The 129,958-nt window shown below is 43.7% G+C and overlaps 1 protein-coding gene across 1 annotated transcript; it reads right to left on the bottom strand.

The window, feature by feature from the left end:
- Positions 1-10,901: 10,901 nt before the first annotated feature.
- Positions 10,902-128,389, bottom strand: DENND5B (DENN domain containing 5B). The gene is made up of 21 exons (XM_075142986.1): positions 128,278-128,389; positions 73,388-73,497; positions 67,545-68,211; positions 54,356-54,543; positions 50,411-50,944; positions 48,785-49,016; positions 46,536-46,686; positions 36,196-36,289; positions 32,750-32,881; positions 32,312-32,464; positions 31,719-31,797; positions 30,401-30,482; positions 25,304-25,432; positions 23,843-23,964; positions 21,942-22,087; positions 20,098-20,216; positions 18,732-18,919; positions 17,003-17,085; positions 16,711-16,837; positions 15,743-15,917; positions 10,902-14,873 (listed from the first exon to the last, which is right to left on the bottom strand). Exons 1-21 carry the CDS (start codon positions 128,387-128,389, stop codon positions 14,690-14,692), a joined length of 3,807 nt encoding a protein of 1,268 aa, XP_074999087.1. The 3' UTR covers positions 10,902-14,689.
- Between the last annotated feature and the right edge of the window lie 1,569 nt (positions 128,390-129,958).

The raw sequence follows: 129,958 nt of genomic DNA, 5'->3' as shown, positions 1-129,958 counted from the left end.
CGCCACGTACCTTTCAGCTTTCAAAGAAACGTCTTTGGTTAGAGCCGCAGTTAGACTTTTCTCTTTCCACCTGGACTGGGGTGACTGGGCTTATCTGGGAGGGGTAAAGGCTGATTCGGTGCTGTGGGAGGGGAGATGCTCCAGCTGGGACTGAGCTCATCTGAGCAGGTTGGGGGCTCAGCCAAGCAGCAGTGCCCTGAAGCATGTGGGATGTGCGGGGAGCTCAGCCTCCCCGCAGGAAGGCAGGTGAGCATGTGTAGGGTGGCTCCCTGAGTAATGGCATCCCCAAGTGAGTTCCTGCTCCTCTTGCGAGCCCCAGGGACTCCTGGGGAAGCTGAACACAAGCAGCCTGCAGGGATGGCCAGGTCATGAGGAGGTGCTCTGGGATGGCATTGTCCTTCAGGCATGGGCACTTTTTGAAAAACAGCTAAACAAAGTGATTGCAGAGTGATTTACAGAGTAACGAGCTGGCTGGTCAGAGACACTTCAAAAACTGGCCTTTCTAAAACCAGCTAGCAGTGTGGTTTCTGAGATGCTATTTTCAGCATACTGTCAAAACAAATCTCTATCCATAGCTGAACTGACTGACTCTTCTTGTCAGGACCAACTACCCCTAGCAGTGGCTGAACCAGTCCTAACGCAAGGTTTCAAAAACAAGAGCAATACTTACTGGTTGATCTGCGTTATCTGTAGGAGGGAAGTGGGAGAACTGGATAGCTACGAAAGGGACCTCTTGAGCTGATCCTTCTTTGCCCTGCGAATGCCGGGGCTGAGTACTTGCACTCAGAGTTGATTGGGGAATCATGAACATCTAATTCAGACCATGTAATTAGAAAAAGAAAAGTTTGAGCAAGGGCTAAATCCCTCCCGCTAAGGCCAATTGTTAACGGCTTAATGGCGAGCAAAACAGTTCAAGGTTTCAGGCACTTTTCTCTGTGACATCTAGTACCAGCCATGGTTCCGAGACTGCAGGTCTGACCAGCCTGGTGTTTCCTCTACTTCTAGATCCTCAAGCTGTTTCAGAACAGAGAGTCCCACCACATTTAGACACACAAAGAAGGCAGGAGGAGTGGCTCAACTGCAACCCTCAGGTGCAAGGATGTTGGTGCCCATCAAGCAGAGATGTGTGTGTGCTGTGAAGGCCCAGGTCTTTCCCTGTTGTGTGCGCGTGTGTGTAAGCCTTCAAATGCTTCTCACTTAAATAGTTGCTTCTCACTTAAATAGTTGTACCCTCTTAAAAAACATATCCCGCTGTAAATTAGAATAAGTAGCCATTCATAGGAGGCCTGCAAAACAGGAGGAGTTTTGTATGAGCCATTCTTTAAGGCAGCAGCAGTCCTTTAAAATATCTTTTATAAGCTGTGGCAAATGGGCTCCCAGCATGCTCCTTACACTGAGTCAGCATGTAGATACTGACTGGGGCACTGGAAACAACATTTTGCAGGTGTGTGGGAGGCTTGGGGGACAGATACCAATTGCTAAACTCAAGAGTCCACTTCAGATCGGTGGCACCTTTCTATCTATCCCTAGACAGACCAGGATGTCAGGTGTGAACCTTGTGCAAGCACAGCATGCCAGAGACGCAGCTTCTTGGGGACTGGCTCTGAAGTAGCTCAGTGCTATAGTCCGCTTTCCTTCAAGTCTTCTGCATAGGTCCCCCTGTCCTTAAGAGCAGACTATTTAGCTCTGGTAAATACCATGTTGCTTTCTAATCTCTGTGTCCATGACAGTCCCCTCCCATGCTCATGGTCCCAGGCTCTCACCGCCCCTTGCCTTAAGGTTGTGTTGCTCCTGTGCTGGCTTTTACCCCCATCCCACCTTCTGGGGGACAGCAGGGCTCAGCAATGCCTCCACAACTTTTTGCCTTCCAAAGATTTTGGTGTGTCTTCATGCTGGTCAGCTTCTGCTCTGCAACAGTACACCTCCCTGCTAGGTTTATATAATCCACCATTATCGCTGCTTCCTGCTCCATGTGTTTTTAATGCTTTAAATGCACAGAGAAAGACACAGACTCCCCTCCAGTTGGTACATGCAGTCATGTTTCAGACAAGCCATACTCTAAATGATCCAGATCCCTTTATAGGGCAACTGTTATGATAGCAGTTAGTCATTTTCCATTCTCATAGTCTGTCATAGTAAGTAGAAAGGAGCAGAAAATGTCATCTGCCTGTGTGAAATTCATATACAGTCCTTGAGAAAACACTGAGAGTAGGTGGTTACGGCATCTTAACTACATTTCTCATAGAAAGTTAGGCTGAGTTGCTGGAGTACAATGTTACCATCAATGTGGAAGCTCTACTAAGTGGTTAGTCTGACATGGTGGGCTAACAGCTGCTTTAGGCTTGAAAACATCCATAAACCTCTTGAGGAAGCATGATATGAAGTTGAATCAACCCTATGAGGACAGTAGCAGAAGCTTAACCCAAAAAGCCCACAACTGGAGGGCTGCCAGTCTTCTCTCACCTTCCAACTGGTAGCAGGTGTCAGAGCAGCACCTCCCTCACTGATAACATGACTATCATTTAAAAGAAAGAACCTACGTGAGCTGTCAATACTGAAGGGTTTTGACACTGGCCTTTCAGCAGAGAACAGATCTGGACTATGTTATTGAGCCAAAGTGCACGAGATTCCTGCTTAGTCACCTATCGTCTTGGCGGACTTTTATCGTTGCATTTCAAAGGTTTCACTTAGACGCTGTTCCACTGCTCAGCCGTTAGGAAAGAAATATAAAGGTATGTCCTCACTCCAGCCCTCTCCTCCTCCTCCTCCTCCTCCTCCTCGGGGCCGCCGCCACCTCTGTTGATGTGCTGTTGTGGTTTCTGCCGCACTGTTGCAGCTTTCGGCAGTGCTGCTGCACAACAAGCAGCGCCGGGGGTGCCATGACAGACCCTTCTTCCCAGCGGCCAGGCCTCTGGCCTCCCCTCCAGCCGCACCTGCCTTCACCGAGGTCTCTGACTCACGCTCCAGCACAGCAGCAGGGAGTGAGCACCAGCGTTTTGCCCACTCTCTGGGCACCGCTTCGTTGCCCCTTGCCTCTTTCACCTTAAAAACGTCGTGGGAGAGTGCTGGCTGTCCACCTCTGCAAGCCTCAGCCCTCTGCAAGCCCCAGCCTCGTCCACGCCAGGGCTGGCGACCATGTTGATCTCCAGGCTGCGCAGTGAGGTTCGCAGCACGGTTCGCCTATCCCACCATCACGTGAGATGGCACGACCTTTTATCGAATGGGAAAGGTTTTGTTTCAGCTTGACAGGGCAGTTTGCTGGCAGCCTTCATCGGTGGTTTCTTCAGGAGCCACCCCAGCTCCTTTCCTCAGGGGCTCATGGTTCATTACGGCCGTGGCCCCTTTGCTACCTTGAAGAAGTTACGGCTCTGCTTTCCCCCAGGCATTCACATAGGCCCCGTCATGGCCCTCTAGAATCCCCGCAGGTGTCCGCCGGCTTCCTGCGGGCGCTGGCTGAGGTGGGCCGGTGCAGCACGCAAGGCCTCACGGGGCGGCAGCCGAGGGGGAGGAGGCGGCGAATTCTTCCTGCTCCATTTGCGGTTTTGCTCACAGGCCCAGAGCTGCTGCCCCCTGAGCCTGCGCCGTCCTCCCTCGCCCTGGCTTCCTCAGCTCTCCTTCTCTTACTGCTTATTTTGGTCCTGTGCTGTCCTCCTGCTTTTTGTTTTTTTCCAATTTATGTTTTATTTTCTTTTCTTCTACACCTTCGGTAACTGCTTGGCCATTCTGCTTCTTTTGTGCCCCTTCCTCAGGGTGGCAGCTCGGGTCAGGTTCCTCCTCGGGGCAGCTGCCAGGGTCAGCCAGGGCGGCTCCACCTGCAAACGCAGGGTGCTAAAGCAGAATCTGCTCCAGCAGATTCTCTGGGCGGTACAGGACAGCAGAAAAGTTAATCTTTTCTAGTACAGCTGGATTGGTTGCAAATACTAAAATAGAAATTTGGGCATGTTCTAGGGCTCGGAGTTTGGCATTGCCCATGCTGAGTCAAAGTTAAAAACTGCAAATGTAAGAAACCAACACGAATAAGGCAACATATTAACATATAACTTTGTTGGTGAGCCATACTTATCTGTACAGATTTGCATAAAAGCAGAACCACCTCTCTATAAAGTCTCCATGATTTCCGTTTAAGAAATGGGGGTTTAGGATTGCCACACTCCAGCCCACACTGTTCAGCTCAGCAAGGCTAGAACATGCACTTGGCTTTACATGCTCATGTAATTCAGGAGTTCTTCATTTAGTTATCTTTAAAGTCACTTTTAAAGGTTTGATAGACTCAGATTAGAGTGCTCGAAAGCTGGCTCAAATCCTTTCAAGCCAGACTGGCATTGCCACAACTGGAGAAGAATTAAATCAGGCCTGTTCCGTAACGTCTTTATCAGCTGCAGGGAACAACGACAGAAGTTTCACTTGCTTGTTTTTGCACCAAGGGTTCGTTTTGTGCTTGTACAAAACATGCTTGGGTTTTGATATAAATGTGAATATGCAGGAGCTGTGTGTCCTTATATTGGACTCAACTTTGTTCTTGGCTTCACATGCACATTTGTCCCTTTATTTTACATTACGGCAAATCTGCTGTTGAACACGCATTGTGCATTTAGGCAGAGATTCAAGAACAAACACTCTCCTGTCTCATCAAAACTTCTTTCTCCTGCTTTAATGTGTTTTGTCTGTTTCCTTGCTACTTGTGCTAAGAACACAATGCTCTTGGAAAAATCTTGTTTTGCTGCATATACCACACCCTTTGTATCTGTGCTAACTCTAGAGACAGGCAAAGCACAATGCAAAGGTGTTCAGACAGCTTTGGCCCCTGCCAGCTGTTTGTCTTTGTGCATTTCATACATTTTTAATTGTACACACTTCTGTTTGTCCCCAGCTTCATGCTTTCATGAAGAAAGCCTGGTATTCACTTGATTTGCAGCCATCCACTTCTTTGCAAGCAAAATCCTGTTTCATAACAGCCTTTCTGTAACTTGGGTGCTGGTTATACCACAGAACAATGTTTTAATAAATGTTATTTACATTTTTCAGGGTAGCTAGAGGGGTTTTGGTTTTAATTAGCTGACTAAGAGAGCCATGAGTGATTATACAGACACAAACAGAGCTGCTACCATCATCTCCCAGATCCTTACCCATGGCTCCAGTGCCAACATAGCTAAAACAAGGAAAAAATAGTACAGGCCCTTGCAGGCAAATATTTTTGAAAGAGGGGGAGGGGGAAATCGATTAAGATGTTACAGTGTGTATTATGCCTGGAGTCCTCAATAGTTTTTCCTTACCTGATTAATTGCCTAAGCCGGAGGCAGAAAGTCTCTTTGAGATTTGGGAGGAGCAAAGGGAGTGTGAGCCCTCCTGCCATCTTCCCCCAAGCAATACTTTGGCAGGGGGGGAGTCAGGGAGGTTCTGGTATGGAAACACTGCCTGCTGAGAACCATTTCAATGAACTACACGCTCCTTTCTCCCCCATCTTGCTGCTGCTTCCTTCTCCTTCGCTTCCTAACCCTTATTCTCAGCACAAAAGTAGAAGTCACTCAGAATCCCCCTGCTGAAAGGAGCAAGATCCAAGGGACAGAGGGGCATCCAGGAAGCTCTTTGAGGAGGGACTTTGCTCAGTAGCTCAGCCTAGGACATCGCCAGGAGCGTGGCCAGCTTGGACGGTAATAGAACCAGAGAAGGCATTAGGCTTGCAGTGCTTGGGAGAATTTGCTAGTAGCCCTGCATCATTTTTTGGATGAAAACTTCCCAACATTTTGGACACTTGCAGGAACTGGTCCCATTGCAAACAGATTTAACTCCAGTGTCAAAGGAAAGCTTCGTTCGTTTACAGGCCAAGTGCGAGTAAAGGACCGATGCATGCAGGCTCTAGCTGGCAAAGTGGCAGAAAATGCCACTCTGGGGTGGCTGTGGAGGGGAAAAGAGGGGCATGCCTATTCTGTTGCCTTGTACTGCTAGGTCCAGCTCTACCGTGGAGAATGGGGTCTCAGATTTGCCCACAAACATAATCTGTGATACTGGGCTGGGTGGGATCCATCCAGGACGTCCTGCACTTAGTGATAAGACAAACCATGCTGTTCGCAACTCTACCCAGAGTCACACTGGCAGTCTTCACGGTCAGTCTCCTGCTTGTCAGACACTGTGTATTGCCACTACTCTCTTCCAGGCTATCTCAACCAGAGATGAACACAAGGCTTTGGAATATCTTCACTAGCACAAGCCTGGCCCTTCACAGAGATAAGCATTTGTACTTAAAATGCTGAGATCACCTAGAAGCAAACTCTGATGTGTAAGAGTAGGACTGGCTTAAAAAACATCGTGTGTTGAAAGCAGCAACAATAGTCACTTTATTATTTTCCCAAAAGAGAGTTCCTTCTCTTCTGTGCACAAACTAATAGGTTAGCAGACTGCAGTGCTCATGAATGCCTGTCTAAACTCATTGGTTTTAAGGAACTTCCACTGACTTCAGCAAGCCATGGTGGATCAACTTGTATTTGCACTTCCTAGGACACACATTTGAATTGAAGATCAGCTAGTTCATTCCTCACTTCTCAGCATTGTGCCAGTTAAACACAAATGACTAAGCCCAGAACAGCGATCCTATTTCTCACTGATCACAGCTACCCACACTACCCCTGTCTAGCACAAATTCCTGCTGACATCTGAAATTCTCTTCTAACAAAGTCCATGCAGAGGATGAATTAAACAGCTTCTCTGATCTGCAAGTTTTTCCTAGTTCTCCTGTGTTCCTGTTACCATGAATGGAAACCTTTTTCACGGCTTTAAGAATATGAAAGCTGGGTAGAGCCATGGGGTGGAGTTTTCACTTATGTTCCGTGAATGCAGTTTTTCTGAAAGTCATTTTATAGGGGGGGCAGAAAATGTCCTGTGCACCACACCCACTTTCAGCCAGCTTCATACTATTTATACAGTCAGGAACCACAGACCATCTGCAAGAGGTTTAGATCTCAGGCAAGCCAATAGCCACTAATTCCAAGCTGGTGGGTTCATATTTCATGGTCCGATTTAGAGCACATCCTATTTATCTCATGGGGTAATGACCGTTCAAAAGCTGCGTGTGTGCAAGCAGGTAAACTTAATTCAGCTGAGAGCATTGAGCAGAAGAAACAGGCTAAGAAGACTTAATGGAAGAGTTCATAGCTATCTCAAGTACAGGAGCACAGTCTTTGGGCTGACTTCCCAGTTCATTTGAAATTAATTCCATGCCTTTTTTAAAAAAACAACCAATCACCACAAACAAAGATGCCTCTTCGTTATTCTGACCATTTCTGACTACTATTGGAAATCTCTTGCTAGCACTTCATATGTCTTCCACCATGCATTTTCTGGTATGGGTGATGATCTGTTTTGGCTTGCAATGAGCAGGGACAGGTTGTGGGGCAGAGAGCGGACAAGATTAACTTGATGTTAATGGATGGCTGTACCTCCTAGAAGAGCTGTGGACTCTGGATGAAAAGCCAGGGAGACTTGCTCTTGCAAAGCATCTGTTTTCTCTTCCTCCCTTGTGGTAGGGAATTGGTTGCCATCCTCACACAACAGCCTGTTCTTCTGTCCTAACGATTACAAAACTAACCATACACAGCTAGACAGACTTGCACATGCCCACACCACCACAAATCAACAGGTTTTACCAATGCCTTTAAACTGGACTTAACCACAGATGAGACCTCAGGGTACTTCTGTCACAGTAGCACTGAAAAGCTGCTCTCGGTCACACACCGATGGACGCTGGATGAGCAGTTGCTAACCCAAGGCTGAACAGCCTAGGCTGGCGAGGTAGAGACTGGATGAAGCGAAGTCCCACCACTCTCTCCTTCAGGTCCATAGCTGCAAAATGGGATACGCCATAAGCAAATTCCTTAAAGGTCTCAGTGGAAGTCAGGGAGACCTAGAAATTGAAGCCACATTTTCTGGTCTCTATGCTGTGCCTCTGTAAGACAAATAAGGATTTTGTCTTCGTATCTAAATTATTAACGTATTGTAAAAATACAACTACCTCAGTCCCTCACCCTTAGATTTCACTCTTGTAAACTATTTTCTGATGTGGAAAGAACATGCTAATATATTACTTGGATGCCTTTGAAGAAATGAACTCAGTATGGGAGGACAGTGCTGGGGGGGGATATTCATAAAGATTAATGCTAGCTTAGCCTCCGCAAGCTGCCTCTGCTGGACTTCTCTAGGCATAATTAAAAGCAGCCAAGTGAGGTTTCTCCACGCAAGGCCTACTGAAGGAGCCCATCTCTTCCCTCTGGCTGCAGAGGCAGGGTAAGGAAAATGGCTTCCCTAGGCTAACACCAGCCTTTGTGAAAACCTCTCGTTGAAAGCAGGAGAATGCAAGGATTGCAGAGCACCAAACCCAACATCTGGCTGCTATTGAGGGAGGAGTTTAATTTTATTTTAATTTAGGCTTGTATCAGCTGGCCGTGGGAGCGGGAGAGAATGTGCTGTGCGAAGATTGGGACGTCTCTTGCATTCTCCATGCCTGTCTCTCGCTGGGAGAATAGATGCCCTGTGATAAGCGTTTGAGCTCCTCGGGAATTACATCTGCTGCACAGTCCTGCCAAATGCACTTTGCAAATAAAACCCCATTGTTCATTCGCCACGTTCACTTGTTTAGCACTTCACCCTACAGCAGGGCTTGAACACCCGAGGCTGGGTGAACAGACCACGCCACGATTCACCCGTTTTAACTTGCTGCTCTGGCCAGGTCTAAAAGTAAATGGATCATTCAGGGAAAGGGTCATCTAAAACTAAGGGGTCCGTATTGGGCAAAGGACACAAAGAGGAAGAACGGTAAGTGTTGGCCATCTTCTGCGTTTACCCCTTGTGCAAGACAAGTAGACTCGCACAAGTCTTGGATAACCACTACGGGCAGGAGGAACAATATCTAACAGATTACTTTATTACTCATATTAGAGTAACTGGTATGAATACTGGAGCCTCTCTGATATAAACCACAATTATTTTACACTTATGGATCCCACTAAATTAATTACTGAATGATAACAAGGTTGTCACTAGATCACACAGCAATGAGGTCCTTTACAGCAACATCTTTTAAAAATATGCTGTGGGTAAGGATCAGGGGGGTTTTGGCTGTGCTTCTCCTGCCCCCCTCCCTGCTTCGAGACAAAGGTGGGCTTGGTTAAAGGAGAAAATAATTTGTCTGGTCACATCCTCTTCTGACAGAAGAAGTTCTTTCAGAGGAGCTGAGATGCCCTGCGAGGTCTGCGGGGAATACAGATGGGCCCATTAACGTGTCAAGCCTTCCTGCAGAACTACAGCTTTCCACTGACAAATCAGTTCCGCAGTGGCTTTGGCAGATAGTTTACCTTAACCAGCCACCGGATAGCAGACCCGTACAGAAATTTTCCCATTCCCTTCACATCCTGTGCTGAGCTCAAACCAGCTTATAATGATATATGTCTGATGGAATAGCAGGAGAGAAAATAGGAATGTCAGCAATGAAATCCTCCCTGACTGCAATGACAGGAGCCTCAACCTCTGAGCTGATGGAGTGACACACGGGGAAGAAGCTTGGCTCTTAATTGAGCACAATTTGTTCCAACAAGCTTACCTGAAACGCTGGAAAGGAACAAACTAGATGGGTGAGCTATTTCAACTCCTACCTGTGCAAGTTTTCTCAGACAGTTTTCTTCTACTTACCCTTTGCAGAAAACGTTGTCATGTTCCCAGACGGCATCAATGACAGCGCAGTGGGAAGTTATTTGCACTTCCTCATCTAGACAAGTTTAGTCCTGCTTTACTTCAAGTACTTACTGCCTTCAAGATGTCAGATCCCACTATCTCTAATTTACATACTTAAACCTAACACATTTAGTAAGGAGGTGTATTAAGTACGGCCATTCCTCCTATTGAAATTTGACCACAAGCAGCTCTATGGATTTTATTCACATTTATGGGATCCTATAATTTTGCTGCTACACTGTTGATAAACATCAGTATCATCAAACGATGTATTTCAGGATTCCCACATAGATGGTCCCAGGCTCTGAGACTTTTCAGTTGTCTCCTGAGATTCTCTGCCTTTTCGAAACGAAGAGTTAAAATGAATGAACAGATACGCCCCACCTCACACACACCATGCACGCACACATGCAGGGAACTGCATTTCAACTATGCAGTTTTCAAAAATTCTGGTATTTTTGCCAATTCCAGCAGAACTAGAGCTGGGAGGGACAGGGTGGGGGAAATTTCTGAAAATCCAGAAAGAAGAGCCTTTAATTACTAAGCGAGGCATTTCACTATCATTCTTTTGCACCTTTTTTGTTGCAGGCACCCATCTCTCTCTTTATCAACCTCTCTTCTGATGGGACATGCTAACTGACAGACTGGAAGGCATGAATTTCATTCCAGCTTTTTAACCCTGAGTTCAAATATCAGAGCAACCCATATCAAGAGAGGAGAGAGACCCTCGGTTGCAGTTAATCTCACGCTTCCCATTTTGCTGCCAACAGGATCCCACCCCCTTCTCCCCACTCCTCCCCATGCGCTCCAGATACTAAGGGAGAGCAACCCAGGCTGCCTAGCAAACGCCACCCTGGTAAGAGGTAGACTTCACTGTGATCCCATGTCTTCCCTTCGATCAGCCACGCTTTCCACCCAAGCCTTGAAAAGGAAGAGCCGGTTAGGCTGGGCACAGTCAGACACTTGTGTCAGGGGAGGCAGAAGGGCAGGTTTTGAGAGCGGACCCTCACCCCCCCTCCTCCTCTTTGCTCCAGCAAGTTCCCAGTACCAGGAGTCACTATCAGCTGAATCATTTTGTTCGACTTGTTCCCTTTAGAAAACATACCCTCCAGGTTCAGATCAGCTCTTCGGCTTGAGACTTGAATCTTGGATTCTCTGCAAGGAGAAAGTGACACCAACCATTATTCTCACAGTTTTATTTGTAAAGGACGTAGCATGAAAAGCTGTATTTCAATGTACTTCAAAACCTGAAAAACCCATGTCAGTTTGTGGTATGTATGTTAAAGTGCTTGATATAACAATACTTTTACTAATGTCGTCTTGAAAATAATCCAGTTCCTATTCAGTTAGTAATAATGTAAAGACAAAATATACTTAATGGAGACATTTAAGGATCATTTTAAGCTATACAGGGCACATTTGTACATTTCAAGTGTAACATACGATATTTCCCCTTAAGATGCACACCTCCATTTGATTGAAAGAAGGAATTTTCTCAAATACGCCGTTGCGCAACTATTCTAAAGACATTTTTGAACAATGATATCTAATCACACAAACCAACTCGGAATAAACATGAATAGATTTTTCACTAAACAGTAGAATTTCATTCGTTTCAGAGAATTATAAATACACGTTTTGTACACAGTGAGGCATTTGATTCTCTGACTCCCTCAAGTTACCATGCTGGATGTTAGTATAACAGGACTATGCAAACTCAGACATCTGCAGACAGGTATTGGATAGGAATTTTTTTTTTTAAAAAGCAGATACCAGAGAGCTTTGGTCTTTTCCAAGATTCCCTTTCTCAACCAAAGAAGGTGCTTTAACACTGAAGTAAAAATTGTGTTAGCTTAGAAGAATCCTGATGGGTTTCTCACCATTCTAGTGGGTAGAATGATTTCTGTAAACCTTACAGAAAAAACCTCACAGTTTCCAATAAACAAAAGTAGTCTGCTAAAAAAAAAAATCATACATGGTAGAATAAAAATTCTCTACAAAGAACTGTACTCCCAAGGTTGTCAAATAACTAGTCTTCTAGGAATCCGAGGCACTCAGCTGTGCCCTTTCAACGTATCTTAGGGTGTTTTATTGCCTACAAGGAAATACGAGACACATAATTTTTATTGTATTATTATTAATATGATGTGAAACCTGACAAAACCAAACAAGTCAACACTTGCTGAAAAGGCTGACGTGAAGTTGTGCTGAAGTTAAGTGCTAAAGGTTCCTTAATGTAGTTTGAAATGGGCGAAGGACCTGTTTTGAATTTTAAAATTTCTCAGGTTTTGACTTATTTTAACTTAAGAAAGACTTTATGTAGTTGTTACCCTTTTCTCTGTGTGTGGTTTAGTCATCTATGCTTGACCTTTAGAGGTGCCCACATTTCTACTTTATCCTGCTTGCACTTAACCTGTGTCATGTCAGATGAATGTTACGACTGCTGAAGTCATAAATACTCTTTGGAGAAGCATGCAGCAGTATACTTTTGAGAAGTATCCAGCTAGAAAATGCAGATGATGCTGCAAAGAAATCCAAGGACTAAAGAGGTTATTATTTCAGTAAAATGAAAGTCACTTAGACTGGGCTGGGCGTGAAAAAATCATGTATAGCCGTCATTAGACATAAAAGGCCTGAGTTGTAATAGAAATCAAAACATCCTAAGCAGTCATTACCAAATAATGCTGCCACATGGTTTCTGGTGCTAAACATATAATTTATTGATAGACTTAAGTACTAGGGATGCATTTTCAATTGCTGCTGAAGGGTTGTCATGCAACTTCTGCTGACTTTAAGCAGACTTGCCTGGCCACACAGAAAACCCTAACACCCCAAATCTCACATTTCTGGAAACGTACGAGAGATGTCACATAGCCGCGGGCTCTGGCTGCTAACTCATGACACCATTCACAGCCTTTACGTTAGTTACTCACAGCCACAGTAGTGACATGGCAGTGCTGCCTACAGTATTTGGGATGAGTTTAGTCAGTTTAAGGAAGTACAAGCCCAGGAGGAAAGAACTGTTATTAAAAGCTGGAACCCTCATTAAAGTCAACGACTCCCTGACAGTGTTATTTTACTTCTTTCTTAGAAACAAAAAAACTTCTATAACATAAAACTCTCCCTTCTAATGAAACAAAGTCACACAAAGAGTTTTCTCCTGGCTGGGAATATGACGTGAAACTTGGACACTAAAGTGAGTGCTGTTACAAGAACTGGACAGCAGAAGGACCACAAGAAAGTAGAGAAGCTTGACAAAAGGCAGGTGAGAAAGCAAACCCTAATTTTCATCTTCTTTCCTTTTCCTTAGCTTTCATCCCTCTCTCCACCACGTGCACACTATACCGAGACCTGCTACTGCCCACCGTTCCCATGTGCCTCCTAATGCTCCCACTTGAGAGCACAGTGCGAGGCAATACACTTACAGTACCAGTTTAGGGGCCTTTCCCAAGCCACAGCTGACAGTGAGACATCCACAGAAATCCACTGACGAAATGGCCAAGATCATAGTGAATAAACAAGTGAAAACAAACACCTATATTTAAACTAACCTCCAAAAACTAAAACCAGATGAAGCTAACAATGCCCTCAGATCCTTCCAACTCCCATCCACAAGAATGGAAAATACACTCTGTATTTGCTGCATGGTATCCACAAGATGATTTTAATGTAATCTCTTGTTAAATTTCTAGCGTACAGGATTTCAGTTGCTCCCAGTTCCTCTTCAAGAGCTGTATCTATATATACACGCTGTATTACTAACACATTAACTGGAAAGAGTGTAGGAGAGGAGCCTCAAAATACCAAACTGAGATTCTTTGTTTTGTTCCCTTTCCTTCATTCTTTTTTTTTTTTTTGTAGCTTGATAATTTAAAAAAAAAAAAAAGAAAGTAATCAGTTTCTGTACTTCCTAGGAACACTCATTCTGTGGGATAAAGGAAGACTCATAACCTGTCAGCATTTCAAAACCGGCTGATACAGTTCAGTAGCACAGCAACATCGGTGTTTGTGGCTCTACAGCAATGATTCTTCTCAAGTACAGCAAGAATTTGGTATGAACCAAATTCCTCAACATGTGAAAAAAAAGTCATCCACAACACAAACTGGCTGAGGGCGAGGGGGAATTATCAGAACATCTAGACAGGCAAGAGACACACCGAGCGAGTCAAGCAAGCCGTCATTCCCCATCTCAGGCTGCAGCAGCACCACTTGAACAGGTCTCTCATAGTCTCAGGCTCCGAGGCTCACAGCAGTCCTCCTCTCCAGTGTTTATGCATTTCAACACTTGTCTCCCCTTTTGGAGATCAACACAAGTGACACAAAAGACCTTACAGAAAAAAAATGATGACTCACAACTTCCATGCATGGAAAGGGTTGAGCCTTCGAACAAACAAAAAACTAAGAGAGGCCCTGTACAGTAGGGTAAAACAGCATACGCTTACATTTCCAAGAGTGAGACAATCACAATGGCTACATAAGGATATTTGCTGTATTAATTTGCAATACCTGAAAAAAGCCCTGCTGAGTTTGCGCTGTATTTACACATTAATTGGCTTCCTCCTTGCAAGCAAGTAGCGGCATCCCTTCCCACCTCGGTCCTTCCCTCCCCCCCAGTCCTTCCCCTGGGTTTAAGCTACTCATAGTCAGAACAAGAACATTCAGTCTAAGAAAAATTTCTTAGAGTAATATAATTTCTTAAAGAAGATAGCATATTTACACACATCTAACACACGAAAATACTCTATTTTATACTAAATTTCCGTTTCAAATAAACTACAATACTGCATCTTAGCTTTCTGCAGCTTTAGAGGACAGTCCCCATCGGGCACAAACTGGGCTTCCCACTCCCGCTTCAACTGGCAGCTTTGCCTTACAGTGGTTCACTACCATCGTGTTCAAGTCCTGACAGGTCTCCAGTTGTGGTTTGCTTGCTTGGGAAAGGAATAATGAAGTTCTCAGCAAAGCCATGCTAAACATCCACTCCTTTAATGAGCGATCCTTCTAGGATGATGTTGAAATCTTGCAATGTCTGTAGGACTCGGATAAGGGAGTTGACAGTCATGCGGTCCCGTAGGAGAGCGTTCTCCTCATACATCCTTGTAATGGGCGGGCACTCTGCCAGCAACGGGATCCACTGGGAGAGCAAGTGGTCCCTGCAAAGGGGATGAAAGGAATTATTTTAGCAGCAAGTACAACAGATCTCGAACTGAAATTCTTCTCCAAGAACACAACGCAAAACGTGCAGTCTCTTTTTGTGGGTGATGCATGTTATTTGCACATAAAAAGTTTCCTGTGTAATCATAACCCTTGATTTTGTTAGTAAAATACAGGTAACTGAACATACTGTAGGAATGAAGATGGAAAGCTATCAGCAGAACTGGACAATTGACTTTGGAAGAATTTAGCAACATTTTCAGATCAGGAACAGGGAAAGTAAAACTCAGGAAAAACCAATAGACTGTTTTCCAACTGGTTTTCCATGTATCCGGACAGACAAGACAAAAATGGTACTTATTTCTACACATACCAACTTCCACCCTCCGAAATACAACCCTCCCCGCCCTCCCCCCTCCCCAAGTGCAAGACAGAAAGCATCCTATTAGAAAAGGAAGATTCATCTGGAATAGTTTTGTCAAAATTATAACAGACATCCCATTTTCATAGGCAAAGTGATTCAATGAGGATTTAGAAATGCACCAGCTCTTGCAAAGGAACTTTGCATTCCCATAGCCAGCACTTCATCAAAAATACAATTTCAAGACAGATTTCATACATGTGGCTGTCAAGCTAACAGTTATAAAAGAGCTCAAAATATTTTTAGCAGTTTAGACACTAGCCATGTATCATTACTGCTTCTTTGCTCCAATTTTTCATGTAGTATTAAAGCTGCCTAAAATAAGTACTGGATAATAGATAGGTATGAGATGTCTTAAAATGGAAAACTAAAAGTAATAACAACGATGTAAAAATATTCTTCTAGTCTAACGCAAGAGGACACATATAACGAAGAGCAGTTCGGTACCTCGTCCCCAGGCAAACCAGAATCTGGAATTTGCCGTCCTTTCCAATGTTCCTTGGAGCTGTATTGATGGCGTTCACATAATGACAGAAGGTTTTGCACGAAGATCTCTGAAGCAAAAGGGCCTCCTCATTGTCTCCAATCTGGTCACTGGTTTCAAAATAAGCAACAGCTTTCTCTGTGGTAGGGAGAAAATCAGAACCCAGTGAGCATTGGGACATAGAATTACACAAGGGAATCCTTAAAAAAACAACCTGCCGAGACCTATTGCACAGTTTATATATGGATTCCTCACTCTGAAGACCAAAGGTGATCTCCACCTTTGCTACATAGCAGTGGTCGGCAGACTGGTTTATGTCTAACACAGTTAGGTAACATCCAGGAGCCGCACCAGCGTACCTATCTAATGGTTTCATTGTAAGTGATACCATCAGCTTTGATTTTTCACCTTTTCTGAGTAAGCACTTACCCTCAGGCTAAGTATCTCAACTTGCGAGCATGTTTTAAGGGCATAAGTACGGCTTAAATTACCGCAACACAGGCCTACAGATAAGCATCACCAGAAGACCAGTGCAGTGATTAGGAGAGTTCTCATAAACAACTAGAAATCTAAACCTTTCACTCCCTGCCCTTTCCAAACTCTCCCCCTAAGATGGATTGCTACTTTACCCCAACCTCCAGCCTACCTTCTTTCTGGGTAGAAAAGCAGCTGTTTGAACAATCATCTTTGAATAAATGACTAGAATTTGAAGTGCTCTTAGATTTTGGCATAGATTCACACTCATCCCTTATATAGAGTTTAGTACTTCTCATCTTCCGTCTTGTTTCTCATTGACTTTAAGCAACCTGGGGCAGGTGCTAGGCAGGAACAAATGGCACCCTAGCTGACGAGAATCCGAGGTCTGTGCATGAGTAGTCATTTTGCCTTAATCTTTCTTCTCCTTCTGCCTCCAAATCACATACCAGCTTACCTATGAAATCCCAAATGAAGACATTCTTATGAAAAATGCGAGCCGATTTGAATCCATGGTGGAAGACCTGCTCTAGTGCTGCGACCAGACCATTTTCTCCACACAACAGAATGGTAAGGCTCCCTCTCTGTGGGAAAGGGAGAGTCTGTAAGTATGACTTGCCTTGTTTGTATGCCAGAAGCTTCAAATCTAAAGGTTAACAGTCTCTACTGGTACTTCAGTTCCATTTCTGTTTATAAAAATATTTACATGCATTGTAGATACCAAGCAAGTAATGAAAAGTAGGAAGTACCTCTTTCTCTGGCTTGTGAAAGTGTTTCACAATATTGTTCACAGCTTCCCCGATTCCCTCTTGGATCTGTCCCGCATTAGGCTCTGTGAAATGATGGAGAGCGTACTAGCTGAAGATACCAACTTTAAAACATTCATCAAATTCTCATGATGACATAGCTTGAACTGCAGGAATTATTCTGTATCTTTAACAGAATTCAGGCAATCATTTGTCTTGGGTAAACCTGAGCCTTAATTACAAGCACCTGATGAGCAATCCTGGAATAGTCAAATAGATCACCTTACTTAAAAATGCACACCCAAGGATCTGGCTTGATAAATATTTTGAGTTAATCACATCTTGCTCATCACATGGAGTACAGAACCCTCACACGAAGAGACATGGGCTGAAAGGTTGTAGCCCAGTCATTTGACTCACTTCTACGTGACAGAGACCAGAAAACCCAGCACTCATTAATTCCTGACTTGAACCCACAATGTTTTATTGAGCCAAAACACGTATCTATTGTAGGCACATGTCTAGTCATTGTACCAGTGCGAGGGGCCACAGGCAGAGAATATTCCTTATTAATGGTTCCAAGAGTAAGGTATCGTCTTCTGTGTTAGAACGTATGTCATGTTTTGCTCTGAATCTGTTTAGCTGGATGCCTCTGCTACTGAATCATGCTATGCCTCCACCTGCTACCATCTCATCTTCCTATGCAGGTACCTGCAGAAAATTATCTAGTCCCTTATTCACTTTCTGATTAAAACAGACTGAACTTTTAAAACTTCGTTTTAAGCAGATGTCTTCCAGACTTCAGTCATTTTCATGTTTTTTCTATGAGTCCTTTCTAGTTTTTCAGACATATGTAGGTTGCTATTAGCTTGTCCTACAATTGTTATTTTGGAAGCATTCAGTATCATTTTAGTACACGATGATCTCCAGAGTCTTTGGCAGGTCTAACACAGAGCCTCATGTAGCTCACAAGACAAATGAATTATTGGGCCCTAGTGTTCTCAGACCTAAGGAAATGCTCTGCAAGTAGCTCTGGTGCCCGCTCCTCCAGCTAATGTAGACTCACACATGTGAAGAGCTGCAGTGGTCCCGTGGTGGTTTTTAAATGCTGCATTACTCTTGGAGGCTAATCTTTCCTTGCTTGACATTTCAGCAGTCATGTCCTCTAATTTTACAGGAGCTGGACAGATTTATGAACAGGATCTACACTGTGCTCATCTGTATGCTTTAGCGGAGAATGCCTTACAGTCCCATGCCCCATTGTAGCCAGGTGCAGTTACTCATAAAAGCTAATTTTAGGGACGTGAAGTTGATGTCCCCTAGGGTCCCTCTGGAAATGTGCTCCTTCAGAAGGCAGTTCACAGCATCCTCGTCAGGCTCTGAACTGCCCTTCAGAGAGGACTGTCTTCCCACTGACTGCAAATTGAGCCGGGAAGCTTAGCAGCATCAGCTGCAAATTCTGCTGCCTCCTCCTCCCTCATCTCCTATCCCCACGCTCCGGGGAAAAAGATTATTATCTCTCACTGTCAAATGGGGACGTTGAAAGAGGCAATGTGTACAGTCACAGAGCAAGCTGCAGACACACAAACGGGGCAGGAAAAACTCATCAGTTCGCAGCTGTTCCTCTGCACCAAGCCTTGCTTCAGTAGCAGCTCTCCTGTTCACAGGAGCTTTATTTCTCAGCAGTTGCTGCCCCTTCTCTAGGGCCCTGGGGAGAAAGGAAAGGACTTACTGGTGTTCTTCCCTGTGAGGGAAGTGATGCTCAGTCGGCGAGCCGTGGTAGGAGATTTCTGCTGGGGTGGGGTACGGCACTGCTTTCCCAGCTCTTCGTCAGACGTGGAGGACACCAGCTCTCCAATGAGTATTCGCTCCAAACTGCCATCGTCAACACCCTTTCCCAGCCATCGCCCACAGGGAAACCTGCCGCGCAGCCAGCACAAGCACAGGTCAGCCACACAGGTAGTCTAGCTCGATCTCAAAGGTTGAGGGACAGCTAGAACCCCTAAACACTGCTAACGGGCAGGGAATACTCTGTAGCCAGAAACTTTTCACAAACCAGAACTCAGCAGGCAGCATCCCCTGCACCACAATTGATAGGACCAAACCAGAAAACTACATTCACCTCCATCCTTAGGAAAAGGGAAATACGCAAAGCTTCCATGAAAGCACAGGACAACAGAAAGTATTATACACATATTTCACATCTTGATTTCTGCCGGGTTATTTTTCACTTGCAACCACGACTGATATTCAGCCTTTAAAAATATTGTGATGATTAACAATTAAATCCTCACACAGAGTTCCCACCCAGCTGAAGCTGTGACATCTCCTCATGCTCAAACCTCACCTCACATTTTATTCCTGTACTTTTTGACCCCATCCACAGTCCTAATGAAATCTATGCACATGTCCATACCCCCAGTCCTCGTACCCCATTTCCTCCTACTTTCCCCCATACTCTGTGGCCAACCCTGAGCTCTGGAGCCCACCTCTCTGAATTATAGTTTTCCAAGTCCAGATTTAGAAAAAAAATTAAGTCTGCTTAGCCAGATGTTTTGTAAGACCAATGATGAGTTAGGAGATCATTTCGACACAAGAGGAATGTACTCAATAGAAGATTAAGAAATCATCAAAACCTTTTATTTTCTTGTAATCCAAGTTTCTGTACATTTGTTACAGTACTTATTTGAATATTTTTAAAAGAAAAAGAAACCAAAGATTTGCCCTAAACTATTATTCCAGCTCTTGGGGATTTAAAGAGTTCATTTGTGCACAATTTTACCACACTACTTCAAATCAAGAGATTTAATTATTAGACACAAACATATGAATCACTTCAAAAGTATCCATCCTGTCTCAGAGAGATGCAAAGCAAATCCTACATTCAAGTGTCATTTAATATTTATCAGATTATTTGACTTCAACTAGGGCTTCTGAAATCAGAAAACTGGGGGTGGGGGAGACCAACCCAACCCTACTGGGTACCCAAATCAGCCCACAGTGCTCCATCAACTGTGGAGAAGATGAATGCCTTCTTGCTTTCTCTAGATTTAACAAGTAGGAGTTTCAGACAAAGAAAATTAAAACTTGTTGCTTACTTGTACGTGTGTCCTGTTATTTCATTTCTGACCATGACACAATCAACCAGCCACTTGGCTAGTAGCCCTGAGTTGTCATGACCGATCTGAACAGTCGTCAGCTTCCCTAAATTCTGGCACTGAAATGAATAACAGTTTTTACTTAATTTAAAAAACAACAGACAACACCCCCCCCATGCACACATATGGTCTCAAATGTATGTTTTTATTCAGTTGTCTTTGATTTATACAGCAAGTATTTTCAACCAAACACGCAGAACATTTTGAAAAGCAGAATAACTATTTTAACACAGGAGAAAAGAAATACCTTGAAATAAAACCATTAAAAGCTTGTGAAGAGATGACGTTCTTTGCTGTGAGCACTCACTCTGAATACTTCTGAGAAGTGTTAATTACAAATTTCTGAGCTAAGGTGATAAAAGGGTGTGCTTTTGTAGAAGAAATAGATCTTCAGTACAAACAGCTTTTAAAAAAATGCATTTTGAGCATACTGACCTTCAGTTGACTCACTCTACACTATGAAGCAGTCCCTAGATCCCTTATTATTTTCAAAGATCGATTTCCTTATTGTTGGGCAAGACAAAAATCAGTAACATGAGACTCTTAACATCACAAAGAGACAGAACAAGGAAAACAAGGGACTGTGAATTCCAGTGCAATATGTAAGTGTAGGTGGGGCTGGCAGCAACATCTATTAACGTCACCTAAACACTTCCCTTGCAAGACCTTGGTTTTCACTGCTTCTAATACTGCCAAAGAAGTAGCTTGAGCTGACATTTTCCATAGTGGGTTGATATTTTAGGAAAGCTTCAGCCAAAGGAGTATTCTAGAACAGTGTTAGTATGGTTCTTAGAAATGTCTAAATATGTTATTTTGCCTGTCAGAAGCCTGCAGATCTTTTCTATGAAATACTAATATCTGAATGAGAGGCAGCCATTGTATCATGAAAATATCCTCTTTATCTCTGCCAAAATCTACCTATATTTGGCAAGAGGTTTCTTTTTTGCTATTGTTGCTGAAGATCAGTCTGCATATGCTCAATGGATGCAACTTTAGTTGTAGTATTTTCCTACGAAATCACTCTTTACTGGATATGGTACAGCCTGGAGCTACAGGAGCCTTACGGGGCTTTCCCTGCAATTCCCGCTACCAGCTGCTTTGGGGTGGCACCAAGCCAACCTGTAATTGATGGGTGAGAAAGCACAGGGGAACGCCGGGTAGTCAAACACAAAGAGAAAACCACAGCACGGAGAAAAGACCCCGATGGGGATGGTGGCTCTGTGGTTTGCTGGGGGTAGCACATGAAGCTGGGAAGTTGAAGAACACAGGAGTTAGACTGGCTGGTTGGAAGGAAAGCGATGTCGGACAAGGAGCTGGAGTGGGAGGAGAAGAAATTTGGGACTAGCCAGAAGGAAGTGAAGAAATTTGAGACCTGGGTGGTGGTAAGGGGGCAGACAAATTGAAAGAAGGGAAAAGAAACTAGGAAGGGAAATGAGGAGTCAGAATTGAGCCCTGAAAGAGAGAATTAGGATAGCTGGCAAGGAGATGTGGAAGGGAATGAGACGTGGAAATAAATTGGCTAAGTGAGAAAAGAGGAACCCTGGGCTGGGCCAGGGACAGCAGTGAAGCCTATGGTTAAAAGTGGTACGTGCTCACAGGAGGGGGCATGTAGCACAGGAGGGGCAGGCAGCACTCTCTTCCTGATTTGGAATGTACAGAGACCTTGAACACCCGGACAGAATCTGAAATGCTGTGATCTTAAGGCAATAAACCTTCACTAAATTAATGTTTATTTGGAAGCATGTTTCAAATTGAAAAGTAAAATGTAAAGAGCATATACTCACCTCAAATGTCATTTCTAGGTGGTTTTTAGGAATCTGCATTATGCCTGTATCTCCCAGTTCTCCCGACACACAAATCCATGGGTTTGATGTGGTTATTGCATTGCTTAGTTTTTTGATGGGAATTATCACTGACCTATAAGGGATCACTAAGAACAGGGGGGGAAAAAATCAGTTAGTCTTGACTTTTTTTTTCCCCTCAGAGTAAACACAGTTTCTGGAGTAAACCACGCCTCTCCCTTGAAGGGAAGCTCTTGTCCCATGTCTCAGCAGCCTAACACGGGGAACTCCTCCTCTGTCCTCCCTATCAAGGCTGAGACAAGCCGGCAGAGTGCCGCGCTGCCGCGGCAGAGCCTCTCCTCTCACGGAGGCTCGCAGCCGCGCTCCCAGCTCCGGCCAGCCGTAAACCAGAAGCAGCGGCTCTGCGGCCCAGCTTTTGGGGAGCTCCGACCCGCATTAATTACTGCCAGCAGCTTGCTGCGCCAGCTCCTTCAGCCGCCCTCGGTTCAGCGAGGGGCCCGGTGCTGCCCGCCCTGAGGCGGCGGCGGGCAGCGCGGGGCGGCGGCGGTGGCGCCGCACGGTGGTGCTGCAGCCCCGCGGCAGAACCGGCCGCCGCCTTTGCTGCAGAGCCGGGCCAGCGCAAGGACGGCCCCGGAGTCCGCCGAGGAAAGCGATAAACCCGGTCTGCGGCAAAGCACCGCCGCCCCCGGCAGGGTGCAAGGATGAAGGGGGCACAGGGAAGGTTACTGGGGAGAAGGGAACGTCAGAAGTGCTGGCGTGGCTGGTAACGGCATAGCCAAAGTCTCGAGTCTGATGTGCCTCTGCGGACATTCCCCCGTTAAAAATCATATTATGTTATTGTTATGCTTTTAAATCTGCACCACCCATACGTGCTTAAGACAAGGACTGCCGCCCACCCCCGTTTGGATTTGACTCAGATACTGCGTGCTAGCACTGCAAGCCTCCCTCTCCTTATGTTTCAGAAGCTGCCTTTTTGAGCGGGTAAGATAAGCCAGCCTTTTTTACTTTTTGTGTGCCATACAATGATATTGCACTTAAAAAAACACCCTCAAATTCCAAGCGCTTGTCCTACAGGGGAAAGCTGTCAAGCTGGATGCCCCGCAGAAATAAGGTAACCAAGGATGAATGAATTTCTTTGCGTTGTGCTAGTTCTGAGGGGATTTATTGCTTTAAGAGGAGAAAAAGTAGAATGAGTGCCTGTTTTGACAGCCACGTAAAACTTGCTTCACTTCACTCTGAACAGTCAGGAAAATGAAGACTAAGGGCTGCCAAGGTGAATCCAAATAATTAGGTCATCTCATGGGGTCCTGCCTTCTCAGCCTTGCCCACTGCTGGAGGGACGAGGATTCATTTTCAGGTTTCGATCCAATCTCTGCTCTCCTTACAAGAGAGGAAGGGGGAGGGAATCTTTTTGGCATTTAAAGAGAGACAAAAAGAGATTAAAAATATACAGCAGAGCACAAAGTGCCTTGTATTTCATCCTCCAAGACTTCCATCTCCTCCTCAGTCTGCAGAGAGCAGGCTGTTAGGATGCACGCTTAAGGCCAGAAAGAAGCATTAGGATGTAGAGGACTTGTCTGGGAGGGAAGAGGAAAGAGACTGTTACAACTTGGCAAGGAAAACGAAGTGCTACAGCAGCACTCTGCTGATTACTCTCCTTTGTGCACTGCTCTTCTCCCAAGCACTCCCACACAATGTTGGCTCTCCAGCTGGTTTCCCAGAGCAACACCCAGCACCCATGAGCCCGGCAGCAACAACCAAGGTTTCCAGATAAGGGCTCAGCTACTCAGACACCGGCAACAGCAGCAGCAACATCGTCTCCTACAAATCATGACAGCAACTAATTTTTATTCAGGGGGGAAAAAAATGATGCTCCGACTCACTGATTGTGGTGAAGACGCTTGTGAAGCAGAAGTAATCTACAGCGTTGAGTGAGAGCAGGTGATACAGAAACTGTTCCCGTTCTTCTTCACAGCGCAGGAAAGCGTAACGCTTGTAAAGTTTCCTGGTAGAAACAAATGCATTGCTTTCTTGTTGTAAAAGCATCAGGTATCTTAAAAGGTGTTTGAATCTCAAAACACCAAATGAAGTGTTGATCATCATGGGAGGTATGAAAAGTGAGATTCCCCAGCTAACACAAGCTGCTAGAAACCCATAGGGGGCATTTACCCTCTATGCTACAGGTGTTTTACAGACCACACTCAGCTCCACGCTACCATAGCAAGGCTACAGAGTTCATCTCATTAAGGGATCAGTTTTAGTTCTGCTGCAAAGCACAGATATAAACTAACACTGCTCACAACAGGAGACCTGAACAAACATACAGCAACCTCATTTCTTCCCCATTTCTTCCCACCATGGAATAGCCTTGTCTAATAACTTAATCTTCCTTAGAAAACTAACCAGAAGGCACCAAACCATGGAAGGCACCAAGGTCCTCCCGCCACTCTCTCATTTCAGCAAACCCAGTGTACATCACTAGTTGCCCAAAGCAGCGCAAAGACACACCAGGAGTTAACCTGGACCCGCTCTGAGAAAGCACAGAGCTTGTGACACTGCCTGCAGTCTGAAGGCAACAGACTCCCAAAAAGCTGCTACGGTAGATAGATGCAGATGAAACTTCAGGAAAAGACAGGTCTGCCACCGTGCCTTCAGCTGATCACCCAAGAGGTGACTGTCTCCAGCTACTCCTCTTTCTTCCCATTAGCAGATTTGAGTATTTGGTAGCTTCTGGCATAATCATGCGTGTAACATCACAGAGCCAGTTCTGCTAAGAACTGTATGCAATAGCTAGGATGTTTTCATAACATTTGTTTTTTTTTTTTCCTAAATGCATTGCTTTGAGAAAATGAAGTTGGGGAACATCTACACAGGCAGATTGTTAAGTGCCTGTGCTTGCAAAAGGAGGCAAGGCTGGGGGAGCTGCTAAGTGGCTGGGAGCGCTGGCCTCTAACCCAGCCCATCAGCAGGCAGGATGGGGGCCTGCGTTTGGCTTGAGTCAACATAACACAGGGCTGCTGTGAGAAAAGGGCCATTCCTGCCCCTGCTGCTTCATTTGCGCAAGATATAGTCATTGTAGGGCTGCAAAGTGGCTTGTATCAGTGCACTGATCTGACCAAAACCTAACGCCTCCTTCCTGAAAATTGTGATTTGTTTTTCCAGGCAGATGAGCAGACCTCTGCGCTGCTGGGTGGGCAGTACCTCCTCTCCCAGCTACCCTCTGCCCATCAATCTCTTCTAGCTGGAAACCACAGTACCCAAACAGGGCACCTGGCTGCCCAGCACCTTGACACACCAGTGAGGAAGACGTGAAAGCAAAGCTTTGAGAAAAAGAGCCAGCTTACTTGGCAAGTGCCTGGTTGGAAAGCAGCTGCTTCAGGTGCTGAGACAAAAGCTTCTTCTCCAGAGAAAGCCTTATCCAGGCTCGGGCTCGCCCCACATCGGTCTTTATCTCACTCATGTTCTGAACATGCCTGAAATGGGTTGGGAAAAAAAAAATAAATAGACGAATCATTAAAATCCTACATGCTTCAAATGGCAACATCCAGTGTGATGCAGCAGCTGAATTGGAAAACGTCTCCTGACATCATTTCTAGAGAAAGAGGCCCCCAGCAGGGCTCCGCAGAGCCCTGCACGGTGGCACTGGGACCCCCGGCAGCCCCAGGCTGGCCCGGGGACATGGGACAGCCCTTCCCGGGCATGGCAGGTTGCAACCCGGACGCGCTACAGCCCGTATCAGCTGCTCTGTGTCCTGGCATTTGCTCGGCCAGGCAGATTTGCTCACCCTGCGTTGCCTGAGGTAGATGTCCTCATGCACACTGCTAACACTTGAAAAAAGCAGCCACCTTGTGAGACCCAGTTATATCACGGTCGCTCCCTCAAGCTGCTGACACGAACAGGTATGTCTGGGAGGGCAGAGGACAATGCACATCTTAAGAGTTTCTTCAAACCACAATCTACTCCGAAGGCTCTAACAAACCCCTTGATGGCAGAAGCAATGGGAAATCTGAGAAAAAGGGGATTGTTGGGGCAAAAGCAGCAACAGGCAGTCACAAGCAGAATCACATTTTTAGGGATATAAAAGGCCCTCATGTAAGTGATAATCTAAACAGGCCTCCACATGCTTGGTCTGTAGGAAAGCAGAACTGTTCCACAGGGGCTTTCTTCTATGGTTTTGCTTTTCTTTTTTTAAACTTCCCATATTTCAGTTTGGAGAATGCCAGAAACCCTAGTTTTAGAGCACAGGGAGCTTCAGAAGAGGAAGAGAAGTGCCATGGCAGGGTGAAGCTGCGTCCAAAAACCCCCCACTTGGTTAAATAAACAGCAAGAAAAATGAGTAACAGTTTCCAGCAAGGGAAAGAAAAGGCTGCGATTTCTTAATTTTCACGCAGTTTGCATGTTAAGTGCACAGGCAATTCAGCCCTCCAAACCTCCATGGCAGGCTCCAAGTATCATCAGCTGAGTCTGAACTGATCTCTGTTGCGATTTACTTCCCAACTCCTGCATCTTCCTTGAAGGCCCTCCACGCATTGCTGAGCATTAGGGAATGTGGCAATATTTACTCCAAAGAAAATCCAACAAAGTCATGCTGTGACTGATGCTTTTTACGTCGACAGTATAGTCTCACTGTCTCGTGCTTTCCCCCATCTGTTATACCCAAGCGCGTGCTTTACGTTATATTTAGACCCTGCATTATTTAAGAAAAATACTCTCTTGTTTATATAGAGCTCCTAATGTAACAGGGCTAGGGCCTTAAGGGCAAATTTGCAAAGTACAACTTAGCGCTGTCCAGAAATTCGTCTTCGCTCTGCACAAGTGAAGTAGATACCAGACATAGCTCAGCAGCACTGTTCTCCGCCAGGCTGACCTACCCGAATTCTCAAAATGCAGGTCTACCTTTGCAATCCAAGCTGAGGGGTCTGTATCAGACGGCTCTGTGCTGTACGTACATATCTGAAGCACCATCAGGAAGAAACAATCAATAGGAGTGATGGTAGCTTGCCAGTGGCAAAACCTAGGTTACTTAAAACCCCTTTAAAAAAAAAAGAAAAGAAAAAAAAAAGAAAAAATTTTTTTTTTTTTAAAAAGAAACTGTCCTCCTGTTTCCTAATGTGATACGTGGGTAGTTCTCTGATGGACCAGGTGAGAAGCACTAACTCTCAGTGAGCTGAGAGGGCACATTACACTGACGTACAATCCTTGCCCTTCATAAGCAAGCTCGGCAGCCTCCCTCTGTCAGCAGCGATGCCTACCAGCTGAATCACTGCCGAGAGCCTTGCTCCTGGCATTGGAAAGCCCTGCCTGGCTCAGAGTGTGGCAGCCGGCATTAGACCTTCCAGCCCAGACAGCTGGGCATGTGATCCAGAGTCCTTGGGAAACAGGATGCGCACTACACTCAAGTACATCGTGTGGAGATACTCTCCTCAGACATTTCAAGTCTTTTGAGATGGGAAGATCAAAGCACAGACTATCATCTCCCTCCCTCCCCTTCCCCCCCAGTGATCAGCTTGAATTACATCTAATATGAAACACTGAGTAGAATATGTTATTTTACTGTAAGAAGATTCAAGTGCAGATGGACTCAACCTTATTCCATGCATGCGCTGTACCTCTTCATTACCTGTTTCTGGTTCAGACCAGATTGGCATTAACTGTGCATTTGGGAAAAATAAGGATCTGCAACCACGCAGCTTGCCAGAAACATTAAAAAGATTCAGTAATCAGTCTTGTTGTCAGCAAAAGCACAGTGCTCCTGAACAGAGCATTCAGGAACTCACATTTATTTCGCTCTCAGTTGTGAGAGTCAGAACAGTTCTATTTTTATCGGTGACCTAAGTGTAAGCACTGTATGCTCACTGCCAAACAGCAAACTCTTCTTGTCAGGGCACTGAACAGCAATTTCAATGCAACTCCCTAGGTTGGGACTTGCTTTTAATCCCATTAGTAATAAAGAAAAATCTATTTTCCCTGTCAAATGGAAGTCTGGGGTATGGCGAGACATACCCTCTGCAAATAGCTGTGCTGACAGAACAGGTTACAGCTGCTCAGTATCACCATGCCCCCGAGGATGGTGTGAATGCTCGTGATCTCAGCGCAGTCAGAAAGGAGCTGTACTAGCTCGTCCCGTCTTTGCTAACCCAGCTTCTTTTGACTGCAGCAGCTTAAGCATCACTGCTGTGGGCCCAGCACCCGGGGCTTGCATCCTCCGCTGCAAGATCCCTGCCGCAGGGGAGGCACAACACAGGCATGAAAGCAAGCACTGGTAGCAAGGAAGGGCTTGCCCGAAGGGGAAGGACCCGAAACTTCAGCCCAGCTGGACCAAAGGTTTCGGGGAGTTGCCTTGGCACTGACTGGTCCAGCTGGACGCACAGCGATGTGTCCGAGGAGTCTGCCGGGGAGCTGGAAGATGGGTGGGAGAGATGCTGCAGATCCTCGCCCGGAGAAAAGGCTGAAGGGCATACCCCCCAAACACACTTGTGCAGAGACTCTCCGTGCAGAGGACCAAAATAAACATCTTGAGCATCTTCCTTACCGCATCTAAGATACGTGGCTTTGCGAGGGAGACAGAGGACGTACAACGTTACCTGTAGCACAGGCTCATCGCACATGCAGAGCGTGACTGTGATTCAGCCCTGCTTTTTAAGTTGTTTACATAACCTTGCATGAGCCATCAAAAACAAGCCGTGCTTAAGGCAATGCTTAATCCTCTAGCCATTAGTTCAGTTAGGACCGCAGCCCCGGCAATTTAACAATTACCCATCCTTCTAACTTCACCATAAATTTGTGTGTGCAAACAAATATTAAGCAGCATTTCTTCCAAGCAGGAGAAAGTATGCCACGAGATTACGGATGACAAATTCAACTCACCATCTGCCCAGCATTTTCTATGACCAGACATGTTTGTGGACAATCATGAATACCCAAGATATTACAAAAGGTAGTGTTCTGCTTCTGTACTTTTTCCTCTGAAAACCAGCGGAAACAGTCTTGCGATTCAAGCAAGAGAGCTCAGAGCTGTGCTGGGCTTTCATTACTCAAGTGGAAGTATGCAGAAGACAAAACCCATGGACGCAGCAGCGAGCGCACACAGCCTCCTCTGCAGGCAACCCCCCCCCCCAGCACGTGAGTTTCCGCTCCAGATCCTCCTTCATCCTTTCCTCAGACCGACCCCCTACATGCCTGTCAGCCTCACAGGACTGAATTAAGTAAATAGCTGCCATGTCCCATGTGAGGGATGCTAAAATGACAGACACGTGTTCAAAATGACCTCTTGCCATTATACACCTAATTACACTGTATATAGTCTCCCTCCCTCTTTCGCATGTTGTTTTAGCCTTACGTGGCATCTCATATTCTTTGAAATCAGAGCACAAGACTCAAACTACATAGCATGAAACAAAAGGGTTGCACACTGCAGGTGGGAAGTACAGTCATTTTCTTTCAGAAAAATCTGACTAATCTGTGGGCTCTCACATCAGGAAAAAAAATATCTGTAATAACACACATGGTAAAAATCGCATCACTGTAATCATGTTTTTCTGAACTAACTACAATTAATCTTGTTTTTACCATAAGATTTTTTGCCATATTTTTACATGGAAGAAGGACGTGGTATTACAAGAAACAATACTTACGTTGCCTCACACATTAAATTGCTAGCAATTGCTAGCCAGCTCTCTACAGATGAGCATTATTGCATTACTCCTCCCCTTTTTTCATGGCACTTTTAACCCACTGCAATGTTTAAGCCATAGCAAGTGAAGTGTCAAAACAGCTGCTTGGTCAAGGAGATGCCCTGAAGAACAACTGCCTGGTGCTGTCACATCAGCCTCCACCTCTTCTTGCTCTCTAATCCTTCCAGTTCCCAACCAACACCTCCTAAAAAGCTCTCCAGAGCCAGGCTGTGGTCTCCTACAGAGCACCTGCCCTTACTTCACATTCCAACTTTAAACTCACCCAAATACTAGATTTAATTACATTTCTAAATTTGTACATTTATTACTATTTGTCACAAAATGCTAATTGAAAAGAAAGAATATTGCTAAGGCATTGCGTGCAGGTTTTTATGTCCCTTTGCTTTGTCTATCGACTGTACTTGCTTGGTCAGTAATTCAAAACAAAAAGAAACAAACTCAAAGTGCTAAGGAATTCAACATATCTGCTGTTATTTCTAGAAGTTGGCTTTATTGCTAGAAGAACCCCCCTGGGAAGACAAAAACCCCAGTAAAACCTCTGTGGTTTTTGTTGTCTTTTAGCTAAAATAAATCAAGTAAACATGCAAAAGAGTTTTGTAAAATAAAAAGGCAACACTTTGTAGATTTGAATGTGGGCTAAGGAGAAGGTTTAATTCTCCTTAGCCTTTGTAAACCCAAAGCCAATGAGGATCTTTACCTTATGCTACACAATTAAAACCACAATTAATGCTTTAGGAAACTGTGTACCTCATATCTTGTATCAGGGAAACCCTCAAAGTAGGCAGAGTAATTCCTGTATCAGACTTTCGTCTTTCTGTTCCAACAGCAACTACAATGGAGAAAATATATGAAGTTAATACAAAATCACAGTAATGGTCTGCAATGCATTTGTTTTACATACAGCTGAAAACAATCTTAAGTGGCTGGTAACTGCAATGTTTCTATGCATTATCATTAACTCTATCCTGGAAATGTAGAAGCAGGCAAAAAATGAAAAATGCTTAATACATTACCTATTCCTTCCTTAATCCAGCACTGAACTTGGAGATTTAACAGCTTCCTTTTTCGTATGTGAAATACATTAACATAAATCTGTACAGTGATGAGTTTTATTAGTAATAAGTTTTTATGGAAAGCTCACAACTGAGAAGGACGAGATAAAATTAAGCTACAGTAGCATATTCGAAGGTACGAATGCCACACATTTCTGTGCTCTGCTACTCTGATCAAACTGCTTTGTGGCGACACATTTTGCTCTCAGGAATTTGTGCCTGCCAGCCAGATTGCTTGGTGCATTACTCATTGGAGCTTATTAAAAAGTCTTTTCATGAGCGAGACTAGTTTGCCCATAGATGTGTCTTTGAGGACTGATCACACAAGTTCCCATCTGCAGGATTTGGAAGATTGGAGAGTCTTTGGAAGATGACCCACTAAAGGTCAGAGACTTTTACTACAATACACAGCAGCAGCCTGTGGGCAGAGAGATCTCAAGGTCACCCGAAAACCAACATCTCTCACAACACAGAAGTAATTTAGTGATTGAAAAGGGCCAAGCCAAAGCATAAACCGAGCCCTAGACTGATGGGTAGAGATTAATTACACAACTTCTGAACTGTACTGTCCACCAGTATAAAGATTTATTGAACATTGAGTTATTCACATTGGGATTTGAGAGAGAGATTGTGCTCACTGAAAGAAAAATGTCAGCTGTCTTAGCCAAAGCTCCACACCTTCAGCTCCTTCAGAAATCACCTCTTGCAGAAGCAGTGCTTCTCACACCTCACTCAATACTGGTTAAAAGGTAATGAAGGTAGTGAACAGACATCGAGTGATTTTCCAGGCAGGGATAAGTATGTTCATTTGCTTCCAACGATGTCGATCTATTTTGTCCAGGCACCAAGGCATCTTCATAATGATTACGAAAGGTCTCAAAATGTAAATGTGACATTAGCAAGCAAATACACCGAAAATCCTGCATGGGTTTTGTGTGGCTGCACTGTTCCTCCCAGGCCCAAGTTCATTCACTGTGATGGACCCTTCATGGAGTCAACTGCCAAGTACTCACCTGGGGACTCTGCAGTATGCTCTTGCTTTTCTTCTCTCTCCTGGTACTGAAGTAAATGGGACCACAAAGCAGACTTCCCCTGAAAATTGAATATGTAGTACATAGCTTTAAATAAATCAGGCAAAAGAAAAAGAGACCAGTGAACATGGCAAAATAATGGGATGGCATTTCAGTGGGCCAAACATTCAGTAGTGAGAATCAATCTCTTCTCTTGGGCCACGAGACCTCAGGAAGAGGAGAGGACCATCTCACTGACCTAGAAGTCACACCACCCGCCTTGTTTCTTTGCCCTCTCCCTGGGTTTCCCTTCTGAAGGTTGAAAGAGAAGAAACACCTATCTGACAACATCATTACAATTTCTAGAGGTACCTCTCAAATAAAAAAACCCAAAAACCAACAAACCAAACCCCCCAAAAAACAAACCCCCAGAACTCCCCAAGCCCTCACAAGATATGAACCATGGACTGAGCCCAAAGATACCTCCCACTTTAAGCTGGAATGACACCACTGAGTAGCAGCTTAAAAGGTAGAGATGGCATTCGTTATTTGCTAGAGTACTGTGCGCACAAAGTCCTGAGTTTCCAGTTACCAACCTGCTTGACCTGCAGACCATGGCTCCAGATTCTTTCCAGCAGATCACAGAGACTAGCAATCAACGTATTTTCCTCCAGACCTGTTATGTTGGCTTCTCCATGTCCCAGCTCGACTGCTTCATGGCCCATCTTCTCTACCAACATGCGTTTAGTCTGTTAAAAAAAAATCCCCAAAGGTTTCTGAGAATGTTATCCAACAAGGGACAGAATTTATAGATGAGTTTACTTAAACATGCTTAATCTAGAGACCATCGCCAATGGCCTGACCAGAGAAACTTCAAATCTCTTTACAGAGATTGTAAATTTAAAAGAATAATTAAAAAAACAGTTTGCACAATTCCTTCATACTGTCCTATTTCTATACCCTTTATCTGTTGTCCTATTCCTACTTCAGTGTAAGCAAGGGGAGAGCAGGCGGCGGGAAGGGGGAGGACCTACCTTCATGCGACATTCCTTCAGTAACCCTTCCACAAATTTCCAGTTGGTCTGCGCAATCACAGCTGGAGAGAGGTCTGAGAGTTTGGGCTGCCTTAAATTTTTTCCTAAACTCCTCGCCTCCTGCATGTATTTCTGAAAATAAACAGAATCATTTTAGATATTACAAGTCAGAGGGATTCTCCTCCTCCTAATCCTAGGCAAGCAAATGCTGGTGAGAAGGAATGACCTAGCGTTAATCTAGGAACATCATGATTTGTCTGATGCTTAGGTGCTGGGCTGGAGAAGTGGAATGCTCCCTTGTGACAACAGAAAAAAGAAGATATTTTCCTGCGTGGAACTGAAACAGTCAATGTTAGCTAGTGAACTGTGCTGTTAACCACTAGCACAAAGTTAGCCACAGCAAGTGCATAAAAGTGCGATACCTTCATTCACCAATAAAATCAAAATATCAAGTAAAGTTTCCTTCCATTGTTATTTGATTTTCACTTAAAAAGAAATTTAAAAAAAATTAAAGCCGTTTGTCTAATTTGTTGCAGACTGTACATGAATGAAAAAAATCTTTTGAAAAGAAATCACAAGAAAAAGAAATACACCTAGTGAAGGAGAAAGATTTCATCTGTTATTTTTCATTTGGGCAGTTTATGTGGGGAAAAAAAATCAGACTTGATTTTATTCTCAATTAACTTCTTAATTACAAGTGAAGCTCGTTTTAAATGAAACTGACATTTAGGATCATTCATGTTTTTACTGTGGGGTCATAATTGATAAGTATGGACAAAAATTGGTGTGCTCTTTAAAAAAAGGATCCAAGCTATAATAAAAGACTTCTAAACCTTCCTGCTCCATTGCCTTATTGTTCAGGGCTTTTTTTATTGTTTGTTTTTTTCGTTAAGCAAAAAACCCCAAACCAATCAACAAAGTGTCCTCTGCCCCGAACAACAGTGAGAGGGCTACATGCTGAGCAAAGCTAAGAAGTTGGCCACATTTAGGTGCGCAAATATGAAGCCTATCAAAAAGTTGCCCAAGCATTATTCAGAAAGTTTTTGTTAAAAAGAGTAAAATAACAGAATGTTGCCAAATAAAACAGTCTTGAAGCATAGCGCTCATAGCCTGGTGTGGGAATGCTCCATTTCCATAGTGTGTTTTTATCCAGTTAATGCTGCCTCTTTGGGGGACGGTGTGGGACAACGACCGCTCTTCCCCCGAGAGGAGCAGATCACACCCCTCCAGCGACTCAGTGCTGCTGCTGGCTGGGTTTTCTGGGGAACTGAGAGGACACTACGGCTGCTGCGTTCTCAGAGCCTTCTGTCTGGGGAGAAGATAATTTATTTAGCAAAAGCAAAATCCAAACACCCTGAAGTTAATTGAAATTGCTCGCTTTTTTTTTTTTTTTTTGGTAACAGGGGAGTACAGTTTTTCTGACACATTTGGATTTTTTCAATACAAAATTTGGACATAAGGCACTTAACATCAGTCCCACAGGTCAGACAAGAACGTTGGGTTCTGCCATCGAAAGCTGTGTTCAACAAAAGTGCTCAGCTAGGTAATTACAGTTTCACTGATACTGTAAGGACTTAAAAATAGTTGAAAAACTACATGTGGGAATAAAAAAAAAATCACAGATGATGAAAGCATGTTGTTCAGCAAGCAATCTCACAAGTGAATTCCATCTAACTCAGTGCAAAAATTAGCAACGAAAACAGTGCAAAAGTAATACAGGGAATATATGATTAGGAAATCTAATATTTCTTTTTAAATGTAAAGGGATAAATAAAATGCAGTTTTATTTATAGTGCGGTTATAGTCTGAAGAGTACAAAACATAGATAACCTTACTTTATTCATTGTATGTCTTGTTATTATACTAAAAAATAAAATAATTATTAACTCTTGTAAGTTCAAGAGAAGAATAAGGGTGGGATGAAAGACCCAATTGATTGCCCTTTGCCTGTTCATCAGCATCCACACACCACCACCCTCCTCCACACTGGGATGCGACGATCCAGCAGTCAGAAAGCAATGCTTTTTGGATTTGACACCCTAAGCTGAATTGCCAGGTGAGCAACATGGGAAAAAACGAAGCAAACCAAAATTCTCTTCTTTCAGCCTTGGAGCCATCGTGCTTGCCAGGGAGCTGGCGTGGAAGCCTAGAGCTGATTTCCAGCTACTTTTCCGATTATAACCACACTTGCAAGCGCTACAGGGACATGCTCATACTCTATGAGAAAGGGAGAGGTTTGAGACGCAGTGAAGACAGTGGTTCCTCACGCTAACAACATCTCAAAAGCAGCTTTCAAAAAGAAAAACTAAAACATACCAGGCAGCATTCAGAGAAGGATTTTTTAGGAGGCCGTGCAGGAGGGGGTGGTCCCTGATCCCACTCCCAGAAGGCCATTGAGTTCTGACGAAGCAAAAGCTCCTCCGATGGCTAAGAGGAGGCAGATGCCCCAATGGCAGAATAGCCAGAAAGAAAGAGGAGACAAAGCAAAAGAAGCATGCATATGATCCACAGCCAAAAAAAAGAAGAAAGTAAATACATGACAAGTATTGAAAAGGCTCTGCTGAGATATACACGAGGCAACATTTAAAATATACTTGCAAAGCCACGTTAGCAAAAATAGCAACAAACATGTACAAGTGCTGTTTTGCTGTGTTTCCATGAAACATCGTTCGAAGCTGCGGTTCAAGGGTCCACTCATCCATTCAGGTTCTTTTGCAGTGGAAATGCCAGCACCGGCCAACATTATTCAGCAAGATTTACCACAAAACAGCACGAATGTTTTATTTTTGCTAGTGACATACAAAAGAAGCACATGGACATCAATGGAAAAATATGTCAGAAAATATTTAATGAAGGACGAGAAACTGAAAAGATGGGAAAGAAATGCATGTATGTGACTGACATTTACAAGATGCATGGGAGTTTCCAAGCTTTAAGCATAAAAAGGCCCCAAAGTCTTAACCTTTCAAATAGGCTTACTCATGTCAGGAATCTACGTAAGAAAGAGAGAAAAAACATTCCTTTAAAAAAGAAAAAAGTCCCGCCTCATTTGCCTCTATAGCACTGACATTTATTCAAGGACTTGACTTTTGCAGAGACCTTCACCCTGGCCAGAGCTCGGCAGCCGCACCCAGGCAGGCACCAGGGCTCTGCTCTCTGTGTGCGGTTACATGACTGGGGTCTATATCAGCAAATAAGCCATTTTCCTGATGACAAAGGGGATATCTTATTCCAAAATAATAAAAGCATTTTATTTCTGTTGTGTGCTTTGAAGTTGTACGACATACACAAGCATCTGTGACAAGCAGCATCTAAATGAAATGGCTGCAGAGACCCACACAAACCTTATGGTAGCAATAAAACTGCCCGAAGTAACAACGCGTCGTCTGTCTAGGCCTCACCTCCTGGACCACACGCTCCTGCCGCCCGCAGCTGACACCACCTACCTCCCTCAAATCGTTGTCCAGCCCGATGTGCTCCGAGTGCTGCCGCAGGCGGTCCTTCCTCCGCTGCGCGGTCGTGCTGCGACTGGCCCAGCGGCTGGGAAGTCAGAGGGAGGGAAGATACACGTGAGTGGAAAATATTGGGAGGGAAAGCCTGGGTCGGGAGCCAGAGGACGTCCGACAGGTCTGCAGCAGGAGAAGCAAAAGTGCAAACTGGGACGTTGCAATAGGTGCGGGTGCAAGCTGGCATCTGACCTCCCCGTGGGAAAGCGCCTGGCGGCGACAGGCCAGCCTGCACCCACGGGGTGAAAGCCCTGATGGAAACGTGCCCGCTGCCGGCCAGGTCTCCAGCGAGAGCTTCTGTGTTACCCAAAATGCAGATCATTGATGCCACCACCAGGAAAACCGTTGTAGTTGGTTACCCAACACCACCGTTGTTTGCTGCATTTGCTGAAGTTTGGTAAAAACGGTGTCTGTAGGAACAAATAAAATACAATGATGTATTCTAAGTAACAGCTGCTAAAATTTTCCTCTTTTGTGAGAGGTGGTACTTCTCCTTTCTCCACTTTCGCTGATACTTCCAGGAATTATTTCAGAGAACCTCGTCATTGCGATAGTAACTACTGTGATATTGGGTGCACCTATGTTTAAAGGTTATAAGCAATATTGACTTCCTGGGATTAACCATGTTGCTATCTTTACTGTATCTTTTTTTGCATCGGGTTTCTAAATACCACAGAAAGCCTGTATTTTTTGCTACATGTTCATATATGCCCAGTTGAATTTTTTCCTCATCTGAAGCTATTGCCTGAAAGTAGCCACTTGGTAACCAGTTTCGAAACTGAGCAACCTTAAAGCTCCCAAGCGTCCAAACTCCTTTATGCCAGATACTATAACAAAACACAAAACAAGATAACTCTGTCCCAAGGAATTTCTAGTCTGATTGTAGGGTTTCTAATAATACCATAGCCTTCTGTCAAATCCTTGAAAACAAAAATGCTCAACTGGTGCAGAGAATAAATAAGTTAATACATTATTTATAAAAGAAAGCTGAAATAACACTGTATAAAGCAACCTATCAAGCATTAAAAATAAGTATCTTAATGCACATGAAGGCTACATCTTCAGAATGATATTACTTAATTACTGTGGTTCTGTTTGTTAAAATTAAAAATATCTTTTAACTACAGCAAAAAAAAAAGCCTTTAAGTGTACAGCCTTTCAGTCACTTCATGAAGTCATCTGTTCTGCCCCTTTCCTGCACTCAGAAGTTGAAGAGCAAACCCAAAGCGAAGCAGAACACAAAGCCTGCCCAGGGCAGCGCTCCAGCTCCCGTGCCTGGTGGGATGTATGAATAAGGCTCCACCTATGGGAGGAAACTGCCTGGCAGAATTTGAAGGGATAACCTAAATCTGGAAGAAAAAAAAAGAAAGAAAAAGACAAAAAAGATCCACCAAGAAAACCACACCCCACACTTCCCAACCCCAGTACTTAAGTCAAAGGGACCCTCCAAAACCTGTCTCCATCCTGGCCCCTCTACTCCAGACTGAAGTGTCCATGCTGGGCACCACGCCAGAACAACTGCTGTGAGATGGCTTTTTCTACAGGAGCTGTAATCAACAGGCAGAGCTCCTGGGGATTTGGGTTCTCTGTCTTTAGTAGATCTATACAGAGGGAAACCCAGAGGTGCCCACATCAAAGACAGAAGTGTGTGCTTGGTGAGTCCCTCCACACAGGTGGTATTGGCGAGGACAGCCGTCTCCAGATCCCAAACCCATCTATTTCTACGTGCACCCCAAACAGGAGCACATACAAATAGGATCTGGGATCTGAACTATTTGAGCAAGCAGTTTCAGCTGGCGACACGCAGGCAGATGCATGCCTGGAGGAGGAAACCCTTGCACAGAGCTGGACTTGGGTCCTGACATGTCCAGCAAACCATCAGGGACGCGCAGGGAGGGGAACCTGACCCAAGAGAAGTGCAGGGACGTGACCCCTGGTAACCAAACCCTCCTGTTTCCAGAGAGAAAGACTTTGCATGCATATACCTAACTATCTCCACCAATTCCTCCAGTGAGGTGACTAAAGACCAAATTTTGGCTAAATGCACAGGTAAAAAGAACCAAAAAAAGGAGTCACAGGAACTACAGTTTCTATGGTCAGAATCGAAGTCCCTTCCTACCTTCCAAATAACATCAAGAAAACAAGTGCAAAGGAAGAAATAAACATCTGGGTCTGCATATAATTACGATTCAGCACCTTGCCATCCCATATGACAAGAAATTTATTTTTAAAGCAACACAGCCTCAAGTCTCTAGTAACTAAACAAAACAGCCCAATAGGTGCCTGCACAGCAAACGCTGATACCTTCTCAGAGGAATACATTACTGACATAAGTGTCTTTGCACCTCCTAAGAAGTTTTAAAAATACACAGCCCATGAATTTAATAAGTCACCACATTTTTTTTTCAGAAGCAACACCCAATGCCTCATTAGATGACTGAGAGGGGGGGAAATAAAAACGTACATTTCAATAATCTCAACAAGTAAAAATGCAGCAGAAGAAATGCCCCCTCGAAAAGAGGATAACAGACATAAAAGTGACTTTCGCTACCTGGCTTTGGAAACCTTCCATTTATTGCAAGTTAGTACCACACTTTTACATTTCACAGAATAGAATGCCAATAATACATTGGAAAGTTAAGTTATAGATCAACTATTATCCATATCACATTTTTCTGCTCCAATTTATATGATATTTTCTGAATTCTAGACAAAGCTTTGATCCTTCTCCACCTGCATTTCTGTAGTTACTGGAAGATTTAAGAATTGCTGTAAGTGTCCTCTGAGGGAACATGTCTCACCGAAGGCGAAAATAGAATAGAAGCCACAGAATAATTACAAGTAATGCACCATCATTAAAGCGTTTTCAGTTAATTCCAGCTCTGTACCCCATCTGGGACAAGGCACAGATCATTCTCCAGATTATTAATCAGAACTATTTGAACATTTTCAGCATGCAAACATAAAGATCATTGGCTCTTTATGAAAAAAAGACTGCTGCTCATTAGCTGGAGCAATTACACACGCAGCGAGCTGCATGCTCCCTCTTCCCCAACCTCTAAGCCAAGTAAGAGGGAGCTGCTGGAGTGCTGGGCGAGGTCTGTGCATTCAGATGCTGCTCTGAATCTCCCCAGGAGATTTTGTGAAGATGTAACAGCAGATAAGCAGGATTAAGCAGCTTTTTTTTAAAGCCTTTTCTTTACTGGGCCACATAGAATTTTCCAAAAATAATGCTTCAGTATTACAATAACCATTCCCTCCCCCCTCATCAGCAGGGATTGCATTTTAAATTACTTCTCCTCTCCCTTTGGTCACTCGAAGTGATTCTAAGCGGGGGTAAAAGTCCTCCACAGTGGCCACACCACCTCCCTTGGGTTGCCAAAATCCCATGCGGGTGTCTCTCCTGGCCCTGCTGTCAGCTGCTGCCTTATTCACACCTCAGCCCTCGCGCTGCTGAAGCAGCAAGGAAAGCTGTGCTCACGAGGGCAAATGCCTGCTTGTTTCCAGCCCTTACTCGTGGGCGTTTCAGCTAAATCACTACCGCCTGTGTCCCTGTGGAGTGGATGCCAGAGGAGACGAAGCCCTCCTGGCTGGTCCCTGCCTTGGGAGGACGAGCCCTGAGCCGCCTGGTACCTGGGAGCACACACAGCGCTGCTGCCCAGCCTAGGTGTTGCCCGAGTACTCCCTGACCCAAAAAATGCTTTCTCCCCTTTATTTTTTGCCTCTAGAGCCATGAGCATGGACTAGTGGCATATTTCATTTATTCCTCACAGCGGAGGCATTGCTACAAGCACCAAGTCTTTGGGGACGAAGCAGCTGCAGCTCGGGCGCTGTGTCGTGGAGAGCCCAGGGACAAGCTGCTTACGTGGAGAAGGGAGAAAAGGCTCGTTTCGGTAATCTGCCCGTATCTAACTCCCACGTCCAAAGACGGATGCTCTTCACCTTCAGGGACTGCAAAAAAGCAGTGACATTTCAGAGGAGGGACCAGGGAAGACTGTGCTCTGTTCAATATAGAGAAATGAAATGAAGATACCTCCAACTAAGACCCTTTTAACATGAAGACAGTGAAGTCAGTATTGTTTAATATCAAACTAGACCCAACAAGCATAGGAATAGGTTTGCAGAGGTTGGAGGAAATGTAAAGGTGACACTTGGAGAAGATGACACTCATCCTGTGCTTAATTTCTGTATTAAAAATGGTAAGATAGCATCAAAGCTATCTTTGATGTTAGAAGCCAAGCTAGCAAAACAGCAGTGTCACACCAGGGACTGGCCATGCTGTACTGCAATCATATGTACATCTCTCTCTCTCCCTTTACCTCCCCCCTGCTCCACCCATCTTTTTAAAGCTCCACAGAGAAATGAAGAAATGATGTTTACCCAAACCAGACATAGGTGTAATGGGCAGGATATATACTGCAGTACTGCTGCTAGAGAACAAGAATGCAAGACAACTTCATTCACAGACTGATTTAACCAATATTACTATCACCATGAAAATTACTGTCGTAATTTACAATCTATTTACAGTGATAACAAAGAATGAAGGAAGGAGAAAAATGCACTTGTCTATAGAATAGAACCTATATCTTCTCATATAGATCATCTCCTGAGGCAGATTGCTATTTAGGTCTGCAAATAATGACAATACCCCTTTTACCTCTATAGATCCATCAAAGGAATTATCTGACTGCGTTTCTGTATTCACAAATTAGCACATAGATGTACTGCGCCTCCAACAAATCCCCCTAAAGCATGCATGCAGCCTGCACACATCAAATACACGCAGACTGCACATGTAATCTGCTCCGGTTCAGGAGCAGTTTGACACAGAGATTCCAAGTCAAATATATGTTGGACCGAACAAATTAAAAGGAAGGTCGAGAGCAAGCTCCATCTGATCACGGATGGGCTGACAGGAGGTGGGTTCTGCACTGTGAATCTGCTCTGCACTCGCTGCTCCATGGTAAGGAGGACGAAGGCTCAAATAGAGACTAACACACCTTTTCCACCCCTGCTGTAGGGCTGGACAGGAAAGCTTTTGAACTGCTGATTGGGTGGACAAAAATGAGCAAAATGCCTTGCAGAGAGTGGTCTTGCACTGACCACTCAGTCTGTCTCGTCAGGTTATACAAAAAAGTTATTTAAGAGGGTGGTACCCACAACTGCCCTCCTCTGCAAGGAACATCTGTAGCAATTTGCCAACATCACCCCTTAAGCCCTGACGAACCACTGTCCTAAGTGGTATTTAGTTTGCAAACTCGCTTGAGACAGTAACACTGTTCAGGGCAGAGTAAACAGAACAGAGGATGCAAGGATTCACCCACATTTTTCCCTGTGAACTTTAATCCTGCACAGCTATTTTAAAATTATATATTAGCTGAAATAAGTTAATTGCTCTTTTACTGCCTTGCACCAGTTGAGCAGAGGCTCAGTACACAGGAGACTCACCCATCAGGTTCCAAGTCCCCATAGCAAAAAATAATTTAGTTAAAACCAGAATGACTTCTATCATCATCTAGAGATTCAGCAAAAGGATACCACTTTGCATTATATATATATAAAATATTTTCTTTAAAAACATTAACCAATGTCAATGTTAGTGAATAAGCAAACAGTAGTCCTATTTAAAAATGAGGAGAACCAGAGCACCAGGCAGGTAAACCTCGGGCAGTTCACAACCTGAAAGGGGGGCCAGTGATGGAGGCCACAGGACAGTGCTCACACAAGTCATGCCATAAACTGGAGCACAAAAATGAACCAATTTCATAACTCTTTTAATGCACGAATTTTACAAATAAATACTGACACAGTGGTGATGTCAGCAAAACACAGCACAGAAACAAATGCCTGGAGAAAGCAAAGAAGTACTTTTGAAATTTGCTTTATGGGTAGGAACAACACATCACTTAGCTAAAGCCTGAGGTTAGGAGGCCAAGTATAGCGGGATCTGTGCTTGGACTGCGCCCTCCTTTGAGGATCGCTGCAGGTCAGGTAGGACACAGAGGACAGACAAAAGCACGAAGCTCATGGGAGGTCGGGATATAAGTGAGAGGGCTCAGGAGAGAGAAGTGGCCAGGGCAGAAAAGGGGAAACAGGCTGCTCAGGGGAGGAAGCAAGGAGGAAAGCAGGGCGCAGATAAAGGAGGTAGGAAAAACAGGGCTAAACAAAGAGAAAGGCAAAAAGGATAATTTAAGCCATTTTGTAAATGTGTGACAAAGCAAAACCTTCCTTTGAAAACCGAAAGAAATTAAGAAAAAAAAATCAGCTCAGTTGTTCTTTGCAGGCATTCACTACAAATTGCCAGAATGCAAATAGATTCCCATGTTTGGTGTGCAATCAGTGTTTTCCTCTGCAGTATCTCATTTATCAAGCTTCTTAGTACAAATTAAGTTACAAGGTAATCAATTAGATTGAAAACACAGCTTGTTTCATTGTTTTAATTTTGCACTGTAAGCATATTCACCCTAATTTAACAATTAGCTAATCAAAAACCATGAAGTGTTTATGTAGCTTGGCTTTTTGTCATTCAAATTCCTTTCCTGGATCATTGCGAATGCATCAGCCAGTGGAGTCCCAGCTACCATTTTAAAAGCCTGGCAGAAAACTGCACGCGGGGAAGGAAGAGGGGAACACGTAGAAACCACAATGTGGTGCTGGGCTTTGAAAAAGGGAAGGAAGACTCCGGAAACTGCTGCTCATTGCCAGATAAACAGACAAACTGTCTAAGGGACTGCAGCCTGTTTTCTCCTGGGATGCTTTCTAGGAGGACTCCTGCAGAAGCCACTGCTTTACAAGGTTAGAGCAGCGTGGACAGGCCACTTCTGTACCCAGAGGAAGCTGCAGCTGCTGTCTGTACATCCAGAAGGTTTTCCCACGACGTGGGGGATGTACCGAAGGCAATGAGTGCAGAGGGAGTCCCTCAAGTGGGACATTGCTGCCTGATGGGAAAGAGGACAGAACTGGGTGGGGTTTTGTTTTGTTTTTAATTGCTCTTAGCTAGGATGAATTGCTCTTTTCTTTACAGAAAAATAACGTTTCTTTTAATTTCTAGAAATATTTGGATACAATAATTATCATCTCTTGCTTAAGTTTAGATCTGCATATTCTGCGGTTAATGTCTTTCCACGTTCTGGTAGTCTTGGTCGAAAAGATGATTAGAGAAACTGTACACCTGGGAGCTCATTTTCCAGTTTTATGGAGGTGGGGGTTCGGGGTAGGGTTTCTTTGTTTGTTTGGGCTTTTTGTTGTTTGTTTTTTTTCATTTTTTTGTTTTCATTTCTTTTCAGTAAAGTGCAGTTTGGAGTTATTTTCAGTGAAGTTCTTGCTTAGCCGAAGAAGTCAGTGTTTCCTTACCACTACGAGGGAAGAGGTGAAGACGAGCCCTAACGACACCAGGCACGCACCTGCAGTCTGGCCAGAATAGGAGCAAATGGAAAAGGAGGCTCTCCCAGCCCACAAATGACCAAGCAGATGAGAGAAAGCAGCAAGCTGTGTGACGCTGGCTGGGGCCAGAGGAGCGCAGGTTCACCCCCTTGTCCAGTCCTCTAGAGGACATCTTGAGGGGAAGCGGGAGGAGGCAGCAGAGTGACAGAAGTGGGGCAAAGCATGCTGCCGAGCATGGCCGCGGGCTGACAGATGAAACATTATTAGACTTTGCTTCTGTGACAGACCTCGGTGTTTTAACGCTTACACATGGTAATGTGATCAACACTTGTTTCCAGCTGCGTTTAGGTGGAAGTGATCCAATATGACTGTCAGCCCTTCCTCTGTCCCCAGGCCCTGCTCTCCATGCCCAGCAAACACGAGCCAGACACCCTCTCTTCCAAACACAGTTTCTGCCTGTCCAGGCAACATGGTTTTCTGGGATCACACACAGGATCAACGACTAAACAAACTGAAAGTGCTTGGTCTTTGCATTATATTTCTGATTTAGATACATTATACATATAACAGCCCTGTAACAGCCAGGCAGTGCTCGAAGGGAATCGCTAGATAACATTTTGACCTCTAGTTATATATTTGTTAGTTTATCGGTCCAGAAAGGGAAGCAATAAAAATCTGATTGCTGACCAGTGAGGACAGGTTTTCATTAAAACAGCTTTGAATTGGTTTATTTGCTACTGTCCAACAACAATTGACTGTAACATGGGAATGTTTTTTTTTTTTTTCCCCCTTGCAAATACACTTCCTTACACATTCAGGACAAAATTTGCTACGTAGAACTGAAGTCTGCAAAAATAATTCTGATCTACATAGCAATATCCTTTGCATTAACTTTATGAACACACACATGAGAAGTGCCTGGGAATGTAGCTGAAATGACCTCTTCCCCCATCCCCACAGGCAAAGGCCCAGTCCTCTATGCAAGTATAACATACCCCCAAGAAGCATACACTGGGAAATTCAAATTAATGGAAGGCTATACTTCAATTGATTTTGTGGTCAAAAGAATTATGATGTATTTGCAGAGACCATGAAAAGGCTATCTTTTTTATACGTGGGTGTAAATTCATCAGAATTACATCTCTTAAATGTAGATAGATACATCTCTTAAATGTGTAGAGAGAGAGTCCTCTCAGCTGCTCACAAAAAAAGCCAGGAAGCAGAAAGATATAAACAGATGGTCTTGAGATTTTCCAATTACAAACCTTTTTGGCAATATACAGCTGGAGGAATTCCAAGCATTTGTCACTTTGACACTGCTTTGCGGTAAGTAATGGGATTTTGGTACTTAGAAATTCTGAAACATGCTGCAATTTGAAGACCAAAACCAGCTATCTAGAGCAAAATTATCACTCAAGGAGTTAAAGTCACATTTTAGAATAGGCACCAATCTAACAGAAGCATCTCAAAAGGCATAAGGAAAACTATTTTTAATTTGATGCTTATTCATGGATTCACTAACATTCTGCAATAGAGCCAGAAGATAAAAGCAACTTGGAGCAGGCTGAGCACGCTCACACTGATGCTGACACTGTAAAACTGAAACCCACCATAAGGATAAGAGGCAGACTGCTAAACACAGCATCCCACAAGAAGAAGAAATCCTCCACTCCTCAAGGGAGCACTACCTGTAAACTTTTGTCTCGGTTTGCAAGAAGACTGCAAACAAAGGAACTTTGAAATATGCATTCCTCCTTTTATTTTTTTACTTTGTTTAAAGAATTTCAATTCTTTAACCGTTTAATGCTTAAGGATATCTTATTTTATTATTTGCAAGTCTTATACCTAGTAGGTTATTAAAAAGGGATTAGCTAGCACTGGGGTGCACAAAAGGTGTATAAATAGAACTGAGTGGGTGCCTCATACAGGAGCTCAGAGCAGTGTGTGTGCATGCACTTGTCTAAAACAAGAGCTAGCTTTAACATTTGGACAATCGTAGCTTTTGGAGCTCTCAGATTTATCTCTGCTCCCATTTTAACCTACCACAGAAACTGGAAGCAAGGGCCTGAGCTAATAATTTAATGAAGCAGTAACCATTGATGCACAAATCTTCCATTTCTGAAGGGGGAGAAAAACCCCTTCTTTCCTGGGTTTTGAGGGAAGAAAAAAAAAGTAACTTACAACACTTACTTTATATTATAGCTGTATAAATGTAAAGTGTATTAGTTGCTCCAGGTTCTCATTTTACATTAGGCAAATTAACTATATAATTACATGCTCGATTCCACAGCTACAGGTACCCCTACCTTCATATGAAAGTGCACTACAGAACCCTATCAGACCGATAAGAGTAATCCAGGTACAGAACCACATAGTTTCCACCCTCACCAAGTTATTCTTCCAGGTTATTCCAACGTGAAAACTGAAAGAGAGCTGTAAAAATCTTTGGGGCATGTAATAACAATTAAAGAAAAGAGAGGAACAGAGTGGGCATTAATTTCATTCTGCATGATGATGTGGAGGCTTCAATACCAAAATTTATTTCAGAATCTAAATTTTGGCTTGGGTTTCCAAATTATCCTATTCAGTGCAAAACAGCAAGGAAACGAATTTTAAATTTATTACGGCAATGATAAAACTAAAAACATGTATGAGAAGACACAGAAAACAGTACCGAGGAATCTTTCCAAAACCAGAGCTAACACTTTCTAACATAACCCAAACTATGGCTGTAACTTCAAAATCACAGCCTGAACAAACCAGAAATGGAAAGAGTTGCTACGGTTCATTAGACTGGCTGGAAGCCATCCAAAATTAGGACTACTGTCCAATGATGTGAATCTTTTATATGAGAAACCTCATATAAAAATCCAGAAAATAAAACCTGTGCTTACTTGTTATTGGTAGGTCCCGTTGCCAAGACATCCGACTGCAACTTCGGGAAAAATCCTTGTTCGTATTTCCCTTGGCCAATCTTCATATCAAGTAAGTGCGGGTGGATGGCTGTGTGATCGATCTTCATCAGCCGCTGCTCGATGGACTGGGCTGCAAGTTACAGTCACAGGTGAACAACCGCATTAGTGAACCACCTGAAGACACGTGCTACGACAACAGAAGGGGTCATGCTCTGATCCCTGAAAACGCTCTAAGAAGTTAAATAGTGACTTTAGACCCAGAAATCTGTCGCTTACAGAAGTGATGAAACATCTGCACTGTTATTTTGTTATATGGCTTTTAGTTTCTTCACCCAACACAACTAGCACTGGCACAAGCAAGTTAGCCGTTAAGCAAGCCAGGTCTTTACGGGAGCCTGCGCGATGGGTTATGAATCGGCAAGAGCAGTGCAATCTCTCCCTGCAATTCGGTGTTTGGCTTTAACGCTCCTTGGGTAGAATGGAGACCTCTGAGGCCGGCTGCAACTCTCTGCGGGGTCAGGCACCTCGCTTTGCCCCAGACACGTCTCCTTGGGCAGACGCACGGGGAGCAATACCCGAGTTTTGCAAACATCTGGCACCTATAAAGATTGTCCTCCTGAAATTAGATATGCCAGTACTGGATGACAGGCCTTCAAAAAGCACAGCCAACTGTAGCAAGGCCTGAGCAGCATCAAAAAGATGAACAGATGCTTAGAAACAGGGGAGGCTACAGCAAGACCAGGGAGGGCTCCCCGGGAATCTCGGTTCCGCTGAGACTAATGCGGTTCAGTCGTTTGCTTCAAGGACGTGAGGATTTCATCTCAGATCTCGCGCAGGATGAAAATAAAACCTGTCACCCTCTCAACATTGAGTCAGATGCACTGTGAAGGAGAGGGGAAAGGAGGTGTATGGGGGAAATCAGCATTTAATTAGCAACTTTAATATTCAACTCTCTATAGCCCATCCATTAACGGGCAGGCCCGTTCTTTTCAGCATATCACAACTAGTGAATAAATATGCAAAATGTGGAAGCTAAATCCATTTTCCATTTGTCAAGAACAACACAGAACTCGTTTCCTATTTTATAAAACTGTGATGGGAAAGAAACTGTCATAAAATTTACACACATTATCATTAGAAACTCAGCAGCTTTTTTTTTCCCCTCTCAGAAAACAAATCACTTCGTATGGTTTTATTTTGGAGAAAAGGACTGGGTAGTGTGGGGTCAGAGGGTTTGAAGGGTTCCGAAAATAGTAGGTTAAACAAGCAGGTGCTGGATCAGTGCTAGGGTCACATATATTGTGAATGGTAAATATGAAGGAAAGTTGGTATTACTATCAGTTTGCTGCTTTTCGCAAGACAGAAAATGAGGTTCCGGTGCCACAATATCTACCAAAACTAGACGCTGAATAGACAGTCGACCTGCAAATTAGAATTGGTTTTAGATAGAAAAAGTTAAGCAGACACAGGATTTCTATTTCTGCCACATTTGTAACAAATAAAACACTCTGAAGGAATTAAACAAAAAAAAACCATGAGAAATGTGTTTGCCCCAGTTCATTAATATGCGTCCCAACAAATTTAAGGGTATAATTTCCCTGTATTACTTGGAAATGAAATAAATACGTGCACAGTAAGAAACTCAAGTATAATTTGAAAATACATCCTGTGACTGTAATGGAAAAAAATCCAAGTCTTCAGCACACAGCATATTGTTCAGTAACACTGAGCATCTATTGCTGGAGCTACTAAATATGCCACACAGGATTACATCCCCGACATCTCCCACTGCTCTAACCAAATGGCGTAAGGCAAAAAAATGTCTTTTTACGGGAAGGGGGAGATGAGGCCAGTGGAGCAGACACAGGGGCTCGGCTCTTCGGTGTGGCTGGCGCTGGTCCCACCACCACAGTGAAGGAAAGCTCTCCTGGCAATGGAGCAGGAGCTGCCTGAAATGAGAAACGGTGAGCCCAGCTCCGTGGTTTGGTTTGTGTTCATTAAAGGCACCAGCCTAGGAGAGCTTGAAGGGAAGGAAAAGGCTCCCGCTATTTTTGGTGTTTAAAAGCATGCTGAAATTTTTGCCTAGGGAAAATAAGGACACCGCTGAGTCCTCCTCAGGTAGCTCTAGGGCTTCCTCATTGGCTGCAATGCTCAGATGACTGAGGACCTATATTTCTTTGTGGCTGACATTGTACTTTTGAATATTTTACTAGCCCGTCTGAACGTACCTGCTTCTTTCAAAGTGTTGCATTTCTGATAGTTGGATGTCCGCAGTGCAGGGGCCCTTACATTATATAGCCTTATTTTCTCAATCCGGGAGTCAAAAACTCGCAGAAAAGGGTCCTTCTCTTCCCACTGGGAGATTATCTTATTGTCTATGAAGGTTGCAAACATCTGTGTTTCGATGAAGTGTGAAAGGAATGGGAGGTAAGGCTCGGGTTGGTCCGAAAGGAAGGAAGCCTGAAATACAGAACAGCTTGTTAGTGCCACGTTCCCACCTGGCGTTGACATGACGAGCCGTCCTGCGGCAGAGAACCGATCCAGCAGCCAACGGGAAGGTTGGACAAGGCTTCCCCACCACAAAAACACCTCTCAGAGAGGTGTGAATCCATCTACAAAGGGTTTTGGTTTGCAGGTCACCTCTTTGGTCACAACTGTGAGAAATAAGCAGTTGGGGAGGCTTTGTGACACTAGAGTAAAGGGAATATGGAGTTGCTGAAGTAGTGCCCGTGCTGCCAGCTTTTTGAAAGCAGCCTAGCAGCTACTACCTGCAGGAACGAGCCCTGTGCAACCCATGGCAGACCACCACCACATGTGCCCACTTGGGACCTCTGGTCTGCGCATCCCTGCTTGGGACCAGATCACTTATTAAGGTGTCATACATATCAAGGGCTGTACAGTGCTCTTCAGCTAATGTTCTTTTGTGAAGTTAGGCGGGGCAATTAATCATGAATTTCCAATTAAAACTGAGTGTGTGCCTAAGTCTCTAGCTGAGCTTTGAAAACCCTAACCTTAACAGCCCATTTTATTGTAGAAGTACTAGCAGAGATTGCCTGAACAACCCCTTCCTTTTGAATGCTGCACTGTTCAACGCCTGAATACAAACAAGTCCAAAAAAAGGTATGGCAGCATTTTTTTGATCAAAAACTGACTCAGATCAATATTTAGTCTGTTCCTGACTGTTTATCCTTCTACCATTCTCCTTAGAAAAGGACTTGTATCTGAAAAAGCTGATGGCTAAGAGCGCTATCTACTTTGCAGAGTCACTCGGAAATAATAACTGTGCAAGCTTCCCAACATTTCTCATTCCTTTTGCTAGCCTACAGACTCTTTATTTCCCCATTTCTAATCTCGGCTTCCTTTTCACTCTTGTGTACTCACTACAATGGAGTCATAACAGTACTCTTCTGCCATAATGATGCGATAACCTTCTACAGAACAACACTACACATTAACAAAAAGCTCTACTGTGAGATTAGGAAACAAGAAAGACTGGGTTTGGTTTTTGTCTCGTGTATGCACCTCTCCTCTCAGCAAACAAAAAAGAAAGAAAGAAGTCACTTTCCATTGCTACCCTTCCACCAAACCCACAGGAGAAGCCCCATCAGGTGGGCAGAACCCTGCCAGCTTGGTTCGTACAAGCCAGGACAGCTCTGACCGGCTCAGTGGATCTGCACTGATTTACTTTGGCAGGCGATCTGGCCCTGTGTAATCAAAACGGACAAATCTCTGAGAGAGGCAGACGAAGAACAGCGGATTAAAGGGTACCTAGGCTATATATACATAATATACCTATTCTCCCTCCCTCCCAAAAGCACTTTCAGATGGAAAAATGAATACACGGCTATCTTTACTTTGTCAAAGTTTTGCATTTGTTCCCTGTTTGTCAGCCACGACTCCATATCGGGGGCAGCCTGAATGACGAAAGCCTCGTAGTCTGCGAACATCTGCGTGAAGCGGTTGGCGAAAACCTCGCGAAGCTGCACGTTCAGTTTATAGTCCCTCAGCTCCACCTCCTCACATGGCAGTTTCCCATCCTTCTCCTTCTCCGCGAGGGGAGCCGTGATGGTCATTTTTTCCATTGTCACGCCCGTTCTCTTGGCGAGGGCTTGCAGGCGGGCGATCGTCTCATTGCCTTTCAGCAGCTCGTACATGTTGAGGGCATTGCCGGGGATGTTCCCGTTCTTGTCGTTCACCAAGTCGCTAAGAACCAGGTTCTTGAGTTTGGTGGCGCTGTCGCTGCAGTGAAGGTTACCCTCCGGCGGGATCCCAAACTGCAGGAGAACCTCAGAGATTTCCTGGATAAACTCCAGCTTATTGGGGAATTGGGGGAATTCCTCTGGCAGTTCAATGAAATGGTTATCGATGTCTACAAAGCACAAGTTTGCCTGGAATAAAAGAAAAGTTTCAAAACAGACGCTCTGCACTGAATTGGCTCCCCTGTTAAGTAGCCCTATTTTCCCAGTGTGCTTCCAGACAGAAGGGTAAGAGCACACAGATGCAGGAGACTTTAGCTGTGTTGTCTAGCCTGTGACATTTCAGACTTCAGTAAAGCTGAGGGCCAACTGGATGGCAATGATTTAATGAATAAATAAAGCCTCCTGCCCTCTCCTGTTCTGCCATGACTTGCAGATCCCAAACTTCCCACTACAAAGTTTCGATATCCCCTCCCAGACCAGCCAAGGACACACCAGCACGCAGGACGTGCAGCACCACTTCTCAGCCCACGGAAATACTGTTTGTGTGAATTATCACATCTCAAGGGCACGTTTATTTTAGCAGGATCCATCTGCAAGAAGCCTCTGTAGCTGTGCTACCAAGGAACGAGATGTTCAGTGAGAAAGATGACGCTGCTACGAGCAAAGCTACAAAAAAGGGTCCCATGCAAAGCCTTTGGGATCATGTCTGAGTATAGCTTGTCCACTAGAGGTCAAGCCCTATTTCCCCACTCCCCGCTACCCCCTGTTCCATGGAGGCTTTTAATCTTGGCAATTCCTCTGCCCGAGATTTAAACAGAGTGCTCTTAGACAGCTTTGCTACGAATGCAGATGGATCTCAGCCCGTAAGATTAAAGCTAAGTGAAGACATGAATCTAGCAGAGCAGATACTTTTACTAGGAAAGTGTCAATGGGGGGATGGAGGAACCCCACATAAAAATTAATTACATTGCAAATGCACCCTCAGGAATAATAGCAGAATGAAAAACAGTAATTGATCTTCTGAACTGCGGCTTACATCTGAAATTCTCTGTCTGAGTGCACTGTGCTGAATAAAATCTTAAACCAGGTCAGATTCCCAAGGTGCTGAGCTCCGAAGGGTTTTGCCCTGGCATAAATCTGCAGAAGGAGAGATGCAGGAACCCACAGGGCAGCAGCAGCAGGTCTTTGTTAGCCTCACTCGGCCATTACCACAGCTCCTCTGCCTTCTCCAAGGCACTTTTACTGTTCTTTACTTCTCACCAAACACTGTAGACTAATCTTCAGATTATGTGAACAGAAAAGACTTATTTTTCTCCTTTTCTGAAAAGGTTAATTTTCAGCAGGACAATACATTCCACGGCAAACAATGGTTATAATGTACTGGATATTTCAGGGACATGCTTGAGATTTCACCTTTCACGTATATACTTTAAAGGGTATTAGGATTAATTTGGTAAAGCAGAAGTGTTCCTTCAGATCACTTTTTCATAATAAACTTGGGCTGTACAAAGAAAAGCATTTCTTCATACAAAACAATTTGCTTTACTTAACTATACAGCTATTAGAGTTGTATAGATCAGTACGGTTCTTTAGCTCAGGGACTGTCTTCTTATCTATCAATATTTCATTTCAAAGGCTTTTTAATTTCAGCTCTGCATATCATTTACAAAATTTGAAAAATGAGATTTGGATTCAGAAAACCCTTGGGGAATTGGTCTCACTTCTCTCTTCAAAAACATCTGATGATTAAAGTTAATGCAGAGAGATTAGTAACCTTAAGACAGCATGATGGCCAGTTGTTAGAATTTTTATCTCTAACAAACAAATGGTTTATATTTAGACCAAGAGCTTGAAAAGCTAGCCCCTCGCCTGAACAATAAAGGAATGCTAAAGCGAACAGCGCTTCATCACTGCTAGCATGTTGAAGGATTTTCTATTTTTTATTGTCTAGAGGAATTTGAGATTCAAGATCTTCCCTGTTCAATACCCCTTCTTTCTCTCCCTTTCCCACATTTACTGGACCTGTGGTGTTCATAAATGCTGTGCCAATATTTTTCACTCATTTGTTAAACATCGTAACAGGGAGGGGTTTCCACCCCGCTATTACTCTTCCCTCACTGGTGATATTTAATTTGTTATTCCATCAATACTGCAAGCCCATCACATTAAAATTTTAATTTAAGGAAAATGACAGCTTAATCTGCTAACTAAAAGCATAAGACTAATAATTTTTCAAATCTTAGTAATTATGTAATATTAGCATGGTTTTACTGAAAAACGTAGCTAGACACCAGCTTCGTTTCCATGCCAGTGCAAATTTCATGCGATTGGGCCATTGTATCCAGGAGGTAAGGCTTTATTTGCACTGTTACATGCCACCAAGGCTAAGATTCAGTCACCTCCACCTAATACTTAAAATAGACCTTTATTAAAAACCGTATTATCCTTGCCCTGTGTTTGTCCCTGCACTTCCACATAGAAACTCCTCCTCCTGCATATTCTCCTCTGCTGCTGCTCCCATCTGCCTTCTCTGTAAGAGCACCTATTCGCAAGCCGTAGGGACTCTGCGCCCAGGAGAGGTTCCCGCATGGAGCTGAGCACAGCGGTGCCACCGTCAGGAGATGGTACAAACAGTTATTCTTAGGGTTCCCACTGATTTTAAGAAGAAACCCAAGTTAAAATGCACGGCACGCTCAAGAGAAGGGTCCAGGCACCATCTTGAATGCAGACAGGCTAGCCACATCCCAAAGACTTTGCAGTATGGAGAGTGATCAGTGGCCAGGTTAAAACGCAAAGCAGTTTTAATCATCTGGGTCAAATTTTGAGGAGAAAAATCTCCATTTCACTCTCTACCACCAGTGATTTTAACACCTAGATTAGGAGGACGACCTTTCCTTCCTTTTTTTCTCTGGGGAAAACATGGTAGACCAGGCAGTTTTCACTTCCCACTGCATGGGAGAACAGAAGATCGTCAGTCCAAAAGACAATCATTGGAGTGAGTCAAGATTTTAAAAGCACGTGTGTGTGTGTATGCCTCTAAGTGGTTCACAGGCACAGTATTAATGCAAATCTGGCTTGTTTGAGGCCAGAATGCTGGTCTAGTAATAGACCTCGACCTAACCAGGAACACGTGGGCTCACCCCTGGGTGGGACGAGGCTGGCAGGATGGGGCTTCTCAGCAGCAGCGGGGGGACAGGACAGGTTTATACCATTTAGCAACCGCACCCGAGATCCAGCTTCATAAAGACCATCCCCAAATCAAATGCTCTTTAGCCTTCCCTTCTATTGATAAGAGTGCGACACTGACAGAGTGACAAGACCTAGTGAAACGTGTGATGTAGGGAAAGCAGAGAAACTTTCAGTGTCACAGCAAGAAGCCGAAGGAGAAGCATTTAGAAGTATAATTAGTGGCACTCATTAAATTCAGAAATGGACCGAGAAGGACTGCGGAGACTTCCCCCACTACCTCACTCCTGCTGGCAAACAGTCTTCACAGTGCCGGAGAAGCCTCCTAACACCAGGCATGGCATTTTCCAGCAGGGATTCACACAAATATTAATAACGCGTTTTAGGATAGCAACCCCAAAGGCGGAGACTGACCTCCTGAGGCAGCTCCAGCTTGGAGCGGTCGGTTCCCTCCTTGGACTGCAGCCCCATCAGGTAGGGAACGGGAGCGTCCAGAAAATGCAGGAGAGAGGCAGGAAGGATGGGGACGTACACATGCTGCCACTGAAATGGGAACAGCAGCGTTGTGATCCCCTCTGCCACTGTCATCAGACGCTGATAATCTAGACAGGGAGAGAGAGAGACAGACATTGAATTATCTTTCTGTGTTTCGCTTTTGAAATCTGGTTGGTAAGGTCATCAGTGACAAAACAAGGCAGAAACCATGTTTATATGGTAAGATGTTCTTTTGAAAATAAGACAGTACTTAAAAACCTTAAACGTTATTTGATTCTTCAAAACTCATTATCTCCAGGAAGAAACTGCTAAGCATAAATATTCATATCTTATCTAGATCTATTCCATCATTAAATTCATTTATTAAAAGGATACCAAAAGTTCTCTCTATAGTACAGGATAATAATACTCTAATTCTATAAAAAGCATGTATTTTTACAAGGGAAAAGGAGGAGGAGGAAGTGAACTTCAAGGAAACATTGTGGTTTCTCACTTGCTCCTGCCTGCCTGCATCTGCTCCACTTACTACTACTTCTAAGGCTGAGTGTACTTTCCAGAAGACTCGCCTTGGCCACACACAAGCAGAAGTTTACAGTCCCTAAGTATTTCAAAGCACTGCTTCTAAGTAAAATCCAAACAGAAGCCCAATAGAAATTTAGTTCTCAAAAATACTCTGTATAGCTAGCATATTTATATCACATTATTTTCCCAAATTTATATTTAATCCACTAGTTCATTGCAAAGCAATGTTTTGGTTCAAGTAAACACATGGTGCGTTACTTTTTAAATTAAAATCTAATTCGATCCAGCTGAGCTGCAAGAATATTTCAGAATTTGGATAAGAGCAAATTATTTCTCAAATATCCAGCTGGTATGATGCAATACCACAACCTATTTATTAATATAAATCAGGGAATCTAGATTTGAGAACACAGTTTTTAAAAAAACAACGATTAAAAAATCACACGTTGGCATTAAAGAGGTGGTCATCCTTCCAGCGAATCTCAGCCTGCAGACAATCCATCAGGAAACAGGTAAAGACCTCTGATTCTTGTAAGCTGCTGGTGAATGTGAAACCAGATGATTGCTTCTACTCCACATCACAGCAGCTTCTGCATTAATAACAACTCCCCCCAAATTTCTAAGAACATGAAAGTACTTAAACCCCAATTTCTTAAGAATCTTAATTTGTCATGAAGAAGCAGTGCATCTCATTTAACGGTAGTGGTTAAAGACAGGAATACCAAAGTGCAAGTTTGTAAGTGACTTTGAACTTGCAAGCGGTGCATGACACAGACAAGAGGGGGAGTCAGTTCTGATTCCCATCCTGGGCCTCCGCCACTTGTGAAAGCTGCTCTTCGCTATTTGCAAAAGGAATTGTTCCCCCCAGCTTCAGTGCACGGGTACGTCGTCAGTAACCAGCAAGAGCGGCAGAAGGGATGTCTCCTCTACGGCTGTATCCAAAACCAGTTCCCATCAGTGCCGGGCAACTCTCACGAGCTTTGGCTTGAGCAACCAGAAGATGTTCACTCTCACCAAGGCCAGACCCAGATCCTTGGGTTATTGCCCATCTCTCCCAGCCCCTCTGCCCCACTCCATGAAATTAAAGCTATATGTATGAACACTCTGGTTTTAAGTCGGGTAAGAAGGCTTTTCTCCCACTGTCTGCTTTTGCCTGGATAGGAACCCAGCCTGGCCCTTCCCGTTTCCTGAACAAGTCAGCCTGACACCCTGGCAGACATCAGCAACAGCAAAAGCGCTGTCATCTGACGCTGCTCAGCTATTAGGAGGTCACTGGGGGGATGCACTTGAATAAATATGCAAATTAAAACAACAAATTGCATAACCCATTCTCCTTCTTGCTAGCACCTCTCTGTGGAAAACCAGCCTTGACCCGCAGAAGGTCAGCTGGCAGGACAAAAACATTTTTCATCTTGTCTTACTAATAGCTAGTCACTCAATCTTCAAAATGATTTTCATGCATACAAGTCAGTCTCAAGGTTGCACCTCAAAACCATTCCTAGCTACAGATTAGCCATTTATGAATCTCTCCCTATGCAATGGTCTGTAATTATACATGTCCAGTGGCTGTCTTGTTGAGGAGCTCTTATACAGAATCAACTTACAACATCTACTGGTGAAGCTTAGGCGTCTCATGACACTTCATAACTCTGAAAGCTTTAAAGTTTAAAAAAAAAAATCAAATACAGAAAGTAGCATGCCTTAGTATGCACGAGATGATTTCAAAGTCTGTTCTGATCTACATAGCCATGTGAAATAACAGGTCTTCACAGCAAAGTTGCAAATACCTTTTTGGATAAGGGCATTCAACTCTGGAAATGTGTGCTCACTCTTCTTTGATGCTATTGATAATATCTAACATAGTCACTAGCACAAGTTTTGTAACCAACTGACTGTGAGGAAAGTTGTTTTTAAAAAAACTAGTGATGACCAAATTATTAGGCTAATTGTTACCATTTAGCAATGTTTGTTAGCAACTGGCAGAGATAAAAACAATTCTGTACCCAGCAGTTTTCACTGAAGAGAAGGAAGTTCCCAGGTTCCTCCAGAAAAATAATTTAAAATAAAACACCTCTAAATGGTTCTTTTGATATATGTTTAATGAATTAAGAAACTCTAGTTACTTTGTATTTACTTTCAAGCCTGTACAAGGTTAGACATCTATCCTGTAAGGCATAAAGTCTTTTTCGATGATGGTATTCTTGTACCCATCAGCATTTGAGGGAAGCTTATGTGGTTACTGAGGAAAACCTGGAAACAAGGGACTCCTACATTTCCCCAAATCAGAGAGAGAAAAAGGGGCGGCAGAACAGAAAAAAAAGGAAGAAGGGAAAGAATGGAAGTGGATGGGAAAACCAGGGTTTGTATAGACTGTGTGCGCTTGCATCAAGGGGGACAGCGTTTCCAGATCCTATCCCACCATCGCTATTGGACTTCGATAACAATCTCCAACTGCAAGCCAAGTTTTGCCTGTTATTTTATGAATGAGAGGCCCAGGTGGGAAAACTATTCTCTGATCCTACTCCAACCTTCAGAGCTAGAATAGGGGAGTAGATAGTATTCGCCAGTTTAGGAAGTGTCTTTTGAGAAAGGCCTGTTTGTTGAGCAGAGCGAGGACACAACAGTCCCGTTTCCCATCCATCTGACATCAAGAAACATCCGGAAAAGATACAAAAAGTAAAAACACTGTCTGGGTGATATCCACAGAAGGTCGCAAACTCAGAGTGACGAATGGCTCAAATCAAGGCAATTTCCTGAGATCAGGGAAATAAATCCCTTCCTCTTCTCAGGGCTCACCCACCTCATGCAGCGTCCGCCACGCTGAACGCAGTGAAAGGCCCTGTGATGCCAACAAGGCTACTACTGGCTGCTTTAAATGCATGAGCAGAAGGTCGCAGCCCACGGTGATGGCCCACAGCAATGGCTGCTGCCACCAGAGCAAAGATTTGATCCGTGCAAAATCATCCCTGGGTACAGAAATAAGTAGTGGACAGTGGAGACCTAAGCTTGGGGCTTCCTCCCTTTCTCTTTGCTGCGCAGCCCGGGACAGTGGAATAAAGGACCCAGAAGGTCTGGAGACTTACTGAATGTCCCAAACACCAGATGTGTTTCTCTGTAGCGTGCAGATGGGGTTTTAGCTTTAAATTTCTCTTATGCTGGATCCCCTTTCCATCTGATTGCTCTACCTCTCTTACTTGCATTGCTATATCCCTCTCTTCCTTTCAGTTTTCATTTCTCCCCACTCCCAAAGTGACGATATATTATATCACAGTATTTATTTTGCTTGGCAGCTATATCTGCATCCCTCGTCCTGCCTTCTCCAGGATAGGGAACATCATCGAGCACAGCCCCTACAGCAAGTTCTTCGTGTTCAGAGTTAAATCTCTAATTTGTACACAGGACATTTTCCAAGAAAAACTGCTCAGGGAGGATAATCCCAAGGCAAAGTGGCCCTTATGGCTTCTATTGCAACTGCTGCCTCCTAACAACCGCTTAGCTGGATTTGGCACGGGTCTGTCTCTCACACTTAACCTTCTCCCTAGGTGAAGGAGAGGGCAACAGAGTCGAGTTCAAAGACTCTGGATCCAACCCCTTGTTCTGGCAGCATCTGCCGGGGGCCCTTGGCCAAGTCCCTGCATCTCACTTCCCTGTGCAGGACAAGTAACCGCAGCGGGGACCCGCTCTGCCATGGGTCAGCAGTTCTGCTGCACAAGCGCCGTGTTTCAGCCACGCTTTACAAAGGTCTGGAAATATTCACATGGCTCGCAAGGTACAACGTAATGCTTAAAATGCAAGCCCTGAGAGACTTCTGTATAATTACGAATCACTATTTTGTGCTAGAGATGGAAATGGTTTCAGCATTTGAACATTAACTCACTATAAATGTTTTCTGAAAGAGGACAAAGTTTGACAAATATTTGTCTTGATGTTGATTCTCCATAATACAATAACAGGACAATAACCAATCAGCACCATGTTACAACAGATACTGTGCATGCAGAAATATCTATCCCAAAGAGCTTAAAGTCCAAACACAGGCAGTGACTGAGAAAACAAAACAAAATAATCCTTCTCCTTTCACTTCACAGATTGGGTACAGAAGCTCTGAGATGTTAAGCAATTCACAAAGCTCAACATAAACATTGCTTTTCCTGCTGCAAAGGAGTCTAATATCTCAAAATCCTTCCCATGCTGCAGCAAAGCGAAACCAAGATCCTCTGAGAGGGGGAAGCAACATCAATGTTACCCCTGCCCAGAACAGCTAAGACCTCCCTTGTTCAGGTGCTACCTCCAAAACAGGTTCAAATCTTTGGTCGTAATCAAACAGAAGAGACTTTCACCTGGGACCTTCTCAGCAAGTGCCCAACCACAGAATTTTTGAGTATAAGGCATGCGTAAGAGCACACACATGCTCATTCAAACCAGAAACGGCGTTCTTGCTGTGATCAGTACAGTGTTATTCCAGTTTTAACACACCCAGCCTTCCTGATGAAAGGACTATTTGGCACTTTTCCAACTCTCTGTTCCAGTAACCTACCAAAGGTAAGGTAGAAAGCCGACCACAGAGCTGGAGTCTCAGTCTGGATCTTTTAAATCCAGTACAATGCTTTAAAAATAGACCATGCTTCCTCTTTCTTTTCCTTTTTAAGTCCCATTTTACATACAATTTGAAAGCACTTGAAAGCATTTGTAAAGACAGGTTACCTGGACACCACTTCCTTTCCTCTACTGCTTTTTGAACATGCATAAAGAATAACTGCAGCTTTGCAAAGCCACGTATTTAAATATGTATCCTGGAAGATGATAATCAGATGATGTTCTCAAAGAGTACCTTATCAAAAGGAACAAAACAATTCTAAGCAATAGTTTTAAACAAAACAAAGCCAACAACAGAGAAAATAAAACAAAATTTAAAAAAAAAACAATGCGTCTTAATGAATAAGAGCTAATTCTTCAGAGCGAAACACCTGAACAAGCTTTAAAACATCCTCGTGACTAATAGCTTTTCCATATGCTCCTCTTCAGTCAAAGTATTATAAGCAATTGCTGTTCAACTGCTACTTTTTGTAACAAGATATGGATTAGCTGAGCCAGGTATATTGGAAAAACTGGAAAACAAAAATTAATATTTTGCTTTGAGCTCTGAGCGGGAGTCAGGAACGGCGCACAACAGTTACGAGACCTGTCTAGTGGCTCGGTACCTTCAGATCTGTAATGTTTATATATAGCATACTGCAGATGAAAAAGGAAGTCTGAAATTCACATCTGAGACAAAAATTGTTTATGAAAGCAAAGGTTTTCAAATCAGATCTCAATAGCTCCACAGAAGCAACGCATATAAGTCTCGCAGACTTCAAAGCGCCCTGGAAGCTTCCACCTTTCATCTGGTTTGTATACCGGCAGCTGCGATGACTGACAAGTCAGACCAGGTGATTTTCAAGAGATGTTCAGATAAAATGCACAAAAATGCTTCAGGAAATGTTTATTTGCCATAGAAATCACCTTGCACCAGTGCTGCCTTCAAGGGGCTTGGACAGGTCGATGACACAGGGCCGTAACCAGCGGACCGTCCTGGGGAACGACCCACGGCATCTCAACGCCCTTTATCCCTGACAGAAGAGGGGACTTACCAGCGAGCGACACAGCACATGAATTACATGATAAAAGCAGAGCAGCAATTTATGCAAATCTGAAAATACACATTTTCTTCAACAGGATGATCAAGACTAGCCTGCATCTAATTGCCTGAACTAAGAACGAGCCTCTCAGCCTGGGGGTCAGCTCTGCCCCAAGGGAAACATCCCAAGGCTGATATTCACCGAGGCCAATTCTTTCCATTTTCCCTCATTGGCAAACGCTTAATGGAAAAAAAATCACTTCCACTTCAATAAATTTCCATTTATATGATTTATCCCTGTTACAGCCGCCGTCAGTGGTTCAGCATAAATTAGTTTATGATTAAGAGCCACCTTAAGAATTAATTCACAGGAAAACCTGAATTAGCTCCCATTACCGGCATGGTTAAACCTCCGAGAGCAGGGCAAAAGCCTGGGACAAGGCGGCAGTAGGACACATGAAGATGCACCTGACGACACAGGGAGCCCCTTGCTCGTCCCTGTGGCTGCCGGGGCAGAGCAGCCTCCCCGGTGGGCAGCAGCTCTGGGCCAGGGCAGCGGGGTGGCGGGGAAGGCACGGACTTCGGCAGGCAACAGCTTTGCTCAAGACCACTTTTGACTGCCATGTTATTTATCTGGCATTTGCCACAGCCGGAATGCAAAGGCCTAATTTAATTTCTCCCCGCCCCGTTCTTTTCATAATGGAAAAATCATAAGATCCGACTAAAAAAAAGTGGAGAGGGGATGGAGTGTGTGCGTGCAAAGTGATAAAAGCAGTTGCCAAATCTTCCTCTACGCTTCACTATTAGTACAAAAAGGGGTGGGGATGTGCTACGGACCTGTACTAGCTCCTTCTTCTTTCCAGCTGCTTTAAAAACTTAAGTTTTCGGGCCATATTGACTTCAACTAACAAAATTGAGCAACTTTTAGTTAAAAAAACAGTTTTGTCTTTCTACCTAAGTTAAAAACCAAGAGGATATTTGATTCTTTGATTATTCTATCCAATTACTTGTCTCCTTTCCAGGGGAACACGCACTGCAGTCTCCTCTGACTCTGGTGCTGTTGAGGCCCTAAACTCGCGTCTCTATCACAGCATAGACACATTTTGTCACCGTGTAAATTGTTCACCATTAGCTCTGCAATAGCTTCCCATTGGTTTTGATGAATAGCAGAGTGGAGTGCAACTATTTAAATAACAAGCAGAGGAGAGCAAAGGTTTTTCTGCATAGCTATTTGGTGTAAAAATGCTTTAAAAGGCAAACCCATCATGCATATATTCGTTTTAAAAAATCGCCCCCAAAACAGACTTTGTAAGAAAGATTTTTCAGACACCATCTTTTTCTAGGTGATGACTATATGTATGTATAGTCATTTGTATAATAATTTCTAAGATTGAAAAAAAAATAACGCGAAGAATGTTTCAATCTTTGAGGAGCCCTTTGAAAAACAACTTGGGAAATGCTCAAAATTATAATGAGTAGAAATAGCCTAAGCTCTAAGAAGTTTATCTTCGTCTCACCCACACGTTCCCTCTCATGTTTAAATCCCTAGAAAGGCAGACATACAAAATGGATTGCTGAGGTTTCCGCAGAGCCCACAGTTTAATTCATCTCTCTCCAGCAGACATCTCACGCCAGTGGCGTTTTGTTACCGATCCTTGGGAAATTGTAGCAGCTATTGCAGAGTGTTATTAACCTGGACGCTGCTGGAAGCCTGGACATTCACAACACCCTTACATCTCCATGGTCGCATGGGAGAGCTGTGCTTTGAAAAAAATAATGGCCACTTGCAAGAGTCTTACTTTCTACGATTGAATAAACTATAATAAAACTACAACAGCAAGTCTGTTTCGTAAATGAAAGTCTGTAAGCCCCAAGCTTACACAACATTAGATGTGTGCTACACCCTGTGCCTTGTTTAGTGATAACAAGTATGACTCTGTATCAGTTTTTTCTGCTTTATTGGGAGTCTCGTAGTTGTTATGTCCTTCCTTTGAAAGCCACAGGAACACATCATAATCCAAGCTTTGATTTTTAGAGGTTTATAAGGCTGCAATCCAAAGACTGCACCCCGAAGAACTGCGGGAAAAAAATTTTTAACCCTCCCTTTGGTTTTCAAAGCCCCATTGTTAAAATTTGGCCCTATTTAAACTTAAAAGTATTCTCTATATGCAGGAAGATGTAACCTGAAGCCACAGGAGTTCTGCTTCTAGTGCTTTCAGGTACAGCTTTCTGTACCACCTTTGCAGGCCAAAGTCAGCACTTAGCGCGGTCTATTACATCTACCCACCAACAGAGATTTTGATTAACTCGCTGGAAGTCCACACTGTCTCCATTAACAGTAAGGGCTTGTCTTTTCAGTCTTGCCATTTAGGTGCAAGCACAGGTCTCTGCCAGTTACCCAGCTATCCTCGCCTTGTTCCGCATTTTGCCCTAACGCTGCCAGAGCACCCTTTGCTGCTCCCAAGCTGCACAGATGTTTCACATCTTCAGACTGAAATGCTATGGTCATAGTGGCTTTTGCCCCAGAAGGACACAATTATCCACAACAGCAGTTCCTAAACTGTGGTTTGTAAAGCCATGGTGATAGCTCCTTAGCACCAGGCTGCTTTAAAGTTTAAACCGTAAACTTGAGAGAAGTTGAGGATTAAGGTAGTTGCCTGCGGTCCAAAACGTTTGAGAACAAAAGAGCTTAAAAAATGAGCTCAAAAAATGAGCTCATCATTCTTTTACATCAGTCTCTCCACCATTCTGCCTGACCACTAAAGCTGCAAGGTGAAGTAACAGTCCACTACCATCCCTTCATTTTCCCAAGTGATGGGATACCACTCACCCGTAAAACACCATGAGCAGAGCAACTAGATACCCAAAGTTGACAATAGCAGCCGTGGTACAAACAGCTACCAATTGGTCCTGTCCACACCACAGAGCTGTGCCAGACACGCTCATACCATGCTGGGAATGCATCCAGGGCAAGCTGGGTAAAGTCACCCAACAGCCCCCACCTTTTCATTTAGTTAGATGCCTTTGTTCAGGCTGCTGGAAACATTATGCCTCAGCTACATGGTTAAAAATAAACTTTTTCATCATCAACTCCTAGTTCACTAGAGAAAAACCACTCCAGAAGAGCCAGTACAGTCTCTGTGCCACCTTCCTGCCAGCCCTTCGCTGCTGTTATCACCAACTCTGTCAGTAACCAGGTGCAACTCCACTTGACCACCGTCCTTCCTGGAGGCAGCCCACTGCCCACCCGTGCCTATAAAGTTTGGAACTAAAGCTGTTTGACCCACTGTTCCCAGTGCTTGCAGTTTTCAAATCCCTTCTGCTCTTTCTTGGCCTCAAAAAGTAATCCGCCTTTAGCTGACAGATGTTTAGTGAGAAGTTTAAGGTTCTTAGTAGACAGCCAGCAGGCTCACTGTACGGTGAGGGTTGTACAGCAATTTATATTTTCACTTGTGCTGGTTTTGGCTGGGATAGAGTTAATTTCTTCATAGTAGCTAGTATGGGGCTGTGGTTTGGATTTGTGCTGGAAACAGTGCTGATAACTCAGGGATGTTTTAGTTACTGCTCAGCAGGGCTTACACAGAGCCAAGGCCTTTTCTGCTCCTCACCCCACCCCACCAGCGAGTGGGCTGGGGGTGCACAAGGAGCTGGGAGGGGACACAGCTGGGACAGCTGACCCCAACTGACCAGAGGGATATTCCATACCATATGACGTCATGCTCAGCATATAAAGCTGGGGGAAGAAGAATGAAGGGGGGGACGTTGGGAGTGATGATGTTTGTCTTCCCAAGTAACCGTTACGTGTGGTGGAGCCCTGCTGTCCTGGAGATGGCTGAACACCTGCCTGCCGATGGGAAGCAGTGAATGAATTCCTTGTTTTGCTTTGCTTGCGTGCACGGCTTTTGCTTTCCCTATTAAACTGTCTTTATCTCACGAGTTTTCTCACTTTTACTCTTCTGATTCTCTCCCCCATCCCATAGTGGGGGGAGTGAGTGAGTGAGTGGCTGTGTGGTGCTTAGTTGCCGGCTGGGGTTAAACCACGACATCACTCAACTTTCCAAAGGAAGTCTTTATCCTTTAAAAAGAGGAACAATTTTTTTGGCAAGCTTGAATGGAAAGCTTCCTTCCAACAGGGCTAGGAGAACCACAAAAAATGTCAGCTTACTTTTCCCACAGGTGTTATTAGCAGCTCTCTCACTGAAATAGTTTGGTGAACTGAAGTAGGTCTTGGTCCAATGCTCTGATTTCTGGAGTATTGTAGCATTTCAGTGAACTCTGACTTTGGGTAAATAATGCTGTCTTGCTTGAAATTGCACCCTGTGGATGCAAGACCATCTTCTGCTAATCTTTAGTTAAATTTGGTAAGGTTGCAGCAAGGCCAGGCCACTGGAAACACAGTCCAGCGAGTCTATCCTCTTTAAAGTAAAAAGGGAAGGAAAGACAAATTTGCAAAATCACTTTCTCATTCTTTACTTTGGAACAGCGATACATAAGCCAAAAACTTCTTTTCATCTTTTGCCTTGAAAGAACTTGCCGTTGAGAAAGTGTTTCTCCCTGATGGATCTCAAACCTTAAAAAGGAGATTTCAGTAGTATCTAGCCCGCTTATATCTCAAATAGGAAAAGAGCTGCTTTGTTTTCTCTTTCAGGAATTGCAAGACTGATACTTAAAAGAAGCCGCAGTGCACAATTAGCCAAGCACTCAGCTATCAGGATATGCCAAAACTGAGGCTTTGCACTTGACCTCCATTCCACATTCCTCACCTCTGGGAACCAGCATTACGATGCTATTTACATAATCACAGTATTTCCCTAATACAACTGTATGCTTTTCCCCATGCGCCATCAAGTTGTGTCTATATTAGATAGGGAAGTAAAGGTCATGTCAAGGACATCCCTAGATTCACCAATAATCAAGGGAGAGGGGAAAAAAAAATCTGAATTTTGGAGGGTGGAGAGGATTAATTCTCACTAGCTCATTTTTCTTTAAAAAAACACACAGTGAAAACAAACAAGACAAGTAAACCCTTAAATTATAGCCAGTAATTGGAAGAAAAACACTCATTTATCTAACTTCTGGTGGCACTGAAAATTGAGTCAAAATTATTTAGTGGATATTTTGTATCTGTCTCAAGGACTATTACAAAAGTAATGCATATGCGGGTTGCTCTCCATCTGCACAAAATATTACTAAATGTAATCTGACAAGCAGATTTTTCCTAATGCTACTAGCTTACAGGAAAAAAGATCTCAGTTTTCAGTGAGTCCATAGGCAGGGACCAGGGTGGGAATGACGAGCAGGGATGGAAAGGCATTTCAGTGGTGTTGCTGCTTAATGTTGAACCCCGGTGTCAAGTGGCAAAGGTAGCACGATTAAAGGAGGAAGAAAGGAGTAAGTCCACACACAGAGAAGCAGAAGGGAGGCGAAAAGCAGCCTAATCAAAACTAACAGCAGGATTTCTGCTCACACTTCAAACTCAGAGCAGATAAAGCCCTTCATTTTCGGTTCTTAAAAGCAAACCCCTGGAGTCCATGCGGAAAAGTGCTCCGCAAAGACCTAGCAATCCTTTGAATTCAGTCATTTGCAGAAGAACTACCCTCCTTCCACCTCCCTGAACATTTTTCCCCATTCTCAGTCATTTATTCATTAGTATTACTATTACACACTTACTGACCTTTTCTTTTATATGACAAACTTGAGCGTTCACTTTTGGAGCGTGAAGGTTCATTACCCATACTCATTTTAGATGACTTCCCATCCTCTCTCTCCTCTCCATTTCAAGCTGTCTGTTGCTTGAACCACATCTCTTGAGAAGTCCAGGTATTCAGCATCTTTTCTTCTTTTTGTTAAAAGGTATGCGTACCTCCTGGCTTCATGTTGTTCATTCTAGTCTGATGAAACCACCCCCCCCAACCTTTTTCCCTGAGGCACATTTTACTAATTTAGGGTCAGCATCACAGAAGCCATTTGGGAACCCAGATAATATGGACAGGCATCCAGTGAGACTTAGAGGAACCTCCAAAACATCTGGACAACCCATTGAAAGTCAGCAGGAAACTTGAACTTGACTTGTTTGGCCACTCTGGTGCGCTGCAGCAGTTGCAGCATATACCTTTTGTACCCGAATATCACCAGACCCAGACTCCCAGCAACCAACATCATACTGGAAAGAGTAATAGGAGTGTAAAACCTCAGAGCACGCCCAGTGCTAAATCAAGATTCCCAACACTTGTAGCAGAGTATTGCCGATTGCAGAAAGACACAACCAGAAGAGAAAAGGTACAGGTCAGATTTTCAAAAGCTTGCTGGCATACTTCGATGTGGACAGGCTCTGTGCAAGCAACTTCTGCCAATGTGGCTAGCCTTTGCCAACTGCAATCTTAAGTGTCTCAAAAAGAAGTACCTTGTCAAAAAAGTTCCCAAATATCTCAAGTAGGACTACAAAGGGATGTCCTGTAACTCCACTCAGTTCCAACCCAGCATTAAAACTTCAGCCTCTAAGTGCTAAAAAACTCACAGTGCTTTAACCAGAACATATCCATCATACGGGAGGGAGGAAATCTCAATTCAATACTCTGCTGAAATTTGAAAAAGTAAGTAGCAAGAGTGTTTTCTGCAAGATGTATTACTTTCTGCTGGTATTTTTGCAGAAGATAGGATAGTTTCATGCTGTCTTGCAGCATGATCAAGGGCAATGTAAGGATAATAATTAAGTGAATTCTATTGCTAGCTGTCACAAGTGATAAATACAATGCATAATTAAACAAGCGGCATCTAGATTGCCTGGAGGAAACAATTATATAGTGCTTTCATTAGGACAGACTAATTTTTCTCACATTTTTTCATTACATTCTCACATTTCACAAATCCGCTGAAAATCAACAGCTTTATATTAGCTCCTGTGGCTACAGCTGCCCAGGAACTGCCCGCTGGCACAGACCCAACACGCATCGCTAGATAAGCGCCCACCTTGTGAGTACAGAAGGATCTGCATCTCCAGAAGAACGCAGGTGAAAACCTGGACCAGGTTCTCCAGGCCCAGCAGCTCGAAGACCTCCCGCAGCGGGTAGTCAGAGAGCGGCAGCTCGTTGGGCCCAGGTCTCTGGCAAATGATGGGCTCGTAAACTCCGTAAAACTTCAGCGACCTCCCCGGGGGTGGCAGGGGCACCTCGTAGAGGATGTTGTGGATGTAGCTCTCCAGGGGCAGAGGTGGCGGCTGCTGGGAGGTCACCGCCTTATAAAGCTGGATCAGGAACTTCTTGCAGGCTTGCATGAAGGGCAGAGGGGTGATGAGGCATATGCATTTGGAGACGTACAGCGTGTCTCTGCTGATGTCGTAGGAGTTGTATCGCTGGAGCTTAGCGAGGGAAGTGGCATCGCCCTCATCGATGCTGCTGGCCAGGGAGTCCATGCTGCACGAGGAGGAGGCGCAGACGCTGCTGTATTGCTCTGCATTGTGCATCTGGTAGAGCGTTTGCATGGCTGTGCAGATCTGCTTGCTCGTGACCTCCTCGTAGAACGTGAGCACAAACCCATACGTACGAGAGCCATCTTCTCTGGTGATGATGAACGAATGGAGCTGCGGATCTCTGTTATCTGCCTGCGTCCTGAAAGACAGCCCTTTGGGCATACACAGCTAAGAAAAGAGAGAAGAAATAGATATAGTTATCCAAGCTACAATTTTATTTTGTTACTTTTGCTTTACAGGCACATTCTTTTTTTCCACCGCATCATAACAAGCCATTTATCATTAAACATAATCACCCTGAAAAGTAGCCAAAGAACCAACAGCCTAAAAGTGATGCTACTTAAGAGGTAGACAGGACTGAAGAAAGGAAAACACCCTCCAAAATCACCCACCTATTAAGGCATTATGACTTATTTTCATTACTTTGTAAAATTATTTTCACTATTGAATAGCCTTTGTCTCATTTACTTAAGCATCATATAAAGACATCCAGTTTTGTTCTCATTCACATATATTGTTCCCACAGTACTCTCAAATCAGAGAGCCAAGGGAGCATCTTATACCACTGAACTAAAATTACAGACTTCTTGAAATTCTTTGATCTTCGCTAATTTTCTTAAAAGAAAGCAAAACAATTGACTGACAGTTATTACATTCACTTTCTTCCGTAAGTGCTACAAAACAGCTTACACTGGAAGAAGGAAGGGGGGCAGGGGGGAACACCCAAAAGCTATGAAAGCCTCGTTTTTGATTTACCACTCAGCAAAATCTTTTGCAGTGATTCTACTACACTGGGTGTTTCTCTGAAACATAGCCCTAGTGATAACTCGAGGCATTTTTCCAGGCATTCCTCAGGAATTCTATCAGCCATCTAATACAAAACAACAAACATCCAGCAAAACTTGTTTGAATGTGCGTCAGCATGAAACTCCTTATGTTCTAGCTAAATTAGTATGTTTATAAACGAAGAACTAAAGCTTCCTTTGTACCTTCCATCTGAAGAAATAAAAAGAAAGAAGAGAGGGAGACCCTTCAAAGTGTTCCTCCTGTTCCAAAAGGCAACACTAGAAGCCAGCTTTCCCACGGGATGTGAACCTACGCACGACTGAGTGCATCCCCTAAGGTCTCACCTTGACCAGGAGTAAATTCTTCTGATGATGGAAAAGGTCAAGAGAAATAATTATATATTTTCAGGCATACTCTATCCTGAACTTCACGAGTGCACCTTGCAGAGACCATTCGACAGCCTGGTAAAACTGCTACCAGGCCAGCTGGGATTTAGGCAAGTGGTCCAGACTCACTTCGCAACACGCCAGCAAGCCCCTAAGTTGCCTAGGACAGCTCTTATGTATTCCTCTAAAAGGTAATGTATAGGGAAAGAAGTAGCCTGGAGTTGAAGAATTTAATTCAATTGATGGGCTTTGCTGACATAACCCATGAAATTGCAGCTTGAACCATTTTTGAATAGCAACCTCATTTTCATTCAAAAGGTTTATCGTTTTTATTGAGGAATTAACAGCAGTGCCATGGTTAAGGCTTCTCCAATAAAGAAGTAGTAAAAAATCCTTGTTTCACCCTTTATTTAAATTTATTCTGCACAATAAATATCTCTTAGCCTCATTTTTTGGCAGGCTTGCTTAATAAAAATTTATTTCTAGAATGTGGGCATTCAATGGTGGCTATAGCCTTATCAAATCCAATCAGGCTGAAATCACAGGCTTTAATCTCAACACTATCAAAGATTATATTTTCTTCACTTTACAGAAAAATACCTGGATAAGCAAATTATATGTACTGGTACAATCAAGAACAGATAAGCATCAAGGAAATTCAGACCAGCTGAGACAATTTCAGAAGGCTGTATTAAATAAATTTCCTCCAAGTCTTAATTATTATTCCCTCGTCCTTTATATACCGAGTATACACACACAAAGGGACACCCATCTATTAAGTTTCAGCCACAGCCTGGCATATGCAGAATATTGACTTTTTAAGACCCTGGCTGCAAACCCTGGCACACAGAGTGCCGCTGTCGTTAGACCTACAAGAAGACACAGGAAAAGGCAGAGAAAGAAAGAATGTGGGAAAGCGCCGAGGCAGGGAAGAATGACCAAGAGTCACCTAAGAAGCTAAGATCAAAAGGAAGGGTCTGTGCTCATTTTCCAGCAATACAGAAAGCTTCAAATCTACAGTTAATGCACAAAAACTTTCATCTTAGTGCTTTGGACACCCATTACTTCCCACCTTGTCTGTGTTTGTCACATGCGCCACAGGAGAGTGCTGGGGAAGAGCTGCTTGGGACGTGCTGGGGGGGTGAAAGCTTTGCCTGCTGGTGAAGCTGGCTGACTAACGGCGAGAAGGCAGTCAGTCACCTTTATTGCATCTGTGTATCAACACAGAACACTATCCACTGATCAAAGTACAGGATTTTGGTTTTCAGAGCACTTTACTATTTATATTTCAACATATCTATCAGCAGAAAAATGTGGAATTAAATTGTACTTGCAAGAAAGCTTATAATCAACACGGTTTGTAAAAACAAAAGGAAGCTGCACAAAGAGAGACAAAAAGATATCAACTAATCCATACCGCACCTCTAGAAGTGATGAGCAGGAGATACCCTTTTCCTAAACACGGAGGCAGGGCAGACACACACACTGTAATCCCTCCCTCCTTCCTTCTCCCAGCCATCATCAGTTGCAGATATTTCTGAACCAAAGGTCCTCTCTGGACCACTGCCCATTAGCACCAGTTCACCTCTTCTCCATTAGATCCTCTATTTCACTTTTTAAGCCCCTGTATATTTTTCATGTTCACAACATGCCACGGCAGCAAGCCTCATACCCAAATTGCACCATGGGTGAGGGGGTGGAGAGAAAGATGCGTTTGTTTGTATTAGAGCCTGCTCCTTCAAATTACACTGGGGAACCTTCAATTCTTTTATTTCAGCACATGACATGTTAAACAGACAATGCTTCCGTGGACTTCAGAAATACAGGCAAAGATTTATATACCTTGATGAACCAGAGGACTAAAATAGGAGGTTTATTTCCTAAAAATTTCACTTTCCTCTCTACTGAGAACTTTGGTTTGGTACAACGCATTACTTGCGGAATGGCCACAGAAGACAGTATGTGACATTAGGCAGGGATCATCACAAAAAGCAGTGAGGGGAAAAGAAATACTTCCCTGTTAAAAAGAGCTCTATATACATTGACAGGGGGAGAAAACATGACTCGTAGGCAGAGTGATTTCTTGGGACTTCAGGGGGTTATTTTTAAAGCGACAGGATGGTTTCAAAAGGCAATTGAAATTCCTTAGGCATTCAGCAAAGCCAGAGTTCTCACAAGTTAACCTTCAAGGATTTATGCATTTTCTTCTCTTGAGGAAAATTGCTTCTGGAAGCTCACATAAAGCAAACACATAGGCAGAACTAATACAGCAAGGCAAGATCAGAAAGGCCAATAATTGCCTCAAGGGATTCTGTGGAGGTGGATATTACTTTAAATGATGTTTCAGATCAAAACAATAAAGAAGTTTTCCAAAAGATGATTTAAAAGACCATTAAATACTGCTGCTGTTAGTAAATGTTTTTTTTTTTCTCCAAGACACATTGCAAATGAAAGATGTGTTCTTCAGCTGTTTGATTTCAGCTGAATGCAGCTTAGTTCAATTATTTTATTTTAATAGGTCTCTTGCTGGTTTTGTCTGATAATATGATCACACTTCATGAATACTAGGTATTTTCAACTGTAACGTGAGAGACAAATAATGCAGCAATTCCAGCTATTACCTCTTGCTGCCATATTCCTGCTGTACACCCCCATCCCTTCTCCTCTGAACACCCCCAATTCAAAGGCAGAACTAAAAGGCATGAGTAGCCTTGGTAGTTGAGTTATTACCATCTTAACTGTGCTGATGAAGCATCGTTCTGAGTCCTTCATGCCTTCTGTATACGCAAAGTGATGTGGAGACCTGCCCAAATACCGCACCATCTCCATCAATGCACATTTGGAAGCAGAGGACAGAAATCCCCAGCTGTCAGTGGGCAAAGTGACTGACATTGGTAATAGGCTCATCTCTGCCTTTCTATGCATGTGCAGTGCCAGAGTATCAGCTCTCAGCACCACCGCTACTTCCAGCTCCTGGGTTTTCATATTACATATTTGGCACAATGCTAAAAAATAAAATTCAGTGGAAATTGAGATGAACTTTGAAGATTTCTACACCTTCACGATTGCAGAGAAGTTTCAAATGTGAACTAAATGTAATTCAGACTGCATTTACCAAAGCCATTTTATTGTGGTTTTTGTGTGTTCCCTGTTTCTCCACCAGAGTGAGGGCCAGGAGATTCTCTTGACTTCATACCCGCACCATACACTGAGGTTAGTGCTGGTTTGAAGTAGCTGGTATGTAGTCCTACCCTCCTCAAATGTGAAGCACATCTAAACTAGATTGGGGGGACGGAGTTCCCTAATTTTCCAATCTTGAGTTAGACCCAATACACAGTTTGAAATCGGTAATATTGCTTTAATGTTATTATTACAACAACTGTTTGCTTTTAAGTTATAAAACAAATAGCATTTTCTGTACTTGGAAGCTCCAATACCAGTAATCTGTTGTCTTTGTCAGGACATGTTCTTAACAAGTGCTTTGGTGATTTTGGAAACATCCTTTGAATATCAAGTCTTTGGGAAAATTTCCAGTGGATCATCGGTCTTTTAGTTGTCACTGTGCCCAACTGTTTTCTTCTTCCTCCCCTGTTCATGGGACTTAACCACACAGACGAACTCACACCAAGTTTAGCTGAGAGGAAAGAGATGTACAGAAGATGCATCGGGGCAGAGGTGTCATTAAAAGTGACCACCCAACAAAAGCCGTGGTTTAGATAAGTTCCAGCTTCTCCGTAAAGATTCCTCTCTCCCTTGCTATATGCAGCATTAAGGTTTTTTGTACTCAAAAATTTCACATGGATATTGGTATCTTAAAAATTCCTCAGTCTGCCTCCTTCCCACCTGTGGATATGTATCCTGGGTGACTACACCCCTTCTCAGCCAGTCACTGAGCTGGACGTTAGACTTGTTTCATCATGCAGTAGAATTAACTAGAACTAACGAGGGAAATGCACCATTTTACTGTTGTTGTGCCTGAAAGTATTCCGTATTTTCACAATACCTCTTCCTCTACAGCTTTTCAACCAGCGTGCCTAGTGAACGCGCTTAGTCCCAGCAGAAGCACCTTGTTCATCACATCACATCACAAGGGCTGGCTGTAAATAACCCAGGAACCACTTGAGAGTTGAAGTTGTCAGAAAACAGCTTGAGAAGAGAGTTTCTCTACCTACCATGTTGACGGCATCCTGGTCGAAGGGGTTCCACTCGATGTTCTGAGGATAATGGGCCAAAACTTTGGACTTGAAGGTTCTTCTTAAGGGACTCTGGTCGAAATTCTCTCCTGCAACAAATGAAGAAATAATGACTTGTCACAGCAGTGAGGCTTCAGAGAGAGCTGGCCTGGGCAGCTTACTTTCATTTTGGGTTTTTTTGGTGAAATCTGAAGGGCATTGTCACTCCCAACAGATGTATTACTTTTAAAAGAGAAACAGAAAAGATACACATTCAGTCTGATCTTCCCCTCCTTCCCACAAATTCTCACTACCGTTGCAACACAGCTTCCAGCTCAGTATTTACCGCATGGAAATGTACCACTAGGAGAAAAATTACCGCTGGAGTTCTATGGAAAAAGGCCCTGCAATCAGCTGAATTTCCATCTTCCCCTATAGTTGAATATCTAGAGATGGCTTTACTTAGATGCTGAAAGAGCACTTTCCCTCAAGTTTGTTAGAAACTGTCTTATGGTCAATAAAAAGTATGAGCACCTCTCAGCTATTATAAATTATTCAAGGATTCATTATAGATCTTTTTTATATCACAAGTCCCATATGAAGATTAAACATTTTTTTTTTCTGCATCAAATTTCAAGGACAGGCTTTTTCCGCACAAAAAATCCAGCAAGTGCAAAGAGGAAGATTGAAATTAGACTTCAAGCAGAAATGCATCCAGTTATCAGCATACAAATAGTGTATTTCATGGTAATACTGCTAATGGAGTTTTCATCATTGGATAGTCTACAGTATGCAACACAGTAATCAAAACAAGAAGTTCTTAAAAACTATTTGTTTTACTACCATCTACTACACTTTTCTCAAATATCAGGTTACTAATTTCATGCTTCTTGCTTTAAAGATTACAGGTGTGTCTTTCCTGTTCAGTTCCTTTCTCACCTGAGAGAAGAGAACAGGATGAAAGCCTTAAGTTTACAACATTAAATGTTTTCACCAAACCTTACTTTGCACTCAAAAGCACCTTTTGGGACTTCTTAGTGTTACCTAGATACTTTTAAAAACATGTTACTGAAATAGAATTGGATTTCTTTTCTTTAAAAAAAAAATTCTATTTATACTTAAAGACAGAACCAATATTTCATTAATGTTTTTAATGAGAGGTTATTTTGGATTAAAAAATATTCAGTCGCTTAGCAAGCTCTGAAGGCAATCCACCATTCCTGCAGAAAAGTTAAACTACAAGTCACGAACCTCACTAACCCCTCTCTGAAGGCAACATGGACTGCGGGAGTATAATTTGTGCTTCCTGAGTTATGTATGACAACTCAACCTTTGTGCAGCTAAAAGCCTCCGAGTGATGTTGCAAAATTCACAGTTTAGCAGTGACCCGAAGGTTTCTGAGGCCACAGCCATTTGGCACGTGCCCTTTGCTCCCTGCGAAGCACAGTCTACACAAGCATTTGGCTCAGAGTGAATTAATCCGAGGAAATTTCTGTACAAACTGATACCTGAAGGCAGAGTTTCTCAGCCTTTGCCTGGCAGAGCTTAGGGTCTGCAGATAATTGAGGGGAACACAAGATAACAGAGAAAAACACAGTGGCAATTCACAAGGTAAAAATTATCCAGGCAAAGTTTTAGGAGCGTTGAAAACCATTTGCTGTATGAAACCCGTAGTACCTCTTCAATGCAGAGGGCAGAACCTGCACTGTCTCTCAGGGGCTCCAGTGCCAGGGCCGTCGCAGCGGCACTTCCACACCAGAGAGGAGGAAGAGGAGGCGAAGGTCAGACATTTCTTACACCAACGCCAGCCACCCGCTTGGTCGGGAAGGGGAAGCAGAGGCTCACGCCGCAGCTCCCCTCCGCGAGGACGTGTGTAGGCAGGCGGAAATTCCTCGAGACGCGCAAGTCCGCTGTGCCGGGACGGCACCTCGCCCCGCTGTAAGTGCCGCTGCCACCGAGTCAGATGGGCAGCCGGGTGGAGGAGAGCTAACCTCTTCCAACAGCACTCGCTTTCAAATGCATTCAGAGAATGGCGTTTAAAATCTTTTCCTTCCCAAGACGTCCCTGAGATTTTAAAGATATGGGTATTTTTATACAACGGCTCATTTTTAACACAGGATTTAGACACATTGCAGCATTATTTTTTTTCTAGCACTACGTCTGTCTCAGTTGATTTTGGTGGGTAACCATGGGGGAGAAAAGCAAATAAGCTTCTGCAAGGATATTTTGTGCTTGGGAGGAAAAAAAGTCCGAAATGATGTAACGCTGCAGCCATATTTCCTGGGGGAAGAATAAATGGAAACGGTAAGGAGCTGTGAGGAGCCCTGGCAGGGGAATCCAGCCTGCTTCTGGAATTGCTCAAGGCAAACCAGAAAGCCAGCAAAAGCGTATGCATCATAGAAATAAAGAAAACTGAAGTTATCAGCTAAACTGGATCAAATTAAAAGACATGTCGGGGTTTAGCTGATTAGCTCACGACATCTGCCAAGTTGGACCAGACTTGCCGCTAGCTGCTATGGCAGTCCAGAGCACAAGCTCTATGAAGATCCTCTCCATGCTCGGTTACAAAGCTCAGACTGAAGTACACAAAAACAGAGACCATTACTCTATTTCAGAAAATGGCAGTAGAATAACCTCTTATTTTGACCCAGAAGTTCTTTGCAGAGGCATTAGAGATAAAGATACAGTGTCATCCACTGATTGCTGAAGTTTCACAAAATAAAAATCCCAACAAGCAAAGCCAGTGAAAATTCTCTCTCCAGGTATGCACTTAAACATACTTGGCAACATTTTTAATTCTTAGTATCAAACAGTAATTAATGTGCTTGCATAATCAAATAAATATGCATGAGGTTATTTCCTAATTAGCTCTTCAATCTTCACATCTGACATAGTTTACCTTACAACTGTGAATTAGCAGAAGGGCAGACATTTGATGCTAAATTTGTTTGGTTGCTTCTACTAAAAGTTCAGAGCATCTGGATTACTTCAGTAAGCTCTCCACCACTAACAGCAAGTGTCCAAATTTCTTTAAAGGTTTCCTTTTTCATGACCAAAAAATGTTACTGAAGTAACCTGATGGATGCTAATTGGGGAATTCGTGTGGTTCAGAGGCACTCATCACCTCCGCAGTTCATCGGTGGAGCCCTTCGCAGGCTCTTTGGAGGCCAGTTTTCCAATCTACATTATACGGTTGTTGTAAAAACACCGTTTGCTTGAAAAATAGCCCACAGTGATGACAGTCAACAACTAAAATGATTAATCATGTGGTATTAGCACATAACTGTAAATGGGATGCCAGCAGCAATGCACATTAACCACATAATTTACTATTTCTAACACTTGTGCTCACTTACAGGCACCAAAGAAATTGGGGCAGGCTTCGCCCTGCACCCTGAACGTGCTCGGGTGAGCCCTGCTTGCAGCACAGCTACGACATGTGGCATCTCAAGGGATGTGGCTCTGTGCGCTTAGATTGAGTGGGACAGCAAACCCCCTGGCTTCCACCTAAGTAACTTCCACGTGTGCTCAGAAATGGAGCACTACATACCCGTAGCTTTACCTATCTGGTTTTTGTAGCACAGCCCAAGCTTGTGGTGGAGCAGAGAGAGCAGCTGCCGCATGGTGCCAGGGGCTGTCTTGCATTTAAGCTGTCCTCCGGCGTTACAGCGGCACTGGCAGACACTGGAGGCACGTCAGACGTTCAAAGGGATTTGGGAAGTTATCCTGGAAAACTTCTCCACAGAAAAATATTCTCCTCTCTTAAGTTTGGTGGCTCAATTGCTAACCCCACCAGATAAAGCTGTACTTGTTTCCAGGTTAGACCCAAAATTACATCACTGGGGATACAAGAGCAGGGAAAGCCTTGATTTTTTGCTGTCCTTGTTATCGAACATCCTTTGCCTCATTTTCCCTAAAAACCACCCCCTCCACCTTGACGGGCAATACTCTGGCAGTGTCTGGAACCAGTGGAGAAGAACAAGGCATATTCGCCAATAAACCATAGCAATCATGAAAAAATTAGGGTTTCAGTCAGCTTTTGGAAATGATAATTTGTACGCTGCTGCAAATACTTGTACAGTCACTGAGACATCAGAGATGTCTAAAAAGTTTTGTTTATGAAGCACAAGCATGGTTTTAAGAAATCCAGCTTTCCAAAACCAGGAGTAACAATGCTCAGTAGGCTGACAACATAGATTCATTTTGTCCAGGAAAATAAATGGCACAAATAACTTACCTTTGCAGAGTCTCTGCAGAGTTTGTATTTTACTACCATGGTGGTTTTAAAAAATAATAAATTAAAGGTAAAACACACACACAAAATACAATTTTCTCAATGAGTGATCACAAGACAAAAGAGAAGAGCCAAGAAACCACACTGGAGCGAATCAGTCGATCGTTAGCTCGAAAGGACACAACATAGCACCCTTCATACAAAGCTGCCCCCAGGAAGCCAGGCAGGGTAAGCTTTTAGAGGAGATACATAATTGAGGAAAGAAACAGTACAGGGATACGACAGAAAGCAGCCCGCATGTCAGGGTGAAATGTCATCGTTTGGCCAAACTAGCAGGAAACACCCCAACTCTCACCGAAATGAGATGAGAGACGTGGAACATGATACGCAGCTCCACACTGACAAGCAGCTGGAAGAGAACCACAGGGAGCAAAAGCTTCTTGGCAAACATGAGAGAAGGGATCTGGACCAAAGGGTACCTGATATTATCAACTCTCTGCCTTGGTAGTTCTGAACTGCTGAGTCACACGTGGCAAACAAAATTTATTTAGCTGTTATTCTAGCAAAGACTGAATTTTCATTAAATCTACTGTGTGCTTATTTAAGTGCTTGCTTGCTAACTTCCAAAACAGGATTAGCTAGGCACATTAAAAATGAAGCAAGTATCAAATGCGAATTGAATCCATATCCTAAAATATTAATGGCCAGATAACAGTACTATGAATACAGACAGAAACATCGTATTTGATGCCCATTCATGCGAACAGCACATCTCTGATGTGTGAGGATAAGCTGCCTACCAGAAGCAAATTAAAAATTTGGTTTTGAATGGACTCCTTTTGCTTTCAGGATATTTTAAAAAAAATCATTCAAGTATTTTTCAAAATTGTGTAAAATGTGTCAGATTCAAGTTCCATTTCAATTGGATACTACATCCTATGTAATGATACTTTTAAACAACTTGCACCTTCCCTTAGAGGCACCCATGCTTAAAGAGATCTTTAGTTTCAAATTAAAAGCAAATGGTGAAGTGATGGGTGCTAGATCAAGAAAAACCGTGCTAATTTAATTTCAAAATGAAAAGATTTCTCAAAATTAGAAGATAAGCATCTTCTATGTTTTGGATGAAGGGCAAATTACTAGGGAAATGCAGCTACAGTTGTGAGGTTGTCAGTCACGATGGCTTTCATATTTAAAAATTTAGCGATCTTAAGGTTTAAGCAGATCCGTTTTAATTAATTATCACAGCTACAGAGGCATACGAAAATATGTACCAAATAGGCAGAGGCATCCTCCACCCACACCCTCTGGTCCAGGGAATGTGAGCTATCTGTCGCTCCTTCCAAGCTCTGGAACGTAGACAGGAATGCTTGTGGCCACAGAAATAAAAATATCTTTTATTCCTTTAGAGGAACATACTGGGAGCACAACTATGCACAGTACTGCACCTCACGGTGACAACCTCTTTGATAGCTATTTCTAATTAAAAGTGTTCAGCACATCCAGCTATGTTCTCTCCCTGCAGACAGAACTTTGTTAAGCATTGGATAACTGGATGACCCTGCAAGAGAAGCAAGTAATGTACAACGTGCGAGTGAGAAAACAACGTAGGGACAGGAATAATAGTGCTTGGCTGGGGAGCAACTAAGCTGTTAATTGTCAGGTTCAGGAGAGTAGTGCAGAAATTGTGCTCTGCTGCTTTTCTTCTGTGCCTCACCGTGACACCACCAAAGCGGCAGTGGTAGGCTAGACAGCGTTCAAGGACATTAACTCAAAGGCATTATTTCTGACCACATATTCTCATAATCTTACAGCAGTGGAGGGACATGATATGAAAGGGAGGACTGGGACAAGGCAGACGAAACAGTTTTCATTCACAAATTTTAAAATCTGAGTTGTCTGTAAGACGGTGGTGGCTTTTCTGGGGGGCAGGAGGGGTGAGCAGGGTCTAACCCACCTCTTGCGTGGCAACACGTAAAGGAATTGATGGATCATATTTAAGCAGGAAACCATAGTGGGTTATGTACCCTATCAATACATCTACAGGATTTGGCTTTTTTTTGGTGTGTCTGTGTGGACCTCACTAATATTGCTATTTAAATCCAGACTGCAAAACATGCTTCCTTGAGGTGTGAGGAAGCTTTGAGTTTCTGTAGCAGAAATTGGTGGAGCTGGACCTTCCAGTATCCTTTGTCCACAAATCTATATAACTAAGCCCAGTCAGATTTCTTGATAAGTACGGCCTCATGCAAGATACTGTTCAGTCTTTACCAAGCACGCTAAGATCTAGCAATTTGTATATCCTCCAATATACCTGACACCACTAGCGGCATTCCGTTGGAGAGGGGAAGCACATCTGCCAAGAGAGCTTCAAGAAAAAGACTAAAATTTATCAGATATTGATTTAATTTAGGTAAAAGAATGAAAAAGTTGAGGATTTTTGGTTTTGCTTTTAAAGTCTGACTCTTAATTTGATTCAAGGGGAGTTGGAAGACAGAAAATAAAAAGAGAGAGAGGGCCTTGGTGATTGTTTTGTCCTTAACGCCTCTTTACCTGAGGTTTTGTCTGCAGTATCTGAGCTCTTGCCATGGAGATCTGCTTCTAGCCATTTGTACAAGACTACACAACATAACAAAGAGAGATAAAAAAAGCAAGTATGAACAAAATGAAAAGATATACAAATGTACTGGGGAAGGGAAAAATGTGAAGCAGACATTAAACACTCTCCCGTGCAACCTCTCTTCCCCCCACTATTGCCAAAGGGTAAATCGATGTGATAAATAAAACCCTCCATGACTATATTATTATAAAGGTGTTGAATGCATTGACAGACATTGTAGAAATACTTGTCAAAATTAGTAACAAGATTAAATTCTCAGTACTTCAAACAGCATGCTGCTGTACAGCTTCCCTATTATGAAAGACAGATTTGTTCACGCAATGAGCTGTTCCAGAGCCTGTGAAACTCAGGGGGAAAAACCACCAGTTACTTTAACTGATGTTGAACTAAACCCAAGAGGTTTTCTTTAGTATAAAAGGTTAGCCATGTTGTTACACCTTCAATGCTGTATTGCATGCCATTTTCAGGGCTTTCTGAAAGTTACCCAATAGTTCTGTTCATCATTTCTGTCTCATAATGGGGTGTTTTTAGACAAAGATTTGAATAAATAAGCTATGTTTATAACTTGGAGGAACAGTTTTAATCTCTTCCAGTAACAGCTACGCCACTAGGCACTGGTAATGGAAGAGCTTCCGGCTGGCATGTCTAGCTGAGGTTTCTTCCATCTGGTTTGCTCATCTCCTGCAGAAAACCAAAAATGTTTGCACAAACACCATGGCAGTCCTTCATCAAAAAAGTCCCATTCATACACTATGCAAAGGCATTATGCAATCCTCCTCAAGTTAAATCTATTTTTATAAACCCAGAGTCTATATTAAAGTTGCAATACCATTGACCTCTCCGGTCATTCAGTTTCTAGGTGTAAATTCAGAGTATTTCCACCATGACCTCCTACTGGAGCCGTTAATCCAGGCACCAGTTCAGAGGACCCAGATAATTCTGCCAAGGCTGTATTTTCTGGGGAGTCAGCCCTCAGCAGAGGGCACAGGAGCTCTTTCAATACCGATTTTTCGATTTGAATTTGTATTTTAGGATAATTTTCTTGTTTCTTTAGGAGGCACTTGTAGATAACCCATATTCAAGCCTGCAGGACAACGTTTTTTCCACTCCAGGTGTCTTAAGCTATTTCATTCCACTTTTGAGCTGTTTGAACTAAAAAGTTGCATAAATATTTAAATTAAAGGAAACAAAACAAACAATTGCCTACTGATTTTCTGGGAACACATTGTCAGAGCATTCATTTAATATCTTGGTCCAGAAGATCTCAATCTCTGCCACAATCAGGACTCCAAACTCTCCCAGTTAACAGCAATGAGCCAGGGCTGGCGACTGCCCTGTACCCACAGCGCCTGTACAAGCCTCTCTGCCAGGCTGCCCTCACAGCTCTCCCCGAAAGTCCTTTACAGTGTTATCATTGGGAATTTGGCACTGAGCTTCCACGGACTTAGCCACCACCTCTGCAATAGGAAGAGGGAAAAGGAAAGACGTAACAGCTCGTGAAGGGATGCATAGCCTGATGCGCCAGGAGATGTTCTGGTTTTGCTACCCGTTTCAATATTTTGACCATTTATCATTATCAATCCTATGGCTAAACAGTCACAGAAGTTACGTAAACTCCTGCACACGAATTCAAATCACAGAAGATCATTGACAACAGCGATATAAATACAGAGCTATGAACACTGTTGTACAGCCTAATTCTTTACACAAACACAATGTAATGGAATGTGACTATTGCCACAAACTAATTACATTTAGAAAAGGCTCAGTATTTCAACAATCCTTTTAAAAAGGAGATTTGTTCACCTAAGAGTTATTGCACAAGTCTAAATAAAGAGAAGAAGGCTAAAAACTAACATGAGCAGTTTAGTTTGCCATCATCCCTTCCTTCTGACCTTGATTGAAATACTTACTGTCTGCCTACAGAGTAACATTATACCGCACCAACACTGTCAGCTTCTTAAAATAGCCCCAGTGCCAGCTGCCGACAGACCACAGACATCCCACTACACCAGCAAACAAGTATGAATTACACCATCCCTTTTACATAAAATTGCATCATAATCTTGTCAAATCCAAAAAGTCATGGCTTAAATTATGTCAGTTTGGGTGATTTTTTGCAGTGGGGTGGGAGGAGTTTAATAAACAGGTACCGGAGGCACAGTGCTCCTACACGATTACCTTGGGGTCTGTCCCTAAAGGCTGGAATGGATTAGGAGGAAACAGTGGAGTGGGTATAAAACTGGACCTATACTAATAAATATAGGGAATTATTCATGCCTCGGGCCTTTATTTTCTCTAGAAATCAAGGTGTGTGGAATTCATTCATTCTGTTCATGCTGCCACGCTGCCTCTCCAGTATGGGCTCCTGATCCACTGCTGGGCAGTATGTGGAGAGCGTGCCCCAGAGACCCTTGGCCTATCCTGTTTATATATAGCAAGTGGCATATTTTCCTCTTTATTGCATTTTTACATTCAAATCTGCTGTTCATTTTGTGTACTTGATATGGAATGAATGAGCATTTTTACTAATAGAAAAAAACAATTCAAGCAATAATTAAGAGTTCATTTAAATTTAAGTTTCATACACCATTATTCTTAAATTGCCTGCTAACCTTTCGGTTAGTTAAATAGCAAGTGAGTAATATATGTAACCATAAGAAACCAAAGGGTCTGAAATCCACCTCTCAGTTCCCAGAAGAACATTAATGATGGCAGAACAAAAAATGTTCAAGCAAGAGTGAGACACCAGCTCCGATCCTTAAACACAGCAGGATGCCAAAGCCGGTACGGTGAGGGGGATCCCTGGCTTTGGAGCAAGAGGCACCTGCCTGCAGGCTTAGGCTGAACCGCCAAGGAAGAAAAAACATTTTTAGATGCCATCACATCCTCTGTGAAGTTTGGAGGGCTTCCTGCTCAGTGCAACACCCATTTCACATGTGCACCTCCCTCCACGGTTTGAACGCAGAATGAGGTATCCAGTCGTGCCTTTTGCACAGGACTCCTTTCACGCTTGCGCCTTCTACTCATTTACAAGGTCAGGATCAAGTTCAAATGTATTAAAACATGATGCCACATTCTCAGACTGGTTTTGGAAACACACAAACATCATTTTCAATTCAAATGAATCTTAAAGCAGGTTTTGTCCTCTACTTCCCTGGGACAGAGGTAGCACAAGAGTCTGGTCTTAAGATCTGCTTTATTACAGTTGGTATTTCCAGAGATGAGAAAAGGGGAAAAAAAAAACCCCGACAAACAACCAGAACTTGTCATCCTAAAAATCCCTGTACCATTACAGTTTAGGTTTGTGTGCAAGAATGCAGGAAAGAAAGGGGAATTTTTCAGCAAATTTTGCTTTGGGGCTTTTTTAGTACAAAACCAAGCAGCTTTATTTTCATTCTTTATTTTTATAATTACAGTACATTCAGTTATCTTTTAAACTGGGCTGTATCAAAGTAGGCTTTTTTAAACCACTCCGCAATGCACATAATATCACGCTCCGATATTAGTCCCCCCTTGACTCATCAGGATGGCACGTTTCAGGTGTTTTGTTACTTGAAGTTAGAAGCAGTTTCACCAGAGCTGTGTTTACAGAACAGCAGAGTGTGAATAAATTCACCAATAACACCTTCTGCCACTGTAATTAAGCTCGGTTTGCAAATCAGTGCAAGAAAAGAAAGAAGATTAATTTGGCCTGGACCATTTTCAGCACTAATCAACTTTGACATAAACAGAGCATGAAGATGCCCATCCTGCAGCTCGAACGGTCAGCTATGCCTGATTTGGGATTTTGCTTTTTGGCGACTTTCTTTTTGCCCATCTCGCGCAAGCTTGAGGCCTCGGTTCCCTCGACTTAGAACCGTTACGCTGGGCAATAGACTTTTCTGGTTTAAAGGAAGCCCTTGCTTTCTGATGTCCCCAAGAGCTGTCCCTTGATGTGCTGAGCCACAAAGAGGATCCAAAGGATTTGTGGTTGGTTTTTTATCAGTCACGCAGCAGAACCCAGCCTGCGAAACGTGGTCTTCTACATCCATCGGCACTCTCCAGAAGTAAGCTATTCCCAGTTTCTGAAGAAGATTTTTCTTCTTCAAACAGCACAATCCACAACCCAACAGTGGCACTCAAGCTGACAACTTAAAACACCCTGGGCAAGGACAGCCTCTTCACATTCCTTGAAGAGCTGGCTCACACCTGCGAGGTTTAGACAACTGGTTTTATCAGTGGGGCAAGAGGTGGATTTAGAGAGGGCGGACCCAGAATTAGTTCCTCACTGTATTGAGTAACTTTTTTTGCACACCCTTTACAAGCAAAGGGTTACAGCAAGGCAGTGCTCGCCTGTCAAAGCTGCAGCTGCTAAGCTTTATGAAAACTTAGTTGTGTGTGGTTTTGAGGGGAAGGGGGTCCGGCAAAGAAAGAACTTTGCTTCTTGTAGTCAGGAAAGCTCTTTCATCGGCACGAAGTAGAAACACTCCCACAAGTAGCACAAACTGATTTTGTTTAGAGGTTTTTGAGAAACTGCTGTTTAAGCTGCTGCCAACAATTAATTGTCCTTATGACAGTCTCCAAGAGCTGGTCTTCCGCCAGTTTTCAACAACTGGATCCTTTTAAAAAAAGAAAAGACAAAAACTTTCCACACACTGAAAAGTTACAAGCACCCGCAGGCAAGGTTTGAAGTTACCAGAGCTCCTGGATGGAGAATAGTGCTGAGCAGGAATGAAGATGCGGGCAGATGAGGATCCGCTGCCCACACAGCCTTATCGGTCCTTAGAGCTGATACTTCCACTTAAGAGCTACCCAAGAAACCATTTCAATTTGGAGATTGCTCTCAGATGCTTCAACCCAGGTGTACTACAATAATTGGAGATCAGCATATTGCTGCAAATGCTTCTACTGTGGGCGAACCTGCCATTGAAGGAACAAGACATTTATACAACATGCTGGATGATGCAGTTCTTAGTAGCTCTTGAAAAAACAACAGCGGAATTTTGTCAACTAAAAATATTAGAACATTGTTAAGAGGCAAAAAAAAATCATCATATTGAAAGAAAGATCAGTTCTTGTAACTAGTCGGTTAAAATACCTCTTCTGCCACGAACATCTTTGCAAGAACCTACATGTCTTGGTCAACACCACCTGCATTTAGAAACTGTTTGAAGATCAGGCTGCTGCCAGTGAGTTTACACAAGGGATCATTAAGAAGCTATCAGTGCACAGTAATTGCACATGTAAGCCACATCAAAAATATTACGTATGCTTAAGTAAACCTTAAGTAAACCATGACTAGTTAGATATAGCTTTAGTTTTTTTCATTGCAGCAGAGCTCTATACGTTTTAGACAAAGCATAAACAACCAGATTTATGTTTTATCACTGCTGACCATTTTGTGGCCAGTTTCCAAGTCTACTGAAAATACAGAAAGCTGAAACCAGGACTCAATCACCACACCACAGTAAAGTGTCAGGATTCAAATCCAAAGGCATGGACCAATACTAATTTCTGGATCCAAACTAGACTCCAGATGGGAAACTGAAAGCACAGTGTTTCTACCATGCCTCTAGATTTAGTTTGGATCCCTACAAAGGGAAGCCCAGAAATGAAATCCTTTGGCTTCCCTTACCGCCTTGGGGAGTATTAGGTGCCAAAGCATCTTTGTAAAGGTGGATCTCCATTGAGAAGGCCAGAAAAAGAATTGTCTCTGGGTTCAGCTTGCAAATGAGCCTGCACCTCAGACCCTTTCTTCCCTCGTCCCCAGAAACATCTGGAAATTAAGGCAAGTTCAGGTTCATTCCTAACCTTCGTGCACTCCAAAAATACCACTTCAAGGCTTCTATCAAATTTAATCTCCGGTATATTTTGGGGTTGCCTACTCTCCCAACAACCCAGCCTTAAACCCCAGCATACACCTTCCACTGTCATCAACAAGATCTCTTAAAGAACACGGGTAAAGTCCCACAAAACAGGTAAAAAGGGGCAGTGCAAAGGGCTCTGTATCTTAAAAGTCTCTCCTTTGCCAAAGCCCGGCAATGAAAACCAGTGTCTTACTCCCTCTCCCCTCAAATTTTCCACTGCCACTCCAGTAAAGAGCCCTCTGTAGAGCAGTAAATACCCATGTAAAAACAATAAACATTTCAGGGATGTTTTTACACCCTAAACGTAAAAAGACCATGGAGAGCCACAAAAGGGAACAGGGCACATTTCCTGGCCTGAAACAGGGTTGAAAAGAGTTGGTGGGACTCTGAAAGAGGAGCTGGAGAGATGCACAAAAAGGTGAGTAAGGAATCGAAGTCCACTTTCACCTCCAGCGCATGTTTTGCCTGCTATTTTAGTGCCCTGCTAGAGATGGAAGCACCAGAGAACAGAGATCTAAATAACCCTAAAATTATCTGGCATTTAAGTAAATGTTTCCTCTTTACCACTAATCCAGTAATCTTTTAGTGCCTGGATCCCAGGTTGATTGGCACATTAAGAATACATAGGTAGAAGGCATGTAATTGCTGCTCTCATTTTTAAATAACCGTGAGTTATCACCGACTACAAAGAGGCTAATTCCAAACCAAACCATTTAGAGCCACCCCAAACAGACACGAGAGCCCTCCTGGCCATTGCACACATCTCATGCAAAACCAACAGGAGTTATGTTATGATATTTTACATTTTCCTTTCGCATAAAGGGGAATTTTGTGGAGTTAAATAGAATGCTTCATGTAATGGAGCAAGCCATACCATACTGTTTTGAGGACCTCAGTAACTGTTCCTGCATACATTAGAAACGGAGTATTTCATATTGAGCAGATCAAGGCTGGATTAGGCACGGACTGCATCATAGCTGAACATGCTTTAGTACCTACAGTCTCTGTAAGTGTGCTAAGGTCTGGGAGGTCTCATAAATACAGGGAAGGGCATGCAAAAGGAAACAGAATTAACAAAATGTATGGGTATAGCAACACAACTCTGAAAATGCTGATGTCTTGGTGTGACAATGTGGGACAGCTAAATCTGAGCATCCAATTACAGAAAACAAGAGCATAATAATTTTGCATGGAGAAAGAAGTTGTTATTCCTCAAATCAAGACAGGAGAGAGTCATTTATGGTGTGTAAGGATGGGTTTCAATAGTCCCCAGTCACATTCCCTATAAAACATAAGCCTACCAACTAAGAGCATTATTCTATGTAAGGGAGAGCACACGTATAATGTATTCACAACCATATACATGTGCGCACTCCCTCTCTCCCAAAGAGAGGGGACTGGCAGGAACGCTCCGTTACAGATTCAAAAGCTTCCCCCTGCACCTGGGGCTCTTCCCAGCTCCACAAAATGGCCTGAGCAACAATAGAGACAGTCCTCAAACCTGGACACCAGCTGGCTCGTAATTCCTTGCAGCACTGCGGTAGCATCAGGAGTTCCTGCATTGCTCCCACGGGATTAGAATTCCCATCTCAAATCAGACAGGATACACACATGCCAGATTAAAGAGACGCAGGCATTTCCATACCTCTTCAGGGTTTGACAGGTTTCTGGTGATTTATTCTGCAACATGCAAATACACTGAGAGCATCCCTGATGGGTACCTCCTCAATGCAAAGGTTACAGATCTGTGTGCGTTGGATTAAATGATTACATTAAAGAAGCAAATTTTTTTGGATACTTACATATTAAGCACACACAAGAGGAAAGACCCAAACTATAAATATTTGTGACAACAAATGATGCAGATCTCAGCAGTTACACAGCTGTTAGCAATAAGCTAAGCAGAGGGTAGCTGAGCACAAGTATTACTGGATATTTGCTTAACTAACGCCTGCAGTTAGTTAAGCTGAAAAAAATACCTTCTTGTAAAGGACTGTAAGATGATTCACTAATATCAGACTACCACAGACTATAACAAATATTTCAAGGGCTTCACACGTATTCAGAGAATCAGTCCAACGGGGCTGATCTCCAACTCGTCACAAGAACAGGCGGTGCATGTGGGCAACAGAATTCCCCTTTGAAATCAAAAAGAGTATGTATGTACACCAGATTAAAGGAATCCGAGCACTCGCATACATCCTACAGCTGCAAATTCAAGGGTCATGAAAGAATTACACAACATTCAAACTTCTAGCTAAGCTTATTTATAAGCCAAAACAACAAAGCTTCAAAAATACACTCCTTTTGCCTCTGAAGAAGGCTGCTTGTTAAAGTAGGACTCCACCCCGGGCTTTGAATTCAGCAAGGTTTATTCATGTTTATACCAATATAACTGCCTGAATGTGACTTATTTAATACAGAAATACTAAACTTCAACCTGAATCTGTATTTTGTAGCATCAGAGTATCAATTTATAAACAGCCTGAGAAACCAGGTATTTTAAGTCAGCTACAAAATTAGTGCAGTACTAGTTCTGGTGGTACTTTTGGTTAACCCCTTCCCAAATTAATCCTTTCCCAAAGAAACATTCTTTTGCCACCTATCCCAAAGATCTGAACTCTTTGGTGTGTTTATCCAGGTATCTCCCTCACCTTTCCTGCTCTGTTTCTTATACCGGTGCTTTCCAACAAGCTGGCTTGGGTTGCAGGTTAGCGCTGAGCCCCGTTTCATTCAGGTCAGCAACGCTTTCCGCTTTGCAGTGAGGGAGGAGGATGTCCTTGTAACCATCCTGCAACGGCACTATCCCGCATCACCTTCCCACCTCTCCATCACTTCTTCCATGTCTAAGGAGACGATGGATTTTGATGCAGCCCGCAGGGGTAGATCTTGAGCAGCTGACTTAATGGCAGCAAAACCTGAGCCCTGTATGGGTACAGCTCCTTCTCCAGTTTAGATCAAAGAGCAGTCGCCCAACCCAAATGATAACACACAGACTCACATGACTCTGCAATAGTCATCCAGGTGGACTCTCTGACAGAGGTTTGCACTTTCTTAGGCTGTCCTGGTTTCGGCAAACAACAACATTGCTTCATCTCCCTGAACTGTCAGAGCATGTTGAAGAAGCCATGCAATCAACATTGTCTAAAATAACTTATGTTTCCTAAGCCTTTTTAGTTTTTGCTTTGAAAATGCGTTTAATCACAACCTTGTGTCAACCTGTAGAAGCAAAAGCACTTACTTCAATACATGTTCTGTCCTGACAGAAGGTCAGCTTTTCCCATTCCCTAACCCTTCTTTTACTTAACATTTTGGAAATTGCGGTCTTTCGAGAAAGATCATATCCTATGTGATCGTAGTTCAGTAAGCAAGCTACAGCAGAAGTGTATTCCAATCACAAAATAACACAAAGTTTTTCCAAGGTATCCAACAGAAAAATTCTGCAGTAGCTTCTAAGAACAATCTACACCTGCAATTAGCAGAAAAAGACGGGGGGGAAGAAAATTGCGTAAGTTCCTCTGCAGCTTTAAGCTCAGTGGCTACACCAGAAAAAAGTTGCAATGAATTATTTCTTAACATCAAGCCTGTGTCATCTCAGCCCCACACAATTCCCAGGTTGTAACTTGGTCATTGCTACTCATCTGCCGCATGGCCTTTGGCGAGCTGCAGGCTGGCAGCCCACGGGCCAGGTGCTCCGCAAAGCTGCAGACACCCACCAGCGGCAGCGATGCTTCTGGCACTGCAAGCAGCTCCCGGCTCCTCCTCTCACCTCTCCTTATTCCCCCTGCATCCAAGCTTTTGATTCACCAGCTCAGGCATTTCCAATGGGGAACCGCACGGGTGAGCTGAGCCAGCAGAAGGATACCTGGGGGAGGGATGGAGGGATGAAGAACAGAGGGGACAGTGCTGCTTTCCACCCCCCAGCTGGATTCGTCTTTCCATCCAGTTCATCACATCCGTACAAAAACCGTAGGAGAGTGGGAAACAGTAGGTGAAGGAGAGCAGAAGGAACGAGGACTGCACACGCTGCCACTACTACCCAAAACAAGGGGATTCAAAGTCCAACAAAAACCACAATACCTCAAAAACTGAAAAAACGACCTGCACATATACAAAATGAACTTCTAAGCACCAGCCCATCTAGCTCACAAAGAGTACAGGAAAGCTGGGCTATACAATAGTTGTGCACTACAGCAAGAAGCATAAATGTGCATGTGTGTGTATTTTTTTTTTTTATATTATGTAATTTTAAGCAGAAGAAAAGTTTTTGACCACATTTTTTTCCCCCAGTATTATTCAGAAAGCAAAACTCACAAGTCAGATCGCGAATTTGGAAGTTTCTGCACCTCTGGACGTTTCAAGTCCAAGCTGTCCCTTTCTTTAAACCCCTGGTCTATGCAAGCTGTACATATAGAAAACTTGAAACCCATGAAACACATGGTCCTTAAGATGGAGAAAGGAGGTGCAGCAGGTCAAATTTTCCTGAAGAGCCCTTCTCCTCGAAGATGAATAATTAATTCCCTGACAACTAGAGCAGCTCTGCACTTCTCATGGGATGCCCCGAGGCAGAAGAGGCAGCAATGCGCTGCAGGCTGCTTCACCTCCTCCAGAACCAGCTCAGGAGTTGCAGCAGAGTAACCTGCACCGTGAAAAAAGGGGTTTCCCGCTGGGATATCATGCAGACAGACTCAACACGATTTCAGTCTTGTTTCATCTAGCGTTTCCTTTACAGCCTCAACTCTATATAGAACATCAAGGTGCCTCTCTGGCCTATAAGGTAGACCTTTTCCTGTCTTAAAAATGCTACCTGTTGTTTCCTCTCCCATCTTCTCACAATTTCAAAAAGGTCACCAAATGCAAAAATCCCCTTTTAGTAGACAATCATGACATTTGGAGTTTTGTAAGGGGGGGAAGAGAGAAAACCAAAACCCCATAAAACTAGGAAGAGATTGGTTTAACATTACATGTGCAAGCTCCATAAGAGCATTAGAAATTGAGAAACTGAGATCTGGACAGGAGGGGAGTCCTGGAGATAACGAGCAAGCAGGAGAGTGTGTGTAAGCAGGTAGGACCTCAGACCACAGCAGTAGCCATCACAGGGAGCATCAAATCCCTTCCACGTTTGTCAGGGACACGAGATCTGTTCAAACAGATTTGCAGAGACAGTCTCGCCGCTCTCTCCTGGTTTGTCATCACCAAGGTAGGAGTGAAATCGTTCCAGCATCCCTTTAGCTGCCATCTGCGCTTCCACAGGGAGGGGGCTCAAACTTGTCAAATGCCTTGAATTAAAAAGAACAACCTCTTGCATTAGAAATGGCAAGAGGTGGCAATTTCAGGGTAACAGCCTGAAGTCGCTGGCCGTCAGCAGAGCACACTGCATATGATTAAGCAAGAAAAATAGGCCCCCAGAATCCAAGTGTAACACTGCATTTGGGAAAGTCGCTTTTGAAGATCCAGAGACTAATAGACTCTGAAAAAGTGGTAATTTGTTTAGGGAAAAAAAACAGTCTTTAAGGATAGAACATAAAAGGGGGTTGGGATACAGCAAATCCAGTTTCTGTTACTGGCCCTCTCTCTTTTAAACAGCTATTTTTGATCACTTTTGTCAGGGAAAGAATGAGACGTACCATGAGCATGAACATGTAAGATGTTGCAAGAAGATGACTAGGAAAAAAGAAGAGGAGAAACCCGAGAGGACACCTGTTCTGCACGGCAGGGTCCTGTTTGCCCTGTAGCGCGGGAGGTGAGAGTGATGAAGGACCAGATCCTCCCCAACCCTCCCCACCTGCCCTGCCCGCCCGCAGTGGGGACAGAGCCCTCACACCAGCCAGATTTCTCTCACCCAGGACTGGCAAAAAAACCCCAAAACACCACCACCAAAAAAAAAGTAAAAGAAAAAAAATCAGAGATACCGGAGTTGGAGAGGTTGATACACATTTTCCACACACACACGTGGGGACCAACCATTTCAGTGACTATTCAAGGATGTGCATTGGAGGCTCCTTTGAAATCCCATCCATTTCTGTTAGTGCCTAGCTGGAAACCAAGTTTTCAAAAAATTAGGGTTTTTTTTGTTTGGTTGTTTTTTTTAACCTTTTACTCCTGCTTAAAAGTAACCCTCAAACCATTTACACCTCCCTTTAGGAAAGCGGTGTTTCAGAAAGCACTGCCGGTACCCGATACTCTTCTGCCTAATTAATAACCTCACACCCACCAAATGCTCCATGCCATCAGACACTGCCCGAGGAGACCACGGCGGAGAGGGCGTTCAGGCTTTACACGAGCTTTGGTAACACAGCGCTGTTGTGTTGTCTTGTCACACCCTCATGCCCAAAGCAGCCGGGGTCTCGCCGAGATCCCCATCAGAGCTATCTCACGTATGAGTAAGCACAGGGCAAGACGTTGGTCCCTTCTTCACCGACGCCTGATGGATTTTTCAAGTGATGAGAGCGCTCAGAAAGCTGCTCTGTTCCTGGGTCTCTGTTCGCTCGTCTCAGGCAGGTTTGTTGCTAATGATTTTTCCTTAAGAAGGAGGATTTTTTATGTTGCAGAGCTTATAATTAATTGTGGCATCTTAGACCAGAAGGTCTGCTTGCTCCCCCTGAATGAGCTTGCTAAACAACAAAAACACGCTTAACGTGTGGCAGGGACGTGGTTCAAAAGTTCATTTGGGTTTAGCTTTGTACTAGAAAACAGTTTTGACAGGTAAATTTAGGCAGACAGAGATTTACCTAGAAGTTTAGGAGGACAAAAAGGCATTTAGAGCATGGCTGTGCCCACTGTGGATAATATAAGAGCGTACCCATTTTATGTGGTTATACAATGAACTGTCATAGCTACAGTCAGAGAAGGGATGACTAATGCTGAGCAGATACGCAAACAGACGGACCCCTAACAGAGTCAGAGAGGAAGCTGGAGAATTTTAGGCACAGGATCATCCAAAACACGTACCTGTGAAAGCAGGGGCATCAAGATCGAGGGGATCAGAATAATCAGGTTGGAAAGGACCTCTGGAGGTCATCTGGTCCAAAGCAAGGCTGATTTCAAAGCTAAATCATGGTGCTCAGGCGTGAGACAAAAATAAATTTCAAGATGAAAAACTGCAAATTCAATAGCTGTAGGGAAGGGAGAGCAAAGTCAGATGTCAACACTTCAATGTCTTTGGAGCAAAAAGCATAAGTTGGGATCTCTCTGATTTAATGCTTTCAGTGCAAACCAGGAGGCACTCTTGAACCTGCAGTGTAAATACCAGGCAGGAAAACAGAGACTGTGAGGAATTAGAGCTATGAATCATCCCTTGCCAAGCCTCAGGTCTTCTCTCAGAAATATTTCCACCTCCAAGCCTTCATATTGTTTAGTACTAACGCATCTATTACTGTATAGCATACGACTAGCAGCAGCATCACTAGCATCATCTTTTGGCTGGAGACCACACACTGAACGTATTCATTCCCCCCCACCTTGCCTCTCCAGAAGAAAGCCCAGCATGCTCACAGGCACCACCTGTATCTCCTGGATATTACAGCTCAACGGACGCTGCACCTTCTCCTGGCTTTCATATTTATGGACACATGTAGCAAATCATGCCGACTTCTCACTGTGAAGCCACTTTTTTTGGCAGTTGGCTAGGGACTTTCACAACAGTAAAGCCCAAGAAAAATACTCCGTACAGTTTTGGTGCCCTTCCTTGCACAGCTGCATCCCAGGCAGGACTTTGGCTAATCCCTCCTGAACAGCCTTGTTGCTCTTGCCTTGCTACAGGGCAGCCTGCCGCAGCCCTCCTGACATCAGTTTAATGCTGATTAGTCCCGACACAATTCTGGTGCAGGCTTCCTGCCAGGCGAGGGAATGAACAAAATTGGTTTGCACACAGGCCAGACGACAGCTGCAGTCACTCCAGCTCAAATCTGTTGAATAAGGACCCTTTTCTTGTTTACCAAGATGAGGCTAAATTAGCCCAGCATGAGACAGAAGGACAGAGCAAATCCTAAAAGCCAGCGATACGAACCTGGCTCTGAAGGTACGAGATGCAACTTGGCCAGGCCCAATCGCTTGGGCTCAAATAAGCCACAGGGGCAGCGTAAGCTTTGTGTAAAGTCCCCCCCCCCCAGCCCAGGTAAGAGCTAGAGTTTTAAAAAGAAAGGATTTGTTGGGGGGAGAAGATTACAAGCAGAATGCCCTCAGGTTTTTTTTCAGAGCCAGAGAGACAGTCAGTGCATACTCTACTTGGAGCATATTTTTCCCCATCTTTTTTTCCTCCAGCTCTAGGAAGAGAGAAGCCTTCAGCCTCCATAAGCCCCCTGTCCCCCCAATGCCCTTAAGGCAGCGACAGGCCCTGTTCTCACTACTACTTTTTCCTCCTGGTCTGATTTTCTCCTATGCTGAAAGACTGGAATCAATCTGCATTTATCCAGCTAACTTAAGATGCTTGTGGTATGGTATTGGGCAGAACTATAAAGCTTATCAAGCACACAGGCATCTCTAGACTGCTGCCAAAGGAAAACTCAACATGCTTTCTAAAGTCATTCCGGTATCTATTTAAGGACAGTCTTTAGGTGCAAAACCATTAAGACTGACAATATATTGTTTAGTCCACAGAACGTAATTAAAATTAAGATGCATCAAGATTGAGAGAAGCAGTGTAAGTAAAGACTCATTTAGATGATTGCTGCTCTTGGTTTAGAGATGGGGAAATAGGGAAAGAAGGAAGAGTCGAGAAAGACGCAATATCTGAAGACCTCATTCACCCATTCTCTGGTTTGGCTAAATCTGCATTATGTGTAGCTGCAGAAGCTGCTTGAACAGCAAGAGGTTAAAGGTAGGCCTTTTGTTTGTTGGTGTAGTCTGAAGGGAGACTTCTGTCATCACTTAAGCATACGTTTCCTTGTTCCCCTCCGTGGGGAGCACCTTGGGCTACTATGTTCCAGCTCTCCACATGTAAAAGATACTCACCAACATCAGAGATGCTCTAAAGAGCATCTACAAACCTAAGAAAGTTTCTAAAATTAGATGCCCTTATCAACATGCTGTCAGTAAGTACCTGTACAGCAGTATTAGCTATGATGCTTGTTTTTAAAATGCAGAGGTATCCTATTTGGAAGGTTTCCTCCTCAGGAGTGATCTATTGATTTGATCTGAAGCATCACCTCTGTTTGCAGAAGGATGCACAGATCTCATGACATGAATTACAGAATCCATCATCTTCCCAGAGGCAGCACATGCACAGAGACAACACTTGCACGTGAACTGCTTTCACAAACTTATCGTCAGCAAGGCTGGTATTATTCAGGCTCTTAGAAAATGGATTTAATGGAAAAGTAACACTGCTGAGCTCTCTGGTCTTTGAAAAAACTTTAAACCCATACCCAAAACTGGATACAGCACCATAGGATTTTCCTCCCATATATATGAAAAATCTGGCTTTTGGCACTTGCAGCATTGGCTGCTCACTGATTGGGGGTTTATGGATTCATTCAGTAACTCCTCCTTTGGCCTGAAAATTCCTTGGGCACCTCCAGCTCTGCACGATGCTCCTTCCCACCATGTTTCCTCCCTCGGCCACCAGAGACGCAGCTCCTGCCTATGTCAGCTACAGTTCAGGTACCACTTTGCCTGGTTGCCATCCCTGCATGGCCTGGTCCAGCAAGCAAGCTCCAAGTGTTTTACAAGCATAGTATCCTCACAAAATGCAGCTATAGCTTCTTTCTACGGGAACAGCAAGGGTCTGCTTTAACATGGCGTAAGAGGTAGAACACTTGCCGTCAAGCATGAAAGATTTGTTCAATTTGGGTTTTTTTTGCTTGCTGGAGTGGGGAGAGACTGAGTCTAAATTTCCCTCTCCCACCTCCCAGAAGAGGTGATTATCAACCAAAAATGGCTTACTCCACAGAAAGGAAGTGCACCATTAGTACGTTGGAAGGAGACGTGCAAGAATGATCTCAAACGTAACCCAGCAGCCTGGATTTTCAGTCAATGCATGAACACTCCTGGGGTCTGCTCCCTGCTCAGTTTCATGTGTATGCAGATCCTCCTAACTAGCCCTTAAATAACGGTGTGAGAGCAGGGACTGGCACTCAGACAGCGATGGAGTAGGCTCTGGGTGGTATCTCCCAAGTGATGTATCTAGCCAACAAAGGAGATCCCGTCAACTAAAGGCAACTAAAGAAAGATATTCCTTATTTTAGGCTTACTACATATGCTATCGACAACATTCCAATAGAGCAATATGCTACCTTAATTATAAAGTCCATTAAAAAAATCTTTTTTCCTGTTAACAGGATTTGGGTCCCATATGTTCTTGAACAGCAGAAAGAGCAAGGGAAGAAAAAATTTATATCTCTTCAGTTTGTTCTGTTCAAGACCACCAAAAGAACGGCTGTGATAGGGGAAAGGAAATGCATCAATTAATCTTTCTTATTAGTTTATTAGTGGCTACAGAACTCCTGTTTCACATAAACTAACCATAAATGAGTCAAACATGAAACTTAATCAATCTATTTTCTTGCATCCTACTCTTTTTAAAAGAGATGTCCCTCCTTTCTACTCAGGTATGGCACCCAAGTTCTAGGACAACTTGACTGAAAAGGTAGCACCTTTCTCCACTTTATTAAGAACAAATAAAACACACACCTGAAGGAGTTTGGAAGCTATCTTTGGCAATAAACAGTATCTTCCAGTTATCTGGGAACCTGCAGAGGAAGAAGGCATGTCACCCTTCGCAGGGCAGAGTAGGGCTCTCAGTTTCACAGCAAGGTTCCCAGAGCTACTAGCTGCTACTTCATCATCCCCACAAGCAACTCCCATCAAAATCCTGCCAAAAGAAGGAATTTCACTAAACTCTTTGCTGGCTCGTCTTAGACTTAAATCTTGCCCAGTAGGAAACAGATGGAATTGATATTTCTCACTAGTTCTAGGAGTCTAGATGTAGACCAAAGGAACTTTGCATTTAAAGTCATTTGGGGAACTTGCTGCAGAATGACCTCGCCACACAGAAACCAGCCTCAGGTCACAGTCTAAACACCTCTCCCTCATCGGCCGTTCAATAGACAGCATTTCCACCCAGGGAAAAATAAAAGCCAGTCTTACTGATGATGCTGAGAAGAAAAAAAGAAACTTTGTTAAAAGACAAATATGGACACAGAAGGGGAGGGGGAAGTACAAAGTGAACTTTTATATGTCTATATATTGACAAGACAGAAGTGTTACTGATTTTAAATTCAGAATTTATTCATGCAGTTAACAACTTTTCTGAAGTTCCCCATTTTATCTCCAAGACTTACTATGTTTACATAAAGATAATCATATCAAAGACTGAAGGAGATTTTAAGCATCTCAAGATGAACACTAATAAACCACTAGCTTCTTGCACAATAATTTCAATTCCCTGAAAGTAGCAGACTGGGGAGAAAGGCCAGCCTCTTAGCAGTCAGCAACCCTTACTAAATGGTTTGGTAAATTTACCATGGCAGAGTTATTTACTGCACCAGTGCTGGAAATTCACCTCCGCTAAAACATTATTACAGATGAAGCTTAGCAGAAGTCTCAAATCCAGGACAGTGACAAACAGTCCGTTCGTCGTTCCATCATCCCTCAGAGAACAGGCACTCAAATCAGTTTCTGTTAATCAGTTTGCTACACTATTCCCTGTGATTAAGTTGCACAAGTTACCTTCAAACCGACCGTCACCCCGAGTGACTGACTCCTGTCATTGCTGGTGTCAAGTGAAACTTCTTAGCATGCAAGGTACATTGATCATGGTTACACCCCATATACATTTATAAGGTTCATATAGAAAACTCTAGTGATTTGCCATCAGGCGTCTAGCACATAAGGCTTAGCCAGGTACCAGACCAGCACACAGCTGGCTGGTTCTTGGGGAGATCAGGGGGGTTAGAGGGATAATGAGGATCTCCAAAGCAGGGAGGAACAGCCAGCTGTTTGGCTGGCAGCAGGTAGTCCAAGAAATGATAGCTTTAATTTTCTTTTCATCCCTGTTCACCTGTTTTTTATCAACTTTGCAACTGTGTTGTCTGCATTTCAATCTTGTGATTTACTTAATTAAAAAAAAATAAAAACCTTTTACGTTTATCTCAAGCTGCTTCACAAATATTTTCACAATAGAAAAGATTTCAGGCCAATGATGGACATAAGATACTCCTTTTCTTCAGGGTGGCTATGCCAGAAATGAGGGCACTGGAACACCATCACTATGCCAAGCCCTCTATCCTCTGGATATTCTGGAGAAAACAGCATGGTGCTGAGGAGGTGGTCGCTCCCGGGCTGTGTGTGGCAGCACACAGCCAGGCTGGCTCCGTGGCAGCAGCAGGACGGGGCATGAGAGCACCCCAACCCCCAGGGAGCCCCAACCCCGGTGCCAGGTAATATCCATAGGTCAGAGCCAAGTTGCTGACTCAAAGGGCAGAGTCCACCACCAAAAGCAATTAATTTATCACAAAGTGTGATTGAAAAACAGGTATATATTGCTACAGTTTGTTGCTTTGCTGCTTTCCCTCCCAGGGCCCCAACAGCTTTTTGCTATTTCTAATCCCACTGGCCCCAGGTATTCTTGACACTTTACCACTGAGATACAAGCAAGGATTGCTCCAGCAGGCACCATGCTATGTAACACAGCTTGAAATTATTCGGAGCAGGAAGCAGACTCCTAATTCACAATCTGTAGTCCTGCCACTTTCCCTTCAGTCCCTCCCAAACCATCTCTGTTACAACTCCATATTTCTTTACTCTAATTTTTTCTTTGGTTTGAAAACTCTTGCAAATTGCACATGACTCGAGTCACAAACAGTGTTATAGAAGAGAAAGAAAGCTTGCATTATGTGATTATGGTCTGATGATCTTCTATCCACCCTTTACAATAATCTAAAAAGCAAGGCAAACTCACGTATCCAGAGAGTAGCTAGAATAAACATTCTTCTGTTTTAATGTGTCCTCAAGTGTCATTTATATAGATGTCCAATTACCCTGGGCTTTTTGCAGTACAAAAGCTGACTTCAGCCTGCTCTCATGCCACAGGGCTTGAGGATGTTTTCACAAGGGCAATGCTTTTAAACAGGAACCAGAACGAGCCCCAGAAGGTCAGTTCCCAAGCAGGTAACATGCCTTCCCGCAGCTACCATTCACCCTGCTCTCCAGTGGAAACTGTCTGTGTTCACCAGCGTTAGTGAGATAACAGAAGCGACATCTCAATCTGCTGCTCAAGCAAAGTTAGGCAGAGGAAGGGGCTCTCTGGGACAGGCAGCTCAAGGCAGACCCACAGTGGGCAGCTGCCGCAGGAGCAGCCGGCCGCCTGCTTGGCACCGCCCTGGAGAGATGGAGAGGGTCAAGAGGGACACGGAGCAGTCCCATTGCTGACTGCCAAGTGTCTTCTCCCTTGCACCCCTCCATCGGCCCGGGCCCTGCCATGTCCTCTCCAACCTCCAGGCAAGAGCAGGCCGGTGCCCTAACCTCCCCATATGCCTCTCCAGGGAGCCCAAGGGATGAGCACCCGGAGACTGCAGTGGTGACCCAATATGCTCCTGCGCTAGCAAAAGCAGACGGCGAAACTGCGTAAGTGGGGAGACCCCTCTGCTCCAACCCAAGGTTGGGCATAGGGTGGGGGTGAGAGAGGGAGGAGGACACCATAGCTCCCATCAGCGCTGCCGTGCATGCTTTCCCCCCAGAGACACGACGTGAGGGAAACACCACAAAATGCCCCAGCTGGGAGGAAAGGCTCATGCTCATTCTCAGACAGTAAAAATCAATCATGTACAAGGCAAATCCACAGGAGACCTGGGCTCCATTTGATACAGTGCTCCAGAACTGCTGGTTGTTTGCTTTAAATATGTATTATTTCCCCACAATAGCAGTTAACGTACCACTTATTACTCCCACCATCTGATAGGAAGGTGTACATTGATGCTGGCTTGTAGTTTGCATGCAGCTGCATACAAAGTTAACCCAGGAACTATCATCTGTTAGAACTGTACATAAAGAGCGCTTTGCAATTTAAGTTAACTCTGATAGAAGGGGGGGGAAAATAAATTCAGTTGCAAGCAGAACAAAAACCTGTTTCCAGGGGGTCTGTCTCCATCATCTTCTAGCTACTGTGTTCCAACAGTAGCAGCCACTAATCCTCAGAAAGATACACTTCCACTTAAAGAGAAAATAATGCAAAGAAAATGAAAGAATAAATTGGAAATTGTGAAGTTGCAATAATGATAGCAACTGTTACTAGAAGATTTTCTGTGCCCTTCTGGCTCCTATTTAGCAGGTTTCTGTTCCAGTGTAACCATAGGAACAGCAGTGAAGAGTCTCATTTAAAAGCCTTCACTGCAGTCTCATAACTTAACCTAACAGCTGAAGTGGGCTTGAATATTAAAAACATTCAAACGGCTCTAAAAAAAGCTCAATTTGAATAGGAACTGTATGACTGTATTGTAGGAGACAGACATCTGTGTTGTAAACAGACGCAGTGCCCCGCCAATAAATTGGCAAGGGGAAGCCTGACATAAGCCACCCTAGAACAAACAAACCCTACTGACGGAGGTTACTAAAAATCGGGCTCAATAAACAGGTTAAGAACACAAATCGTGAATTGCTTAACACACTGTGCTGCTAAAACTGAAACCATATGTTTCCTGTAGCTGTCATTCTGTTTAACGGACCGCAGCAAGACGACTGGATGAATAGTGACGGTCTTTCTCTACAACATTCACCCAAACCAGTAAATTTAATATCTCAAATTGTATTTAATCCTTCAAAGTATAAAATGACTCAGCTCTGGCTCATCATTTTTCTTTCAAGAAATATGAACAAATCCAAGTCAGCTATCTTAAAAGAAATCCAGTCACAGGAACAAAGCCAGCCAAATACATAGCCCAAGTAGACTAGGAATGTTAAAGGAAGCACTCAGGAGCAAGTGAAACAAAAAAATTATGGATCAAAAAGGTGTACCTACATGGTATCTATGGACTTACACCTTTCTCCTAAAGAATATTAAGACACTAATGCTACCCTAAAGCATCTGTTACTTTTCACACATTAGCAATAAGACTAATCTGAAAGCATATTTGGAGACACATTCAATTGTTTAGTAACAGCTATTTAAACCACTGTACTACAATAAACAAATGGACAAAAAAAGATGGGAACATGTCCATGTTGCATTCGCTACAAGGGACAGGCCGGTACATAATAGGAAAGCATAACATCCCTGTTTTATAAACTGGTGAATATGGTAACTTTTAAGCAATTATTATGTCCACAATCTAAAGAAAAAGTAAATAATCTTTTGGTACTTATCTGTAGAATTTGATGCCTTAATTCAGAAAGAGTGTTGAAATATTTCAAGCAGTTACAAACATTACAGGATCTCTGCGAGGCCACATCAGAGATGAAGCAGAATATAAAATGAAGCTTCAGTAACCATCTACATACATTTTAGGGAACAGGATTTTCTGTCCTTAAAGCAGCTGCGATCTTCTGCTTAATTTCTCATCCGTGTCCCTGCTCTGCAGGCTCCGGCTGGGAAGGAGGCAGGAAGAGATGAATATTCTGTTCTTCAAGCTGCCTTAGCATCACTTGTCAAGTATTTAGCAAGGATTAGACATATCCGTATTCTTTTTCTTAGAACTTTCATCATTACTTTCATCATGGCCTGTTTATGATTTTCTATCTATTGCTACTGCTCAAACACGCTCTCCGATCTGTCTTACACACACTCACTTTTAACTAACATTGAGGTTTTGTCCCCACAGGCCACTATCTGCTTTGCCTGTAGTAATCAGATTTTCAGGAGTTGCCTGGGACCCCACAGGTCCCTGCAAAAGTACAGCTGATGTGGTAAGTAACGTGGAAAAACTCCAGTACTTTTATGCTTTGTATAATGCTGGTACTCTAATTGCCTCAGAGCTGCCATCAGAGCTTCAGAATTATGATCCTTGTAGCATTAGAGAAGCCAAATAAAACGTAGGCTCACATCACTTCAAGCTCTTCACGTCTAACCCAGAGCCAGCAGTGTTTACTGCTAGACTGTTGTCAGAAGGCTACAGGTGGTCTACCAAGAAGGTTTATACTGGCTAAAAATAAGGACTACAAGCTGTGCTTGTAGTTAATTTTGGCTTTATTTTAAGACAGGAATCAAAGTTTTCTGTATTTCCTGTGTCCTTGTTGTTCTGAAGCACCTGTGCAGCTTAGTTGATTTGCTTTGCTTGGAGTGCCACAAAAGGATCTCAGACATCTCTGTTTCAGATTTTCACATTTCTTTTGACTAACAAGTCTCATCATTATTGCAAAGCCCTGTCCTGGTTTTATTTACAGATGGTAAAAGATGCCACATTCAGATCCACATATAAAATTTTCATGTTAAACATCTGCAAGTTAATTACGATATAAAAGTCTCCACAAGCTCCAGTGCATTGCATGGTAGGCTCGCGATGCCTCAGAGATGGTTTCAGTCTCTTCTTTAAAAAGACACCTGGAAGATGGGGAGGATATGGGGAAGCAAGCTGCAGCAACTTTAAACAGTTCAGGGAAACTGTCTCTGGTTTTACAGGCAAAAGAAGCTTTAAATTTCTGAATAGTGGAAATTTTTATTTAAAGGAAGAAAGATTTTAATGTGTACTGATTCAAAAAATGACAATAAAAGACAGACATCCTCTCTAGAATTTGAGACCCCAGACTTGCAAAAGAAAACTGTCAGGACGCAGAAGAAAGGAAGGGAAGAATGAAATACGTGAAAACCAATCTGAAATGTAGGATGATGAAAAATATTTAATTACCTCTTTTTGAAAGAAGATTCTAATAGCTGCCTTACCAAAAGGTGGCTTACGCAGGGGTAATCGCAGGGTTTTCCAAATGTGTAGCCAGCGACTTCCTCTTAGGAGGATACTGCCCATTTCTGCCCTCCCTCTCCCTCTCTCCCACACAGACGCTCCTGCAAGGCAGTCCAATAATATACCGCTATTCAACATGACTGCATTTATAATTTACACCAAGGCAACTACTGCAGCAAGAGAAGCCCTCACCTGAAGAGCCTGAGGCTCTTCACTGCTTTGGAATAGTCATCCCTGCAACGAGCTAGGGATTTTTTTTTTTTTATGTATTAATTATTTTTAAATAAAGTATCAAATAAAGAGAACTACCAGTTTTACAGAACCACTGACCTGTAATTGCTGCAACCAAGAACAAAAGGCCCTCTTAGAGATGGATGCAATGGTGCCCAAGTTCTCCATATCAGAGCCACGGACCACCTAGCTGCAAATGGGGTGCTCCAAAGCATTGCCAAGTCAATCACTACATACAGTCCTTCAGAGCCTACATTAAGGATAATGCATTACTTCAAATGGTGCCACGCCATTGACAATACTTTAGTAAAGGAAAAACATCATGCCTGGCTAAGCCAAGAAGCTTGTAAAATGACCACAGACAAGACCCGTAAGGAACTCCATAGTTCCCTGGTGACACCACTCATCTGACTGGGATGAGCTCAATGTTGTCAGGTGAAATACCTGACCGATCCTCGGACGGATAAAATACAGGGACAAATCCTGGGAGTGTGGACAGGGACTTCCTCCACCTCATGCTGACCCTTGTAACTGCATTACAGAATCAAAGTTCCTCTTGTGCTCTGCAACTTTCATTGGGTCAGAGGGATTTATGGGCCCCATTAAGGAGAAGGTGATGAACAACTGCTTTTTATATCCTGGAGCAAGCTGTTTTATGGATACGAACCTAGCAACTTAAATTCATGCAGATTCCTGTAACTGGCACTGCTAATGTCATAGTTTACGTTCTGATGCTTCCTCCCTACTATTCTGAAGGAGAAGACGGGCAGGGGAAATCCTGTTTGCATGCATATTTCAGGATAATCTCCTGCTTGAACTCACACACTGAGCATCAAGTTCTAACATTTTAATGAGGTGTCTAAACCATGCTTGTTGTAATCAAAGTTTAACAAGTTTTTAAAGCAAGATTTTAAGTTCTACATTAATATTTCACAATGTGCTGCATTACTTTGTGCCATGCTGTACCAAATAGTTTATGCAACCTGCAAAAGCTTTTTAGTCAGCCAGGTACTGCAGTTCTCCAAGACACAGCAAAGCAGTGACCTGTGTTCTGCCCTAGGAGAATGCAGTTCCTTCACACTGCCCCTTAGAGCTGCTACTGGCCTTTCAATACAACCAAAAGGTTTGTCTGTGGTAGGACCTTGGAATATGAACTACAGGATGACATTGAAAAGATACATCAACTTATGTTTTATACCGTAGGGATATTTAATCTTCTCAACAATGACAACTAGTCCAGCAGCAGCTACTCAGAAGTCACACAGCATCCAGTCCTACCCATGCCAGGTGCTCACACAACTTTCAAAAAGATTTTTTCTCCCACCTCTTTTCTTCCATGAGAGATCTGTTGCAGGCAACCACGATAAACAGTGGGACCTTAAGCTTTCCTTAAACAGCCAAAGTACTTAACATCCCCTTTGTGAGGAAAGTTTTAGCAAGATTACTTTCTCCTTGCTTGACCCCACAGATGCTGTGCATCAACTCTCATCAGGAGACAAGGTTTTAGTATCACTACTCCTCCTGAGGGACACCTCAGGGATACTGCCTAGAAAGGAGGGGGGAGAAGGGAACGCCAGGGAAGAGCATGCAGCCTGAGCACAGGACTCTGGAGGGGAGCACCCCCAAACCTCTTCTGTCACCCTGTGCCACTGCTTCCCGGGTGCTCGGAGGTGCAGATCCGCTGAATCCTCAGCCAACCACAACATAAAAGCACAAATTAAAATGGGACCTTGAAGCTCTCTTTTGCTCTTCCTAGAAGGATTCTGGGAGCTCTCCCAGGAATTTTCTATAGGCAAGCCCAAACTTGAGGCCTATAAACAACTACCTGTATAGTTCATTGGCAGACCTGCAGTGAGCAAACACGCTGATAAACTGAGTCTTGCCATAGCAAGTTGCCTCCTGTGGAGGGCTGAGACTATCTTGTGAGAAATAATAGCTACATAACAAATGAACTGGATAAAATGAATACAACAAAGAGCAAAGTATTGATGGAATCATTTGCAAATGGATGAAATCCATATTGATGAGTCCATTACTTTGTTTCAACTGGTTTTGTGCTAAATAGCAGGGCAGTTTTGATTAACGCAGTGATTGCACTGAACTTCAATCTGCTTAATATGTTATTTCTTCATATTCTTGCCTCTGTTTGAAGGACCATGGCTTATTGAGCATGAGTAACCACACACTGAGAGGCTGCTGTACCATTTGGGACAGGTTTCCACTGGCAGGCTGCACTGGCTCCTTTTCAGGGTCAATGCATGCACTGCTGCTGCAGCTTCTTGGATTACTGGAGGGGCACAGCACTTTCCTGAGCTGGAAGAGTTTCCTAATATTGTGTAAGAGAGCAGTAAGCATATTCTTCAAAAATGCCAGTTCTGCCTGCACTGGTACAGCCTTCCAAAAGTCAATCTGGCAGCCTCACGGAAACAATCCAACTAGCTACATCCTCTTCTCTCGTTTCCAAAAATATCATCATGTCTCAACAAGATATGGCTCCCCCCCCACAACTGACTAAACCACTTTCCAAAATAAGGTTAAAATTTGCAATAGAAATGTAATACAGCGATGGGGGAAAACTCCATCCATCAAACAAACTGAACAAAGTTATACAGGCATCACCTGAATTATTTCACAGGCTCGGGATGCTCATGAAGAGAAGAATTCTGGGTACATAGGAGACAGCAAAACAAAAACTCCCTTTGATATCAGAAGAGGATGAAAAGCTGACCGGCCATTGCCCATGTCCATCCATCACAGCACTCTGGGCTCAGCAGAAGGATGCATGTGCACACACACAAGCTCCCTACTATTTCAGTATGTAAATCAACCTTTCCAAAGGGTAACCTTGAAGATGTGCCCTCTTAGGGAGAGTTATTTTATAACATTGTCGATGAATCATACTCCATAGCAACAGCATATACCAGCTATTAGACCACATGGACAGTACATCTGAGTAGGACAGGAATTGCCATGAGAGTTATCCACCATTACTGGGTAATAGGAAGCACTGTGAATCCTCTTTGGCATTAGGTTGACCCTTTGGCAATCGAGGCAGACATGGATACGCAGCACTGAACAGCATTTGCAGCTCAAGCTACTTAACCAACACGTGGGATTGCCTGAATGAGACAACCCAGTTTTTAATTCAGCCTTCCAACTAAATTTAACTCAGTAATACAACATATGGCAACAACTATGATTAGTCATCTTACATTAGATTGGTACGTTTCAAAAAGGGAACTACTTTTCTTTGGAGATGTAGCAAGGTAAGACAGAAGGTAAAGAGAGTTGTAAGACCTTTCTCCTACTAGACAGGTTAAGCATAGTGGAGAAAGACAAAGCTTGCAGAGCAGAGGACTCTTCTGAAGGGTATCTAATCTACTGCTGTCAGAGCAAGTCCTCTGAGGCTTCTTCCACCACACTCCCTCTTGCAAAAAAAGCTTACAGGCACTCAGATAACCCTCTCCTTTTTGTTTATACTCCAATACAAGAGTCAAAGATTAAAGAATAAGAAAACTTGTTTTGAAAATTGTTTTTGAATGAAAGAATTTCAGGTATCAGTGAATGGACTTAAGTCTTTGAAAACTGTCAAAATCTGTTCCATGCTCCCATCCATGAGATTTTTAGCATGATAGTTCAGCTAAGTCTTTTTGTGCAGTTAATTGTCACCAGACAGGCCAGTCCCAATCAAGTCACACATCTCCCTAAAATTTGTCATGAATGGTTGCAACTCTCTTCTTCTTCCAGTCACTGCTTTGCCAGTGCTGCAGTAACTGTCACCACCGCACCGAAATGGCTAACTTGGTCCTTACTCACTGCTATAACAGCAGGACAATTTTTGCAGCCCATTTCAAAAGCCACTCATCACCTTGCAGGACTATGTGATACCTGCACTGTAGGGACAAAGACCACACAGCCCTGAAAAGCACCTTGGCTGATGACACGCTGCCTGCTAGCTTCAAAAGGAAAGAAAAAAGACAGCTGTCAGCTATTAGTCGCTTCTAAAACCACCACTGAACATTTTGGTGAATGTGGATGTAACAGCTTGTGCTTTCACAGCACAAACCAAGCCTTCTGGATAAGCTTGTGATAAATGACTGCATCAGAGCCATATCTCAAGAAAATTAAAATGCTATACCCATTTAAAAAATACTGTGATTTGGTCTGTCAGAGGTTTAATATTAGTTTATCTTGTAGTACAAATCTATATATATATGGGGTAATCCCTATATGTCAACTATCTCAACAAATCCTCTTAGAAACTTTTATCAAAACCACTTCGCTAAATGTCTTTTTACTTCTTACCTCATAGATTTTGAAATATGGATTTTATATTCAGAGTCCTAAGGAAGTTAAGAACATTATCTTGACTTATCATGAACAACACACATAAACACACACACAGAGAAAAAAAAAAAAAAAACAAAAAACAAAAGGTTGATTTCTTGTTTCACATTTACACAACTTTCTGTTAGTGAACTGAGGGACAGAGTAAGGCAACCAGATGTCAAAATTTCTACCGCTAACATAAGTGAAAAGTTTGGAGAGATTTAGAGGATCACTCCTGGTGGAATAATAGGACTTGTGGAATAATGAGGCTCTCGAACAAGCATTAGAATCAGTTGTCATGTACCATAAAAAAGCGCTACTGCATATTCTTCACCCATAAGGGCCCTGGCATCAAATGAAGTAGGCTTCTTTGCCCAGATCACTGACTGGACACCCCGTGCAAAAGTTTATTATAGTTATTTAATTCTCAGCTCTGGTGCAGAAAAAACACACACAAGAAGCGAGTAAGTTTCCATGATTCTTTTTGAAGCTGTACCTGTTGGCTATGAAGGTCATCATCTCTCATTTAGGACTATCAGAAAACTCCACTGACTTCTCATCTAGCGAGGGGAAAAGGGTCACAAAGAGTTGTGAGCCTGCAGAAACTCCATTTTCTAACAACCTGGGTTATTTGGGGCCCCTTCAGCTGTGATGGAAGAGAAGAACTTGATCTGCACATGCATCTGTACACACACACACACTTCCCCACTGATCTGGAGAAAGAACAGCTACCACCACCCTCAGTCCCCCAGGCATTGTGCATCCTTGCTTTAAGGATTTTTGACAGTGTTGTAAAACTATTTGACTTTCAGCATCACAAACTCATCACTCTTCTGTTTGATAATATTTTTTCCCTTATAACCTGGAAAAACTATCAGATCTCTTATTGGTTTTGCCTATTTCTTAGGCTACAGACTTCTCCTCTACAAATTTCTGCAAGTTCGCTTTTCCAAACAGCAGTCTGTATTCCAGTTTTAGTATGCTTTTTAACCTCGAGCTTGTATCTGGTCTATTTTAATGCGGTGCACCAAACAAAAAACAAACCTAAAAGATAACCTGAAATTAGAAAGAGATTTGTGTTCCTTGCCTCCTATTCTTCACTGCCCCCCAAGCACTATTCATTGCACTTAAAGTCATTTTCTCTGGGTCCAACAGAAGCACACACCACCTCCTTTAATCCAGGGCAGGAATTTCACACGCCCACAGAGGCACACCCATGCCCACAGATAAACTACATCACTCTTCCCCTGACTGCATTAAATTCCTCCTTTTTGTCAGCACATCTTACTAATCAGTATTTTGGATAGCACAAACAGAAAGCTCTCATTCTAGCGCTGAGAACACAAACCCAGCAGAGCGCCTGACTGTTTTCACAAGGAAGTTACATAGTCGTCTGTCTTGCTGTGTTGGTTGAAATTTGGCTTGCTTCTCAGAGGCATCTCAAATATATTCGAGTATTATATTCAAGTATACCTGAACAATTTGAGCTCTCTGCCTTTTTACCTTAAAAACTTCGAAGAGTTGGCATTCATCCCGAACAAAAGCAACATGCATTTTACAAGGTTATTAAAAGAACCTTCCTGCTCAGGCTTGAGCCTGCGCCCTCCAATTTCCTTCTCCACCTCAATTTATCTTCCTCCAATTGAAATCACTGTTACAGCAGATGAGGTTTATCAAGTTTATCAAACAAAACCAGCAGCTTCTACATCCAGGGCTCGCAAATGAACACAAATGGAAGGCATTCATTTGCACACCGCTCCTCCCCTTCCCAATTAAAGTAACAACTAATTTGGTAGGATATTAGTCCCCCGCCATCCCACTAGGCAGGCTGAAACCACTCAGCGCTGAACTGGTTCAGAACCATCCAACTGTAATTGTAAATAACTGCAGCTTTCATAGCCAACGCTTTCATTGCTCTGTACAAATAACACATTTTTCCAGTAGACTGCAGGAAAGACAGAACATAAAGCTCCTCGGGATCTACAGTCAATGCCATGTCAGGATTAAAATTTAGGATTCAGACTCCTCTACTATACCCTTATCCTTCCAGACACAAATAATGCTCCTGTGTAATGGGATGTGAAAACTCTTGGCTTCCTCTCGCAGCTCCCAAGTAATCTCAGTTTTCCTTCTCCATAAAGGCTTGATCAGATCAGATGCATTCTCCAGAGCACAGCTTGTGCAGGCACCCGCCCGGACAGCACTGAGAGTACACACAGACCTCCACAAGGAGGAAAATCCCTGTGGTGGCAACCCGTGCTGCCTGCGGTAAGCAATTCATTTTTATGCATTGGACACGTGCCCAAATGTCCCAAACTGACTCAGAAGAAGGAAATGACCCACCATCACCACCAGGTCAAGAAGGCATTTCAGTGCTGACTCTCCAGTTCACACAACATTTGCTCAGTGTTTTTCATCACCTCTCTGCAGCTTTGAATGCTGCTGACTAGCAAAGGCAGGGGTTGAAACTGCTATGCCAGGGCTTGTTCCAGCTTGGCAAATTCAATTAAGTTCTCCTCTGATAGAACCAAAGCTTCTTTGGCTAACCAACTAAATCAACTGCTGTTTCTACGAATGATGCTTCCACCATTTTTGTCCTCACTCTTAAGTATTTTATTCCCTGTGCCCTCTGCCTTTTTTCTTTCTTTTTTTTTTTAAAGGTGTAGAAGATACAAAGACCACGCAAAAAGAATATACAGAGGATCGTACAGCTATCACTGCAGCAAGTTCAATAGCTCCCACAGACCAGTATATACACACGTTGCCAAAAGCTGGGAGACCACAAATGGACCATAAAGAGCATATTGGCTTCTTAAACTCAACCCTCATTTTAAATACAGTGATAACACAACCACCTAGAAGGACTTGATGCATCATCATTGACTACTGCATGCCATTTCGTTTTCTTAAACGAAACCCTTTCAATTTTAATCTACTCCTCTTAAACTAATGAAGACACTTCTGTGAAGCTTGGTGTGTCACCCTGTATTTTAGTGGAAGAGAGCCAAGAGATTCTCAGCTTTGGTAATTTAAAGTTAACTGCATGAAAATGTTGGGCTTCCTCAAGCATATTTCCAAGGGCCCCATATAGGTGTTAGGACTCGACACCGTGGCACTGTTGCACATAAATGGAGACACGAAGTTTTTCTGCTGCTTCAAAGGAGTTAGAGGAAGCTGGATGGGCTCACTCCTGAGGCATACATTCGATGGCTGAACCATCACATGTCTCCAAAGAAAATCACCAGCATCAGCTATCCCGAGATGGCTAGATTACATAGCAGGACCTGACAAGCCCTTCCTTGGCAAAATATTTAAACTCCACAAAATGGCCAGGTAGAGCACCTAGGAGCCTGTATTAGTAGAAGCCTAATCTGTGATCAGACTGCCTACTACGTGTCAGCTCTGGTCTTTATGTAAGAGCTGGGTACACCCTCATTTAAATTAACCCCATTGACCAGGAATGCCGCTTCTCCGGCCTCAGGTATTTATCTGGAGTGTTTTCCAGGCTTTGGAACACTTTCCAACACTTTTTGTGCCACCCTTGAAGACCTCAGCTCCTCAGAAGTGAGACAGAGACTTCTGCTGCAAGCGGCCTTCCCTCAGCACAGGCGCTCCACGCCCGCTGCAGAACCACCTCTGACAAAAATATTCCCGACGTGTTTGAGGATGGGATCTCCAAGGAGTATAGGTGCTGTCTTCATCTCTCAAGATGAAGCCTGAAGAGTCCCACCCTTGAGGAATAAATGTGGAGGCTGGGAAGAGGTGGAAGGATTGACCTAGGCAAAGCCACACCACTGGCGTGGTTTCCACAGGCAGTCAGGGGCTGCTCTGCAGGAGCCATTAACAGACTTTGGAGGAAAATCTGGCAGAGGGGCAGGCTACCACCACTTGGTACAGAACCAGGCCACCACATCAAAGGCAAGTCATTGTATTCATTTAATTCCCTCAAAAAAAATCTTCCTGTCTTCACAGCTGCTTGTATGGAAGAAAAGCCCTCCTTGCCCAAGCAATGCTGGCTCAGGCCCAGAGACGTGAGGAAAAGCCAGGGCAGGGAATCAGAGCTGGTCGTGCTGCTCGCCAGCTGATGGCCGTGTTTCCATCTGCCCCGTGGCGGGCAGGGCAGGGCAGGGCAGGGCAGGGCAGGCAGGGCAGGGCAGGCAGGGCAAGCCAGCAGCCCCCTCTCCTGTGCCAGGCCCCAGCACCACGCCGCTCGCCAGGGCTGGGAGTGAGTCTGGAGAAAAGGTTAATTCCAGGAACGACCAGAAATAAGGCACTCCAGCAATGAGAGCACGAGTCCCCACACGGCTTGCCAACTTTCTGCTAGTGGCTGGCAAAGAGCAGAAACAAAGAAAAAGTGTCGGTGGCAAATGCTGGTTCGCAGGAGGGTGCCGAGGCGCCCGGCATGGCTGCGGAGGCAGGCCTTTCTGGCACACGGGCTGATGTGTTTGGAAGCGAGTGGAAGGTGCCAGTTTCTTTTGACTGCCACCACAGTCTTAATGTGACATTCATCGCCAGCATATTAACTCACTTGCCACAATGAGGGGAGCGTTGCACTTCCAGCCCCATATTCAGTGATGCGCGTGTGTACCTGCACAGCTACAGCAGCCACACCAGTCACTCCCCTTAATAAAAAAGAAAAATGCACCATAAGAGTGTTAGGAAGGACTGGATCAAACCCCCACCCCCCCCCATATTGCATCAGGAGAGCAACTGGCTAAATAAACGGGCAGGACGGAGTTGCGAGCCAGGACCTCTTTATCAGTGCTGGCAGTCCTGTTCGTCTCCAGCTGGAAAGAAGAACACTGCAGAGGCTTTACTCATTATTTTTGCTACGTCCTGCAGCAGGATGTTTTCCTGCCCTCCAGACCTGGATTGCGCAGCTCTGTGCTACCTCCAGCAGTTACATAGAAACAATCCATTAACAGTCAGGTTAACACACGGCACATAAATAGATCATACTTGTCAGCATGTCTAAGCCCTACAGGTCGGCTGGCCATTTTATTTAAGAGACTCTGCAGTGGAATCATTGCAGGAAAGTAGGACTTTCCAGTCTGGATTATAGGGGTAGAGTATGATCAACTGGTTTTTCTGTTGTTTTTAAGAGAGCACAAGACAAAACTTCAGCACAAGTGAAAAATCAAATGAATGCTGAACATTATTTCTTCTCCAATTTGTGCCTTATATGCTTATGTATCAGAATAAATGCAAACAACCTGAATGCAGCCAGACACTGCATTTCAGAGAGCTTGGGTGGGGGCTGGAGAGAAGAGTAGAACACACTTGGGGGATGAGTATATGTATTCTAAAATACAACTATTTTAGAAGATATCAACCCATCACTAATGATATTTGGATGTCCAGCTTGCCTGGGGGAGGGCAAAAGGGGAGTCCTGCTATTAATAAACTGTGCTTAGTTTTTAAATTAAAAGCTCAAATACAAAGGCTCAGCACTTCTCAAGAAAAAAAACCCAACTTTTTCAGCATGCAAGCTGCATCCCTTCTCCACAAAAACTTGCTTTTAGAAACAGATGGCAGCCTGCAAGACCTACAAATCCTTTGTCTGGAGTGGCAAACTAGGCCCTATTGCCCATCAAAGTCAACCGTCACATTGTGAAGCACTGACCCTAACAAATCCATTATGTTTCTTTCTACCACAATGCTAAACCAGACAAAATGAATTAGACTTAATAGGAAAGGGTAAGGGATTTTAAATCCCTTTCCCCCCCATCCCACAAAAATAATGACAGAGGGGAGAGTCTGCGCTGACCCTTCACTTACGAGCCCTGCCAAACCCTGCCGATAGGGCTGGCCATTTGGGCCAGGCTGCACGAAGGAGGATGGATTTGGGCTTGAAGCATTTATGCAGCGCTGTGCAATGGCTTTGAAGTCAGCACACTGTGTCAGTCAAACTACCCGCACAGTCAAGAGCAAATATCCCGAGCAGGAAAGAAAGGCCCTTGTGCTAGCTGAATAATTAGGTCTGATGTGCTTTGTAGTTTCTCAGCCCTCCCTTCCCAGCTCTGCCGAAGAGCTGTGCACATCCACAGCACAGAGACGGGGAAAGCTCTTCACAGCTGCAGGGAAGAGAATACAATGGTTTTTCTCCTGTGTCAGCTGAACCCAGGCAATGGAAAGAGAAATGAGAAGAAATAGGAGCTCATATCAAAGAGCTGCTGCCTTCAGTCAAGGGAGGAGACAACAGGCAAGCTTGCTGAGGAGCTGACGGATGGGGTGATGGTGTGGAAAGGATTGAAAAGCCCTTTCCCTGCTATGTATGGGTATTTGGTGCATCTTGACCCACAAAAGGAAACACCCATCACTGGTACTGTCAGCAGACACCTCCCAGCAAGGAATACTTTTGTCAAAGAGAAAATCTCTCTCAATAACAGTGGGTCCAGTTTATGAACAATCCAACTGCTTTCATCTTGCATATTTAAAACCGAGATACAACAAAAAAGTCAATGTCCTCAGAGCAACAGATTGGTTGGATTCTTCACACTCTCATAGAAATTGCCCCCCATCCCCCTTTACTGGTTTTCTTCAGCATAAAACAATCTTTCAAGGACATGGCAACAACAACGCTGAAATTCAAAGCATTGAGATCAAACACACGAAGCTGACGCTTGTTACGGCTAAATTATGTCACCTATCTGAAGGCTCAAGCTTATTATTTAAGACAATACAATAGTCATTAATCACAGCCATTGTACATTGCTCGGAAGGCGTCTAGAAAGCTAAAGAATACAACTGAGATTTATTATACTACAGTGCCAGATTTAATTACATGGTTTTTTTCTCAGTATCTCGCTGCTTGTAGTTCACCACCTGTTTGCACCAGAAATAAAGACGTGCCAGCCCTTAAGGCCAGGCATGCAAGAGAGGGCTTGTGCTGAGCTTCTGCTATGACTGTTGTAACAGAAGACCAGTGGGCAAAGAGAACAGTCCATTTCGGGGGCAGCTGGCTGGCAAATCACTTGCGTAGAGCTATTGTTTTTCCTCTGAAGTTTTAAGCTTCCCATTCCTTTTCACATATATTTCTGTGCAGAAAAAGTACACCGTCGAGCCTGTGCACAGGCAGAAACAGTTCACTGTCTTCTTCCTAAAGCTGCTGTGTGAAGATTCATGCCTTCACCAACACAACAATGTATTTAAGCAGTACGTCTGTCTGCTGGCAGCCTTTTGAGTTTGCATTTTCTTCTATAAATATTTAACATAGAAGAACTGTTCACGTTACCCACTTTGCCCGAAGTGTTTTGACAGCCATGCTCACCACATGACAATGATGCTCTATTTAACACTGCAGCTGCAGACAGGAGGATTTGGTTTCAGTTTTATACAATATTGTGAAACCGATGACCTCCCACAAAATAAACCAGATAATACATTTTTAAGGAGTAGAATTTAAATGCATTAGCAAGACAATTATCAGTAAGCCACTGCAAGAAAGGAAAACAGAAATTTAAGTCCTGAATGCAAAAGTTTGCTTAAATTTAGCTGCAATCTCTTTTTTTATTAAACATTCAGAAACCGAAAATAAAAGACAATCAACCCTGCAAAAGCTAAGTAGCCTCCTGAACAGTTTCTCTTAAGGCTAGGATCATTTCCAAACTTTCTGGACCGCAAATTATCATCAGCCCTCAGAGACCTCTACACACTTTTACCAATCAGTTAATTGAATCCAACTCAAAAGAAGATGGCTCAGCGGACCACTTGGCCAGCCCTGAGGGAGGTTTGGCTTCAACCTCTCTCTAACGTACTAGACTCAGCATAGTCTAGCCATGACCAACCAAGAGTCAGTCTTTCACATCTGAAGATTGCAGTATTTTTCAGGTGCCGAAAGTTCAGGGAAACAAAACAAAAAGGCTTAAATACCCCAGCCACTCAAAACCACACAAAACAGCTCTGCTACTGTTAGTGACGCGGAGAGGCATTTTAAAATGCTCACCTTAACATGGAATCGCTTAAGCACTGCTTGGAAAAAATATGTAGAGCTAACATAAGAAAGAGAAACTGAGTCAGCAACGTTTATCCTTTCTGATTTCCCTCACTGGCCCCCGAGCGTAGCCTTGGTTACCCAGGGGCTCATTAATGCACTCATCTATTACAAGCTTGCTGGAAGCATGGAGCGATGCCACTTTGGTATGAGCAGATTAATCAAGCGTGGATTGCCAACCTCCCACCGCACTGCAACGCAATGCCATCTCCTAGGCCCTTTCAGTGGACAAATTCAGCTGAATATTGCCATTTACTTCCAAGACAACTCATAAACGCAGAGTGATTAGCCATCCCTTGCAGTGCCTTTTACTGGAGTTACTCAAAATTTAATGCACTTAATACAGTTTTATGACGCCTTATGCATCATTAGCACTGTAATACATCAGAATACATTTCTTGGTTCTTAAGAATATTATCAGAAAGGTCAGAATAGCTTTTTAAAACAATAAAGCATGAGGATGAGCTGATTTGTTTTTAAATGTGGGAAGGGGGAAGATTAAGAAGGAAAAAGAAAGTAGAGAACCCCCTTCCCCAGCACATTCTGCTGTTGTATCTCCCATTCAGTGCATTTTGAAAATAAAGTGCCTTTCCACAGACACATCTCTTGGATGCAATAGCACCAACACAGCCAAGCTCCTACATTCTTTCACTGAGCTTGAGGAAGGACTTGAACCAGCAAACAACCATCCTTGCATTGCTATTTATTGCCAAACGTAGCTTTGCTCCCACCGCCTGTTATCCCATTGCAGGAGCTGTAGCAGAATTGCTCCCCTAACAAATACTCTTCGTTTGAGACTGAGAAGGAAAGACTAAGGAAGATGGCATTAACACAGCTGTACGGTTTCACAGGTCTGGGTGAAGAGCGCTAGGAGTTATGCGACAGGACGCCAGGACAGAACTCACGGCCCTCTCATCCTCTCATCTGCAGCTCCTTTTGCTCACACAAGCCTGTTAGCTCCGATCTTCCCTCCTTCTCCCTCAGTAGCACGAGTTACCCGTCATTCCCTGACCCAGCAGATGGGCAGGAGGCAATGCACGCTCTGCTCGGATCCCAGCTATGCAGCTGCCAATTAGCCTGCCAGCATACCCACGTGGAGGGGCCTCTCTTGCTTTATAAAGTGCTGTTGCTTTTCCCCCTTTGTGTTATTGGAAGGTTAATTAGGATCTCTGCTCTAGCTGCAGGGACGTCACCAAAAAAAATCCCGTATCTTTTCAATTTCACCTCTGACAAAATTAAATTGACCCATGGGCTCAGAAGTTGGTAGATAAGGATACAGATTGTTTTGCGGGTTTGGTTTTTTGACTTTTTTGAAAAAAGGAAACAGGTCTAGTGTGATCACATTATGAATCACACAAGCCTGAATTCTGAGTGGGATAATACTACGCTATTAACAACACAGATGGTCTCCTGCTTAGCGTCAACTTCCCTTTTGAGCTATTCAGTGCACCACGAGCGATGCTGGGACAGAAGTCATTGTCACGAAGCGCTGACAAAATATTAACCAGTAACTGAAACCCAAGACAGATTTTGAACTGCAAATAGTTTTCAGATCTTCACCACTATCAATCAAATACGATATATCTTGGACACTCCACTGCAATAGTTGCTCCGAGCAATTCAGTCTCAGCTCTAGGAAGAGGTAAGTCTGTGCCTTTCCTCCCCAGCTCCTGGACAAATGCCTCTTCCAGCGCTAGCACAGACCTGCAGGCGAGGAGCATGACTACATCCAGGCCCCAAGACAAGATGTTTTCTCATTCTTAATCCCGCCGAAAGCACAAGAGCTGAACTAATCGGGGCCCCAAGCCCCTGGGTCACAGCCAGGGCACCCGCGCTGGGGACCTCAGCTCTTTCTCACCTGCTGACCAGGACAAAGCAAGGCTGAGGGGTCCGAGCTCATTAAGGCAGAGTTTTCATGGGAAGTTCAGCCCACATTTAAGCTAGAAGGTTTTTTTTGTTGTTGTTGTTTTTAACAGTGTGTTAGACTGAGCGATTTTCAACAGGGCTCTTTCTTTCCCCTCCCAACTCACCACCCTGCAGGCAGCTCCAAGAAGAAAGAAAACAAAGACAGTAAGTTATTAACCAGAACTGCTATTGTGCAAGTCAGCTTCTCCCATCACCATTCCCCTTTTGCTAAGTGCGACAGCAGACCACAGCTACAGCTGCCTCACCCTATGCAGATGTTCATATTTATACAGGAAAAAATTATTACTTAATAGCATTCCTTACACTGGAATTCTTTAGCTCTTAGTCATTCCTCAATTTGAGATAGAAACACTAGACTACACATCCCTGTTTGAATTAAGAGAGTCAAACAACATCTGCTATCACACTCGCTAAAGCCAAACAGAGTCAACATATTTGCAAATGCTAGTCAGACAAACCTATCTTGAATAGCATCATCTGGGGAAAAGGCTAAACGCCTAATTCATCTGTGCTGAATAGCTGCTATCCTGATTTCCAGAGATAAGTATTCTCCCTTAATAGATTCATAACAATAGTCATTAGAGACAAAGGTTGGCAACCCAAAAAGGGGTGCGTTAGAGACACCGTAGTACCATTCTTCCTGGCCTTGACGTTCTTGAAGTGTTTACAAGGCAGAAAGTACAGCAGAATACACTCTTCAAAGCTCTATTACAGAGGATACATGCACCATCAGTCATTTTACACAGCACCTGGCACTTTTTAAGCATTTTGAGTCATGACCACCCATTTCATCTTCACACGATTACAAAAAATTTTAGGGGTTTGGGTGTTTTTGGTGTTTTGTTGTTTCTTGTGAGGGTTTTTTGTGAGGTTTTTTGTTGTTGTTGTTTTAATAAAATATGAGAATTCTGCCCCAAATACTTGCTGCTGTGTATTTTCAAATTGTTATACTGGAAGAATAAACAAAATGAGAAAGCATATCTACATTACAAAACGTCCCATCCTAGAAACTGTGCAACAGCCCTTAATCTCTCCATACCAGCCAGCACCACAGCCGAGAGAAAGTCTATGTTAACAGAGCTGTTGTTTTGTTTTTAAGCATAAAATTGTTTTAAATTTTAAATTCATGTCAGAGTATTGCGCAGCACAAAGCAAACAAGAATACCACACGGGAATACTGATGGAAAAATAGTATTGTGTGAATAACTAACTAATCAGCAAATCCTCCCCTCCCTCAGCAATGAAAAGCCAAATATTTACTCAATTGTATATTGCATTCTTTGCTCAAATACTTCATAGTTTGAATTTAAAAAAACACTCTTTCCTTTTTCCAGAACACCTCATGGGAGACCAGAGGGCCCACCAGAAGGTATTTACACCATCTGAGTGGATTCATCTCAGCAGCAACCTGGAGAAAAAGCAGGAGAGGTGCGCTCCTAAATCAGGGATTTGGACCCTCCAGACAGTCTCCAGGCCAGTGAGAACCTGGGCTTCAGAACCCATCAGACATCTGAAGTCAGTGTAAGCAATACCTATTTGGACTGCGGCAGCATCCCCCTCTCCCAGCAGGCTCCAGCTACATCCCAAACGTCAGTCAGACCAAAGCAGACTGCTCGGCCCATTTGATCAAAATTTCATTGAGAAATTACCAGTTTAGTGAGCACTTGGCTTCACCATCTCATTACGGAGAGCTCAGCCCTCTTGTCTTCCAGTCACAAGAGACTTGAAACACCTCTTACACCTGGACAGCCCCGGTGACACTTGCTTTTTCCTTGTAACTATAGTTACTGCCAACACAGGTAACATTGCATTACATCGCATGCCACTGCATGCCAATCAATCTGTACGTGAAAATAGCTATGCATGGAAATGAGCATAGGTTTATATAGATACTAAAGGGAAAATGCAAATTTAAACAAATAATTTCAGTCATCCATGAAAAGCAGCAGCCACTACACACCCATGACAGTTGAGCTTTGCTTTTTATTTTTAATCCTGTCATTGTTTACACAGAATGGTGTTTCAGATTAAGCTTCCTTACCCTTCCACATGTTAGTCTTTAACATGACAAGAGAATACCAAGAAGGGGGTGGACAGAGGATTCTTCTAGCTTTCATGCTGTGCAACCTACCACTCACACAGCTTCAAAGCACAATTTGACTCCGTTCGATATAAAGCTTGTTTTTTAAAAACCATTGCTACTAGGTCACAGAATTATTGGAATTTGATGAATAAAATGACTGTAAAGCAAAGCCAAGTTAATGCTCCAAGGGGGGGGGCGGGAAGCTTAGTCTCCAAGAGCGACATATTTAAACATTGCCTCTGAAAACAAAACAAGAATTGCTGACATTTTTATATTAAATTGTTCTCTCACTGCAGAACAACCTTCAAGAGTTTTCTTTGCAGATCGACCAAAACCAGACACACACCCCCCAATATTATATTATAGTAAGAGTTAATTTTTGCACTTGAAGCAGGTCACTGAGATCTAGCAAAGTCCTTCAAGACTACTCTACACAGAGTATATATTAGCAAGGGAATACTCTTTCCATTTCATCTTTAAGCATCTGTTTGGATGTTTTGACATTATTTTTCAGGGATTGGGTTGGCAGGTGCAGGAAGGAGGAAGAAGCAAAAAAAGCTTCATGTTTCCAGCCAGGCACCTTCATCAAGCCTAGGACACCCTAATGAGAAAGCTCTCAGTTAAGATCTAATGATCAGACAGCTGAGTAAAACTATCTTTGACTCCAAGCAAGGAGCACAAATTGAGTTGTTTATATTTTCATACTGGTAATATAACAGAAGCTTCTTCCAGCCATGCCAGTATCTGACACCTCAGCAGTCTGTCACACATTAGTCATCTCCCCAGTATGTATCTTTTATTGTGATGCCCCATCACCATTTCTTCCCTAATTACTTTTGAGATTATCTATATGGCTAATGTGACCAAAATATCACCGTGAAGGCTACTGTTTTCTGACCAAATTTGTATTTCCTTATTTTCCTAGCACACATATTTTTTGCTATTTTCTGGTCAAGAAGTAGATAATGAAAAAAAAATTTTGTCGGTTATTTGCACTCACAAACTACATGCAGGCTCCTATATTTTGGCTGCTATAGTTCCTCTCCATATGCGCAAGATATGGCTGAACAAGCTACATGTAATCTTCTCCCCACGTATGCAAGTGGTCCTACATGATCTCAAATAGCACCAGCCAAGCACCACAGCATTAACTGGATCAAAGTGCACATGCTGTTTATTTTTTTTTTCCACTTCATTCACGTTTCTCGTTGACTCCAACCCTCATTGCAGCAGATCAGCAACTGGCAACTGCAGCGGGGAGCAGCATGCCAGCCGCGTATCCAGCATCAGCCTACGCAGAGGCTTTGCGGACTGTATGTTTGCCAGCATGTTTCAGGGACGAGCTGGCATTAAGGACAACTTGATTAGTCCGTAACAAGCAGGTGAAAGAAGGCAGGCAAGAGAGCCCTGACACCCGTGCCCTGCTGGCTTGCAGGCATCTCAGCCTCTCTCTCCTGAAGCAACTCATTTTGGAGGTATTCCGATGGCGAGTTCCGCACTGGCACAGGAATGCTGTGGGCATAAAGCGAGGGCACTGGCACAGCTCCTGGAGCGCTGGTAAGTCGCTCTGGCGAGGACAGAAAGGCTTCACGGGCAAACAGCTGAGCAGAGAAATCAATACTACAGTCACGCACTGCCTTGAGCAATTCTGACATATTTACAGTTTCTGCTCTCCCATTTTCAGAAGGGCAGGTATCGCTTTCCCCCAGATGCCGCCATCCTTCGGCACCATGAGGACCACCACAGATGTGGACATCAACACAGGAGCCTCTCTGCTGGCAACAGGGACCCTCACCTTCAATGTAGGCTCAAAAACACCATCTCTCCTCACGCTCCCTACAAACACCCAGCGTGACGAGGCCTGATCCGGCACTGCCACGCTCTGCAGGACATTTGCACATTTGCCTTTCAGTGCTCTTCGCCCAGGGCAGGTCCTGGTCTCCGCCAGCCCCCGAGGCAGGCGGCAGCGGTCCCAGGGACCCCGGCTCTCCTCGGCTGCCACACCGCTAAGCCATCGGGATGGGGCCAGCAGTGACTTGAAGCCCGATGCGCAGGAACAAGATTAGGGTTGGATTTAGGTCATTCTTATAAAAGACAGCGGCTCAGCCACTCGGGCTGCCAGTACTCTGATTACTACTGTGGTTTACACTATGTGAAGGAAAAAAGCTACCTACTGCAATATTAACAGACAGGTTACTAGGATTTTCACTGAAAAAAACCCTCACGTACACAGTCACACCGTCGTCTTCTGCGCTACTGCAACAGCCGCTGGCAGCGAAACAGCCTCTGAGAGTGCAAGAGGGTTTAGTCTTTCTAACTGGAAATTAAAACAGCAGCTTATCTGGCAAAAAAAGTACATGAAATTCTCTTTGGTTTAGCATTAGTGAGTCAGTGCTATTGATAGGAATAATGATGTTTTTCCAACCCAATCAATACCTTATTTTCAAAGGAATACTGTCTAAAAACCTTGCAAATGTATAACAGAACAGTCACACCAGGGTTGGGGGAGCATTTAAATCCAATGTCTCTCTGGCATATATAAAGATAGAGAACGAAAGCGCTATTACTAAATCATAATAATACTTCACAGCCATTAGCAATTCCACAAATGGTCTGTTTTCCAAGTAAGCAGGAGAGTTACTCCTTATTAAAGGTTATTGTAACTGGTGATGATACTTGTCAATAATATTGACAATTCTTTATAAAAAGCACTGTTTCCTTTGGCTGCAGAAATCCTCCTACAAGAGCTAAGTCTTTAATGTGTAATTCAGAAATCTATTAAAAAAAAAAAACTATCTGTGTGGTGTTACAATGGAATTCTGTTTTTCCCCAGTAGCCAAAAAAAAAATATATTTAAGAATAAACCATTACAGCAACTATCCATGCCAGCACCTTTAAAGATGTAGAAGAGAGCAGAAACATTATTTCTTTTTCAGCATCGAGTCGAGGTTGCACGGAAGCAGGGATTATCTCCATACTCCCTTTAACTAGAAACCACACTTTACTTATGCAGACCATGATAAAAAGATTTGTTTTCACATGAACAAAATATTAACCCAGCTTAGATTTTTATCAAACAGGTTTCCTAAATGTATACCCAGTGTTTCCTCATTTATTATGACAAGTTACAAAAAACAAGTTACTTCAATAAGCCAGCTACTCCATCCAATCCCACATCCTTGAGACTTGCGTATTCCAGCCATAAAGTCAGAAGATTTAGTGCTGCGTTTGAGCATCGCTTCTTAAGGGGGGCAGGAGAAATGCTTGAGTCCCATCCCTCCCACAAGTCCTATAACAATCGGAAATCCTAAGCAATCTACTACAACTGCTTCTGAGGAGCAAGTTAAGTCTTGTTAAGCTGTACAGCATAAGCCACCTTCTCCTCTACCCGTACCACCCTCATCCACATACAGGTTAATTAACCTGGACAATCCCTCCAAAAATGCTTCGTGTAACTCTGGACTGTACTTTAAAATGAAAAGCAAAACTCCTGTAGCCCGCTTTTCTTTTATGGCAACTGAGTAAGTCATGAACAGGAACTGCAACTGTTTAGATATTCCTTGGTCAAGGGCAATTTCTCAGTCTATTTCCAGTAAACTAGGAAAAAAACCAATTACTTATTTTCAGAATAAGGCATGTACAGGAGAAGTTGTATCGCTGTAGTAATGCCACCAAGTTTTCTAGCGTTGCAGGGTGACTTGGCATGAGGGAAGCGTGATGAAGAACCGCGCTGGCTGTGGGGAGACTGCAAGGCATGAGCGCGCAGGTGCCGAGCACACACAAGGACTGAAGTCTTTTAACTTTCTAAAAATAAGAGCCTACTAGGTAAGAGCACAGTTAGCCAGACTGCAACACGCCCTGTTTGGTTTTTAACATTATGAACTAAGGTAACATTTCATTGTTGGGGGAAATTAATTACCAATATCTGGATATTTATATGGAAACAGCATAATGTATAAGCAGTGTTTCTTTTCCCCGAGACACTCAATGTTTCCAATGAGCACTCTCAGCTTTGCTGGTCATGAAGGAAAAAAAAAAAAAAAAAATTCGATCTTAAAAGTAGAGTAATGAAGTTCGCTACACCTTTAAAGTATACATTGAACCAGGACAATAAGATAGTGAATCTTTACGCAGTGGCCAAAACTAGACAATGCAAAATATGTTGCTAGGCAAGATATAGTAACTAGACTGCTTCCTCGCTGTAAGCATAGTCTTGAGGTAATATTTTAAGGTTTGTGTGTGGAAAAAAGCTATAAAACTTTTCATTTCACACGGCAAGAGGGCTACCACAACTCCACCAATATTCACGTTCTGAGCTGCAGAAGGCATCATCCAGCATGGTCCTTCAGGTCCCAGTTCACGTGCTGGCTTACCGCGTCCCCTCTGCCTCCAAACCGCTCCAGCAGCAGCATCCCGGAGCACAGACCAGTCCTTCCACTTGGGAACAAAACACCCATCCGTAACTCTCTACTTTCCTCCAGAGCACTACATTACTTCCCCAATAAAAGGCATTTCATTTTCTTTTTAATTGAGTCATATGTATTCTGGATTTTTCTAAATTGTAGTTTGAGACACTCTGTAACAAGATACTACAAAATTTAATATGCTCTCAAAGCAAAATTTAAAAGCCGCTACAGCCAGAAAAATCTCGTGCCTTGCATACACGCTTATAAAATTCATATAGTATGAAAAATATGTAACAGAAACAATTTAATGAACAATTAGGTCTTTTTGTTTAAGGTAATGTTAAATATTTACTATAATGAGTTCATTTAAGGACATGCAGTTCCAAGGCTGATAGTCTCAAAATGGCTTTACCTAAAAGAAGTAGGCATGAAGATGAAAGTGAACTGAAATGTATTTTCCATCAGCCCTGAGCATGAGCGAAAAGCTCCCTTCATCCTATTTTAGTGGAGTTCAACAAGGCACAGAAACCAATACTGAAATTTTCATGCTTTTCAAGATATTTCACATCAAATACACTGCTTTTCTTTTCTGACCTCTCCAACTATGAAGTGCCAAGAAATCCTTAGATAGTTTCCTTTGCTCCCTCAAGTCCCTAGAAAGATTTTTTTTCTTCCATCCTTGACTGAGAGTCTTGTGATAGTGCAACCAGTGTTTTGACAGCATTATAATCCATACGCTACTTTGCTGCATGCCTGGATATGCTACCAAGTTGAGCAATAGATAAACAGCTTTTTACTTTTAAAAATGAATTAACTTAAAAAACCAAAATGAGTCCATTTGAAAAGCCAGCTGCGGAGCAATTTCCTATTAAAAAAAAAATTAGGAAAAACTGTACCAGAAAACAGCATACATGCAAAAGAAGAAAAAAAAGAAAAAAAAAAAAAAGGCAAAATGAAACTTTTGCATGATAGAAAATTCTCATCTACCAAATTTAGTTTAAGCACTGAGCATCCACAGGAACAAGAACCATAAAGCAAGCCACTCTTCCCTAAAATCATGTCTAGACTTTATACAACTTTAAAATCTTGATTTTATTTCATTTTGCGAACAGGCCTAACAACCCTACAATAAGAATTAGAACGGTAGTTCTTTGCCCTGCCTGCCTCCGTGAGCATCACTGAAACATTTCATTTCATGCCTGATGCATTAGATAAGGTTTTTTTGGTGTGTTGGGTTTTTTGTTGTTTTGGGGTTGGGTTTTTTGGGGTTGTTTTTGGTTTTGGTTTTTTACTGCTGAGGGTTTGTGCAATAAGATATTTTGGGCTTAAATCATCAGGCAAGGAAAGCCTTCACCTGGGGGTGGGTCCCAGGCTGTCCCCAGCGAAGGGTGGCTGCAGGTCCGGGAGCTCCAGATGATGCCGGAGCTGGCTCACCGGCAGCTCCTTAGCACGCCACGTGCCTGGGTGAGGTGTCTGTGCCTCAGCTGATCACCAGTGAGTCCATCTGGAAGCTGGAAATCCCTCGAGGGTTTTGTAACTTCTGCTGCGTTCAGACGAGAGGCCCTGGGGCCTCCGGGGTGGCAGAGGAGCATCTCTTGTCTCCTCCTGCTCCTCTTGTGCTCCTCTGCTCCGCCCTAGCACAGCTCCATTCGGTCAGACCTCACTTGAGCAAGGCGCTTTGTGTGTGCTAGCTGCTAAGGGACTCACAAGTTTGGAGATAAGCAGGTTCTTAATTACTTTTGTTGCTAAATTGGGGATGATCTGTGTGGCAGCTTAAGTCACAGCAACTTTTCATTGATGCCAGGACTTACCTCAACAACCCCTTTAAGCACAAGGCTAGCAAGGTGGAAAGCTATCACAGCTACGTAATTCAATACAGGATAACTTCTTTCTACAAAATGTTGTAAGAGCATTTTTAGAAAGAAATAGCCTTCATTTGTGGGTTTCCTGTGATACAACGGACTTTCTGTTCCCTCAAGCATCTTTCTCCCCACCTATTCCGGTAATGAATTCAATCCTAGTAGCTCGGGTTTTGAAACACAGATTTCTAGACGGAATCTCACTACTGCCTGCCTACAGTGGTATTAATACTCCTCAAGCTTTAACAGAAACGTTTTCTCAGCTACATCTAAAACCAGAGTTAATTTTTCCATGGCTGCATTATATTTGTGGCTCGCAGCACTCCCTGTTCCTCCCTAACATTTCCAACTGCTGAGCTCCCAGCTGATAGCAGAAAGCTCTTGTCACGAGTCTCTAAAAATATAACATTGCTCAGTAGCAATATTAAGTCCCATCATATTTGTTATTCCACTTCTTCCTCTATCATATCCCAACCCTCCTAGGTATTAAGAATGCCTCCCAAATTGGCATTTCCAAAAATTTTTGTATGCTCAAACCATACTGCTGGACCTTGCCTAGTTTAAACCAGTTACAAAGATATTTCTACTTGTTATTGCCTATTGGGGGGGGGAAGGAAGAAAATAAAAAAAGAAGCCCCACTTGCTTTGAAAACAACTACTTGTGGTAATTTCTCTTTGAAACTATTCACAGTTGCATTATATTTTATAAATGGGCATATCCCAGATCTGCCAAGATGTCTTTCTTTTACTGAAAAATGAAGGAGACTTTCTTTAGCTTTGAAATCTGATTAGTGTTGCTGAAGCAGCTCAGCTAAACCTACTGAATGTCCATAAAAGTTGAGCCCTGTAGCCGAGCCACTGCACTGCACAAACTCACCGCCTTCAGCCTGTCCTTGAGCAGCGCTCCCCAAGAACACGCCTGCGCATCTCGCTGGGAAACGGAGCAGAAATCAGCAAAAGACAAGTTTGAAAGTCTGGGTACTCATCAGGGAAGGCACAGCCTGCCAGCCAACACTGCTTTAAAAATAGTTTCTTTTCAAATAGAATAGTTAGAGATGACTCAAAGTTTAAGTAGCTGAAACCCCAATAGGTCATATTATGCAAATCAAGCCCTGTACGCCATCAGCTGGGAGATGGCTCACGAGGCAGGAGTTTTCTACTAAAAGCAGCAAAACTGAAAACATACAATTGCGGTCGCCTAGTACATGTGAAAAAGCAAACAGAGTTTAAAGCGCGTTTGGCTAATGCTTCAACTTTGATACCTCAGGCTACCTCCAGCGTGTGCTCACTGCAAAGGGAAAAGATTTAGGTATCCTGCCTTAAGATAAAACTCCTTGGAACGTCAGGTGCATGTATCTACCCCTTTTAGAGGTAACAAAAACATGAACTTCAACCAGGGTACATTGATCAGTGATGTAGATCATCAAGTCTTTCTCTTACACAACCAGAAGGCGAGGTACCTCCTGATGCAATAGCAGCGGAGACCTCGCCAGGATCCCACCACCAGGCAGAGGTGCCCGCTGTGGCTGCTGCCTCTGTGTTCAACTTCAGTCACACACCGCTCACTCGCCTGCAGTGTGATCACATAGAAACGGCCAAACGTATGCGCTTCGGGGCTTTCAAACTCGTAACTCAGTGAGGAAACATTTGGCTTCCACGCAATGAAGCCCCAGTTTAAGCTCAGAGTCCATCTAATTTTATGTGTAAAAAATAACTTAAACAGTTCCTTTTACATAAACACAAGTGACGTTTAGGGAGGAATACTGCCTCTTCCCAACATAATCAGCTCAAATCCAGTCATGAACCCTCCAAAAAGAAATATTTTAGAATATGAGTTCAATCCCATAGTAATAATTTTGTTCTTTGATTCTGTAGCACTTTGGGGGGTGGAGGGGGAAGGAAGGATGCAGGAGGACTCTTTCTGAATAGACATAAGATGTGAATAAAGCAGCACAATTAAAGATGCGATTCCATTAATTTATTCAGTTCTTCCCAGATCCCTCCCCGCCCCTTCCAGTGCAAATAGGGAAGAAAATGCATCTGCCCCGACAGAAAGCTCGGTCATTCGGCTCCCTTCAATTCCGTAACCCCCGCTACCCTTCTCCCCTCAGTCGCACCCGCTGGCCGCGGCTGAGCCGCTGCACCCACCCGCCGAGGGCGGGCGAGGGCTGCCTTTCCCCTTCCACCATTAGGGACCAGGGCCAACAGCGGGCCGGCGGAGCCCGGCCTGTGGGGGAGGGCGCATCCCGGCGGCCGGCAGACAAACGCCCCCCGCCGCCAGCCGGGAGCTGCTCTTGGGGGATGCTCCCCCAGCTCTGCGGCGGATCCTTTATCCTTCAAAGTTGCTCCCTCCCTGCGGTTTCCGCCGGCTCGGCGATCCCCCCCCTCCCACCTCCCTTCGCCCCCTCCTCGGGGGGCGCAGACATTTTGAAGCAGCGGATCCCAAAAGCCCGCCGGGCCGCGGCGAGCCGCAGCGGTGCGGGTGCGGGCGAGGCCTCCGCGCCGCGCCCGGCCCCGGCGGCGCCGCTCACCTGCCAGCTCGTCGGGCTCCAGCCCGCTCTCCGCGTCGATGCCGCACAGCACGAAGTAGTGGGCGAAGCGGCAGGGCGCCGCGCCGGGCCCGGGGGCGCCGCTCCCGCTCATCCCGCCGGCGGCGGCGGCTCCCTGCGGCAGCGCGGCTCTGCGCGGCGGCGCGCCCGCGGGCCGGTCACGGCGCGCCGCCCCCCATCCCCGGCGGTGGCGCGCAGGCCGCGGCGGGCGGGCGGGCGGGCGGGCGGGCGGGCGGGCAGGCAGGCGGGCACCGAGCGGCGGCTCCGGCGGGCACCGAGCGGCCCCGCTGTCAGCTGAGCGGGGCGGGGGGAACGGAGCGGGGCGGGCAGTGCCGCGCTGCCGGCCCGCCCCCGCGGGGCATTTAAACCCTGGGCGGCCGCGGCGGCGCCTCCCCCCGCCCCGCTCCGCTCCGCTGCGGGGCCTTAGCGGGACATGTCCGGCCCTCATCGGCCTTTGGGGTGCGAGGGGTGCGGGAGAGCCCCGGGCGGCGTGGCGCCTCCTCTTTGCCACACGGTTTTGCCACAATAGGTGATTAAACCTTCCTCCCCCCAGCATCCCCCCCCAAGGTGTGAGCAGGGGGGTTGGCTTTTATTTAAATAATAAAAAAAAGGGGGATGTTCCCACTCGGCGGCTGAAGCGCCGCAGCCAGAACGGGCCGAGCATCAGCCGGCGCCCGGGCTGCGCTGAGCGTTTTCTGCGGGGACCCTGCTGGGGGAAGTGGCTTTTTCCTTTCCCGACCCGAACGTGGAAACAACGACAACAAACCCACCCCAGTGAGGGCCTGCTGACAGAGGGGGCGGGGGGGCTGACGGATGGCTTTTGTGTGGTCTCCGTCCCTGCGCCGTGATTGATGTCAGTCGTACCACGTTAACTTCTAGGACGGAGAACTATTTCTGTGCTTACATGCGCTCTGTTCCAAAGAAAAATCGAAAATGTTTCTTCATTCCCAGTTTATTTAAGATCTGGTAACCATTCTGCCGCGTCCAGGAAGAAAACAGTATTATTTTATCTCTGTTTCTAAAAACCCTCCCATTATTACTACCCGATGCCAAAGCACTGGCAGATCCGTTCGGGAGTGGCACCTACTTTTAAAGGGACAGAGATGATTCTTGTGAAGTTTTGAGATTTTCTCCTCCAAACTGATGAGATCACTGCTTATGTCAGATAATTCTGCCATCCATGTATTTTAAGAAGGTTGTTTGCTGAATTCAATATCACTTTCATCCTTCTGTGTTTATCTGTTTACTAGTCTTAGTCCATGCAGCATGTAATAATTACAGTCTCATCCTTTGCTTACTGTGAACTCTTACGACCTCTTTCAGTTATCTCTCAGCAGTGTGAGCCACATTTTTTCTTTCTATGATTTACGTTTGTCCTTATTCAACAAGTGCCTTTGATAAGGAAACGCCTGCAAGGAACTTGATATTTCATCCAGCATGGGTCATTTTAGAGAGGTATGTGGAATAACTGTTCCTTCCTACCTGGAGGCAACCTAGATCAACATCTCTCTCTCTTCTTCCCTTTAAATTAACAAGTTTTATGCCCTTTCACTTCTCAGCTTCCTGTAGTGCTCTACCAAAGCAGACAAGAGCTAAACCAATTTCCTCACTTCCCAATATCCCCAATATCCAAGAAAAAAGATGAGTCCTCTATCACAATCAC

Source organism: Calonectris borealis, chromosome 1 (assembly GCF_964195595.1).
Source record: "Calonectris borealis chromosome 1, bCalBor7.hap1.2, whole genome shotgun sequence".
NCBI lineage: Eukaryota > Metazoa > Chordata > Aves > Procellariiformes > Procellariidae > Calonectris > Calonectris borealis.
Note: the sequence above shows the minus strand (reverse complement) of the source record. Positions and strands in the feature narration are given on the sequence as shown.

Bases quoted from the DNA above. Each gene is read 5' to 3' on its own strand.
- DENND5B (XM_075142986.1), bottom strand. From the start codon at position 128,389: ATGAGCGGGAGCGGCGCCCCCGGGCCCGGCGCGGCGCCCTGCCGCTTC. The intron at 30,483-31,718 runs GTGAGTACTTGG...TCTCCATTGTAG, and splicing joins GCATACTGCAGAGTCCCCAG to TTGCTGTTGGAACAGAAAGA. The intron at 15,918-16,710 runs GTAAGCTGGTAT...TCCCTACCACAG, and splicing joins CTTCATTTGGGATTTCATAG to AGAAAGCTGTTGCTTATTTT.